The sequence below is a fragment of the Mugil cephalus genome, chromosome 2, assembly GCF_022458985.1.
Source record: "Mugil cephalus isolate CIBA_MC_2020 chromosome 2, CIBA_Mcephalus_1.1, whole genome shotgun sequence".
In the NCBI taxonomy this organism is placed as follows: Eukaryota; Metazoa; Chordata; class Actinopteri; order Mugiliformes; family Mugilidae; genus Mugil; species Mugil cephalus.
In genome coordinates this window covers 2,192,514-2,314,409 of record NC_061771.1, presented here as the reverse complement: position 1 = coordinate 2,314,409, position 121,896 = coordinate 2,192,514, and the positions used below count along the sequence as shown (strand labels likewise).

Genomic DNA, 121,896 nt, shown 5'->3' with positions numbered 1-121,896 from the left:
AATAACAAACCTGTAATATAAACCAAGTCAGCAGAAATATCAGGAGCTCAGTAAAATCAGACATCTTCCCCCTCTTTGTCTCTTACCCACCGCTGATGAAAAGAGGGCCGTGGGTTCAGTGAGACAGAGGCACATTAAAGTCACAGTTAGTCTCTAAATTTGTTCATTTGTTATGCTACTGTAACACGTATTCACTTTACCAAGCAATTCTAGAATATGAGGATCCTGGAAATGTTGGAAATATTGGATGGAGACCTGAGCATCTATTTCAATAAATCAGCACATCTGGTCCACTAAACCCAATCTTTAGTACTGGTGAGGTGTGAAATTAAGCTTCTATGATTGGAATCTGAATATTGCACAAAAGATGCTGGATTCCCATTGAGAAGCAAGAACATGTCTGGCCAAGTGCTCCTGTAACATCCATTCTATTCTGGGTTGTAGCAGCATTAATAGGCATTAAAGCAGTAACCTGCCTATTTAGGATACATGTGCCTGAAAATGACGGTGTGTTGGGACACAGTCTTTGGGTTTTCTCTCACGCTTGTTCTTACTTTGTTGGAAGTTTTAGTCTAAATCATCCTGCAGATGCCAATGACTTTGACACTTTCTTGGGGATGTCAAGGCAGGTGATGCTTTAATTGCTCCTACAGGGGGCAGTTTAAGGCTACAGAGCGTGACATCTATTAAAGGCATCAACTTCCTTGTTCCCAGAGAAATAAACTAGACATGCACGGTTGAAAGTGCCTTCCCGGTGCAGCAGGTCGAGTGACTTCACTGTTCATTTCTGTTGAGATAAACTACTGAAAAGTGATCTAATCGAGTGTGGTCAAACGTATGAATGGCGGGCATTAGGCAGGATCATCCAAGTAGTTCATTGTGAATCCGTAGACAGGAGAGGAGGGAGGGGAGAACAGCAGTGGAGAGAGAGTCGAAGACCGAGAGGCGCACGATCCAGCGCTGAGAGCCGTCAACGAGGAAGTATAACTCAACCTGTGAGGTGGAGGGAGAAAGATCATCTCTGGAGTTCCTGTAGAGATCGCCACCCACCAAAACGCGCGGACTGGTTACGCACTGGGAGATGTCAGGGGAGTAGTATCAGCAATCATGTGCCTTATTGGCACCGAGCCGGTGCCACCTGAGCGGTAAGGTCTGTGGAGAGGAGTAACGCGCAGGAGGAGGGGTAGACAGTCTGGCAGACAGGTGCGACTCCACAGCCTCTTTCATTTTCTCTCGGTCCTGTGAAGTGATACGGAGCCATGGATACCCGCAAGGAAAACAAGGTAAGAAAGCAGCCCATGAAACCAAAAACGACTAAGCGGAAGGAGAAGAAATACAAAACCGGGAGGTTTGTTAGGAGAAAATCGCTGCGATCTTTTGGGAATTTCATGGGAAGGATCCTTAAAACTTTGGGCACTTTAGCGCACTTTGGCGACGCGGAACCGCCGGACGCGGAGGACGACGACGGCGGCTTCGGCCAAAGCTCATCGGGGGGTTTCAAAGATGAGTGTCCGCAGATGTCCAGGGAAGGGACCGTGAAGAAGAGCTCCACGGTCTCCTCCACTCACGGCTCGGTTAGAGAGAGGCTGTCGTGGTGCTACGGCGACAAGACTCCGGGGGTGCTGGGGCTGAAGAACCACGGCAACACCTGTTTCATGAACGCCGTGGTCCAGTGCCTCAGCAACACGGACCTGCTGGCCGAGTACCTCGGACTGGAGCAGTACAAGTCGGATATATGCCAAAAGAGGGTGAACGGGGAGGTGAGAGGCGAGGAGCAGCGGAACGTGAGGGGAGAGGTGACCGAGCAGCTGGCGTCTCTGATCCGAGGGCTGTGGACGCTGGAGTACACACCGCAGCTGTCTGTGGAGTTCAAGGTGAGGACACAGAGGACGCGTGGGTGCTGGTCCCTGTCACAGATAGGCTTATATGTTTATGTCTGAAGCCTTATTACCTTAGCGGACAAGCTTTCTGTTGTATTACTCAGAAGATCTGACATAATTTTTATGAAGAGGTTTAACAAGTTTAACTCCCTGAAAACTCACCAACAGACTAGGGCAGTTTTCATACAGAGTATAAAACACAGTAAAGACACACAGAAAGCAACTTTCCAGATAAGCTTATCTAATTGTGTTTATTTGGTTAAGTTTGATTCACTCCACTCTGTCCTGGAGGTATGGTGTTCTGAAGCACATAAAACTGCTGTCATAAAAATGACATATTTGTCACATGACAAACCTGTGGTCAGGTGGTTTCAAGTTGCACCAAGTTGCTTGGGAGAGACAAGAGACATTAGAGTGATTATTTTCAGGTTGATGTGAATCTACCTTCTTAGCTGCAACTAACAGTTCATTCGCCTCAACGTGTAATGTGAAACTTGTGCTCCCAGCTAACAGCACCATGCCTTACCAGCAGGGCAGGGTTATGTAAAGAGGATTTTTGTGGGATTTGTGAACGTGTCAACAGCTCTCTCAGCCTACGTTGGCAATGAAATACTTGAATGACTCAAGGTGGAACTGGACTGAAAAATGGATCAGAGGGCAAAGGTTAACTTGTGTGTCCCATATCTGAGAATAAAGACACGCACACACACACACACAGGCTGTTTCCGTGTTCCAGGGGAAGCAACAAATAAAACAGTGATAACAAATGCACCAGAGACCTTACAGTTTCGACGCTTTATTATTGTTTGTTGAAGTAGTGGCCTGTGCGTGCACATGGTTACTGATTACTTTCTGGATGCAGCTTGACTTACCTGTTCCAGCACTTGAGGTGGTTTGACTGCATTCCCTGATGCTTTGGAGGAAACAAGCTCCCCGTCACATATATACATATACACACGGCATATGACGACAGCATAGTGGCTACATTACATCTTTACCTGTCAACTGTAAGGGTGTTAGATCAACAAGCTGTCAAAGTCTTCAACTCAAAAGGCTTGGTGCTTCTGCAGTCAGTTGTGGCTGTTGTGAGCGTGGCCTTCAGCCTTCCCTCTGGACTTATTGAATAAGAGAACCTGCAGGCTGGTTGCGGAGTAGCAGTTCTGTTGCATCAACAGCCTCAGGGAAGCTATAGGTGATGGGGTATGCAACATGTGCACATAAACACTCCTAGGGAGAACAGTATGAGTGCAATGCCATTTATTATAGAAAAGGCTGATATTCATGTAATACTGGATTATTAATACTGACGACCTCCATACAAGAAAGATTTAAACTCCTGCCATTTGCAACTGCTTCAAATCCCAAAAAAACAAGCCTTAAATGAAGGAATCAGAATGTATTTGTTGACTCTTGATGCAGTGTGCACAACATCATAATTGAGTGTTGTTGGGCCTTAACCCTTAATATCAGAATGCTTAATTAGATGCATTCATGTAATCATGTGGGCTTTCATGGATTTTGTTGTAATATTCTAAAAAGTAGCTGTCAGAAGAACAAGAAAAGAAAAATGAAACAAAACAGGAAACATGTCCTTCACCTTCACTCCCCTCTCTATCCTCGCCCCATTGCATCGACAAATTTGTGCCTGTCTGGCTGTCCCAGGGTGAAACCAGAGAGAGGATGTTTGCTGTGGTGCAAGTGCATTCAGCCTGGAAAAAGGAGGATCCCCCCTGCTGAGATGCCTCCAATGTGTGCACTCAGAGGGAGAGAGAGAGAGAGAGAGAGATTTATTCACATTTAAAGAGAGACTCTGGGCTTCAATGAAATAGAAAGGGGAACTTTTTTCTGAGATAATTCTGCAGTACTTATTATATTCTGTCATGATGTCAGTAGAAGGTAATGTTGAATGAACATTTTGAATGATGCAGAGTAACCTAAGGTTTCTAAGAGAGAATCTGTGTCAGAGCTGGGAAATAGACACAACTCAAACTGAGAGTGAATATTGATGGTCCTGTCTCAGCTGACGGTGGTTGAGAGGCGGGCGCAGCCTGGACAGATAACAAGTCTATCATAGGGAAATATTTATTTTCAGTTCCTAAGAAAATGAATATAAAAATAAATAGTCCAAATGTAATGATATATTACACATATAGGGAAACATCATGCTACTTGGAAGAGCTGAGGCGTATCTGCCCATGTCTGTCATCACTGTATTGCGTGCAACTCCAGCGTTTCATTGTGAACAGGATGCAGTACACACTACGGCTTCTATGGTTTTGGATAAACCAACATACTCTCACATGTTACTTTAGCATACTGGTTTGGCTGGTAAAAACTTTGAGATGGTTGTTTGTTACCTTGTTCTAAACATGCTCATCTAAAAAAACAAGAAAACAAAAAACTACTTATCTGACCAGTTTGCTGTTAATGTTAATGAAGTTGTTGGTGCCTCAGTCATCATTTCTGTTTCAGCCCTGGCTGCAGGCGTGCTGGCAATTTTAGAGGCAGCTGCAGAGCCCTTGGTTTTCAGACTATTGATCATGTGACGCTCTTCAGCTTTGAGAAGGCCTTTGTGTTCGACCAGCTGTTTCCTCAAGTTAGTGATGTTGCCCTTATCAGCTTTTACATGTCAAATTACAATTTGCTGCATGTTTTGAAAAGTGTATGTGGACTATGTGTGAACACACTTGACTCGGCATTACTGTGATGGAGGTTTCAACCTCTCTCTCTCTCTTGGTCTAACATACTCCATTCTCCTACCCAGATGTGCTCTCAGGCACCAAAAGATGGCACTGAGGGATTTAACGTGAGTCTGTCCCCATGGTGCTGATATAACTGGGCAATATAAATGGTGGAAGGAGAATAACTAGCCATGGCTAAATTCAAATAAGACGGTCTTTACTCTTGCACTATATTGGGGGATAAATATTTACTGCTCCCTGAAACTTTTTTTTATTTTCATGTAGAGGACAACAAAGAGCCCTGCAGAAAGTTAATACTTTTGAACTGTATGTTCACTATATGTTCATATAATCAGAGTAATTATGTAGTGGCCCATCTGCACAGTCTCATAACTGCAGGTGGAAATGACTCCCAAATTAATCTATGCCTAAATGACAGTGATCAGCCTAATAGAGGTTTTGCCACTGCTGCTTCAGTGCATATTTATGTTGAAGAAATCTCCAGGGATGTATCGTTTTATGCTGTCTACATCGCTCTGGCCTGCGGGCCGTGTGTTTGACACCCATGACCTAAAGGATCAACAGCACAGTAACCACTTCTAAAAGTTGTAAAGAAGAACCTCATCTTTTTACACTTGACAGGACATACGTCTGTGGGGCCGGAGGAGCTGAGCTAGAAGGAGGAGCCTTGTGTTTTAAGTAGCTGGATTTGTCCAGGGAGGGCAGGTGTGTGTGACAGTGAGGAAGGGCAGTGGGACTGATGGTTGGTTTGCCTCGTCTTGTCTCTGCTGTCCTTCACTCTCATTCTCACTCGCAGCTTTGAAGATACATTGTGCAGACGTAAAGCAGCGGGGACGTACACCACCTGGACTCTCCATGCTGAGTTGTGCAGAAATGTGCAGTGGGGCTGTCTCTCATATGAGTTTGACCACAGCACTTTCTCAGCAGAACAGATGGGGGATTTTTTTCTTGAGATTTTAGCAGTGTAAACATTATGAGACTAGTAGAGTATACAGAATACAGTAGCTATAATAATCTGTGCATTTAATGCGTGCTCACAGATCTGGACTACTACCTCAGCTATTGAAGAGGAAATACTAATGCTTTAAATACTTGCAACAAACAAGCTAGACCATTTCCAAGTACTGTAACAGAACCTCCATATACTCCTGGAAAGCAGCATGCATTCCCACGACTCAGTGAGCCGTATGCCATTATACCTACACTGCTGTGACAACAGACAATAAAGAAACTCAAGGAGAAGTGGCTCTGTGTCGTATCAGTAAGCACTACAGTCTGAGAACATTCCCTACCCTTATTGTCCCTCATATGATTTCTGTACCAAGACTGAAAGACGACACGTTTTTTGAAGCTGTGGGAATAAATCAATCCAAGCTACTCTGGGGCGCGAGACACAAAAAGTCTGCTTTACCCCACTGATGGGGTGTATGTGGAGGTGTACAGTATGCTCGTACAGCGTTTGATAGCGTGACAGATGCAACTTTCTAGACTGTCAGTTCTGCACACAGAAGTGAATTTGCAGCCTCAGCTGCGAATTCTCCGAGAATCAATTTCTCAGTTTCGGCAGAGCCCGGGGAGCCTTTCCCTGGGCTGTACACCATTCAGAGGCGATTATTTCCATCGCATCTCATCCCTTCTTACTTGTTACTGATCGCCTGTAAATCCCACGCCAGGGACATCGCAGACATGCAGGTTTTGCTCAGTCTTGACTCGCTTGGACCTTTATCGGAGCATTTCCAAGCTTCTCTGTGTTTGATTTCAAGATGTAGAACTTGTTTTTTCATTAAAATACAAGCTTGCTCTTCATTGCTCCCAGGAAGGTACAGGTGCTGCACTACTGAGAGAGGCTCATTTGTGTGTTTGTGTGTGTGTTTGTGTGTGTGCTGTCTGGAGCTCAGCTGGCAGTGATTAGTGTACGGAATGGTTGTTGTATGATAGAGAGGGAAAGAGCTCAATCGATAGAGGAATTGAAAGAAAGAGGACATTGAGGTTGTGTGTTTGCATTACAGAGCAAAAAGATAGATGAAAAAGGAAGTATAAGTGGATAGTGTAAAGTGATAACTACCCTTCGTCTGGACCGGTTCAACAGCAACACCAGGTTGCTAAAAAAAACAGTAAATGGAGGCTGCAACTAACAAGCGATTCTATCTGGTCTCATTCCAGCCACACCTGAACAGGGAGGAAGCACATATTCAGTTCCTTTTGAGGTTGTGCCTTAGTAAGACTTTGTCAGTATCACTGTCTGTCCGTGATGAAGGAATCCATGCAGGCCTGTTTGGCAGGCTGGACCACTGTGAGGTGAGGTCAGGTGGTGTGAATGTTTTTTTTTTTGTTTTTTTTTCCCAGGAGGACAGGGAGGAGGGTCACATGCTTGATGTATGTTTATAGTAAATTCCTGGCCTGCTAGCACTGGAATCCATCATTGTTTACACAGTCAGGAGGATGGATGTAGGGAGGGCATGAGAGGGTAATGGTGTGAGGTGAAGCAAAGGTAGCGGGATGCAACACTAAAACAGACATCTGGGTGTGGAGGCAGGGGCGGCTGTGAGAGTGCAGCCTGGCCTCTGACGATCGCTGAGAGGTCGTGACCCCTGCTGCTGAGGCTGAACAGGTTTACACAGGCTGTCTTTTGTCATTCCGTTCTTTTTATCCATTGCCTTTCTCTGCTTCGCCGTATTCTGTTTTGGAGAAAACCTGACAGCCCTGGAATTCTTGAGACGGGCTCCCCTTCAGAGACAGACAATCTAATAAACATACATTTCAGCCACACAAATGGGGATTTGTGTGGCTGAAAGATTGTACTTTTGTGAGCTTATATCTAACTAGGGCTGCTCTACACAGGACTTTTCATTAAGTCTACTCAATATACTCTGAAAACAAATCCAATTAACTCCCCTACATACAGCATAATGTTGTGTTCTGGCAAGCTGCAGTTTCTGTTTAATAATTAGCGGTGGACATTTACTATTCTAAAAACGAATAAGTGAGAATAATTAATTGCATTAAGTAATATTAAATGCAACACAGATATCCTTCACATGCTTTTAAGACAAAATAAATTCCTTTACCTGAAACAAGTGTCCTTCAGACTACAAAGAACTCAAACAAATGCTGCCCGTGCCCACCTCACTGGGTCAGATCTGGGCTGAGAATCAGTTTCTCGGCCTAGACTGATCAATAGTTCTTACAATAAGCTCCCTCAGTCTCACCCTTCCACCCACCTTTATCCTCTCCCTGACTACATCTCAAGTGTTTACTCAACAAACACTTAAGATGCTTCCATAGCTATGTTCAGGTCAGCTCCCAGCACTGCCGGTGTCTGCAGAGGAACTCAACATTTTTAGCCCACCTGCTTTTCTTGTCTCTTGTGTCTCCAGCTGTTTTGTTCTGAAGAATGTCCTCTCATTTCACCCTTTACAAGAAATCATTTTGAAAAAAAAAAAAAAAAGGAGCAATGTCTGGGAAGGTGCTTTGCCAAAGTGCCTTTGAGGCAGCGTGGGACATTTCACCAGAGACAGGACTGGACAGACTGGAAGACAACACTGTAAACAGATATCAAAGAGATGAGCAAATGTACCACTCCCAACAGTGACACGGACACACACACATGTTCAAGTAGAGAGTCATCCCTTATTTTCAATTAGTCATAAGATCTTGATTTCACCAGGTCTCTGTATCCCAGTCCGGCCTGGTTACTATGCTGACCCTGGAAACTGTCCTTTCCTCTCCAGTCCTCTCCATTCTCACCCTTCCTTATTTAGCTGAAAGCTTTGAGAAACGGTTCCGCCTGTGTTTTTCTCACACGTCCGTTTGATGGAGAGACAGGAGAACCCTCACCGGTCTGTTGAAACTTCTCCAGCATCCCCTCCCTTACTCTGCAGTTCCCTCTCTCCATCTGTCCCACATCCCTTCATCCCCTGTCAGCGCTCCCTCATAGTGATGAAGCTCATTAGTGGGCTGTCTCTGTCAGATAGAATGGGGAGGGGAAGGGTGGGCTTCCTCTTGTGTTTATATTTAGATACTGGGATACTGCAGGTATGATGTGGTGATTTTTAATGAGGTGCGGAGCAGAGCCTGGATAGTGTCAGTCACACGGAGACAGGGAAAGAGTGACAGAGAGACAGAGTAGTAGACACCTAATGTAGTGTAAATGCAGCCATTAGTTTTCTGTCTGACTCATAAACTCACTGTTCCTCTTTTATTATCAAATGAGGCAGAATGGCTGTTTTTGTTCTCTAGTGTCAGGTTGTGGATATTTTTGAGTGCAGCGTGTGAACGAGTTTGGAGAAGAATTGGAAACGCTAATGTTTGTGATTTTGTTTATTGATACGGTTGTGCTGCCCAAAATAGCAATCTCACTACATTATTTAAACAATCGCTGTCTTCAAATGGGTGGAAACAAACAGCCCAGGCAATTTCTCTTCAAAAACAACAATATGAATTGGATTTTAGTTTGCCTGAAGGAGTGGAGAAGTATGCCATATGTATGTAGTGTTTGAAATTGTGAGATAGCCAATTGCAAACAATTAATTTCGATTAATCTCAATTAATCTGTCTATTTCTTTTTCAATGAGCCAATTGATCCATTGATTATTTTTCAATGGATGTATTGAAAAAAATATTTTCTCATAGTCGATTAATCTCATGGTTAACTACTAACAATTAATATAAGTTTTCTTAATAAATTTTACCAGATTTACCATCACCAAAGGTTCACATTCATCGAGTGTAGTTAGGAAAGCTTTGTCATAATGAATTTTCCCACTTACTTAGTAAATGTTGTGGCACATTGATGTTTTTACAGAGTCATTTTCATCAGTGAAGTTGACTTCTTTGAGTGTTTGCAGCTGTAATATAAGCCATTTAAGTTAATATATTTGATGGTAGAACATTGGCCTTTTCTTTGTCATACATGGTACAGATTTCTCTTTTTGTTTTGGACCATTGAAACTATTGCCTGATTACCTAACAGTAACTTTATCTGCTGGAGAGTCCAGTAAAGATTACTGTAGTTGATTTGCTTCGAACACCTTTTATTTTTATACAGTGTAATGTCCAGTGAGAGTTGTGAAAGATTTATAACATGGTGTTATCATTGCCAAATAATGTCTGACAGATGCTCTTAAATGACTCTGCAACAGCTGGTGATAAGAAAAAGAATTGTGTGTTTATTTCTGTGTCAACATCCTGAGCGCTTCAAGCATGAACCAGCTCTTAACTCACAAATTATGACTTCCTGTGTGTCAAGTGATCATGATCTCATTTTGTTGTGTCAGTATGTAATGACTTCTGAGATCACCCAGAGTCACAGATTAATTGTGATGTCTGTCCTCTCCACAGAACATAGTGGCCAAATATGGCTCTCAGTTTCGGGGAAACTCACAGCATGATGCTCTGGAGTTCCTCCTCTGGCTTTTGGACAGAGTTCACGAAGATGCCAATTCCCGCCCTGACAACAATAACAGCAACAGCAGCAAGACCAAAGCCATGACAAAGGTGAGTCCTCAGTGCTGGTATTATTTCCGCCCGCCTGTCTTTTCTACAGATTGAATTATGTCTCCTTGTTTGGCTTTACTGCACAAATAGTTTCATGTGCAGCTGAAACAGAATTCTAGTGCTTCACATGTTACTCTCGCTGCAGGTTGCACATAAATCTGTCAATTAAGTTGTCATGCTTTGTATGGCAGATCCCATAGACTGTAAATAAAGATGGACAGTGGAACAGCTACTCCAAAGTGAAGCCAAATCAAGTAGAGCCTGGTGTCTGGCTGCAGTATAGGTCATAGGATCCACCCCCTCCTTCTTAGTGGATGGCATCCAGGCCAAACTAAAACACGTCAAATCTATGTCTTTTGTTATTATAATGCTGATGCATGTTCAAGTGTTAATTTTTCTGCTAAGTTTTGTTTTGGTTAGTTATTTGATGTTATACAAACAGGATGTGACAGGGATTAATCCAACATGTCTTTGTAGCTGGTGGAGGTGGAGCAAATGGCTCAGAGGAAGTGTGGTCAAGTCACTGATATCATGGCTCCACTGTCGGACTGTACTGCACACACTCTAGCTCCATACTCAAAAGATGGCACCGACTGTATCTGTAGGAAAATAGCGTCAGTTTGATCAGTACAATGGAGTTTGGTCAATGCAACCTCTGTGGCCGATCCTACCAGTGGCACACCTGTACGCATCCTTCTGTGTGGTAGTTTATTCAAAGTAATCATTTTATACATCATCAAAAAACGAGTATTTTCTGTGAGTGGGTCTCCAACCTCCCAGAATGGATCTCCAAGTGGACAGAATCTGTGAAAAGATAGAGTTGCAGAGTGAAAATCCTGTTATTCAACCTGCAGGTGAGCTCAAACTCACTCGGCCTGAAATGAACCATTGTCTCCAGGTGCTCATTTCCTGTGAGATGTAAAAGGAGAAGCTGCCAAAATGGCAGGCATCCGTTCCGTCTCTCTGTGTGTGTCTATAGTGTGTCTCTGATGAAGGATGCTCACCTCGCAACCATGTGCTTGGAAAATAGCCAGAGATTTGGTGAGAGGGAATGAAGGGCAGACACATCACGACTGAGCTGTTGACTTTTTTGTCTTGACTAGAGTCAGATGTTAACACTCAGCAAGGATGAAAGGCCAGTAAAATTTGACATTGGTAGATGAATTTGTTGGATTGGAGTGCATTTTACTGATCCCTCTGTCCTTTTAATCATGCAATCAAGCAAATACACATTAATCACAATGCATTACAGACAGCTTCATTGTCCTTTTATTTCAGTGAGTTTGTCCTGCCACAGTCGTTCATTAAAGTAGTGAGGCAGTAAAAGCTTGAGTGCTTCTTTGTTTTAATCTTATTCTAAAAAAACATTCTTGACAAGTACGTAACTTTATCCTGAAAAGTGATTTAGTTCATGACCCAAGAAAACATGGAAAATTACACTATGGCTCTCCCACCGAGATGTTGTTTTAATGGATTTAATTATGACTTTCACCCCCATCAGTGACTATTGTCTGGTTGGAGTAGAGTGGGCTTGATTTCTTCTTGAACCTCTTAATTAGTCTGAGTGTGAGTGTTGCACATTGTGACATTAAATGCTTGCTATGGCCCCAGGACCTCCAGTACAGTTACAAGCTAAACTGTTGCTGCACCCCCACCCCCCCACCCCCACTCTGGCAGCCACGCTAATACAGGCACCCTTTATGCAGCATAAACAGCTTAGGGTTGTGGCCCTCATTTGGCTGCTGGTGAATCGCTGTATCACAAAGTCGGCTTTCCCCCGCTGCTGCCCCGAGGCAGAGAAGAAAATCACTGTCTTTTTAGTTCACACGAGGAGGGAACATGTCTGAATTATCATTATTATTATTTTTAAATTAAATGCTCTTAACTGTTAGACAAATTGATTTTCTTCATGCAGAGCTTTGTGCTCCTGTGTACGCTGCCGTGATGTAAGAACCGTATAAGATCCCTTAGTGGTTTAGAATATTTGAAAAACTCATCTGTCTCAAATTTACATGAAAAAATAACATGAGCATACATAGCGCATATTCACACGGGCCAGCAATTTTCTGGCTTTGAGTTGTACATTTCAGTTCATTGCACTGATCTGTACAGTAGGCTGAATTCAAGTAGGATTCATTCCCTAATGTTTCTCAAATCTGCAGCTGATCTGTTCTCATCTCCGACTTAGTGATTAGTTCAGACCTTGGACATTAGTTTAACTACAGCAAAGCACAACAATGCCCTGACATTGACTACACAACTCTCATTCACCTGAACGATCTGACAGTCAGCGCCTTTCCATAGACTTCATGAATAAACTGTAGAACTGCCTCTCCATTCAGTCACATATTTAAAGCTGGAGAAAGCTGCAGTTCTGTGGCCTCCCATTCTTTTATAAAAACAATGAAAAACTGCTTTCTTGAAACATAGTCTGCCAGAGCACAATACAAGTCTTTTAGAAGTGCAGAAGGACAGAGAGAGAACATGATGGAGTGATGCCTGAGTCGAGTGGAAAGAGAAGGAGGCAGAGAAGTGACTTTGAAGCTGTGTCTGCCATTGCACTTTGGGATCAAGGACGACACAGGTCGTGATGAGATGACAGTGTCAACACTGTCCCTGTCAGAGGCTTTGGTCAAAGGCCCCTTGGCCGTCACATTTGGGCCGTGACTGGTGATTGTTTTCATTACAGTTAGTCATCTATTACATTTTCTTGACTAATCTACTTATTGTTTTCTCCCTTAGATTTTGGAAAATACAAAACAAAAAAAAAAAAAAAAAAAAAAAATGCTGGTAACATTTTCCCAGAGGTGATGGCATCTTCAGATGTCTGGTTTTGTCAGATCCACGTTCAAACATTCCGTTTGCAAACAAAGATAAAATCTTCACATTGGATGAACAAACACATTTTGGGCAATTGGTCTGAAAAAGGAATCAAACAATGAATCAAGCGTACATCCTAACAAGTCTCACTAATTCCCACATGGACAGATTTTATCAGCTGACTAGTTGATTATTTCAGCTCTACTTCTTCTGATTTCTAATGCAACAAACTGTACCACATTTTGTGTAGCGTAAGTCAAACTACATGACTTACAGTCCATGGTATATTTTTCTTATATTCTTGGACTGTCTTCTTACATGACAAAGGATCATCATATCCAGTAAGTACCAGTCCTTCAGTTTTAAGTTTGCTCAACTTTACTGTTTTCATCAACCTAAAGCCTGCTAAATACAGCACACAGACACACTGTGTGTTAGGCACTAAAAGATGAATGTGCACCTTTGGATTTAGTCCAATGAACAATTATTTTATGAGATGAACGTATACATACTGCTAGATTAAAAACAAATATGTACAGGTGACACATCTCTCTGTAAGCTCCAAGTCCATTTTGACTGGATGTTGACACAATATTAGCATATATTGGCATTAATGTATCAGTATGAGACGTGGTGTAATAGACTGATGACCACTGAAGGCTGTATCCTGCCTCTCACTTAATTCATGCTGGGATAGATTTTCGTCTCGTTGATAAGCGCTTTACAGAATGGATGAATGGATTTATTGATTTACTTGGATTTCCATTAGCTAGACTCAAAGAGACAGCTAATCTTTGTGAGTTCCTCTGCTCAGACCAACATGTATGCAAAGGGAGGGGAAAGGTAGAAGTACACCAACAGCATTGAACTTGTCCGATACGGGTTTCAAAGGTGTATCGACATAATCGATGACATTGTTAACGCAAACACACCAATTTGTGTGGAGTACTTCACCCTGTCACAATATTCCCACTGGCAGGCACACTGAAGATACGAAAGGCCAGAAACCAGTTGTCAGTAGAGTGAGAACTCATTAGACTGACCTTATAATACTAAAACTAAAGCAGCATATCGTCCATGAGGAAGAGCCTCATCAGAGAAGATCTTCTGACTTTCTGACCTCGAAACAACGAAACAACAGTGTCACCACTTGGACTATTACAGTGATTTTTGTCTGATTCTTGGTTGACCTAATGCAGATTCTAATCTCTAGTACGGCAGTGTGAGTGGTGTACAGTAGATTCCATTAACTTTAGTTTATTAGTTATTTAGACTATATTCTCCCCCTGAGGAAATCCTTTTTCCCAAGCTGTGCATTAACTTTTGTATGTCCAGTAACAAACATAACAGATGAACGCGATACAATGTGACGTACATGAGTTACAACAAAACATATCTGTATGCGAGATATACCATAGCCCATCTGGTAGGAGGTGTAAGAATTATACATAAGGTACAATGTAACATGAGTGCAAGTGCGTGCAAGCAGTATACAGTAAATACTCCTTTCATAATGTATTCCTTTTTAAACGTAAACTTCTGCGATGAATAGTATCATATTTTTCAAATATCTTATAATATACAGTATTTGGATAATGGATAATGGATTTCATAAATTGTTTGTAGCTTTCCTAGTATTAACCAAAATCCAGTATCACAAAATTTATAGCAAATACTATTCGACTGAATTATATTCATGCACACAAAGCATAAATACATTAACATGTGTAATATGCTAGTACATAACACACTATACATAGCTTTGCAAAGTAGCAGTGTTGTTCTAGACTGATGCACAGAAGCTATAGTAGTGTTACCAACTTTGTTATTGCAGCGCACCTGCTAGAACAAGCAGTGTGACTAGTCCAGCAACTTCACCCAAGTCACATTACGTAACGCTAGGTTGTGAACACACAGGAAGGCAGCTCAGTAATGTTAATCCTCCTTCCAAAGGGACCTCACTAAACTTGCTTGGTTTCTCTCCCGCCTCACTGGCTTCACATCAGCAGCATTCCTTACCGACTGACGGGAGGACCACAGGGAAGACATGGCACAATAACAGCTTATACGTGCATGACATTTGTTAGAAAGGAAAAAAAATGTGGCTTTGGTTGAAAGTGAAGGTTTTTTTTTCTTGACCTGCTGATGGCAGTGCTAAACATAGCTGATTTTAAAGGTCTTACGACTAGTACATTGCATTCACCCCTAAGGCCACAGCAGTTTTAAAATATGAAGAACATTTTAACTATTCTGATGTGTCAGAATAAAAAAAAATAAAAAACAACTTATGCTGTTTCTGGAGTGTGCACATGGAGCACAGTTTCATTATTTTACCTCAGGCCTCTGGATGAGAGGGATTTAGAGCAAGTGCTTTTAAGAACTCATCTGTTTCACCCTATGGACAGTGGTGGGATAGAAGGTTTGCCAATGCAACAGTTGTGCCAAAGAATTCTGTATGCATTATTCGATTTTAAATGTCGATAGTGGTCGGCCTTAGTGCCTCAGGAGGGCAGGCTGCAGAAAGACTGAGAGACAAATCTCCCGGCCCTGGAGCCGACCGCATAGACTTTGAAATCGTGTCAGGGGCTGAGCTACAAGTGAGCGAGCCCTCTTATCAACGGGGACAGAAATAGTGAGAGTTTGATAGCTCTCCATGAGGTTTTGGCTCAAGTTCTCGGGGGGGGGGGGGTGAGTCAGCAGACAGGGGGAGGTTGATGGGTCCTTGATCTGGTGATTCCTTCACCTCTGTCAGTCAGCAGGACGCTGGTGCTCTGGTATCACATCTGCCTCTTTGGTTTCACACAAAAACATCCCTGTCAGCGCAGACCAGGATGTGTTTAGTACCAATAAATGATACAAAAAAATGGAGTGTATTTCTTTTTCTTAGGCAATATGAAAGAAGGAAGACATACTTGCTAGGCTGCCCTTCACAACATGAAGACGTATGATGGCTCAACATAAAGAAGAAAATCATTTTGAAAAGGCTTTAAGTGAGTCTTAGCTGTTACAGAACTCTACTGTACTGTAGTAAGACGGTGCTGGAAAGAAATATTCTATTAATTGTAAGTTTTATAAATGATTAAAGCACATATTCTGTCAACTGGATGGTTAAGAAGGATTTTACACAGAACAGTTTGTCACATTTTCCAAATAATTTGATTTGAGAAACCCTACAGACTAAACTATATGTAATACTAGTGCAAGGGGCCCAGTGCAAAGTATTATATCCCTTGATTTTATTTGTATTGTGGCAGATTATGGAGGGGACACGCATCACATACACAAGTTTCATATTCAACAGTTACTTATTTAATAGAGAGATTGAGGTGCCACTTTGACGGAGGAGATGTGGTGGCATGGTGGACCTGAAGCCTAGTATTTATAGGGAGATTGTGGATTGTTGGCAACTGATAGATCTACTCCCACACCTGACATCCAGTTTGGAGAAGCCTCCAGACTAGAGGAGGAGTAGGATGAGGTATCAAGCACAAATCATGTAGTCTGACCCTTGCATATCCATTGAAGTTATATGATATATTGACTCCCTCCTCCTGGTTTGTGTGTCATCCAGCTGAGCTTGGTCTGCCGGAGAAGCCTTCAGTTTCCATCCGTTCACCCTCCCCCTCTGCTACTGGGCCCCCTCTCTCCTCTTGCGCCCAATCTCACGCAGGTTACATCAAAGTAGTGCAACCCTTGCTGCAGCCACCACCCCGCGCTCGGCCAGCATCCCCGGGTTTAACTGCAAGTGGCATTTTCGAGATGCCACACATTCCTCCTTACAGAGAGGATGAGCGAGGGTTCTTGAAAGAGACATGCTGGAGTTGTCTTTCTATTCGACGCAGCTCACCCATTTTTCGAAGAGTGTAACTGTTGAAGAAACGGGGTATAATGTTTGATATTGAAATTAAATTTTACAGCATCCTGTTCTGTTGCCTATAGTTCAGGCCTTCACAACACTGACTCTCATTTCAGACCTTATTACATGACATGTATGAGGAGAATATGTAACTTGTGTCAGCTGTGTTTCCGAGCATTTCTCTAGCCTATCAGTGTGAAATAGTCTGGACAGAGTGGACCGTGTCAGCTAATCCCCCCTTTGCTGTCCTGCCACTCTAATAGGATTTACGTTTGGTTGGCGGGGGGAGGAACCTTTTTGAAATGTTTCTCCACATATATTTTTACGTTCTCTTTCTTGCCATGGCTTCATCAATAGTCCTCTTTCCTTGTTCAAATGTCTTTTTTAAGCCTCTTTCCTGGCGTAATATCTTGATCTATCAGCTAGCGAGGCATAAATGACAGAGTGGGCCTTATCATTCTGTCACCCCCCCCACCCCACCATCCTTCCCCAACCGCTCTTTAAATCTCTAGCTAGACTTCTACAGAGACATCATGGGAATTCTTTGGTGGGATTTGTAGCTCTCTATATACTGAGATGAAACCAACTTGTGCATGTGTTTGCACTTTTCTTTGCTTGGCGAGTGAAGTTTTATTTACTCCTTTGAGTCAGCTCTTAATAAAGGGCCTTTATACACTGCCTTCACGCTGGTGCCTGTGAAGAAGCTCTGCTGTCTTCGGTTGGTCATACTTGCTTTTAAATCACACGTTTGCATAGATTCTGCTCTTTGTGGATAATCTGAACCATCAGTTCCAAGTATGAGTAGTAGCATTCAATTTTGAGAGCGGTAAATGACGAGGTTGAAATTTTCTGTGATGGATTCAGGAATGAGAACAGACATTACATCACAGACACAGAGCCAAAAATGGTGTTTTTTAGCGTCTTACTGTGTGTGTATGTGTGTTTTTGTATTTATCAAGATATGGGAACCAAATTAATGTGAAATGGTGGATCTGAAAAAAAAATATTATCTGATTCAAAACAATTTGATTTGAAAGGTCTGATGTTGATTATAAAAAATCCTTAGATCGATTTCTTAAATACGGACCATCTCCTCCGTAGACATTATGCTGCAGACTTGCAATATTAGTTTTGTGCATCATGAGACCAGGGAGATACAAAACATACCAGAAGCCCTGAGAACAATGCCAGGCCTGTAAAAGAATGTGGAAATACCACATGTTTGGAACTTATGATAACATTAGCTTTAGTTTGAACTAAATAGTTTTGAATCTGAATTATCTTTCATTCAGTTAATATGGAATCGAATCAAAACTAAATCTGTAGGGATACTTATGTTGTTGGGCCACGCGTGTGTTTTCTGATAACATCACATTTCACTCTTTATTAATTGATTTCTCAGGCCAATACATATGCCTATCATTAGGAATCCTTTTTATATTATATTATGCGCATGGACAGAAGAGCAACATTCTACTTCTAGTTTGGTCTCGACCAGCTTTCAAATGAATTTGTCTGTGGCTGAGAGTGTGATAGACTGGAGACCTGTCCAGGATGTACCCCGCCTCTCTAACCTTACCCATCTGTTAATTGATGCGGGGTAAGTAAGTAAGGGTAAATGGGGTTTAAGAGGTTAAGAAGAGTAGTGAGACTTCAAAACAGTAAACTGTGAACTCTCAGTCCAGCTAATATGTTCTTGAAAATGCTCCACAGATGAAGAGCTGTGAGAAACTGATTGGAAACTGTCATTCAACAAATATATTACATTATTTATGCACACCACACAGCTGAATCCACTGAACGGGTATAATAACATTTGTAACTCAGAGGAAAGTAGAAATCAGACTAGCCAGAAATAGGCCCTTCGTCTGTCTTTCTCCCCAAACCACAGCAACCCAGAGCAGCCGTAAACGCTGTGACTGAAATGTCATGCTGCAGGACGTTATGAAAAATTAAACATGCCCTCCCAGGGGGTAAAACAGTCCCAGAAAGAAAAGGAAACACAAGGAAGATCCAAAAGCAGCAGCAACATTAGTCTAGTGATTGATTCATGCTCATGGGAGTGGAGCAGGTAAATTATCCTTCACGTCCTACAGCCGCCCCTCCTGGCTGTGGGTTCATGCGTGACTGCAAGTTAGTTTTCGGGATGAGCTTTTAAAACCCACTCTTACATATTTTCACAGCACATCGCATCACATCTCTTCCTCGGCTCTTATTTTTTTCATCTTTATTTTTCATGTTCCTCTATGCTCTCAGCTCACCTGACAGTATTTAATACACTTAGGCTGTAATCACATGTGTTTGACTCGAGCACAGCTACCTGAGGTGGGCGTCGCAGACACTGCCACCAACGTGCAGGTGGACATTTACTGCAAAAAGCTTTTATGGGTCCTACTACGTGAATGAAATATTCACGACATTTCTTTGGAAACATTTAATTAGATGCATGAATATTTCAAAGGATGTCCTTCTTTAAATAGTTCAAGAACATCTGATAAACCTCTGTCCATACCCAGAGAGATGGAATGAAACTCAAATGCGCTAAGATTTTAGTAGAAAGAGTTAGTATTGAAGTTCAGGGGGGGGAATTTAATGAAAGTTAGATGTGTGCTAGCATTGTCAAACAGTGCCTAATGACCTTCATATTTCATAATTTTACATCCAATTTCCACAAAAATCTGTGTGCAGTCATTTGATTTATTCCAGTCAGCATTGTCTGAAGTATAGGAACATCATCACCAAGTGATGCAGACACACCAGTGCACAAGTATAAACTATCACACAAATGATGCAAGAATATATGCTCTATTTAGAAAATAAATGCTAACAGGTGTAGTTGTTCTTAATTCATACATAGTGAGACTTCTTAACAATACAGTGGTAATGATATAAATAAATGAAAAATAAATAAACAATCACATCATCAAATTAATATTTAGTACTCCTGCTATTAGCACACAGTAGAGCTCTAATCCTGCCTAATCCTATATATATACAGTATATTATATCTTTTATAAAAATAAAAGATATAGCAGCACACAAGAAAATCTGTACTACAGTATGTACAATTAAAAGCACATAGTAGCGTAGTAACAGCAGTAAATTACAGTGACATTGATATGGGAGAGTAAACTGGTATGTCTTGGCAGAACTGTAAAACAGCAATCTAAAACCATCATGCAAAATAATAATAACATTTACAATGGTTCAAATTTGTCTATAGTAGTGCAATTCTTTCGACTGTGGGTACGGTCCGTGGGAATGTCACAGTCGGTCGGTGTAAATGTCTGAGGAGGGGTAGTGGTGAGCCAGTGGTCTGCTCTGCCACCTCACCGCTCACTACAGGTCCTTACTGTTCTCCTCTGTACAGTTGCTGAACCAGACAGTGCAGCGGTAGGTCAGCTCCTGAGCTTCACCATCTCTCTTTATCCTTCTCTGTGTTTTATGTTGAGGTGGACTGAATGGAAGGATGGAAGGATGGATATTGCATTCATGTACTGAGTTCAGAGCGTTTCTGTGGTTATTGTGAGGACAAAGGTACACGGTGGCTATTAGTCACTTTTTCTCGTCAAGAATGACAGAAAGGTTGTAAGGATAATCAGTCTGTCAAGCTCTCAGGGGGATTTCTGTTTCATGTTTTCCCCTGTGTAATCAGTGTTTGGTATTGAAAACTGGTCTTGCCGGTGTAAACTGAAAGGTTGCTTTTTGTTGGTTTCGTTCAGGTAAACATTGTCTCACCTGGAGGTTCATTGTTCAGTGTCACTTCCACCACACCCACCTTCTCAGGCTTTCCTTCCTTATATGGTTGTCTCTTCCTTGTGCCCGTGGGCCTGTTACGCAGGACGGGTCGCTACAATGCAGTCTGACCTGTTCCTGTCACATGTTTTCCATTGTTCAGTATCCTCCTCAGAGACTGAACTGAAAAGGAAATATTGAATATCTCACTCAATGTCAGAACAGCTTAAATTTTCAAATTATGTTAGCGCAGGGAATATTCTTTACACGGTTAAGAAAATATAGATATTTAGTCTCAGCTTGTTATTTGAAGTGTGACTTTTGTTTGTGGTTGACTCTGTAAGGGTGTGTATTCTCCCTTGGTTTCATGGCAGCTTACTGTGCCAACGTTGCAGATTTTGTAGGATAAAGGGTTTATAAAATAAATAAATAAATAAAAAAGATACAGACATTGTGCAGCTCAAACCATAAGCCCCTTTTAACAGTAACAGCAGCCTTATTACTTACTGGAATGTCTGATCAAAGAGAGTCAAAGGTATCACTACATTTCACAGAATTCTGGGCTAGCCTAAGATTGTGGTTTTGATAAGGAAGTCAGACAATAATTAGCCTCCATCCATCATTTTTTGAGCAAGCATGCCAAAACTCTCCTGCACATGGCATGCAAACAAAACAAGGAAAAGAGTTGGTTACAGAAAAGTTGGAGTTTTGATGCTATTCATCTAACAGCTCACTGTGGCTGCTCTTTCTTGTTCCATTAGTCTTGCAATGTTTCAAACTGATGGAAAAACGATTTCCTTACGTCAGCGAAAAGTAATAAGGTCACTGAAAAAACAAATTGCATTATTTGGGACTACTTTGTTGGTTGCTGGAAGGAACATAGAGGCTGTGTATAAGCACCAATCTGTGAACAATGAGTGATTCAACATCCGACACTTATGTCCCGACATTTGTTTATAGAAATGTCATCAGTATTAACTTCCTAGAATTTTTTTAGGGAATCTCGCCCACTTGAAATGTATAACTGTTATAGCACTTTTGCCAGTGAGCTCCAGACTCAGCAGTTTCTTCTTCTCCTCAGAGGCTCCTCCTTTGGCCTCCTCCAAGTCTCAACTCCTCTTAAAGACAGGGCAAACACCCTTCTAAGGATCTGCCTCTTTAGAGGCTAATTATCTCCTCCTCATCCCAGCGATTAATATCAGTTAACGGATTTCTCTAAATCAATATTTGCTTTGGAATAAACACTTGTAGTGTGCAGATTAGAGAGACAGAGTAAGAGACACAGAAAGAGAGATGGCTCTAACCTCTGCTGCCAAGCCAGATTTGGCTGTCAGAGCTCTGCCAGTAGCTCTTGTCTGCTTATTTTCTATTCAGCCTTTGTTTTGGCCCGGCTAGGATCTCCATAGTAACAGCCAGAGAGTGGCGGGTCTTGCTGCACTCGGCACTGTATGAAATGAAGTGGGTACATGCAGTGCTCTTAGGGGACAGGCCTAAGATCAGAGAAAGGTAGTGTGGAGCTATGCCTTTGGTCTCGACAACTAGAAAAATACACAAATAGCGGCGAATAAAGGGTGATCATTTCATGAAGAGAAAGCACAAAGCCAGAGTTAATGCACTGAGGAAATAACAGCGTAGAGGGGGAGTGACTGTGGAGAAGGGGTTATGATGGTTGGAAGAGTGCAGAGGGGTTCAAACCGTTATCTCTCAGATTGCCGTGTTGCCATAAGCCAGATTTGAATAGGTTGAATTAGCAGTAGCTGTCCGGAGCTGAAAGAATAGGGGTGAGTCAGCTGGTTTAATGCACGGACAGCATTTCATTCATTCCTCCCCTGCTCTGCTCTGCCCTGCCCTGCTTCCCCTTCTCTTTCTGAGTCAGTCGCTTTGCTGCTCTGTTAGTGTCCTACTCTTTCTGCCGTTTCCTTAGCTCACTCTCCTCCTGCTCACTTACAGTCTCCTGCAGCATCTGAGCTGGAGGTTAAGGAGCCAGTTTCTTGTCTGACATGAGTGTTTGTAGCAATCATTTAGAATTTGAGTAAAACTTTGACAAACTAATTTGACTCTAATACCTCATTCATGTCAAGTTGAAGTGCATTTACTAGTTCTCTAAGTTCTCTAAACTCTAAGTTTTGCAGGTGCAAGGATGGTTCGCAGCATGGAGCATGACTTGTACTCGCAAGCTGACTCATCGTAAAGTCATTCTTCCAGAGTTTTGAGCTGCAGGCGGACGTTTGCAGAAGGAGTCCATGCTGATGGTTGCCAGCGTGGACAGATGTAGGAAAAATGTGTCACTGGTGGCATTCTCAAACCTTGAATCAGTCTGTTGAAAGTGCAACCTGATGCAGAAACTGTAAATATTAGCTACTTAAAACTGGACAAATGAATCCATCAGGCCAATGTTCAGTCATATGGTCTTATATTAGTAATATATGTATTATTATTTTCAATCAGTTTCTGGTTTGTTGGTGATAGCTGGTTGTTATTTGTAATTTTAATATTCAACAATGACGTGTTCTGTGGCTACGCTGAAGATTAAGATTTTCAAGGTTGCTCGCAAAACAGCCTGTCCTTTGGTAGCACCATTAGGCCAAACCCTGTTTTCTACTAGCATTATGACAACCCATGGTGCTACTAGCATGCCTATTGGTCATTTAGTCTTGTTAAGTAAATAAATGACACTGACACATATTCATCAGGTGGTATGTGCTGTTTAACATCCTCTTGCCTCATTGTGTTACCTTCATATTTGTCTTCTCTGCATTTATTGCAATATTTCTTTTTTTTTTTATTTTGCCTTTCCATGCTGTTAATTTTAGAAATAATTTGAGACTTTCAGCTTGATTTGAAAGTAGAAGCTGTTTATTAGGAAAGCAAGCCAAAATTAACAAATCTTCAGACCACAGACGGTGCTGACGAACTCACATGCTTGCTGGCCTTTGCTCAAATGACTGCCATTCAGTTTCTCTGGTGGCGGTCTCTCTCTTTCTCTTTCTTTCTCTCTCTAAAAGCTCTGGCATTCTCCTGAAGCAGCCAACAGCTATGTCAACATTGGCTCGCCTAATTCACACGCTCAGTGGGAGACATCAGCTCTTCCTGCAAGAGGCTGAAAACATCGAGCTGGAGCTACGAGGAGCTTAACGTGTGGCTACTTCTGCTCCTCTGAAATGTTCCCAAGATCACTGCACTGTGACTTATTGAGCACACACTCATATACACACATAGGTGGAACGGCCCAGATAGAAACTTGGCAAGACAGTAACACAAAACTCAAGACACACCTCAATGGTATCAAAGGAAAATGAGCTGAACACAAATATGTGGTACATTCTTGTCACCTGATTTTCAAACTATTCAAATGTGTTTATGTTTGTTGTCAATTTTAAAAATCCTCATTTAAGAAATAAACAGATATACAGATATGAATCCAAAATTCTAAATCCTCTTCAAATGGAAGACGATGGGTTCAAAAGTGTGATGAGTTTTGTTACAACTATCTTTGATCGAATACGCATCTACATATCAATTCGATGGCCATTTTTCTTTTTCTGCAATTTCTTCAATTTTCTGGCAGCAGACCAGTTTGTAAAGTTTCAGTGAGTAAGAATGGGAAACCACAGTGAGCTGTGAGATGAGGACAAGGAAGCAACAAGCAAACTTACTACCTCCTTTCATTTCTACTGTGCTTTTCGTAGGCTCATATCAGAGGATGATCGCTAACATAACTATGGAAAAAGGCCAACTGTTGCTTGACTCCTTCATCTAACACATAGTGCCAAAATCAACCACAAAATGTTTGTGATTAAGACTGTATATTTAAAATTAACATTCCATCTAGGTGTGTTTATTGCATTCCCTTTCACTGAATTGAATGAAAATGGGAAAGAAGGGTACTTTTGATGAGAGTATTATATTTTAAAAGAAGCTTCAAATCCATATGACCCTTCCCAGACATCTATGTGTCTGTAATATGTACTGATCTTCAGATGCCAGTTCTAATCTTCTGAGATTGGGACAATGTGCCAGCACGTTATGCAAATACAACAAGTGATACCACACACAGAAACCAGTCCAAGTTCCTTGCCCAGATAACTAATCAGTGATGCTTAGTGTGCTTGGTAGTTGCTGCCACACTGTGCAAGTTTGCTTGTGTAGCAATGTGATTCATTTGTTACTCATGAGTGGGTGAGTGCGATAAGCTTCATCTTGCAGCAGGAAACAAACAGGATATTTAATTTATATATTTGCGAAAGGGCTTTTGCGTGGCATCATGATGACTTGGAAAAGGAATTAGTTTGAAGACCTGACTGAATTGTGACACTAAAGGCTCAGTTTTCCACGTTATATCTGGAGAATTTCTCAAACCCAAAGGTATGGCGACATGAGATTACATGAATGCTCATGCTGGCCTGAATCTGCCTCTTGGGGATCACGCTTTGCTTCACTGAGGTGAAAACACATTTGGAGGAAGAACCACGGCAGCGTCTCAAATTCATTCACACTGCTATTCCACTCTGCTCATGCCCTCCTGTGAGAATTTTGCTCTGTTTCAATGAATGTCGTCACTTTTACTTTATGGCTACAAGCTGAAGGCCGTTATAAACCTGTCCAAACACACTTATATGCCTGTATTTGTGTTTGTAAGACAAAGGGAATAAGCAGCACAAGTGTGCAGTAATGATAACAAAAATCAGTTTCAGTTCACACCAAGAAAACCTGGAAAGAACCACATACTCTCTGTGTCCAGGTGTCTGAATGCATATGTCTTAGCCAGGTGTGTATAGGATGATTCAGAGCTGCTGCTGGAAGCAAAGTTGAATGTGTCTAGGCCCTTGAGCCAGCCAGTTGATTAGAAATGTGGTGCGAGATGATAACTGAATCGGCTACACTTTTTCTTTTTAAAATATTTTTCTTTTTTCTTTTTTCCATCACACCAAAGAATAATCTTCTAGAGCTGCTCAGGCTTCAAAAGTGTTTCTATTATTGAAGTTTATGATCTATCTAAAATGGTCATTTTTTCATGTGAAGTCTTTTATTTATAGACTTCAGACTTATTTGTCCCAGAAGGAAGATTTGTTTCCACTTTCCACATATTCAACACAACAGAAAGTTGGACAGGACAAGAAAGTGCTCAAATCAGTAACAGCTTGTGACATCAGACACTGAATGTGGTGGACATAGATGTCTTACACATTGTAGTATTGTATTATAGGATAGTCATATGTCTATCTCCCTGAAAGTGTCAGTCATTATTTTCCGTGGTCTGTTTCACTTGCACTGACAGCTCCTTTGAATGCATGTTGTGGGCATCTCACAGCAAAAGTTTTACAATCAGCTTTGGACCCTTTACCTGCTTCATCGATGAATAAATAATGAAAGAAGCTTTTGAGCCAAGTGTCCAATTAGAGGTAGTTGCATATTCTAGTGGTTTAATTCCAACAACTTGCCCTAGTCTTGGTCAATGCCCAAATGTTAGAAGAATCAAACATTAGCTGGGAATGTTTTGATTATATATGTGTGTGTGTGTGTGTGTGTGTGTGTGTGTGTGTGTGTGTGTGTGTGTGTGTGTGTGTGTGTGTGTGCCTTTCTCTGAATGACAACACTTTGAATCCTTTGTCCTGTGATTTGGTGCTTGTCTAGCAGTAATCCTCTAGCCCCTGGCAGGTGTTAATCAGCTGTTTAGTTGACAACTGTGCAGTCTATTGAGGAGTTTCTGATCACTGTGATGATTCTGGAGCAGGAATAAACCATCCTGCCAATGCCGCATCTGCAACCTTTTGGTTATTAATGCAGTCTGGCCAGCCCCAAGCCAACCTGTCTTTCCTGGTCTGTTCTTCTTGCATCCCATTGTTGTAGTGATTTCACATTGCTTTGAAACTGCAAGCCCGCACACACTATGCACACACCTTCAGATATACAACCACCCACATTAAGCCAAATTCCCACCCACTCCCCAGCTTGGTGTAGTGATTGCCTCAGAAATAACGCAGATGAATACGTGCCATTGGGAATCAGCAGGGCTTTGATAACAACATGTGTTTTCATGTAGGGATTGGAGTGTAAAGATCTCTGGAGGGAAGCTGTGCTTCTGCCAGCAGACAAAGGGGGGCACAGGGCCAAAGAGATTTACAGTGACTGCACTGGAGAAATGATTCTCTGATCACACAGAATCAGGGCCCAGGCTGAGATGAGGTTTAAAATAGTTTGAGACAAGTATTTTGAGACAAGTAGATAATATCTAATTTCACAGAGAAGACAAATCTGTATTGTAATGTAAATATAAGATCCTTGTAGTTGGTTGTTGATGATGGGTGATGGTTTTCATATTCCAAATCAGTCAAACTAGGAGACTTTAAGCAGAACTGCTACCTAACTGTTTAAAGATCTGACCACATGTATATAAATATGAACAATGCATTCCCATTCACTTGCATTGGAACTACTAATGCTATTTTCACACCCACACTTCTGCCAGACTGACTTGCGTTTTCATTTAATTAACACTGCACTTTATTTGCAGTCTATGTTTGGCCACATAAGTGAATATTTTACTTCCATGGACAAGGATTTGATATTGCAGTGGTTGTACCTTTCTGCTTGTGATTTGGCACACATTAATTCCTAATTTTTCTTTTCTTCTCTAGGGCCTATGTTCTTTCAAAATTGCAGTGTGTCTTATACCACTGTCAACACACTGTGCAAAAGGGGAGCCCTGGTGGGATAAAGACTGCACAATTGTGTATATGCCTCAAATCATGTGTCTTTTTGTGGATAACCGTTTTCTTTCGACTGTAGCTATTTCATGGGAGCAGTTTGATAGTATAGTGTTTGGGCGTTTAGTGTTTTGGTGAAGGTACCAAACTGTGCATGCTGTGATGTTCTATAGGAGTGCAAGTGGGTGAAGATATGGGGACGGTATCATGCATGCATTCTAAGACAAGCAAGGAAACAAGCTGTTCACATGCATTGCTGACTATGCACACATGAAGCATACAAAGTTGAATGATGCACATTTTAAAGGATTATTTAGCATGATTCATAAATATTATCTAGTATTTTCTGTGGGTTCAACAGAATGACAGTACATAGTAGGCTGAGAGCTGACTGAAGCATTAGCACGATTTGTCTGTGATTTGACATTGCACTGGTTGTGGCTGTGCATCCTTGAAGTTTATGTGTGTTCTCACTGTGTGCCTATGTGGTTTCTGAGTATGTGTGTGTCCACAGACCTTGGTGCACTTTCATGTGGACGTGTGTAGTGTTCTCCCACAATACCCGTGAGTCCTTGTGGGTCTGCCGCTCATGTGATGTGATAGGGCAGAAAGGGAAAGCGAGAATAACACGTTCCTTTCAGAGTCACCTTAGCTTTTGATTTTTACTCCCCAGAAACATTTATAAAACTCACTTTGTATGCCAGAAATGTAATGGCTTCCAAATGAGTTCACTGGTGTAATAATGGAAACATCAAAGTCATTGTCGACACTCAACTTGCACAAGTCCAATGCTTCACTATGTTGTATCAGTTATTCGTGCTTTTATCCACCAACACATGACTGTTTGGGCCAGAAAAATGAACATACATTGGCTTTAACAAACACATGAGCAAAGTGCAACTATCTTTGACTGAAAGAAAAGCAAAAAAGAATTATTTTATTTGCCCTCACATATGTCTTCCAGTCCTTTCTTGATGTAACTTTGCCACCTTTCTTTTTGACACCACAATCATTAAGGTTACAAAGTAAATGAAGCTATGTAAGCTTAAACATACTGAGCTATGAAACCTGGGCTGATATGTAAATCTTTCAAATCAATTACATCCCTGAGTCCATAGACAATGTGGCTAATTTTGCCCTGAAGCAACAGGAGGCAGTTGGATATGGCCTAGATCTGTTCAGAGTTTTTTGGATTATGCCCTGTGTGACAATTGAACAGCTTAGTGCTTCTGAATATTAGTATTCAGTTGTTATTGCTGCGGCCGGCCCCCGCATCTATTTTTGGCAGACTGTAGCAGCGCTGGAACAACATTGTGGTGGTATTCATTATTCCCTGGGTACTAAATAAAGACGCACAGTACACTCAGTGCTCATTCTTTTTATCACCCCAATTGTGTGTATCTGCACAATCTACTGTATGTCACTTTGCCATGTTCTGTGTGTACTGGATATACACAAGTGTCATTCTCTGAGGTGGAGTCATCTGTTCTCTGTTTTCTGACTAAGAGGTTGTTGACCTGCTTTTGGTGGAAGATGTCTTTTTCAATTGTGCCATGAATAGCTGGAGTTTTGATTTGTTATGCATAGAAAATAAGGCATCAGAGCCAGTTTTGATCATATTTCTCTTGCTGTTGTGTCGGCTTCACTTAAGAAACCATCATAATTGTCTTCCAGCATCCTTGGTACTTTGGGTCCTCATTTATATTATGTAAGTTCGTCACCACACTATGAGTGAACTGCAAAGCAAACAGTTGGAACCATTGAAGGTATAAATGGTTGTAAAGGTATTTTGAGTGCCCAGAAGTTGCAATGACCCATTTACAGTGAGGGATGAAATGGCGTGATTCAGTTTGAAATAAACATTTCATTTCATTATGTGTGCCTGAAAGAATTGTAGTAGCTTAAACTGAATATGGGTGAATTTTTCACATCCTCCATCATACCTGATGTATTTCATTCCTGTGGAGATCCTACATTGTCTGTAGAGAATCCATGAAACATCCTCACTGTGCCCATGCAAACATTACCTCTGCATATGTGAAAGCCACCTGCAACTCTACCAGACTTTTGTCAGTTACAAAAAGCATATTTTACTTGAATTTTTGCAGTTTATGCTATAAAGGTAGTCCCACATTTTAACATAAGATGCATTTTACTCTTTGCTCTTTGTATTTTTTCTATTCTATTCAGAGCATATTAATGAACATTGTAAATAACGTAAATATGCCAGATTGTAGGCTAAAAATTCTACGCTAAGTATTATTATGTAAAAGAATGGCAGTGGTGTTAAGCAATTTGTCTGTGTTTTTAGGCAATGCTGTGGCTAATGAAAACTTCCCTGTTTCCACATGTTCATTGAGGGGAATGAGGCCAGGGTTTCCATGGTGATGTTTGTAACCTAGTCCGTCTCTGAGGGTCTGAGGATTGTTCTCCATTGTGCTCCAGAAAAGAGATGGGGAACAGGAGTGCAAAAGTGAGAGAAAGAGAGTGGGTCACAGCTTAATTTGGGCTCTGCAAAAGAGAAAAATGCCTGTTCGTTTTTGTAACCGCTTGTCCTCTGGAGGGTCGTGGGGGAGCTGGACCTTAAGGAAAAGATGTACACATGTAAAATACAAAAAACGTTTAATTTCATTACTTTTACAGTAGGTAATTCTCCTTTTTCATTCTGGTACACACCTCTCATTGGGTATACCAGCTCAAAATGGAACACTGAATTCAACTTCAAATAGCCCCTGCTGCATCATGTGCTGTCCAGGTGATGAATCACTTTTCCAGTCTGTATATCTCACACAGGCCTCCTGTCCATTACGAGTGATAACCGTTACAGGTTGACTGAGACACCTTCATCCATCGCTCCCTGTCACTCCTCACTTCAACTAGAATTCTTATTTATCTATGCACTAAAGTATTCAAATATTCTGAGAAATTGTAGCTGTGTTTTGCACTGATTTAAGTGGTAATGCCGTTTGCCGTTTGCCGTTTGTGTTGTCTTTTTATCTTCTCAATAGGACAGACATTTAAAGTGAACACAAGGCCAAGTCTGAAAATAGGCTGAGGTTGAAAACAAACAGCCGCACACCCTTATTGGGCTTTGTGCTTCTGCCTCATTATACATTCAGGAAAGAGCCATCCTTGGAGAAGTTTTCAAAGATGCCAAAAACAGCTCATTGTTCAGAGTCAGTGCAGCAGTGATTGGATTTTGTTTGAATAAAAGAAGAGCTTCATCAAAGTTGGATTTCCATTATTTCTGATGTAGGCCCGCTGCAGAGTCTCATTTCCCCTGAGAAGGGTGATGAGACCAGATCCTGATATCACAGCAGACTATGACTTTGTTTGCTGCTTCATGTTGGAGTCTCACAATGGACTGAACTTCAATATTATGTTTTCTAATTTCTTCTAATTAGCGTGTATGGCACTTAATGATTTCTCAGAAGTGAACATTTGAAACTCCACCCTAAAGAAACAGAACCAGTTTACCATTCATACCCAACCACAGGTTAAACAAAATAAATACTAATCTTCTTCCTGAAGAAGAGCCCTGCACTTCAGGCTGTCATTTCATCAACTCTGAAAATTATTCATGTTTAAATAAGTATTTATTTCCTACAATAGTCCACGGAAACCATGTTTTCTTGATTAAGTAGTTGCATGTAGAATCTGCAATCTTGTTTTCATTGCTTAAAAATAAAAAGTAAAAATCATTTTATCTTTCATACTGTGTGCAACCTTTACTTTATGTTATTTATTTGATCATAAAATCTCCCAGTGAGATGGTCCACTATCCAGGAAGTGAGTTGTGAGTCCATATTTAGGATACCTGCTTTGTTACATGATTATGTCTGTGGTCAAACTGTATTAGGGATTAGTGTGCACAGACTATGCTTGACTTCTTTTGTTGCATTTGTCAGTGGGCGTTTTACATCTAAAATATGTATTTGACCTCAGTCAGTGTTGATGGTTTATTAGAACTTATAAATATATAATGGTATACATAATATATGTAATAAATAAATACTGGTTCTAGTCTGCTCTACCATTTTGGAATCACCTTTTTTTCACACATTATTGTCCCTTTGATTCACTTTTCACTGAAAAGCTGAAGATGTAAAAGATAAGAACTTTACATGTGCCTTTTTGACTTTTGCGTTCTGTTTACTCCTTCGTCTCCATTTTTTCTTCTCATGTACTTATTCACTAAGCTGAACAGTCAGAGTGATATCTCTGACTGACTTGTTCTGTCACCAACTCAACATTTGGGATTGAGCACAAAGCTGGAGACAGGGGTACAACTGATGTCAACCACTGACACAAAACTCATAGACGGCCCAACACAGAAAATAGCCGACTATCTGTTGTGCGTCACAGACCTCAGACTGCAGAGAAGTTCACACCATTAAGTGACTACTCTTGTCGTGTTGATGGCAGTGATGCGAAGCTATTTGAATTTTATTCTGCCTGAAAATTATTTTCTTAAAATTTGAATTCCCTAGATGTTTGCCATGGCAACTAAAGTGAGCATTTCCTTTCTGCCTCTGTCTACAGGGACCCAGTTCAATGGAGAATCCCTCCAGCCCCCCATTAGCCAGCATGCAGCAACCTCGAGGTCGCCACAGTTTTGTCCAGGAACACTTCCAGGCTCAGTACAGGTAAGAAGCACAGCCAGAAACCTGTATTTCCAAAGCTTTGTGTTGCTTGATTGTTGACCTTTAAATTGTTGACTGTGAATAAAGTGTCTAATGTCTATCTAATATTCTGGAGTTGTGTTTAGGGGGTTATACAGTGTACACACACACACACACACACACACACACACACACACACACACACACACACACACACACACACACACACACACACACACACAGCTTAGGTGAAAATGTATTTTCTCTCAGGCAGATAAGAATCCGTACTTTGAAAAAGTAGGTCAGACAGACCTATGAAGGATTTAGGGGATTTATCTTTAGCACTGGGCTCTGGCTCTTTTTGCTTCATTCACAGTGTAAAGTCAGACACCGAGGTTTTCAGGTTTAACAGGGCATCTAATGGAACTGACTCTCGACCTTTTAGAAACTTCGTCGGCACGCATGGCTGCCTGCAGTGGCATACTAGCGCTTTCTACTTTTTTCCTGAATAGCGTAACCTTGATGTGAGATAATAAATAGACATAATAAAGATTTTTTTTCAGTTTACACTTCAGTACTGTAATTCTGCAGTCTGATGAAATGAGTAACTTGAGAATAGCGAGAGATAAAGTATTTTTGAACTTTTAAATAAGCACTTGTGTAGGAAGAGAGATGAAAAGAAAGTTGTTAACGGAGAGGTAGACTGATAAGAATAATTTCTGTCCTTTATCACCCAGCCTGACTGAAGCTTGTGTGTAACTTTTACGTATCAGTGTAAGGGGTGCTGTCATCAGGACATTAGGACAGAACAATATGCTTACATATAGCTTGTTTCTTGGAATGAAACATTTTAAACTTAAGTGGTAGCATTTTATGTTTTTGGCAGAGACACTCCAACTTCCAGTGTGGTCAAATAACCATCTAAACCAGATACAGCAATACTTATTTCCCAAGAGAAATGAACAAGTATGGGAAACTGTCGCTGGGAGCATTTGTAATGAACTCAAACTTACCCACATTCTAATGAATGTAAAACAGCTGCAGCACAACTATAGGTCACTAATGCATGCATGAGTTCAGTATATACTGTATCAGGTTAATGAAGGTCCTCAGGGTCAAGCTATGTAATGTGCTAATGTGTTGAAAGTCACTTGATTGGTGTTGGTGCATTCATATTGCTTCCAGGCAGCCCACTCACTGTTAATAACATCGCATAACCCATAATAACTCTGACCCTGTGAGACAATAGGCTTGCAATATACTGGTGGAAACATTGGTTCTTTTACTGGTAGGCACTGTCGTGGAGCACATGAGACTTTACTTGTGTGTAGTTAGTGTGCTTCAGAATCCTGTTGTAATTCTGATGAAATGTTAATGGAAACTTTAACCTTTTATGTCATTTTAAGAATGTAATAATTATTCAGTTAACCAAGAAGTTAGTAGATTAATCAACAAACAATATGGCTTTTTTATTATCTGAGATCTGCTCAAGTGATATTAATCCATGAATGTTTGCCTCCATGAACACCTTGCTGTCCTTGCTTCCTTCCTTGCTCCCTTCCTTCTGTCCTGTCATGTTTGGTCCAACACACATGACTGACCCGTTGCAGATTAGTGTGTGAGTCAATCAATAAAGAGGTCGAGCTTTGACACTTGTAGCATGTTGCCGTGCACTGCAGTGTGAGGTTAACCATCCATTAATTCATGGGATCACCCCTTTCTGTCACTGGAGGATGATGGATTGAATGCTGAGCGTGGGACTGAGTCCCAGTAGAGCCCCGTCTCCCATGATGCTCGCAGGCTGACTAAATGAAATGATTTACAGTGAATCTTTTCACTGAGACAGCTGTGGAGGACAGAGGCAAGAGCTGAAGATCACCCCCAGTCTCTTGACACCTGAGAGTATTTATGTGACATGATCAGATACACAGATGAAATTTGTTAGCTGATTTGACTCACAATGCAGTTTCACATTGACAAATCACAAGTCCTTTGTGCATGTCACACACACACACACACACACACACACACACACACACACACACACACACACAATTTTTACAAGACTTTTTTTATTCTTTCTCCCGACTGACACACACACCCTTCACACAACACGACCCCTCTCCTTTCTCTTTTGTGAACATTTACAGCTATATTTAGAGGGGTATTTCTGCGTGGGTCTGTTATTTGCCTGTGAGAGCACACAGGCTAGTGCTTTCTCCTTGTATAAGAGTAGCAGCAATACGCTCGATGTTCCCCACATACACACACTCAGATGCACACACAGCTCCAAGCGCTGCCGGGTGGAGAGAAATTAACTGTATGTGCCCCCGATACGCAGACATTTATGGTGCGTTTGCTCAAGCACATGATTGGTGTTATTAGCTAGCGTGCCACTGTATCCGGGCACAGTTTTTTCAACGTAAAGGAAGCAAAGCATTGAGGTTTACTTTTGAGGCCGAAAGAGACTAGAGAGGATTCTTAATGATGTACTTGGACAACTGTATCCACACAACTTTCTGAAAGGCATTAATAGTGAGGTATGTTCAAGCTAAGGACTGAAGTCGTACTGTCTGACACATGGAATGTATGTAAAGATGGATGAACTGTGTGACATCACCCATAGTGATCTTTAAAAGATAGCTGTACAGCTGTAGAATATAATTGTTCTCACATACCATTAGTGTGTGGATGATTTATTAATGTGTTAGCATCAGTAAGTAAATACAATAAAAGTGATAAATAACCTTCACACATACATATGCCCATCATTACATAGTTCCTTCCTTAGTTCTCACCTCACACGACAAGCTGGTCCACTGTGCTATTAGAGCTGTGTTCTCGTGGTGTTTCTGGGACCTATTACATTTGTAATGTCCCAGCTAACAAGCTTATCGTGTAACAGCAAACCTCAAAATGCAAGTCCACAGGATTTACCTGAGGGAGTTTGAGCATGATGAGGATAAATATAGAGAGTGGAAGAGAGGAAAAGAAAAGAGCAGATGTTATTTTTGCACCTCGAGGTAACTGCCTCTTCAGCATGTCTGCGTGGTTGTGTGTCCCTGTCAAAAACGGGATGAGGCGGCATTTCTCATTTTTTACAACACAACACTGTGTAACTAGTGAGAATAAATACACCATTTCGTAAACATCTGCAATTCATTTTTTTTCAATTAATCCTTCCCGGAAAAGGTTCCCGGTTGCTTGTTATTTTCTGTCCGACACCTAAAATATGAAGATATCTGATTTCAAATTATTTTGAAGTGGAGAATGAAAACAAATTCTCACAATAAGAACAAAAACTACTATTATTATACCTGACAATACTGTCACTAAGATACAAAATGTGTCTCTTTTTTATTGAAACAGAATTATATATATATGATAAATTAAAACGACTTCTCAATTGTGTACACAGAATATTTTTCATTACTTCGACCCAATCTTTAGGCATTTTAGGCCCGTTGTAACTGACATGTACAGTATATAATCACATATTTTTCTGTGGAGTTTGTAAGTCATACTTTCATTTTGCTAAAGTATGATAGCTGAATTATGAAAGAAACTACTACCCTCCAAATCCTAAAGCTCACTTCTTTTCTACCTTTGACATTTTCTGTTCAATTTCTCACAGCTTTCATTCTCTTCACTCTGGAAAAGACTAAATTTGTGTATAGCCAGTTCCTCACTCCGAGCACTGAAGCACTACAAAAAAATATCACTCACACAAGTTACGCTTAAATTGAAACCAGTTATTTGTTTCCAGACTCTGGGGCAATGTTTTTCCTCGTGACTCACTCTTGGTTAACAAGTAATAGACAAACCCGGATGGTTGAGAATGTGTTTTCTTCTCTGGTTTTGATCAGGCCTCCTAAAGTGTAAATATGCTCCACGTCCATTTGTATTCTCATCTGAGATAAGATAACATAATCCTTTATTCATCCCACAATGGGACCTGGCTTCAGTCTATGGAGTCAGGGAACTTATTCCTTCATACTCTTCTCGACTCTTTTCCACTTCTACTCCTCTTTACTTCATGTAATCACTGGAGAACTGGAGTTACTTTGCCTCTAAATGCAGACAAACAAACAAGCCATCACTTTCACAATCTCACAGCGTCTTATCGTATTTGTTTCTTTATTCTGCATCTTCATCTGTCCCGTTTTCCATCCATGGCCTTCTCTGGCCTCCTCTTCTCTTTCTCTGTCTATATCTTTTTCCTTCCTGATTCTTTTTATATCTCAGAGATGCTCCTCAGAGGGATGCGGCGGAGTTGTCTGATCTGAATAAATGTTTGTGATTAGAGCCAGGACTATCTTGTGGTTTGTGCTGCCTATGTGGGAGAAACGCCGTTGTGCCGCAGTGTTTAAATGAGTCTTTGTCAAAGCCTCTTTTCCTCCTCTGTCTGTCACTCTCAGTTTGTGGTATCTATTTTTAATGGCCTGGGAGACGTGTGGTAAGCCCCAGCCTCAATCTCTGTCTAGTCAAATAAGATAGTTAAGGAATGTCACTTTTTTCCATCACAGTCTCTATTATTTAGTTGCAGGTTTGATTTGAATCTTCCAAATATTATACAGTTTGTATGATCATTTTTTTGTAATGCTTCAGTCCATATGATTTTCATTATTGTCACTAAGTAACATGAAAGATAAATGCGAACAGAACAAATCACATTTGTCCCTGAAGTTGAACTATCAGCCATAAACAATAAATGTTTAACAAAGCAAAGCCAAGAGCCTTTCCAGCTCTCCTTACCAACAAGGAAACTGATTTTTACCCATTATGAGATCAAGCATATATTTTTATGCCACATCTTGTGAACACTCAACACAGTGTAAAGGTCCTCTCATCTTCAAAGATGCTGGGGATTCACTTTCCCCTTGAAGATTCACCTGGGTTTGGATACGCTTCTGTTGACCTCTCTGAAGCAACTGTCTGGTGATTCCATCCTGCTCAGCTGAGAGACTGCTGAAAATATGGCTCAGCATTGACCTTCCTTACTTGATTTTGATGCTCTCACCACCCACAGTGCTCTCTTCGTGCCCGACTTGATGCAGCACTTCCCTCTCTGATACCACCAAGCTCTCTGTTAAAGCAGACTTTGAAATGGATGCTAGCCCTTTACCGCGGGGTATTATCAAATACAAGTAATGTTGTTTCCCTTTTCATTATGCAAAAATTAAAGTAATATTTTAATTTCAAATGTGTATGCTAACAAGTAACACCAGATCCAAAAATGACCTCTCTTGTGCTGGTGGTATTCATTCCTCACTGTCACCTTTTTTCCAGGCTAATTTTTCAAGTATTTTTTGGTGTCCTTCTCCGGCTTTTAATTCATTTAATTACTCTGTCTCACATTTAGTCTGTCTGTGTCCGCTTCAAAAAGTCTCACTTGAACACATCGCAAGGAGAATTTTCATTTTAGTTAATTTAACACTATAGGAACAGAATGTGACATCATGATGATTACCAGTTGCCATGTCAACTGCTTTGTGAAGCGGTCCTGAGAGGTGGAAAAATAAATGAATAATATAAGTACAGTGTATAATTCAACATTTCTGTATAAGTGGTGGAGGTAGAACGGAGCACAATATTCATTAAAATTAAATGCAGTGTGTCTGGCGGGTGTGTGTGGTTGTCAATAACACAGCTCCGCGGGACTCCTCTCTCAGACAAAATGGAGCCACCCATATCCTCATGAAGTGGAGACACATTGTCCATATTTCTACAGTCTGCTAATTCTGCTTCTGTGTGAGTGGATATAACTCTCCATACCAGCCAGTAGTTGTCAGGATATTGACGTATTGGAACATTCAGATTAAAAATGAGAAGATTCTTCTGTGCTGTAAAACTGTGTAGTAGGACATATGGCAATACCTAGGGCCACAGATGCTCACATATGGCCTTACATTGTTGTCTGAAGGACCATGGGAATATTTGGTTTGGTCTATTTTAATAGTGGTATGAACTGGACAAATAGTATAACTGAAATTGTTAGTTGCATCGATGTGCTCTCGGTATAATGAGATGAGCTGTACATCACTTTCTCTGTTGTCTAAAATTCTGCTCTGGGATATGTAATATGAGATAATAATGTGTGTCTGTGTTTATCAGAAGACATAACACAAATGGAGCAATGGTATTTGTGGTATGGTCTGATTGTTTCATTGTACCTTCCCATTGTTAGGAACATGTTTCATTCCTAATAATGCATGAACTTTACAGCAGATATGTACAGGAAGACTTTCAAAGAGTGTGTGTGCATGCGTTTACACATTTTGTTGTATATCCCTGGCTGGCTGGAGCAGATACCACACTGGCCTATTTGGTCTTTGTGTAAATGTAATTATCATCCAAAGCAATGGCTTTGGAGAAAATATTAGAGAGATTGAAAAAGCTAAGCTAATCCATTGTCTCAGTTAATAGCATCAATCCCTACTTTGTACGTATGTATAGATCATATATATATAAATTTAAAATAATAATAATAATTGTTATTGTTATTGTTTTTATTTTTTTAAATGACTGTTTACTTGCATGCAGAGCATATTACGTTACCCTCTGGCCAGTGAGCTCAAAATTCTATAAAATGTCAAAATGTTATATTTAAGCAGTAGAATTAGTTTGGTTCAGGTTTAGCATGGTGATAAACTTCTGAACCTTTTCTCATGTAAGCAGTATTTTATTCTAATGATGTTTAGTGCATGTTGTAGCTTAAAGATTCAGAATTTTAGCCGGCTTAGTACAATCATGCAGTTTAAAATCTAAGCAGTTAAAAATCAGGCAACAGACAGCCAATACCGACGGAGTCCTCTACGGTTCCTCTCTTAGGACTGTGGACTGGACTGTGATCTCTCTTATTAAGGTTCCACTTAGTATTTCATACTGGCAGAAACATTGCCTTGCTTTCATCAAAACTTGAGTCAATCAGGTAACCATGCCAATATGTCTTCTGGATGTAACATTTCTTGCCAAAATAAGATGGGGCAATTACTGAAACTGTGAGGAAGAGCATGAACGTAGAAAAAATATGAATGTTAAACCAAATAATGCCAAAGCCATCCTCTTTATTCCCCAATGATAAATAGCTGATTGCAGTAATGTGTGGCCAGGTGTCTTCTGATGTTTATTACCCACTTAATTCCTCAGTTTTAACCAGGAAGTAGGAAGCTCTCATTTAGGGAGGAGAGAGTAAGGCAATTGCGATATTTCCCTTCAAATCCAAGAGTGGGTAGTGTTTAAGCTGTCGAAAGTGAAGGTGAAAGTTGGTATGAGGCTTAAAATGTGTGTGTATGTATGTGTGTGAGAATCTCCACACTCACTTTCACTGAGTTAATTTCCCCTGACAGGCGGACTCTACTCATACTCTCTGATAGAGAAAGACCAGCGCCCTCCAATCCAAAGCCAGTGACACATGACTGACTGACTGACTGACAGTCGGACAGAAGAAAATGAACTCACTGAGCTCTCTCACTTTCAGTCCCAGTAGAAGGACTGACCTGTTGAGAACAACAGTGTTTAATGAAGACTCTATATTCCTGTGGTTAAGTTTGGTTATACCAGCTGGGAGACATCTACTTTATTGTTGTATTATAAGATAAACACTTGCCATGGGTCACCTTTGTGCATTAGTGGTTGAATCTATGGTGTTATCAATAGTTCATATGCTGTGACTGTATTTTCTTTTTTCATTAACATACCTAAGCAATTGTATAGTATTCAGATTCCCCCTTTTTACTTTATCAGATGTGATGTGTTACCAATGAACCACTGAAGTTCAGCAATATTATAGCAATGCAATAATGACAATTCCGGGGCCACGCACAGGGGGTTAAACGCATTATAAACAAGTAGTAATAGAGGTAGTACACTGTAAAATTTACAGTAACATACTGGCAACAATTATCTAGCTGATTACCGTAAAACACATTTACAGTATTGGTGTCGTTACTGTAAAATAAAAAACTATTAAATGCTGTGATTTCAGTAGTTTTTACACTATTGAATTGTAAAGTAAATACCAAATAAACATTTAAATAACATTTAAATACTGTTTCACTGTGTTAATATTACCCACCAATAAGAGCATGACCCATGTTAAATTTTTAAAGTAACTACAGAAAACAAGAAAATTGTTGACGCAATTTGGGGAACAGGAACACGAACAAAGTCAGTTTGTCAACCAAAGTCATTAAAGTCCCTAATGAAGGAGATTACACTGGGGTTCATGTCTGAAGTCTTCTGCTACAGCACTCTCCCATCTTCATCTGCTCCCTGGCATTGCACTTGAAAACCTATGAAATGAATAAAGGAGATAAAGGCTGAACAATATATACATGTTAACAGTACATACATACATTATTTTGGATTAAAATAATACAATTAAAGCTGTGATGAAATTACAGTGCTTGCATGTATTTGCACAAACAACTGATGATTTTAACAGTAGTTTTCAAACTACTGTGATTTTGTCTTGTGGACAAGCTTTTACTGTAAAATGTACAGTATTCTGCTGTAAAAATCCAACACAGTTTTGAGTTGATGCAAACATACTGAAAGTGAACTTCAAAGTTGTTTGTAAAATCGTATCTAACCCCAACTTTTCAGGTGCTTCTGTAGCATTTTGGCACTTGCATTAGAAGGAATAGTAAGGGATGATAATATTCTTGACCTTCATGTTGAGTGTTGTAACAATTTTGGTTCTTAATTAAGCATGAAGGGCATCTAGCTAATGTTTTTTTAGGCAGAAAAGTTAAATCCCGATTTTTTTCTTTTTCAGTCTTCTGGAATTTCATTAAATTCTATGCTTTCTGATATGTAAGATGGGACAGGAGCCAGCATCTGACAAAAGTGCACACTGTTCCAAAAGAGATTTTGTTGTTTGTCACCTAATGCTTCTGTAATCCAAATGTGTTTGACTGGCAAGGACTACACACACAAGCCTCTATCAGAGTCTCCATGGGTCTCAACTAACAGTGTTTTCTTCAGAAATAAGGTCAAACCTGTAGTGACCAACCACAATATGTGTGGATACGGTGTACACAGAATCATTGTTAATATTGTTGAAAATAGAACTTCCAGCAATATACTGTATTTTTTGTTATGCATTACAGCAAATAAAGTTACAGCAGTAACCAAACCTTTGAAAGTATTGCCAAATGGTACATGTTTGCTGAGAATTAGTATGTACTTTTCTTTACCTGTGGTCATTGCATAGTGAATCATACACATGGTAGCAAAAACGTCCTTCAGCCCTTCAAATGTGACTGTTTTTACAAAGCCACTGCTATATTTTATTACTTCGTATCTCGACTGCGTCTTTGGTCAGAAGTCTCTGAAACATGCTCACAGCAGGAATTCCATCCGAATTCAAAGCCTCTGCGCTCACCTTTACGGTTTACTCCTCAAACCGAGCCCGAACAGACGGTCTTCTGAAGTACTGGCTGCTGATGAGCAAAGACTATCAGGGGGCTTACACTTGGACAAAATATTCAAAGTGTACTTCTGCTTCTGCCACCACCTACCTTTGTAGTTAACATTGGTTACATATTGTAACCATAGATTCTATAAGTACGCAGGTAGCACGTTGCAGTAACTAGGTATCAGAGCTGACCTTTTTTGCACTGTAGGGGTTGGTTTCTCCACATCATTACCAGTCGACATCTGTATTGTGCTCTTGAGCTTCTTGATTTAGAATAACAGTATGAAAAATGCTGGAACCTGGCAACATGACACTGCATAATATTCAGAGATGCTGCTGGAGTAATATTTATTTAGCTGTGAGAAAGACAGATGGATGCTGAGCAGTTCAACCTTCTTTATGATAAATAGGAGAAGCTGCTGCTGTGTTGTGTGTCTGTTTTGGGGTGTATGTGGATCCAACTAAAGATAGGTGGTCTTTGATTTGACACCTGGATGTTGTAGATGCAGTCCAACTCTTGCTCTCTGTCTATCACAGACACGCACAGGCATCAACATCAGCAGGTGTACTTATCTCATATTCTCCACCAGACTGGAAACACTGTCAGCCTCACCAGAGGCTTTTTAAGTGATGTTTTTGTTGGTGTGTGGGTGTTCCTGCACATTTCACTAAGTGTAGAGTTTTGGAGTTGTGTTTGTGTGTGAGTGAATTCAGCCTGTCAGTCTGGTTTACTGAGTACAAACTGGCATCATTAGTGAGCTTGTGACTGGCTGCCACGGCACACTGCACTGAACACTGACAGCAAGAAAATGTGAGCTTCAAATTTGTTGTATTACTTCCAGCATATTGGTAAATTTTGTAAGTTTGCATCTCAACAAACACAGATCCAGCTCAACTGGCAGTAACCATAGTAAGACACAGGAACATTTGGCTATACACATCACACACCAAAAAAAAAAAAATGTGTCTCAAGAACCTCGGTAAAATGGTTCAGTGAGCCACATCAGACAGATTAAACATTCTAAGCTATATTACCTAGAAAAATGTAAAGTACTTCTATATTAATATAGTGAACTACCCAAATTACATCTACAGCTATGTTTAAAGCAGAATATTTCTTGAGAACCTTTAAACCTTTAACCTTTAAATAAGAAATAGTTTGGAAATAGTTTGAGTCTGTGCTTTGATAATGTTTAAAACTTCAGATTGAGCTACTGAATTACATTCGGTGATCTCAAACAAATAGGTTACATGCCTTTACAATGAGAGGCACTAGAACAACTGAACATGGTGTTTTTTTTTTGACTGCCATATGAAAAGGCTTCATGTGGTAAGATAACAGGTTTTGGAGGCCAGGTTTTGGCCATGGTCTCTTAAGTTAAAAACAAAGGCAACATGAGGAAATGTGATTGCATAAATCTGAACTTTCAGGATATTTGTGGTCAGAGGACAGCAATGGCCCATAGGCCCACTGTTTTGATGCCAGATTATTTCCATCACACAGTCCTTTGAGGAATTCCTAGTATTTACAGGGAAGACATGATGGACAACATTTCTAAGACTAGGACACACAGATGATTCCACGAATAATTCTGTAGTTGTTAGCTATCAGCATCAAAAAGACATGAGGAAAAAATACATTATAAGAAGAATTTACGCTTGAATAAACATCAGTGTGATAAAATATATGACAGACACCACATCTCAGAAAATAATATCCCATCCTCATGGGTGAGTTTTTTTTACTTATTCTGCAACAAGCCTCAAGGTGGCGACCAATTTACTTTGCCTTCACCCCAGGACAACTTTCATGTTGCAGAGCTTTGTGAAAAAACAAATGAGTAAATTATAACTGGTTAACCAGTGGGCTTTATAGCAGCTTTCTTACCTTTGGATATAGCCGTGCTAGCTGTGTCCCACAACTAAACAAAACTTATGCAGACCTGGGAGTAGCTGCATATTCACATACACAGACAGGAGCATTATTGATCATACTAAAACAAAAAGAAAAACTTTTAAATTAAGTGTTAGGTGGCCTCTATCTGCCTTTGAAAACTGTGTTTGCTGATAGCATCCCCACATGTTGTCACTCCTCTACTCTGATCATCTCCACTTCTGTTGGCTCAAAAACCCTGGCGGGACCTGCCTGTGTCTTTTTTCTCTATCAGCTTTGCTTTCTAGTGCCTGTCAATGCCACTATCCTGTTGCCAACCTTCTGTTCATTTTTAATCTGTGCCCCCTCTTTGTTGTCTTTCCATTGCAGTCTCTTTGCACTCAACTTTTATTTACTCTTAAATATATTCTCCAATTTTCATCTTTTACCTTTTGTCACTTTTTTGATCTTTCTCCGCATATTTGTCCTTTCCAGCCCAGTGTCTCATTTATTACACAGCCTTTTTAAGTTACTGTTGTTAAATGCCCAACTCCGTGCATTTGTACTAAAATCCTGAACAGCATCCCACCTGTGTTGCTTTGCTGCCCTTTTCTCATCAGCACACCAGAGTCCAGATGGCCTGTTTCAGTGCTTAGTCACCAATGTACACAAGGAATATGCAGATTTAACAACCACAGAGAGTTTAACTGCAGACAAAACACGAAACACTCAATTAGCACTGTACTCAATGGAAAATGTGAAGATTTAGAAGATGGATGGCAATATCTGTAGAAACATCTGCTCATTTTAAAAGAACCTCCTTCTCTAATGACTGTTGTCTTTTGAATATTCAAAGCATGTGCGCTTTGTGAATCCAATGGTCTGATTTGAAAATTTACCATGGCTGAGTGAAGCAGGATGACTGTGAAAAGGAAGATGCTGACATGGTGGAAAGCTATTTTTAAATGAGAATAAAAATTGGACTCTCTCTCTTTGTTTTTCCTGCAGATCTTCTCTGACGTGCCCTCATTGCCTTAAGCAGAGCAACACCTTTGACCCGTTTTCATGCATCTCTCTGCCCATTCCCCTCCGACAAACCAGGTGATGTATAACACACAAGACACAGTCAAAAGCAGATTTGTTATTGAGTTCTTTCACGTTTTTTTTGTGTCAACATCAGAAGATCTCGCTTCATTGGCTTAGTAGGTAGAGTCATGTGTCCACTAGCCGCAGGGTTAGCGGTTTGATCTTCAGCACATTTGATTGTGCATGTGTTTGTGTAGGAATGGATGCATCTGTAACGGTGACTGTAAAGTGCTTTGAATACCAATAGGTAGAAAAGTGCCATGTACATGTTACACAACCGTTGACCAGCTAGTGATATTTGCATGTGTGTTTTCAAACATCAGTTACCAGAGATCAGGTCAGTGTTGCCTGTATGGTACACCAGTTGTATATGGCAGAAAGGTAACTGCTGGGTGCTGGAACACACATCCTGTACACTGTATATCAATGTGAACAACACGTCCCCACTACGGCCAGATTAACCTGTACTGCAGCCAGACACCAGGGGGAGCTATACTTGCCTTGGCTTCACTTTTGAGGAGGTTTTCTGCCATTTGTCTTTATTTAGTCTATGCTAACATATGATTTGTGATTTTGTCTCTTAGTATGACTACTGCAAATGCATTTGCCTGCAGTAATTATTTAACTAATTCAGTTTTCCAGTGCCTTTTTCTCTTTGCTGTGCTAAGTACTGCATGTGTTGGGAATGTTCTGCCTTAACCTGCATTATTAGGTAAAGTATTTCATAGATTGCAATCCATACCCAAAAATATTTTGAGAAGCAAAACCTTTTTTTGGCTGCTTGGAAGTTGACATATATGGCTGTCAGATATCATTTACATGGATATGATCAACTAGCCTGCCTAATATAGACTCAAGAAACAAAAGCAGACATCAGACACAAAAGACATCACACACAGGTCGTGGTCTTGTGAAGCTGATAAATGTTGGCCATCAAAAGTCTCTGACCAAACACTTTTTCTGTGGTTTCCATTTTTAACTGTGCCAGAAGCTGCATGTCAGCAAGGTCTTGCTGTAAGACAGTACGACTTTGACATATGAAGAGAGAAACACACACACAAAGAGAGAGAGAGAGAGAGAGAGAGAGAGAGAGAGAGAGAGAGAGAGACAAACAAACTACTATACTGCATGGATTGAAATGTGAACGGATTACAGTTTATGTTAGCTTGAATCTCTTATAAGTTCCTTCATGAAAAAGTGGTAAAATACACTACCTTGAGGAACACACAGAGGTGGATTTAAATAACTTGAATAGATATTCTCTCAGGACTATGTGGGTGTGTACAGCAGTGATTAGCCTTGTTTCACCTGCTGTTCTTGTTATTCTTATTAGTGGATGGAGCCCCGCACTCTCTAGTGACTTCCATCAATCCTTCAGTCCATAAAAAACAACAACAGCAGAATATCATTATAAACAACTAAAATGACAATAAATTATGACAAATGATACATTCACTCTGTCAGTGTGCACACATTGAGTGCACAGTGAATCTTCCTATCTTCAAACATGCACATGTGTGTGCTCTGCATCCTCTCTGCGGTGCTTCCAAGGGCCAACTCCAAGCTCAGTTTTGCAGCTTGAGTTCTCTGACAGTGTGCGGCCTGTTCTTGCAGTTGCCTGAAACTGGCACAAAGGGAAATTCATTCATGTTCGATGTAGACTCTCTGCTGGCCCCACACCGACCTGACATGCACGCACACACGCGCAGACACGCACACACACATGCACACAGAGACACACGCAGTGGCCTCATTGCACTGTCCTGCTGCAGCGGTATCCCAGCTGAATGCCTGATAAGTCTGAGGCCCCCAGGGAGGCAGCAGGGTCTGGCTGCCAGCATGGCATCAAGGCCTGTGTACTGCAGATAATGCCAGTATAGCAGAGAGAAGAGAAGGATGGCAGTATCAGGGTGGTTGTTAGCCACCATCAAACCTTGCATATATTAAGTATTCAGGAAAGTTGTAAACTAATTCAGTAAGATGGCCTCGGTCTCACTGCTCTGGGTCTTTGCATGAACACACATAAACACTTGTGTAAAGAACAAGCACACGGAACAACAAGGTAAACAGTAGCAGGGAGTGGAATTGACTCATCATATATTAACGCAGTGATAAAACTTTAAGAGGTTAAGAGGTTTTAGTGGTTTCACTCTACAAATCGCACGTACGTGGAGGACTTTCCAAAGCATCACATCAAAAGATAACATTGGCTTCCTTTTTTTTCATTGCAAGATAATTATCAGGGGGTGGGAGTGTCTGGTCTAGGTGGATGGTGCATGTCTAAGTAACATGAACACATGAATACCAGGTCCAAACGTTTCCCAACAGAACATTGAATTGTCACAAGACGGTCAATGTTATTTACTTTTCCTGTCACTATTTTTAATGTTGTGGCTGATCGGTATAGTTGGTGTTGTGGCTACAGAAGGAGCTGCATATAGTGTATGAGTTTGCTCAAAAATGTAATTTGCAAATGCAAATCTGTTTACCAACCAATTTCTACGGCTCCCAGATGCATTGAGTCAACCACCATCTGAACACACTGTAACTGTCAACAGTTATTTTTAAATACTGTACTATTTCCCTTGAAAGAATGAACTATAACAAGTATTTTCTAGGACGAATATATTTCTGTAATGTTGGAAAGCAATGCAACAAAATAGCATGCTCAGGAACATGGCAGAAATTTGAGGTATGCATCATTCATTGTGATTGTTCTAAAAGACACAGACACCCTTCAATGCTATATCTTCAGTCTTATGTTGGGTCTATATTCTCATGTTGTAATCTGTTTGAGTGTAATACTAACTCTTGCGAGGTTTTAATGGTTTAAGGTGGAGAGGTTCTGTGCATCTACAAAGGCTTATGTGGGAACATATGAGAGCTTTTCTGTTAAATAGAGATGATCAGCTTCTCAATCAGCAGGGAGCATCTGAGAGGCTGCAGAAAGTCTCCTTTGTAGGATGATATCTCTATTTTCTGCTCTTCTTGATTGTCTTCCCACACCTCTCATCCCATTTTCACTGCGCATCTCTGTGTCTCATCTTGGAATAATGTAAACAAAACAACTGCTCAGATCCTCCGCTGTCTGCAGTCCCCACTGGTAACACATTACTCACCTGAATAATGCATGATGGGAAACAGGAAGTGGGGGTGTCAGCGATTACACCGTCTTCATCTGTAATGAGAAGGCGTGACCTTACTTTGTCTCCTCGCTGTGTTTTTCTCTATACTCCATGTTTTCCTGTTTTAGCCTCTTCTGATTAAACTGTCATTGCTTACAAATCCAAAAACGTATGTATTGTATTGACATGTCCAGTCACACATAAATCCATACAAATAATGCAGGAACAAAAACCCTACAAATGCAACATCTTGAAATAGCCAAATCACTAAAGATGTAAAATTAGATGCAGACAAATGGATGGTGTATGCTCACAAAACTAGTTTTCAAGCAGTGATGTCATCAGTGAAAATATTTTCCTCTTATTCAACACTGAACAGCCTTATAATGCATTTTAATGTCCCACTTTATTGGATGGTTTGTTTTGCTGTTGAGCAGCTAAAGTACATCAAGACTCAGTTCAAACACATCTCTTGAACAAACAACCATGACTTTTCTTGCCCCTGGCATCCCTGAATCCTGCACAGTTGCATAAATGTTTTTTAAGCTTTGCTGGATGTGGATGTGCGTCTAGACAGTGCGTGTGTGCATGTGTGTGATCTACACAGAAGAACCAAAAGATTTATCACTTATCTAGCATGTCATTTATCTTCTGTTGTCTGTAGTCCTACATCTCCCTACCTTATACACACACAGTTACACACGCTTACTATGTGCTCAATCTTTTCTTACTTCTGTTTGCCTCACAGAGCAATGTGTGTGACGCTGGTGTTCAGCACGAAGGGTCAGAGGTATCTGCGGGTGGGGCTGGCAGTGCCTCTTTTTGGTTCCATGTCCTCCCTGAGATCTATGGTAGCAGCGGAGGGCAACATCTCCCCGGAGCAGGTACATTAACACACACACACACACACACACACTTTTTATTTGTTTTACAGATAAATGAATGACAAACAACCAAAGACACTGAAACATTTAAGCAATTCGATCTCACACATTCTGTATGTCTGCAGTTACAGTTGATCAGATGTCTCTTTAAGATAAAACTACAATTTTCTGCTGAGAAACTTTTTTTTGTACAATTTGGTCCAGATCAGTATTGAGTGACTGGCTGTTCATCCAATGGCCTAAACTCCAAAACTTTTGTCTTCTTTTAAACACATCGTTCAGGTATTTGTGAGTATTTATGTAAGTGGTGAATCAGGTTGGTAGTTTTGAATGACAGTCTCCTACTACACTGTGATACATTTCAAGTCAGTTAAACTTTAAAATGTGAGTAAACTCAACTTGAACAAAACATCTCAACTCAAAAAGACAAATTATAACTAATGACCACTTCTTGTTTCAACTTGATTCTATGAGTTACAACAACCCGTTAGGTTACATTATCCATTGAGGAAAACTTATTTTATCTTGTGAACTAAACAACTGTACTTTATTCATATCAACTAGCATTTTAATTGAGAGCACTAATGTTTTGGTTTCTGCTTAGTTTTACAGTATGTCTAAACTTCAGATTGATTCAACCAAAATCTTGTTGGTGGAAAATGTATTTTAAAATATATTGACAAGTTTTACAATGCTCTCAATTAATGTTAAGAGTAAAAGAGAAGACAAATGTACATATAACTTAATGGGACTGTAATGTTTTACAGCGTGCAACTTTGCCAAACATCCACACTGAACTTTTTACAAATTGCTGTTTGTTTGACTTCATTTTCCAGAGCACTTCCTCAGAGCAGACATGTTTAAATGTAGTTTTCTCTTCTTCCTTAGATCAACACTATTACCTCACCCAGTTATTTGGAATTGCAAACAAAGAACAATGGATCCAAAGAAACATTAAATTGGTCCATCCATTACTGTGCTAAATACAGGAGATTAAGTTTAACCAAGTAAATATTTACCAGAGAAGGTTAGGGTAATTACATCCAACTTTCTTCCTTTGCTTAGTAAAATGATTCAGTACATCCAGTGAAATTGTTGACATCTTTGTGTGTTTTCATGGTAACCTCTGCGTGGAACAGTGCCATATCTCTAAAAATGTCAGTTTTTAGGAGCATTCCCTTTTAAAGCATTTGAACTTGAATGCCTGCACACACTTGAATGTCGACAACAGTAGGGAGGGTAAAGGAAAAGGTCTTAGAGGTGTGTGTTCATCAATCATTCACCATCTTATAGCATGTGATGAATGCTACTGGATTTTGTGAAGCTGGATCCACAGCAGCAGGAAAGAAGAGAGCAGCAAACACTCAAATGAACCATGAAATACCTTTAACATGGTCACAAGTTGATTTTTGGTGTATTAGGATTTTTTTTCATCCAGGCAGAGAATGTTGTATAACAGATATACAAGCAATTAGATTACCTAGCTAACATCTGGACAGCATTTTTTGTCCAGCTCCTGTATTTCAGGCTCATATAGTGTTTGTGCAGTTAAGTGAGAGGAATGATGGTCTCAGTATCATCTTTTTGGATCTAATTGTCTGCTAGATTTTTCTTAATGTTAATGTCAAAAGTTCAAGTTTTCTTTGTTTTCCTGGGTAGCAGATATCTTTCTACTGCAGTGGAATCACTTCAAGTCAATTCCCATGCTCCCTTTTACTGAACGATGGGTTCAAAGTCATCTTTTAAAAATGTAAACCTGGGTGAGTCGAGTTAACTGAACCTGAGAAATCAAGAGGAACTTATCACTGATTTGGGAAATTTGGGAAATTAATGTCTCACACAATTTTAGATAAATAAACCTGCATCTTAGTCACTCCTTTTGGGTCTGTGTCCAAACTGATGCTTAAACAGGCTGCGCTGGAGCATTCATGCAAACTAAGCACAACCGTTCAGAACAATGACAAATGAGAACAATATGGGAAAAACTGCAGCCAGCATGATGGTAATTTTCACAGCTTGCTGCTGGTTTAGCGAAAGAAAATCAAAAGACAGATGGATTCATGTCCTGAGGGGATGAAACAGGGTGTCAGGGACTCACACAAACATACATACGTACGTATAGTGAGTTTATCGTCACTTTAAACAAACAGCTTGGTGTATAGTATCTGTATCCATATTGCTGACCTTGTGTTCATTTATGATTTGAGTATAAAAGCATATGTGTTTGTCTTTCACATTCTAGTGAATGCCACTGAACCCATTCTAGTGGAATTAGAACTGCATTTCTTTAAATTTAGCACACACAATTATTAGCCAGCACATTTTTTTATTGATATTGTAACAGTTGCCAAATCAACCAGTTGATTACCCTTGAAGGGTAAGGACTAAACCTTACTATTCTTTGAAAGCACCTCTAATGCTCAACCTCTGGTCATTTGCCCAAGTAAGTTTATGAGGGAGGGCACTGTCTACATTCTGGGGGTACTTAACGGGCACCAAGGGGCAAATGTGAGCTACAATACAAATCTTATAAACAGACTTAATGACATTAAGTTCAGAAGGTGGATGGCATAGTTGAATAGTAGCACTGAAGGCCAAGAAGGTGGGTGTTTGGTGGGTGTTCACCTTGTGTCTGCATGGGTTTTCTCCAGTTACCTCCCACCAGAGAAAAATTAAACTGACCCTAGGTTTGTGTGTGAGTGTGAATGGTTGTTTGTCTCTGTGTTAGCCCTGCGATGGTCTGGAGACCTGTCCAGGGTGGACCCTGCCTCTTCCCCGATAACAGCTGGGATAGGCTCCAGCAACCCCTACAACCCTAGTAAGGATAAGTGGTAGTAGAAGATGAGATGAGATTTAATAATTATATATGAACTTTATATTAGTAAAAATTATGGCTACTAATTGGTATTGGTACGAAAAACCCATATGATGTGTGTGTGTATGTTTACACCTCCTTACTAATAGCTGCACCACATTTATTTGTTCAATGTCTCCCTTTTGCAAGCACGTATGAAGCTCTTGAGCCTGTTTTCTGCAGTCGTGAATACATTCTTCCATTTTTTCTGCTTGTCGTTCTCTTTGCCCATAACTTAATTTTCTTGAGGGCCTCTTTCCACCATCTGTGTTGAGATCATCATGTTTTTTAGCTAAATAAACTCATTGTTTGGTCTGTTTTACTAGTGTGAGTAACTAAATGATCACAAATGGCTGTTGCTATGGTTACCTATAGTTTGAGCATCCTTTCCTACCAATTAGGCCACTTAACCCAGCAGCCAGTCTTCAGAATCAAATCAGAATGTGCTGAAAACATTCTATTAGCTTTGGTCATATAAATTGTAACTGGACTCACAGCTGGATGGCTGATAGGAAACGCTCTCAATTCAACCATCAAATAATTATATAAGTTATATAATATATTGGACAAAAAAAAACAAAAGAAGAGGACCATGGTATAAGCAGTGTGCACATGAAGTAGATGACTCGCAGGTTTATTTTCAGCAACAAACATCCAAATTCTTTTATAAACTGTTCGACAACACATAAAACAATGATAAACACAGACTCCTCGTTCTTTTTATGCAGTGCCTACTTGTGCACTTCTACAGGAGTTTGAAATAAAATGTTTTGATGGAGTTAAAATCATCCCCTTTGCAGCACAACATTTGTTTTATTTCTGTGAGTCACACATAGCAATAAAGTTATTACGGAGGGAGAGCAGTCCTACTCATTTATTCTTCAGTTTTTTGCAGGAAAGGGCATCCGCTGCAGGATTTGAAGTAGGGCCACCTACAGCGAGGACTGTAGCCTCAGCACATGGGGCGGGTGCTCTACTCATTGAGCTAAACACCACCCCATTTGTTCTTCAGTTTAATTAAATTCTTTGTTCTCTCTTGTTAGGGATTTTAGTTTGCAGGAATTCAGCTTTGAAAGGACTGCATGAGATAGGTTTGTCGAAGCAAATGTTCACACTGTGTGTCTCTCTCTGTCTCCAGGTCATCCTATCAGAGTTGTACTCCACGGGGTTCCAGCGTTCTTTCGCAGATGACGATGACCTGACTTCAATTGCTGACAGCGATGTTGTCTACGCCTTCCAAGCCCCTCCCTTCTCTAGCCGTGGGGGCTCTGCAGCACACTCAGGTAACCATGGCAACATGTTATCTGTCAAAAGCACTGCAGGCAGTGACTTCCCACACTCATTTGACAATTTTGCTCATTCCTAATTTCCAATTTTCTCATCGTCAGCTTCCCTCTTTTGTCTTTATTAACTTTTATACACGCTGATTCATGCTTGTAACCATTTCTCACTTCCACTGAGCCCCAGTATTTCATTAACCACTGTGTTTTTCAAAGGCAGACCTTTTACTTTGGTTAGGAGGGAGCTACTGTGCGCAGCATGCTTTGTATTCCCCTTTTCATTTCTTTATGCACCTTAACACACTCAAATTTTATGTCTGAATGGCAACATCATCCAATATAAGACTTGTGTCTCACCTGGATGAGCTTCTATAGTTAAAATGAATGTACTGAAAACAACGCTTCAGAAGTCAACCGATTTGTCTCAATTCTGAAGACAACGCTATGGGTCAGTTATAAAACCTTTTGTAAACTTTGTCAGCTTCTTGCTCTCCTGTTATCTGTTATTTTCTCCATGACATAGGGCGCAACAGAGGAGTTCTGTCTCCCTACACTCACATAGATTTAGTCAGCATTGCATTACCATCAGTCGTTGTTTTTAATCCCACCAAGGCACTGCTGAATGCATTATTGACATGAGGATAAGGGCAAGCACAATAACACGACCACATCTTCTGCTTTGTGAAGTAAACTGTCAGTGTTCTCTAGAGGTGTTATGGTTTGAATGGCCAAATATATCTATTACCGTGTCATAATGGTAATCTCCACTTAAAGAAGGAATTATTTACTTGTGTGTAAAAGTCAGGGACCAACAGACTATGTTTTCGTGTAACTCGTTTAAATTATATTAAGGCTTAAAGGTGTGATGGTAGCTGTAGATGATGTCCACCCACCTCAGCTGTGCTCATACCACGTTAGACAGAGTCAGGCAGTGCCAAGATGGCAACAGCTACAGCTTTAGAACTGCTTTTCAGGACATCAGTGAATGAATTACAATAAAATGGAGAATTAACATTTTATATATCAATTAAAATTATGTCTAAAATGTAGATTAATTTGATTATGGAAAACATTTCTAGTGCCTAAACCTCACTCACTCTTTTATTGTAGAATTTATTGTGCAAATCTGTATCTGTCCTGCCACCTTTACTACACAGAAACCATTACTTTAATAGAGCAAAGACTGAATCAGACCGAATTGAGTAATTTTACTGCCAGAATTGTGAGGCTATTAAAAGGGATAGGCACCTAGGCACGTTGTGGTTAGTCTTTGTCTACCAATCTACTGCTAATTCAAGCCGTTATTGGGGATTATGTTACCCCTGAAGAAGAATGACATCAATAATTCACTTCTATGCTCAAAGTGCTCATGCAAAATTAAGACTCTTCACTTTCTGAACAGGAGGCATTCTTTTGTCACTTTGCCCAGTAAGAATGGTGTCACGGTACTGAGGGAAGGTGCAGACATGCTGTGTGCTTTCACTCACAGTCAAACACAAGCAGGGTGTTAGGTTTGTTTCTTGGAGATTTACTCTGACACAACGTCATCAGACTTAATCCTAACCTTAAACTGAGTCTTCATTGGAAAATGTAATTATTAGTTATGGGAATTGCCTTTAGCCCCAAAAGGAAGTCAGGTTACCACAACATGACTGTGTTAACCCACGTATGTCCTTGCAACATGAGTAATACCAGTAAAGAGTCACGCAGCCACTGTGTAAGTGAAGTAGGTAATGAATCTATTAGCATTACCCTGGAGAGCCTCATAAATACATGGGCCCCAAGGGGAAGACTTACTCAGAACACACACACGTAATGAGTCACACTTAAGTGTTCACTGGCAAGTGTGACTTCTATTCTTGTGAGCAGCTGATGGAAACAATGAATGGTTACGACTCAGAATAATTAATAAGATCACAGCGGAGCAGATTTCAGGTAAACATAACTTCATTTGGTAGGATTTATGTCAGCCCATGAATTTAATCACTTATCACCTCAGTAGCGTATTAAGCTGGTAAAAGTTGACACATGGAAGTATTTTCTGAACAATGTCCTCATTAATTAAGTTTTATACTGTTTATGTAATATAACACACAGGGAGTTTGTACATGAAGCATGCGGCATTTAGCTTTTATGATATAAAGCTTAGTCAGAAATAATTTCTATTATGTAGAATGTTTTCCAGGCAGGTTTTCAGTACATAAAGATCGCAATCAGTCATCACATATGATTTAAAAACTCATAAAATGAAACTCTACTGTACTTTATGCGTGTATCAGAATGCATAAAAACATTTGCAGCTAAACTGAAAAAGTATTACCATGATCACCCATTTTGTCTATAAATTGGAGTCACTAACAATGATGCTGTCATTTATAAACCCACAGTAGTCACACCCAGCAGGGATCCTCATCCAAGCTCCAATCACGTGTCAGCTAAAAATAGGAAATTCAGGGGAATTTTACAAGCTACAGTACATCAGTGTTTCTGTTCGTCAGTGAGTTGTGTTGTTTTATTTTGGTCATAATCAAATATGCCAGGTAGAGCTACAGTGTTACTAGTGTCCTTCATCTAGTTTGTTTTTGCACCTTGTAAGAAAAAGTAAAGCTGAATGACTCCCATGACAGATGACCGTATAGAAACACCATAGGGCTGGCAAGATAATGAATAACTCTGACTCATTGCTTCCTCAGGAGGTCTGGGTTCTGTTTTTCTCAGAGAGATGTGAATTTTTCTGGCACTTTCATGAGTTTCATTTTGATCCATTACTTTATGAAATCAGTGTTATCATTCCTCATCCTTACCGACGGAGGACATGATGATCATTTTCTTTTTATTTGCACACCGAGGTGAAGATAAATCAAAGGTTATTTCTGTACTTCCTGATACACAGACAGTTGGTAATCTGTGAGGAGTCTCACAATAAGAATACACATTCACAGAGACATGAATGCATTTATTACACTTGGGGAAAAAACCCTCATTGTTAGCTTAGCTACCAATGAATTAAGAATGATTATTTGGAAACACTTAGCAGTCACATATCTATTCATAACTATCTTTACTTTGCTGCAAAGCGTCGACAACATGACAATTTATAGGGGATTTAGAGCTAGTTTTAAAACAGTACAGCTTTCTGGCGCTGCACAACTGTGCTTATAATGCTAGCCTCAAACCATAGGAGTTTCAGGCACATTCATTTGTGAATTCTCCTTCCTGCTATGGACTTTGATCAGTCACCATCCCGAGCCAATGAGAGAGTCTACAGGGATGCGGGATTGCATCTTCCAGCATTTTCCATCCACACTTCTTTAGTCTTCATCTGCTGACCTCTTTGCAAGACATATGAGGGTGTATGGACTCCCCACATCATCCTACCAGAACCAGGGCATGTACAGATGATGGATATGAGCTTTATCATCAGAAAGTCTCAAACATGTTTGCAGTTCAGATGCATTTGTCAAACTGGCCTTCCTGGATTATTCATCTTTCCTCTACTCCTGGTAACATGTCCACCCCCAAACACCCCCTCATGTTTTAGAACGCACTCCTATTTTAGGTCTGAACAAAATATAGACAAGACAAACATCTACAGCCACACAAATAGCTCTGTGATTATGTCCGCACAACAACAGCCTGTCTAAAACTTGAGATATTTGTCTATATTGGAAACAAAGTTTTCCCTTGACACATCAAGCCTCAGAGCTTGTTTTGGTGGTTTTAGACACTGGGTTTTGTTGTTGAGACTGTTTGGATTGTTAATGGTGCTATATAAATGTAGCCCAATGGGGTAATTTAGTTTGGACAAATGCAATGTACCAGCCAGGTTTGTCACCTCCCTCAAGTTTTGTCAGTGGTGAAATTAAGAGGAGAAAAAAAAATGAACCCCAAAAGATCTATCTCTCTTCACTCATTGATATGGATAAATGAATAATGATTGTCAACATCAGGGCAAAGAGAGCAGAGATCGTAAATTTGGTTTTGATGCTGGAGAGTGTTTATTGAAAGCTGGGAATTCATCTGCTGTAGTAAGCGGCTGTGTGTTTTACTGTAAGGGAGATGGAGTTATCCATCTTTTATCAGTTCAGCATCAGTGTTGATCCTGCATCAATACTGATCACCATCCAGGTGCACTAATGAGTTTTTTTTGCATTTAGAGGAAATGTCAGCAGGAGATCTCTTGGTGGAAAACACTAAAAATCAATTAGATTCACAGCACCAAGGTCCTAACTCGCCACCCAACAATCCAGGGAATTTGCACAGAAATAGACTGATAAAGCTCCATAATGCTGCATAAGAAAATGACTAGGGGAGGCCAATCAAGATGTTAGCAGAGCGGATTGTGGGACTTGCTCACACAAAGAGACCAGCTGGACCATGCCAAAGAAAGAAAATGTGTCCTGTTTGCACTGTGTGTTAAAAAAAATAAAGTGGTTAAAAAGGTTAGGTAGCAGTGGAAGGAAAGAGATTAGGAATTCACTCACGCAAATAGCATCTTCATTCTGAGGTGGGTGCAATGGTTTCATTCACAGTGTCTCAAAGTCTCTCTTTCAGCCTGTGCTTCTCATTTACACTCACTTACTCCACAAACAGCAGGTTATTGAGTATTCAGGTCCTGTCGCAAGGCGCTGGGGAGTCGAAGGTAAACCACTGTGTCATTCCATCAGTGATGGAGAGTCGAGGATTTTACCATCACTCTGAGGTGTTTAGCTTGGTTGTCACATCTGCTTACAGTGAAGGATTTACTTTTGTGTGAGTGAACACACACACAGCTCTCAATCTCGTGGTCAGCATATTATACACATTAGTCCCCACATTCGGTAAATTGATGTGATTACCACTCATTCTAACAATTATTTTAGGCTACTTTTTTGTCACAAGAGAAGGGTTATCATCTGAGCTCTTAACATCAGAAGAGCACTTATTTTGCTTTAAAATGTGTTGACTGCAGGTTGTTGTGCAGCAGAAAATGTAACACTTGGGAATGTAAATTTTGGTTTAAACTGATTTTGGCCATATCATTTATTTCTGAGACGGTTTGCGAAAACCACAAGTAATGACCCACAATTACATAAGTGGATACACTTTTCTCTAGTGTATGTTCTTATGAAAACATACATAAATAGGCTCACGCTGGGACAAAGACATCCCATATGCAAATTAAACCCTGCAAAGTACACATCCCGTGCAGCTCCATTAAAGAAGATGCAGGCAGCCTGAAGCAAACTCTGCGCAGAAGAGGCAGAAATAATCCAAGAACATTCACAGGGGAACTCTTGCCCCTCCAATAGGATGCATGATTTAAAATAACCTGAAGAAAATGAAAGCAGAAAGAATTTTGATGTATCTACATTTGGCACTCTGATCTCCATGACTGCCTCTGGAGCATGTTCTCATCTCATTGGGGAAATAACGGCTACACTCAGCTCAGCTGTCTGATTAAGAACAACACAAATTGTGCAGAGATCGCTGTGTAAATGCTGACTTCTCCTCTGCCCACAAGCATGTGAAAACTACTACCGTATAATGTAACTCACAGCACAACTTAATTACACTTAAGTGAACCTGTCAGTAGGGCAGATCATGCTGGATGAAGCTGTTAAGACTGTTTTTCTGGATGTGTTGCCAAGCACATACAGCTCTGTATTTTGTCCTCAACTTAAAGCTTTTATCATACCGTACATCTTTGAGGTTTGTGCGCATTTGCTTTTAATACGGTGTACTTTTTTATTAGTTGGTCACAAGCATTTGGATTTTAGGGTGGGATTTTTTTTTATTTTATGATATTTAAGACATGATGTAACCAAGTGAAAAACACCTAGGGCAATTCGAATGATTTGAGCTTTCTCACGCGCATGCGTTGTTTTCCCTTCATTTGACGGTGCAGCAGGGATGTAGTGGCTGCGGTTGACACAGTCATTTGCCTTATTGTTGTACTGCATATTAGAAAACGTGATGAAAGATGAACTGGTTGAGAGACGGTGGAAGTGTAAGGCAAAGATGAAGAGAAAAGAGGGGAGAATAGAGCAGCATCAGGTGTATGGAGCTCCTCCTGTGCTGCCTGCCTAATTTGTCATTTTGCTGTTGGCAGGAAGCTCAGGTGCTTTATCTCATCAGGCCCATTTTGTGTTCCGATGGCTGCCAGGACATCGGATTTGTCTCCAACTTGCTGTGTATTTTTGGTCAGTTGTGTGAACTTCACTGACAAAGGTCACTCATCTGGTCCTGAATCACTTAGAGGCAGTGTCTTTGTGTGGACAACATACTCTCCGAGGTTATTCCTGCCTTTATGTTAGTGATAAACAGAACCCAAATAAGTCACCAGCGCTGGAAGACTTTTATCACTGGTGCACCAATAACATATGAATATGATTGGATAATTGTATTTAGCGTCCATATAAACAGTTGAATTGGAATCTCTAATCTGAATTATTTCAATCTGGTTGAAGAAATACTGTCCATGTAAACATAGTCACATAAGTTTGTTATGCAATGTTCCTGAGATTGAATAAACACTGCATCCTGCCGTCCAGTCCAGTTGCCGACAGTTAAAATCTACAAAAATGAGAAGCCATTACATAAATCCGGATGCCATTTCCTCCCAGCCACAGAAATCTTGCCTTTACCCCTCCCACGGATCTGAAACACTTTCGGTAATCTTCCATTGTAGCAATTATTGCTCCTTTTTTTTCCTGCTCTCATTACCTGACCGCTTCAACAAAGCTCAGGGCTGTCTTCTTCACTAACTGGCAGATAATGGAGAGTTGTGGGAAAACGAAAGAAAAAATAGATAGTGGCAATGATAAATAGAATACCAGGGCGTACAAGATAAGACAAGAGGAAGAAGTGGAGGATGGAGAGAGAAGAGAAGAGAAGTGCCAGAGGAGGCGTTGTGTCGTCTGCGGGACTGAGCTGTTTAATTAATGTTGCCATACGCGCACCACCTCCAGTCTCAGGAGCCATTCCTGCTTCTCCTTTTGTTTCTTTCTCCCCACAATACCGCTCAGTTGAATTCACTTCGGTCCCAGTGTTTATCTTTTAATTGCAAATGGCAGATTACGAGAATCCTTCAGCAACCGTAACATTGTTACAAACACGCCAACAAATGGTTCAGCATTTCACTAACTGATCACCAGTCTGCAGACCTCAGAGAGGACATAAAGATGCTGCTGCTTTTCTCTGTCTTCCTGAACGTCTCTCCTGACTGAAGTTGTGTTGCCTCATGCTTCATTTTAGTAATTACTTTTTTAAAATGGAAACTCTTTTTTCCTCTTCTCACTCTCACAATTCCTCCTTTTCTCTCCATTCTGATCTCTCACTCGTTCCATCCCACTAACACCTGCCTCCTCCTGTGGGCCTCTTCTGTCCGTCTCAGGGATGGAGGGAAAAGGGTGTGAGAATGAGAATCTGCCACGAAACTCTACCAGCACACCCAGGGAATGTGGGGGAAATCACACTGCTCTACATGCGCCACATATTACCTTCTGGTTTTAAAATGACTTGCTGATGGTGCCAATAGAAAAAGTTAAAGTGATTGGGATTGGGTTGACTGTATAAATGAACATCCCCTCTGCAAAGATTTTCGTCAACTGATGTCTACTAGAACTGCAGTTTCCTGACTATTTGGTGATTGAACCAGAGCCACTTCTCTGTCTAATCATGCTACCTCATAGAAATTTCCTGGAGTTGGAGTTGCAAAAATATATATATATATATATTTATTTGACTTACAGATGCATAACTTTGACTGCAACTTTAAGAGTCATTGAGTGCATGAGCTGTTTGGGTTAAAACTAAACTGTGATGATCAGGTGAAAGTACCCATACAGCCTTCAGCTTTATTATATATTAGATTATGTTAATTAACAATGTCCAGTGGCATCTTTGCATTAGGGGCCAGTGGGGCACAACCCAGACCAGAGGGTGCTGTGCAGATGAGGATTATCAGCTTTTATAAGTTTTCATGTGTCAAAAATGTTGTTGCTCCTAAGTTTATCAGTAATAAACTTTGCTCCCAATGAAATGTTTGCATTTGATGAACGTCACTGTTTCTATCTTGAGTTTTTGATATAGTAAGTTCCAATAGTGCCATTTGGGGGCACTATTGGTATGACAATATCAGAGCGGCTCCAAATAATATATGGCGTGAGATTGGCATTGTTTGTGTGATGCCATTATTCAGCTGCAGTTTTGTCGTCCCCTGTTTGTTGTCAGGTGCTCTCACTTGCTTTTTGTGAGGGTATTAATTATGGTATTTCTGGATTGGATTATAAGATTTTCCTGCCTGACCCCACCAGAATTTCCAAGCCACAATCGCCACTGACGATGTCTATGAGTTAGCTGTGTTGTGTTGGTGTAACCACACTTGTGAACACTGCACATTTTGTTTATTAGGATCAATCAATAAAAATACTTTAAACAAATCAGAACTGAGATGATCAGATGGAGACAACTATTGCTTTTAAACTTTACCAGTGAAAAAGACAAAGGTGAAGACAAAGAAAAAGGGACACAATGTTCACTGAGCTTTTAAAGGGTTCTCAGCATTCAGAAAATCATGGAAAATGAAAATCAAGACGTTCCCATCTGCAAAGATAACAAAAAGAACGCCATGAATAATTTTAGTAGCATTATTTTCAAGCCTCCAAACTTATTTTAGTACTTACTGTATTTTGTTCACAAAAGGGCATTTATTCATTAACGTTACAGTTCAGACAGGAGAAATTCTGTCACATAATCTGTCTGCTTGGTTTAGTGGATGCACGCTCGCTTTCCTCCGTGTGTTTAGTCTTGTTCTGTGTGTGATGTTGGAAGGTGGCAGTGATTAATTGTGTGGTAGGGATCAAACAAGCATTGTTTAATTAAATCCTCTGATAATGTCAAAGTTTATGTTTCCCAGGAGACAAGAGGTTTAGGCTGTCTGTATCGCCTGCAGCTATTGCTCACTATTAATCACAGCAGCGTGTCTTTGTGTTGAAGTACGTGCGGTAGTTGATGCAGAGCTTTTTTTTTTTTTTTTTTTTTTTTAATTCTCCCCGGGGTAAATAACAATCAAAGGGCAATTCCAGCATAATGGGCATTTTTTTGAAAATGTGTTTTAGATCACGGTATAAACATGTCACATGAGGCCGTCGCGTCTGCAAAGCAGTTTCTCATTTTGACACCCAAAGCTGTTTTGTTCCCAGATCCATTTCAGTCTGCCTTCCAACTAGAATAAGCTTCTACATTTCTAAATAAGCGTTTGTAGAAGGAATGGAAAAGGTTCACCAATGCCAACTTTTTTCCCAGAAAATATTTTTAGTTGACTTTTTTGTTTTGTGAATAATATTGTTTACCCTTTTGGTCTCCTCCTGAAACTGCACTACACAAACACACCTGAGTTTGAAGACAACAGATGTCCAAGCGACATTCTGCAAACACAAGAATAAATATGTTGTTAATAAAAATACACATGCATACATTTCTATATAATACCTACACTGTAATTTCACTTTTTCTTCATTTTGTTTGATGTCCACAAATTGGTGCCTTTGTGTTTGAATAATTACAAGATTTACAGATGCTTAGTACAGTTGTTCTTCATAAAAACTGTCAACACCAGCAAAAAAACAAACATTGATTGACCCAAACAGTATGCCTGTTAAACAGCCTTTCTTCTTCTCTGCTCAGGGTATCACCACAGCCTCCCTTCCTCTCCCTACACCTCCACGTCTGGACCCAATGGTCAGAGGTTACCTCCATCCAGCACCCTCTCCTCTGAATACCTAAACCAGGGCACCTCCACAAAGGTCCTCCTTCTCCTCTGCAACACAGCAGGGTCTGGTCAGCAAGCTGTCAGGTGAGCTGCAAGCTGATGAGCTTTCACATTGTTGTTGAGTCAGTTGTTGTTAACATCTCTTTGACTCGATATCATATAATTGTCTAGTGGATTGGATAAGACTGAGTGATTTGAACTTTAATGAGACTGCATTTCAGGATGTGTCGTCTTCCATTTGTCAGACATCTTGTTAAGGTACAGCTGCTGACAGATCTCCCCTCTTGCTCTGCTGTGTCTACAGCCTTACAGTGAATACCTGTTTTAATATTTTCCCCTTTCGTCATCTGGTGCTGTCTAGGTGTCAACATCTAACTTCCTTTTGACTTTGACCTGTAAATCTATTGCAGAAATTCCCCCAACTGAGTTGCTTTTAGTCTGCTGCTTCTACTAAATTTATAACTGGAAGAAGACAGCGTGCAGTAAAAAAAAATGAGATGTAGTTGAACAACGTAGCAAAAGCAGAATTCTTAACCTGTGAATATTATGTTCATTGCTGCTGGAAAACATCACAACTCTACTGAGCTGCCAAAGCATCTGGATGGAAGCTTTTGCTCTGTATGTTGCTCACAGGTAAACTGTCCTGTTGTGTACTGAATGAGAACATCTACCTCTTCAGTGACGATATTGTCACTGCAGGCAACAACTCAGAAATTGAAACGATCCAGAATCTCTGAAGACAAGAGACATTAGAAATCTTATTTAACGTGTGCACGCAAGGATTTATTGACTTATGCATGAACATCTTGCGGCTACATTCAAGATTAATCCACTTCAACAGTGGATCATAGTGGATGCAGAGCAATTGTCTCATAGTCAAGTTGAGTTTCTATGATTTATGAAAAAGTGAAATGTTTGGGAGGCAAAGGGAGTACTAGGTTAAATTTTTCACTTCATTGTAGTAAAGTTGTAGACATTCAGTAGCAATTTTAGAACGTCAAATGCCGTTTGTATGTTTTGTATCTGGTTCGACTGGATTTAGCCAGTGCTCTGTGTACAGTCAAAATGATCTGTAACACAGATTTGACACTGTCGTGCAATTGTGTCGTGCAAAGGCTGAAGTCTGTTACGTAAAATTTGAGTGTGAATTCATTATGAGATACACTTTTTTTAAAAAGTGTTGATCTGAATACCTACCCTGGTTAGGATGATTGTGGCATTACAGCAAACTGTTTCATATGAAGGGTCAATGCATACATGAAGGAGTTCTCATTGCCATTATTAGTGCTAATAATGTATAGCAACAGTAACCTACAGGAAAGGCAGATTTATTGTGTCCTTTGGTACAGGATCTTGTAACTCATAAGTGTATGTGTTCACACACACACAGACGATTGAAGTTGAGACAGACAGCAGACGTTCTTAAAGGCTTGATAATGTCAAGATCTGACATTTTAAGACTCATCTGTTCACACAGACACAGACACAAGACTCAACTGTGCCACTGTGGGAAATATCTGACTCGGTCTCTGTAGTCATCGATCCCCAAAATGATTAGGGAAATGCAATATAGCTCTGTCGCCACATTTAATTAATTTCTAATGAAACTTTGTAGTGGAAGTTCTATGCATGCATAGTACAGTACAGTACATAGTTCAATTACCAGGAGTAGAATAGACACTCATTCCAAAATTATGCTTCAATACGATTCAACTCTTTTCACAAAAGTTTGGAATCAATTTTTTCTCCCATTCAGGTTCCAGGGCTTTGTCTGCCTTATAATCACTGGTCTGACAGATCCCAAAGGTGTTTTGGAGGTTTGAAGTTGAATCTCTGTGCAGGCAGGTTCTTTGACTGCATTTCTTCTTTTCTTGGGCCTTTCCTTCTACAGAGAAGCAATGCTGAAAGAGGATGCACAGTATTGTTACCATATTGTTGTGTGGTGTAGATTCACATAAACTGAACCCAAGCCAAGGTCTCTCTGTCATTTACCCCATCAATGAAACATCAAAACCTCTGAACTTAAATCTTCAGGTTCACATGTCTCAATCATTTTTGAAATATTGTAAACAAATCAAGTAGCCTCTGCTATTATTGTCTCTTTTCATGCCCCATAATAAAGTAACTCCTGAGCTGTCAGGGGGGACATAAGACTTCTGATAACCTACGTAGTCACACATTATGAGGTACTGATAAATGGTTACTTTCTTGATTTGTTTCCTGACCACACATTATGTCACTTCAAGATAAACTGTTTTCTCCTCTCCTCTCCTCTCCTCTCCTCTCCTCTCCTCTCCTCTCCTCTCCTCTCCTCTCCTCTCCTCTCCTCTCCTCTCCTCTCCTCTCCTCTCCTCTCCTCTCCTTCAGGTTTGGTCCTCCATTCCTCATGGTTGAAGACAGGAGTATCTCCTGGGACCAGCTGCAACAGAGCATCCTCAGCAAGCTCTATTATCTGATGCTGAATGGATCTCAGACCCAGGTAATTCCAGTCCCCTCACTAACCAATAACATGTCACCCGCTCCATTTCATGTCAGCAACCCTTCAGCTTAGAGGCTCATGGACTCCAACAGTGGAACATCACAGAGCCGACATTAGCGAGAATTCTGCTCAATGTTTTTGTTTGTTTTTTTGTTTTTTGCTTTACTGTCACATTATGAGCTGTTTCTTTCTTGATTTTGTGATTAATATTGAATCATTACTAAGCCGAGTCTTCTAATTTATCAGATAATTGAGTGAATAATTGTTGGTTTTATATTTGAATAATTGTAGGTTGGCCGCTATTAGTTTTTCAGTGGCTCTTAACAATTCAGTAACTGCAAATTAAATCTGCTTCAGTAAAACTAAAAACAATCACTTGTAAGGTTACTTCTGAGTGGACACATGCTACATTCTTTATGAAGGACTTATCATCATCCAAAAACATCCTGTGACCCATGCAACCCATATATATTTGCTGTGTGGAAATCCAGACGCATTTTTATGGTTCACCTTTTCCCTCTCAGCGTGTACTGCGAGCTTTGAAAACACCCCTTGACTAGCTCCACTTCAGCTTCATTTGTTTCTGCGAATACAGTTCAAGTGATGTGTACATCATAAGCCCTCAGCAGCAACTCGAGATTCTTGAATAGACTATATACAAGCGCCCATTCACACACACTAGCACCGCTGCTGGTCGTCGAGTTGCCATGGGCAACGACAGGGTGACAGGCAATATTTGAGGTGGCCTTATCCAGAGCCAGCTGCTCTCTGCTTTATAAGGGTCTTTGAGATAGCTTTATAGGTTGCTAAGATGCTTTAAGCTGAAAAGGCCATCTATATCTGAGGGCTACAAGTTTTGTGATGCTTGATTGTTCTTGTTTTAAAAGGAAACGCTGAATAAAATGCCACAATTGAACTGCAGGAGGAAATAAGAAGGGCTTTCTGTCTAATACTGACACTTACAATAAGCATTACGCTGGTTTCACTGTTAACATTTATTCAAATCTTTTGACAGACAGCTGGTGGAAGCACTTTGGTTCATTCGGTTGGCATTTGCTTTATCATTATGTTTTGGTGCCACCCAGAGGTTTGTTTAACAAGATACAAGTGAGGTAATGAAAAAAAGAAATAAAAAGTTGAGAACTGACTGAATTTCTGAATTTTCATCTGGTGATCAAGTTGGATTTTGTAGCAAAAAGCAATATGTTGAATGAAATCGCTTTACCGTTTTTTCACTGTTATTAAAATCTTATCATCCTTGGCCAAGTTCTATATCAAGAGCTGCTGCTGCTGAATGAATAAGGGTTCAGTGTATGATTTTTACTACTTGTTTAAACTGTAACTCTCTGACTAGAGAAGGCCTACATTTTTAGCACTTCGCCCTTGGCCTGTCAATATTTTAAAATGTCTTTTACTAGATGTTCAATAGAGCTATGTGCTAGAGATTTTGAAGTTCTTATTTGTGGAGCTGGCTGAGTGAATTTGATTTTTGAATTGATTCATTTCAGTTCATTTCTGCACAGTGATTTGTTGCAGTGACTTGAATCTATTTCCTGCGTCCAGCTGAACATGCACATAGAGAAACAGAGGAAGTCAAAATTAGACAATTAATAGGCTGTCTGTTAGCATTCCACAGTCTTCATGTAAAGTGGTTTACGTGTACAGTGTTGTGTTACCTGATGTGATTTAATGAAATCTACCCCGGAGATTGGGACTGTTCTACATTAAGGCATGTTATGGATGCCTAACCCTTTTCCGTACCCTTTTCATTTAATTCAATTAATTCAGCTCTTTCTTTTGTGCTGCAGTTCCTCTTCTCCGGTTGCAGCCTGCTCAGAAAATAAATGTAAATAAATGCTCGATTGTGTTTACTACTCAGTAACTCTTGAATAGGAAAGGCTGAGTATTTCAAAGCTACAGTGTGGACCTTTTGTCTCCCCCTTCTGGTATTGAGAGCAATTACACAAACATTTACACAATGTTTAGGAATGACTACTTCTTTGGACTGCAGTCCTTCCACGCAGTTTGAAAGTTACTGTTGTTTTTCTGGATCATCAGAAACCTTTCTTGAATGTTTTTCAGGTTTGCGTGCCATTGTCTCTTCCATACTCCTTGGTGCTCACACCTGCTTTGTCACTGTGGTTGCTCCCCACTTCAGCTCTGGAGGAGCTGCTAATATACTCACATCACTACCTCATTTCAAGAGTAATCCAAATGCAGAAATTGTCTGACAGGTGATTGTAAGTCACCTACTGACATCTAAAAACTAAAACACCCACAAGCTGTATTTATCTCAGGTATATACGAATATTATATAACGATCTAATATTGGTATTTCTGAGTTGCTTTTTCAAAGCACCTCACCAATACACAGTATAATTTAGTTACGGGCAAAAGCAAACATAATAAAAGATGAGATATCATCCATGTTATCAGGCTCACTATACAACAACACCATCACTTTCCACTTCCCTTTTAAACTTTGCACTTCAGACTGAGGCTGTAAATCAGGGTTTTAAACTGCAGGGGTTTCCTATTTGTTTTTTTTTTTTTTGTCAAATTATTAAAGCTGACCATTTATGATGATTGTAATGGAAACACATTAAATAAATATTTTGTTGCAGGAGGCTCTTCAGGGAAACAACTGTGTTAATGAGTGCTTCTCTCTCTGCAGAATGCCGGGGTGCTGTTTAAGATCAGAGTGGTGGGAGGGTCGGCAGCCTATAGCTATCTGTCTCCACAAGATAGCAAGCCATTGTACCACCCTGCCGTTGACAGGTAAGCCACAGGCACAAGAAACACAACATACTGAATTGTACTCCTACATACGTAAACAGACATACGTCACATGACCAAAATTCAAATACCGTGCAGTATCTGCTTCTTTCTGTGGTCAGGGAAATGTTTATGACAACATACAGTAGATAAGTCCACATATGTATAATAGCCTGCATCCCCTACACATTCTGTTGTATACATTCCCCAATAGGCTTTGATAAATACATAAAAAATATGTCAACTTGTAAACACACAAACTGTTTTATAAGACAAATGACTGCCGAAATTCAGACTTCTTATCATGGTCGATATATGTTGCATAAGACAAGAAGCAAGAAGGATAACAGAATATAATGACAACAGTCTGGAAAATGTGGAGATAAGGTCTTTATTTCCTATGTGACTGAGAGGCTTACTGTTTCACAATACAGCGCGGGAGCTTAGTATCAATCTGTGGTGACGTTCTGCTGAGCTGCAATGAAGGTCATGCCTTCCACAAAAGAAAAAGGAAATGAGATGGTTGTCTGGGTTCGACTAGATATTTAGTACGCCCATGTGCTTCTGTGTGTTTGTCTCGTCAAGTGGTTTGTTTGTGTCCATGCTTTTGTGATTTGGTTTCCGTAAGCCTTGTTAATGTCTGCAGAAACTCATTGCTTGTATCACATTTGAGATGTAAATGTTTCATTTGTGGTCAGTGAGAACCTTATGTGCCTGCATGTTCAGGCATTTGGTTTAATTTTCAATAGTCATTCTTAAATCCGAACTATAATTTAAGGATACGACAGCAGGGAGTTCATGTGCACTTCTCACACTTTAGTTATTTTTTAGTCTGTCATTAAACTTTAACCAAGCACAAATAAAGTTGTGCTGAATACATGTTTTCCCCCTTTTTACAGTTTGTGTATTTTTTTTTCAAGGTTATTATTGATTTTTTTACATTCCATACAAAAACACATATTTTTTTGTCCTTGCTTTTTCATGTTCCATACTTTTTACTGTATTTTTTAAGCTTGTTCATGGGGTCAGTTTTTACATTGGACAGAAAAATACATGTTGCCCCATGAACAACAAGCAGCTTCATTGCCAGCTATGTCGGTAGATTTTATTATACTTGCCCAGTTTTTTCTGAGCTACCTCTTCTGTTAACTTCAAATGCACAGGGGAAATGACTATTTAGGAGTTTTGCGTACTGTGGTCTAATGAAGCATAGGGGATCTAGTTTGTAGCTAACAACCAAGCCTCACTCAATTCTGAAGACGTGGTGTGGAATATCCCTAGGATATATAATATTCCATATGCAAAGCATATATGCTCATTGCCTTATACAGAATTAATTATTTTTTTTTTTTTAAATTTACTGACCAGGGCCACCTATTTACTTAACAACTGATGTCTATCTGCATGCTGGTGGAGTTTGGACGGTGGCACTTGAATATTTATAGACTGTTCCAGGCTATAATTGGCCAGATGTTTGGCCACTGCTCCTCTGAGACTTCATTAAATTTATAGGTGGCACACTGCCACCTAGATCTGTCTTTCAATTAAAGTGATCAAATGACTCAAGGGAGAAATATTACACATTAGTGACAAAAGCATTTTTAGATGTAGTAAGCAGCAAGATTTTAGTTCCTGTTACTTTTCACTCATTTTTTTTATTTTTACTTTTCTGTATTGATTTCAATTTCACATAATTTCATTTACCTGCCTAAACTGTGACAGTACATACTTACATGTATGCTTATATGTTCAATATTTGGTTATGTTTGAACTGTCTTCACCTGGAATTTAGATGCATCATGAAATCAGAGGAAGTCATTTAGGACACATTATCAAAAAACCACCCACAAGTGAACCATTATCTTCCTGAAATATAAAATTCAAAATGACTCCTGCCTCTTGCATTCAGCGAGTATTAAATTAACCTCTGCCCTCTATCAGAGCTGCTTGGCTACCGAATAATCATCCTGTGAGAGCTGCAAAGGTAAGCTCTGAAATAGAAACGCAGCAGCCCTCACCACATTCGGACTCAGATTGTTTGTGCACAAAATAAATAATATAAAGTCAGGTCTTACCTGTGTGATCCCATACCTGTGTGTTGGTTTGTGTGTGTCAGCGTGAAATCAAATTAAGCTCAAACATTCAAAGACTCATTATCACCTGAGCAGCTCCAATAATTGTAGACTTCAGCCTCCTGTGGTTTCCTGGTTCTGTGATTTATAAGTTGCTGTGAGATTAGGAAACTGAAGTTGTGTATGAGGAATTGAAAAGCTTCTCTCTTGCTGTAATGTAGAGCTCTCAAGTTTTGTGGCCCTGGCGGACCTCCCCATGTGAAGCTAGTTATTGAGTGGGAGCACAGTTCTAAAGAATGGTAAGCAATGTGAACTCTTCTGCTTCTCACACAGTATTATAATGAACATTAAAGACATAAAGTGAGAACACACTCAGCTCAGCAGCTGTTGTGGCTATTGTGCTCAGTGTCTTTTTTTGCCCCAATCTGACAACACGCACTGATTTAGCCTGTGTCTATGAAATGGATCAATCTCCCACTGATCTGAACTCTGGGAGCACAATCTGAATGGGAAATAATGCATATGGTGTGTCCTTCAGCGTGTTTGGCAGCATCCAGGAGGAGGTTGTGAAGGATGCAGAGAGTGTACGTAACCAGCAGCAACAGCACCTTCAACAGCATAGCTGTACTTTGGACGAATGCTTCCAGCTGTATACCAAAGAAGAACAGGTGAGACTGAAATCAACACGGCTATCAAAAAGCAAACATAAGCTGTTTTTCTCACCTGATAAACCCAAGCATCTGTGGCTATTAAAAAAAAACTGCAACTAAGATTGCAAATGCAACTTTTCACTTCCTGCTAACTCACAAATTAACTCCTTATTTAGTTATAGTCCTTATAGTCCTATAGTCTAGTGTGTAAGGAGTATTAGTCCTGATAATAATATATATGTAAACGCATACCAAATTGCCATTAATGTAGCAGGAAAACCTAAAATGAATGCTGACATCAAGGGGACTTATTTTATACACTATGTATGAGGCCTTTTGCACAAAGTCTAATAAGTCTGCTGGGTGAGTGGAGCAGCTCATTCTTCATTATCCACTTGAAACTCAAGGTATAAACACTCAATCTGTGGACAGTTACAGCTATATACACAGTGTAAAATATGCACCTAACCACATACACAGTCTGTTCACAAAAGGTCATAATTATAAACACGCTTTACCATCTCAATGACACATCTACCCATTTGTTTACAAAAGCAACTCAGGGTTCTCTGTCTTGCTCAAGGACACTTCATCTTGTGGAGTATCTGGAATAGAAAACCTCTAACCGTCTAGTTCATGGATAAGTCATTCTACCAACCTAGAAAGCCAGAGCTGTCACATATACTGTATATATACATGTACATTGGTGTAGTGGAGGAATTTTGACCCACTTTTCTTTGCAGAATTGTTGTAATTCAGCCACATTGGAGGGTTTTCACACAGGGCCATGTAGGTTGGGATTTTTTTCCCTTGATAATAACAACCCTCATTTAAAAACTGCATGTTGTGTTTACTTGTGTTATTGTTGTCTTAATTTTGTTTGATGATCTGAAACATAGTGTTAATAAGCAATGAGAATGGGGCAACACTACTGTATATGCACCACCAGTTAAAAGTTTGGACACATCTTCTCATTCAGTTCATGAGAAGATGTGTCCAAACTTTTGACTGGTGGTGCATATGTAAATTTACATATCTATATCAATCTATATAGACAGACAGATTGTAGTGGTGGACAAATTGGAGACTAGGGCCATAATGATAAAAATGACAACAACATCAGGATGAAGGAACATGAGATGCTCAAGAAATATCAAGTGCTGAAAGAAGAACAGATGTGTATTTTTTTATTTATTTTATTTGAATATATATATATATATATATTAAAAGAGTGGTTCACTACAGTTTATCAGCGCCACAAAATACATCCTCCAAAATATAATATAATATGATCATACAGTTGGATTATCACCTTCTTCAGGCTGTTTCAATAGAAACTAAACATTATAATTATGAGGGGAGTCTGAGCAGCGAGGTGATGCAACTGTCAGGAAAGCAGGAACCATTGGAGTGACTGGTCTGAAATCACAAGGGACTTAGAGGAAGGAGACACGCAATCAGAACAGAATAAAGATTTGACCACATGAAACGATAGCTGTCCAAAAATATGAAGCCAAACTAATGACTTAAGCCTTAATTGCCTGTGACATGTTTTGTATCCTAATGATTTTATTTAAAAATTAGTGTTTTAGTCCTACGTCAGTGTTTACGAAAGTAGTTTTTTGCTCCAGACACACCTGCACATTAATTACAGTGACTAATTATGCTTAAGAAGAAAATACTCCAAATGCATATAAAAAGGATGTGAAAAGTGAGAAAAGAGCAGCTTTTACAAAATGACAAACATGGGCAGGAGATAATAACCAGTATAATATCGAGGAAACAGTGCGCTTCTCAGCCAGTGAAAATAGACTGCTGGTCAGCTCTGATGAACAACCGCTCAACACTTAGCATGACTCCCTCTCTCTAATTCTCCTATCTTAAAACGCCTTTAATCAGGAACTCTCAGCTGTAATTCTCTGTCTCAGAATGTGGGTGTTAATGACTGTCTGCTGATTCCTGAAGTTTCTCCTAAGTTTTTAACTAGGCTGCATGCATTCTGTGCTTAATTTGAGAGACATGTAATTATGCAAATTTACTCAAGCATAATTACCATGTGCACTTTAGTATAATTTATACATACTTGTCAAATAACAATTGTGCGTCACAACAGTCTTTACACACTCCACGTTTGTTTGACATTTGCAGCAAATAATCTGTAGGTTCAGATTTTACATCTAAAAGATATGATGACACAGATTATAATAAAGACATTAAACATATATTTATTTATACACAACTTTTATTTGTAAATTAGTACTGGTATATTTTGTTCATGGACTTTTCTTGTTGCATTGATGTGTTTGCTTCTGCTTTGCACAAATGTGTGTTTGACTTGGAGGAGTCACTAAGGCAAAGGTTGTGGGACAACAAGTCTGCAAACACAATAGCATGGCTGAGTACATTATACAGTGCTGCTTAAAAGATGAGTCAAAACATCAGTGGACTTTCATGCAAGTCTTGCAAGCAAACAACGAGAAGCCAGTCAAACTAATGAAAGTAAAATATGTTTTGGTATTCGCATATTCAGGAAAATTAGAGGATTATAAATTGAATTCAAAATGTTCAGCATCCATTGAATCTCTGAAGAGTTTGGAATCTAATAACAATAATAACAGTCCACAGTCAGATACATTGACAACAAATGGAGGAGTTCATGAACACAAGCTGTTCTACAAAAAACTGTTAAAAGAAAAACTAAATGAATGTTTTGGAACGGCCGAGTCAAAGTCCTGACCTTAATCCATTAGAAATGTTGTGGAAGGACCTGAAGCGAGCAGTTCATGTGAGGAAACCCACCAACATCTCAGAACTGAAGTGGTTCATTTGGATGATTTTATTGCTGCACAAGGAGGTCACACCAGATACTGAAAACAAGGATTGCTCTCACAGATATGTACAAATGATTAATGATTAATTAAATAAGCAGACACAAAAGCATTATATATTTCTATTTCATATGTTTGATGGAGTTCTCTTTGGTTCTCTTTGGGGTTCTCTTTCTCTTTTGCAACTGTGAAAGTATTTTTGATGCAGAAATGTAGAAAACTCTGAGTGGTGAGTGATGTTGCTGTCTTTAGGTACAAGGTAAATCCACAGTTTAAATAGTGAAGGCATCAAGTATGAGTAGAAGGTGAACCAGGCATGTCCTGTAACATTTTGGTTATTTAAAGTTGCAGTTACTCCTTTTGCCAAAGATGTTGCTTACTGTGTTACAAACTTATATAATAATTTCAAATAAAGGGTGATTGTGGCTTTTTCAGGATCTTTCTGTTCCTAGCAGATCATTCAAGCTCTGAGATATTTTAGCATGTCTTACACACTCACTGTGCAGAACTTCAGTGATGTTTAGATTGGAGGCTGAAATGACCACTCTAAAACTTCGTCAGCTTGTTTTCCTTGAAGTAGTTCGCAGCGCATTTGCTTTTTGCCTGTTGTCCTTTTGTAGAATCAAACCTAATTTTTCCATTTATCTTTGCAGTACCTTTTGTGCCCAAACAACCCCAAAGCATTATTTTCCCACATCCATTCCCAACAACTGCCAAGCACCATGTTCAAGTGTATCTTGGAAAGTAAATACTGTTTGAAAGGCAAATGGATTTTACATCAAAAGCTGATGGGATTCACTGTTAATTTACATTTATTTCACTTAGTAGGGAGTTAATTTATAAATGAAAACTATGTGCTCATCGATATGTGATTTAGGAATGTGTCCTCCCTCCAGGCATAACAATTATTTGACTAATGCTAGCAGCATTTCTGTTATTAGACATCTATAACGTCTGCTGCCGCTCACTAGTCCTGTTTCCTTTCTAGTCATATAAAATTATAAAAGTATAAAATTAAGTGAAGGCTGCTAATTTATACTTAGTTTGTTACCCCACCTCATGTTGCAGACTATGTACTCTTTATTTGGGAACATGCTGCTGCCAATCAAACTCTGGACTGTTTTATTTCATTGTTCATTTGTCAGCAACTGTAACATTAACTGAAGTTTATATACTACTTACTGAGGTTTTGATGTAATAAAACAGCTAAACACAGTGAATAAAACAATAATAGGATAAGAGATTCTTCAAAATTCCTTAATTAAATCAATTATTAAACACAGATTATTTTTTATAGCTTATGAAACTGCTCAGGTGCCCTTTATTTCTGTATTTGACTCATGATGTTTTTAGAAACCTCCACTTTATGTCTGCGTATGGTTGAGACATCAAGTGTAAATGCACTGAACTCCAGTGAAAAAGAACATTTTCTACTGAGTGTCAGGTTTCAGTTCGATTTAAAAAATATATATATATATTTTTACCAAAGTAGAATCAGATTTGTATTTGTTATTGTTGTCTTGCTGTCTCTTTAACTGACAAAGCTTGGCAGGCAGGTGTAGGAACAATAAAGAGTAAATAATCTGTACAGCCTGCGTGTTCTCCTGGTGTCTGCATGGCTTCTCTTTGGGTACTCCGACTTCCTGACACCGTTCAAAGACATGCTCATTAGGTGATTCTGAATTGGCCATAGGTGTGAGTGTGAATGGTTGTGTGTCTCTCTGTGTTTGACTTGTGATAGACTAGAGACCTGTCCAGAAAATGAACAAATTAATGAATAATCTGTAGAGTCAGGCTCAAGTACTGAGCACCAAATGCTTCCTGTTAATACTATTTTTTATTCTAATTTTCTTTTTGTTGTATTATGTGACATTCTGATCAAATAGCACCATTCGCAAATTGTGGTGTTGAGCGCCACAACAGCATCCATATTTTATTTTTATTTTTTTTTTTTCCTTGGGTTGCAACAACTTTTTTCCTCAGTGGCAGCTGGTTGAAAATAACATCTTAACATCAGTCATGAAAAAAACGATTGATTGATTGGTCTGCACTCGACTAAATGCACGTCTGTTTTGCAACTGTGAAAGCTTTTCAGGGTTTGCTTTATTTGAGAGATGCCATAGAACGGCTGAGAATCTTCAAGACAATATAACAAAATTACATGTTATTTTAGCAGTGCATCACATCATCTGTACACACTCTAAGGCTCTTGCCACCAAACAGACAAAACACAGCCGTGTGCTTGTTTTGGGATGTGGGTGAGTCAACCCCCTGCCCCCCGGCCTTTCAGGTTATAAATCATGTTGAATCAGAGGTAGAATGAGTTGGTGAAAGAGCACTCATTTGCTGTTCATCCTACTGAACCAATGCAAGAACAGAAGAAGAGAAGTGAGTGATCATCTAGAATAAGTGAACTATATACCAACTGATCAGGAGAGGCCACCTATATACAAGCTCTTCTTAGCATCCTAGCCTCCTAGCTAATGGTAAATCTTCCTGACCCCGCTCACAGCAGCTCCATGTTTGGCATTGGAGCCAGTACAAATTGGGAGTGTACTGACTACCAATGTGGACAAATACCTCATACAACTCCACTGCAAAAAAGCTGAACTATCTTTTTAAGGTGTTTTTGTGAAGATGAAAGAGATAAAAACATTCACGCATTCATATCTGCATATGAGTGACTGACAGGAGGTTTATCTGAGGCGTTCATGAATCAGCCATAAATATGGCAATGAAAAAGTGCTTGCATCATATTGATCAAGGTGAAACACACAGCTGCTTTCTCATAAAGTACAAAATTTACAGTATACTTTATATTTATATGTGTAATGATTTCATTGATTCCAGCTTGCCCCGGATGATGCCTGGAAGTGTCCCCACTGTAAGCAGCTTCAGCAGGGGATGGTGAAGATGAGCCTGTGGACACTGCCTGACATATTAATCCTTCACCTGAAGCGCTTCCGACAGGTAGGAGAGCTTTCATGTGGTCTCTGGTGGAGACAGTTTCTATTTTAAATTTTTTTTCCCTATTAACCGTTGATGAAATGACTACCTGGGATGTGACAAAACAAAACACGCAGACTGCAGTAAATATCTGATGAAAACTGACCACTTTTCAGTATCCCCTAAAAATTAAATGATTTAAAGTACTACAACATGTCTTCATCAAACATGATCAAAAAAACAGTAATTAGAGAATCTTGTAACAGACAACGAAGTGCATGTGGACGCTCAGAAAGTGAGAAGGACATGGTGTACAGGAAACAAAAAAAGATGCTGCTCACAAAACAGCACAAATGCTCAAGAGAAGCAGGAACCTTTCTCAATCATGACAATGATCCCAGAGGCACAGCAATTGTTGCAGTGCCTCTGGGATCAGTGACAGGTGCAAATGATGTCCTTGCCGTGTGTGCACTGACTTGAATCCAACACCCTTGAAAGTCAATCAATAAAAGAGAGCAGCTGACTCATCCTGAAAAATAGCAAACACAAATTTCTACTTATATTCATGCTCAACATGATCTGATCTCTCATGAAAAGAGTGCTGTCATCTTTTTTTCAAAACAAATTATTTTACTTACCATTTGATAACAAATAACTACATAAAGTAATGGATGATTATTGTGACTGCATCGTCTCCTGCCACCTCCCGTGCCCCAAAATAAACGTATGCAGCTTTAAGAAAAAGCCAAACTTGTCTTCTTTACATTTTACAGGCGCTTTCTGTAGGAAGTGCAATGATTTTTTTTTCCTGAATCAACCAAGGATCTAAACGAACTGAGCAACGTGTTGTAGTTGCTGTGAGATAAAAGCTAACACAAAACGGATTTTGCAAGGCTGACTGTTGCACATGTGAGTGAAAACTTCCAGAGCATACTCTCTTTTTTTTTTTCAAATGGAAAACAACATCACTCTGTACCATGGGCACTGTCACCAACCTCAATGCATTATTGAAAGCATGCGTCGATGACAGCAACCTGTCAACATCAGGCATGTGTGAATGTCATCTACCCACAGCATCTTGCCACTGCCTCTGTGACCTCAGCCAGGGAAATCTCAAAGGAATCAATCCCACACGTCGTCCTCCTCCACTGGTAACAAGTTTTTATCGGCCTGGAGGGATAGCAGCTCACATACAAAGTGTATTTGTGCATTCTGACTGTTTTCTGAATGGCAAAACAGAAGTCAGCACGGTTGAAAATACATAATGCTGCACACACTACACTCTGGGCACTTTCTAACCACAAACCCTTGATAGCTTTCCAGTCAGCCTTGAGGGAAACATTCTGCTGTCGTGTGTCTTTGGTGATTGCAAACTCCTGCTCCTGCTGCTGTACGGCGAGGCAAAGCATTATTACCAATGAGGTATGACCAGCATCGTGTCTGCTGGTTCTGGAAATGGTGAATGGTCTTGTTATTATTGCTAACCCTCTGGTTCTTGGACAACCCGCTCTACCTACCTACCTACTACCACAGCCGCCCCCAAGACATTCACTTACAACACAGATAACTGCTATGTTGCCTCCTCCACAGATGACTGACATGTTCAGTATTTTCCCTCAGTGCTTGTCTATGTGTACCACCCCATCATTTCTCCATCCTTGGTGAAATGAGCTCATTTTCTCAAGGTTCAGCTGTCTGGGAGACTCACACTAGGAAGACTTATTTACTTATTTACTTTGCAAAAGTGAGAGTGGAACTACAGTTTGTTGGAGGGTAGCCCTCTCCAAAGCTGTGCCACATCTCATACTAATTCCAAGCAACTTTTGAGCATATACCTTGTTCACATCAAAAAGATAGAAGGCTTAGACATTTCCCATCGGACCCATCAGTCCGCCCTCACATCCCCGACTGCCACCTGAGTACTGTATGGGTTGTCTGTGGACTACACAGCTAAATACGAATGAATCCAAACTTGATTTATTTATTTTTTTCCATTACTTATAATACGGTTGATGAGTCGAGTTCAGTTATTTGTCCTCTTCCATTTATTGATTCTTTCTTCTTTAAAAGACAAATGCTGACCTTCGTTGCGGGAATTTCTATCTTTGTACGTGAATGAACATTATATAAGTTGTTTAGTTGGGAGTGTAATTCAGACTGTTAGGATACAGGATGTGACCATGTGTTAAAGAGTTTACCTCTGTATACCTAGTGGTGCTATTACATTTGAATTTGGTTGCGCTGTAATAACTGACTACACTATTAACACATTGAATTGGATCATATGTCTTGCAATTAACAGTGTGGTCAGTTGTGAAGCTCTGATGTCAACATAGCTAAACAGATTATGTATTTTTTGTGTTTTATTTTCGATCACCCATCATTCTGTCATCTATCTCAGGTACACCTGAGGGAAAATGCCACTGCTACAATGCTAACCTTCTTCTCAGTGTGTTGACCTTGTGTGAAGGTCTAACATATTATTGTTGGCTTTATTTAAAACATTAAAACACACAATCCTTAATCCATGTACAGACAAAACCATTTGTGGGAGCATGTGCTTTTTCTTTTTAATTTACTTTTTAGTGACATTCAATGACCAATGTACCATGTACATCTATTTTGATTATTAGTTTTTATGTTTCTGTTTGAATGTACATTTTTTTGTAGAACAGAAATATTCAATACAGAAAAAAGCATATAGAGAACCTTAACATATACATACATTTCCACTGATATGTCCATACTGTTGTCCACTCTTCCTCTCTTATATCTATTCTTTCCTCCATTTCGCGTTTTGTTTTAAAATATAGGGTCGATTGTGTTTTTATATAAGCCCTTTATATATACCCAAGATAATTATCCTATCTTTGTTTGAGCCATATCCCCTTTTAAAAAGGTCTAACAACTGTTTGCGCTATTGGGAGTTTGTGCTTTTTCAAATCACCTTGGCCAAATCCAGAAAAGGACTTTCAACATTTTTCTATTTGACAGCTGGCACAATGCATAGAAGTATCCAGCTTTATCTGGCAGGCACCGCTCCTAATGCCACACAGTTTTTGACTGTCTGATCCCCAGAGAGATGAATTTAAACATCCCAAAGTCCATTTTTGCAGCAAAGGATAAGTTTTTATATTCCTCCACCTTCCGCCAGCGTTTGATTGGCACCCATGTCTCCCCACTGATTGTGCTCTCACAAACAGGTGGCATCCTATCGTGCCTTCAACCTGCTCAAGTCCCCATGAGTTAAACCCCTGCCATCACCTCATCACATCACTTTTCTGCACATTCTATTCCATTCCAGTGTGACCACTGTGGCTTTTCTCAGTCTTTATTAGAATTCAATAAATCACTCTGTCAAACTCTGTGCCAAAGGCCGGGCTTTTTTCACAATATGCAGAAAACTTCTCTTGTTCTCCTTAACTCACATTCTACTCCTAAAGAATTCTGGTCACTTCAGAGCCAATACCTCTACCCTAAATAACCCATGACGTGCAAACAAGTTTTTAGGAAAACAAACAAATAATCAAACCCTAAATTCAGGAATGCGTAGAGAGGCAGTATTTGGCAGAAGGTTCAAGTCTTCTTGGCTAAGTCTGTACCAGGTATGGATTTGGGTGGTTCTGAAGATGTGAAGAAGTCACATTATCTCTCGCAGAGTCTGTCAATCTCATACTCTGACAGAACAGGAAGCATCTGAGAATTCCCATCTTCTGAAAGAGACGTCAAATTGGTGAAGTGCTGCTGAGAGGTTTATCCTTCCTGTTGGTTCTATGATCTCTGCAAACGACGTTTGAGGATCTGTTTAAGTCGCTGATAACTTAGGTTCTTGGCCAACACAACCTTTCTTAAGCAACTGTATATGTACTGTATATATAAATAAGAAATGTTTAAACAGGTGGGCGAGCGAAGGAACAAGCTGTCAACCCTGGTGCGCTTCCCCCTTACTGCTCTGGACATGGCCCCCCATGTAGTGAAGAGAACTCAGAGTATGAGGAACCTGAACCTGGGACCGTCCACACCATCCCGAAAGCAGCCCTCAGGACAACACCACCAGTCTGCTGACATGCTCTTGCCCCATGACTCTCTGTATGACCTCTATGCTGTGTGTAACCATCATGGAGGAATGCATGGAGGACATTATACCGGTAAGGGACTGCACAGCATAATATTAAGGCAGTAAAAATACTAAATACTATACTGAGCAATTGTTTGCTTCATTCTCTCATAGCTGAATTTATAGTCACTACATTTTACCACTGACTGTTTTCTGAGGATTTATCCAATTTTCTGATATGTCAGAGAATAATTTTACCTGGAGCATTATGATTATCTGATTTGTTCTGGAGGACTTTAGCTTAAGTCTGTACATCCATTTTCTGTTCTTTTTTTTTCTACCTGGAGTTTTAAGCTTGAATAACAATTTTGGATGCATCCCCCCAGACACAGTTTGAGTCTTCTCTGGCTTAATCTCAGTAAATTCAAATGTATCTCCATAGGCAAATAATAAGTAATTGCGAGCAGCAAATTACCTTATTTGTATTATGTGAAAGTAATTATCAAGCAGTCAATAATCCTCAGGTTTTTAGGATTGTTTTGTTTGTTATTTTGGCCTTGGTCCACCCTGAACCTATCATTCACTTACTTTTAATTGGTTTAATTTTTGGAAATAAATCATTTTCTTGTATATTGCACCTTTATATTGAACCTGGGGAAGATGGGGGCCTAATCAAGTAGTGTCCTAGACCTTCTAGACGGGGCATAACACCACACTGCCATACGCCTGGTTAATTACGTACCAGCCGGCTTATAGATGTTGGCATTTTGAGATGGAAGATGGAGCCTTGCCCATATGGTAGTTTAGCTGCTTAATTTAGCTGAAATAAAAAAAAAAACAAAAAAAAAACAGAGATAAATATGCAAACTGTGCATAATTGTGTGTGGTATTTATGATATATGTATATACACTGTTTGTACCATGTGCTTTTTACAGTTAAAGCTAAAGGACATTGAAGTTTTTTTCATATTTTTTTATGTGTTTTGCAAAATAGACCAAGGATCTGACTTAGAAAAACTGTTACTTTTGTGTGCAATAACCTTTATACTTTTGTCATACATAATTTAACATTGTCATATATTCATTTTGTGCAGTGAGCACAATTTGTAAATGAACTAGCAGCTGCATTATTAGAAACTGGAGAACACCTCCATGTGTTAGTATGGCTTTACAAAAAAATGCAGTCCAATTCCAAATGTTGCTCCTCTAAGTATTTCTTTGTGACCAGAGGTGGAGCTACTTGATTTGATTTAAAGCTTTTCTAATTATTTCTAAGTTACACTAATTTGGATGTCCCTTGTCTGTAATTGTCACTTTTCAATCCAGCTTACTGTAGGAATTCAGTGGATGGTCAGTGGTACAGCTACGACGACAGTAGTGTAGACCTGGTTCCAGAGGAGGAAGTATGTACCAGAGGAGCTTACATCCTTTTCTACCAGCGACGCAACACCATTCCTCCATGGTCTGCCAACAGCTCCATCAGAGGTATGATATCCATTAGCTATCAAACTAGATTGTATAAATAAGAATAATTAAATAATATAAATCAGTGTAATTGAATAAGTGTAATATAAAGGCTGGCTGGAAGAAGAGAGAACACCACAGAGCAGTAAAAGGTTAATAAGGATAGAGAATTACTACCACCATTAGAGCTGCTCTTTCAACAACAATGAAACCTTCTTTTGCGTCTTTGTGGTCTGTGCATGTCTATTATTTACACATAACATACCATGGTAAAAGCACAGGCACCCCTTTGGTCACTTTTTTGTCAAATCATATACAGTATACTAGTCAGTCTACTTGGTTCACTGGTTCGTTTAAGGGTTTGGTAAGTGAGTGTAATTTTAGGCTTGGGAGGAATTCATTTACACTCCCAGTCAAACATTTAGATACATCTTCTCATTCATTCAATTCAGTTCTATGAGAAAGTGTATCCAAATTTTTGACTGGTATGGTATGATCACACCAAACCAACATCAAAGAACTACCAGCAGTAAAGACATTATTCAGAATTCCAGTTGCATGTGTTCAGTATACATATTGCATATAGTTGTGGATCAACTCAAAAAATATAAAGAATAATACAAGGTGTTGACCTGGCCTCTACATTCACTAGATCCCAAACTGAGAAGTATCTGTGAGGTGATCCACAGAGGGCCCTCCCCTAAAACTATAGGACCCAAAAAGTGGGACAAAAGGGAGACCTGCACAATATTAGACAGGTGATCGTATGCCAGATTAGTGTAGTAGGGAGCAATGATGTCATCCATTGGTTTGCAATTAATTGTAGCCTAATCAACTGCTATATGGTCCATTCCATCCTTTTTACATGAAACTTCCAAATTTGGAGCAGTGTGATAAGATCCTATGCCAAGCCCTATTTTATCTCCAAGCCTAACATGTGGTTCCTTGAGTTCAAAAACTAGAATGGAAAGAAGAGCCTTCAGCTATCCGGCCCCTGTGTGCTACGACTGATAGAATTTTATTAGCTCTCTCCATCGTCTTCCTATGGATTATCTTGTTTCTCTTACCGCTCTCTTCTGCTCGCCTCTCTCTTTTCTGTCTGTACCTGGCTGGCCTCCAGCTGATGGGCCCCTCCGCATGGGTTGGGTTCCATTCAAGGTTTCTTCCTGAAAACCTGCGATGATTGCTGTAGAGCATACTCTAGGGCACGTGTCTTCAACGTTTTTCAGGCCAAGAACTCCCAAAGTGATGGAGAGATTAAGTAGGGATCCCGTACCTAACTCGGCCTAGTGCTATTTAAAAATATACATTATTATTATTATTATCATTATCATTTTGCATTCAATATTAAGCTATTCAAATAATGCACAGGTTCAAATATATATATATATATTTTTTTTTTCTATTTCAAACATGTGAGGTATTTGTATCATATAAAATTCAAAATAAGTGTAAAAATCCATTAAGGTGTTTTTGCAGAATTACACTTCTAATTTAATTAACCATTATAAAAATTATGGATGTATGTGTAGTATTGGTTGATGTTTTGCATTAAATGCAGCTAATAAGTGATTTAGGCTGATTTGAAGGACCAGAACATGACTGTGATGATTTGGTGCTAAGAGATGAATGCTAACATGAGAGAACCTGACGATGTAACGAAAGGTTTATTTGACAAAACTAGTGATGCAGTCAAGTTCTATTTCGTCCAGTCAGAGCCTCCTCTGTTATGAAGTCAAGATTTTTCACCTTCCTGAACGTCACTCAGTCTGGGCTGGTGCATAAATATTCAGCTTGGTCACATGAGGAAAGGCAGCTTTTTGATAGGATGTTTGTCTTGTCCTCATATACAAATAATTTTATAACTATTTGTTCGAAATAAGTATGTGTAAAAAAAAAACAAACATGTAATTTGTGCCTTTCCAAATACTCCAAATATGTTGGATTCATATTAACGTGTATCTTGAAGGAACATTGTGGGGGAATATTAAAAAACACATAAAAAATGTCTAATCAACCAAAGAGTTTACTTTAAATCTCACCATTCCATATTGAAGCTAGAAAGATGTCAATGACAAAATCTGAGGATACAACCAGGGCATATTTAAAAACATTGTATCCAACATTGTATCGTAGACCCCCTGTGGAAGACCTATGCTCTAGGGCAGGCATGTCAAACTCAGTTTGGCTCTGGGGCTGGATCCAGACGTTCTGTTCTCAGGTGGGCTGGATCAGTAAAAGAATGTCAACTCCAAATATTTAGCTTTGTTTTTCAGTACTATGCTTTATCATTCAGCCTACATTTGTAGCCTACCCTACATATTATAATCACGGATGACAAGGGATCTTTTCTAAGCACAACACATTTATTCAAAACCAATGGGAAAAAAATTATTTTTTCATGTTTGGCCGTGAATGTGTTAACAACTGGTTTATTTTAACAGTTGAGTGAATGCAGTTTTACACCTGAACCAACTCACCACACTAAACAAACTCAAGTGGGAGCTATAAAAAAAATATTTTCGCCTTAATTGTCATACTGCTCTGAAATAAATAAAAAAAGAAATACAAAATAAAATAAAATAAATAAAATAAAAAAGTTATAGCAGTGCATGGGCAATAAGATTAGACTACATCAGATCAAACTACTAGGCTGGGCCTACTGAAGCTGAGAATATACTGCACAATATTAATTGTCTTTAATATGACATACTTGTCTTTATGATGAGTGGCGCCGAATATTAAACTCTTTGAACACTGCAACTTGCTGATTACATACCAAGCACACTGGTTTTGCATTCAGTTCTGTGAATAAATACTTCTCGTCCATTTCTCCTGGAAAACTCTGCACTCCGTGTCCACTCTTCTTTTTTTTGACAGTGCCATTTTGGGAAGGGTGTGTTGACCGATAACTTGTTTAGTAGTGGTGAATGGTGAAGCAAGATTGCCGGTTTATTTTTACTTGGACACATCACGTTGCGAATGTTTATTTCCTGTGACTAACTCGTGTCAGTGCCGCATGCTTGACGTGAGCGCTTTTACACATTTACTGCCCTCTAGCGGCCGGAGGGAGCATTTGGTTTGTATTTATTTTAAAAAATCACAACTTTTAGTAGAAATTAGCTAGAGACTCGCTTCTTTTTTTGACATACTCAGAAATTTATGCCGGGCCGGATTAAATGACCCAACGGGCCGGGTCCGGCCCGCGGGCCGTATGTTTGACATGCCTGCTCTAGGGGTTTCAGGTCTTGAAACTGTTTAGTGGAGTAGAAGAATCAGCACCTTGATATGAGACCTAATTATACTGACAAGGACGAAGTAGTGCTCTTGCATTTTTCTTCGGGATATTTTTCTTCTCAGGAGCACTTTATTATATGCACAACAACATGAAATAAATGAAATGAAATGAAAGAGAGCATGCTGGGGAGCCTTTTTGATGAAAACATAAAAATTCAAAATGCAACCACTTTGCTGTAATATTTTCATTGTGAATGGTTTTCTTCTTTTCATATCACTTTTATTTAACAATAGTTTTACTGTAACTGCTTGAATGGAAAAAGAGACTGTGAGTGAAATAAAAGAACACACGTGAAACAGTAGTAACAATAGTTCATTCAAAGGCAGTAATTGGCTAGTGAAAGGTAGACCACATTGTAATCTAATGTGCTATGCAATGAAAGCTGACTCTGGGGAGAAATCTATTATTTTTTATTTTCATTACTGCATTTTTTATTTTTTATTTATTTAAAAAAAAAATACTTTATTTCTGCCCCCACATGTAGTTGTAGTAGCTATGGTAATGTTTCCATGACTGCATCAGTGATGATTTACTTACTTCTTCTTGTCTGTTGAGTTTGAATTAATCTGCCTCAGTGAGTTACATATATGTAAGAAATCACTGCATTTCAATGACAAATGTTGGACTTTTTACTTCACTATATGTGTTGGACAGCTGTGGTTACTAGTCGCAAAAGAAACAAGTACCTTGTAGGTATAATACCACATTTTAGGTTACTCAGAAAAATATGGATCAGTTCCAACTAATTTGTATCTCACTTTAAACACTTAAACACATGACTAATAATAATCCTTAAATTAGAAAAGGTTCCAGCTTGCATATTAAATTCTGTATACACAAGCTGCTTAGTTACTCACCGGTGCAATGCAAATTACAGGTGTTGGAATGTACAACTGCATTGTGGGGAGAATGAGTAATTTTTGCTAAAACTCTTGTGTTGGAGTTGCATTATGGGTACTGTGGGCCCCTTATGGTATGATCACACCAAACCTACATCAAAGAACTACAGTCAGTAAAGGCAGCATGTGAATTCCATTTGCATGTGGACAGTAAACATATTGCCAAGAATTCAGCAAAGGTCAGCTGGCACATATATTCTGTGCTTTCTGTGTGCACTTTGAACTGTGTTGTTTTGTTTCCTTTCATCACTTCCATATCTTTTCTGGTGCACTGGTTTCCTAAGCTGAATAGAAAATTACAGTTGGCTCTTTAACCGACATGTTAAAACAACAGGGGTCTGACTAGTGCCAATGATTCTGGATACTATCAGTATTATGTGCTCACAAAGCACTGCGCTAAATAAATAAATAAATACTCTCTTATGGTTATTATTCCTCCTTTGATTCCTCTTATGTCTCCTTCTCATAGGCTCAACCAGTTCATCAATGTCAGACCACTGGCTAATCAGACTAACAGGGGACAGTAAAAGAGGCAGTGTGGTGTCTCGTTCCTCCACAACCTGCCCGTCTTCCATACCTGACTCACCAGAGTCTCCGGTCTTCCTTGATAATGGTTTTAACGGGGAGAGAGGTAAGAGACCACCCTAAAGTTTTCCCGTAATCGTTTCAGTTGCTTAATGTCAATGTATTTCAAGGTCTTGAATTCAAATCTAAAAACAGAATCATTTCCCTCTCTACATGATTGCCAGGAGGCTTTGAGAGCAGACCATTTGTCAGGGGTCTTCAGGGGCGCAGCCAGAGCATGAGAGCCCCCAGCAAGACCAAGGAGACCCTGAGCAAAGTCCTTCCCATACGTTGGTCCTTTGGTTCCAAGGACAGACGAAAAACTGATCCAGTGCCTACTCCAGTCCAAGATTCAGCCCCTGTGGAGCTAGTACAGTACCTGGAATCTGGCCGCCGACCACGGTGCACAAAGGATTCTATAGTAACACTGATGAACGAACCACGCAGCAAAAAGGAAGTTGCTGAGGCTCGCACTACAACTAACACTCGATCATCCAGTGTTGGGAATATGAGCTGTGTAAGCAAAACAGGAGAGGAACCACTGTTTCCAAAAGTCCCGGAGGGCCAGAGGCGTCCATCAGATAAGACAGCCAGTCTGAGACGCAACAAAGGGAGCCAGACAAGAGACGAGAGCACAGGGCATATCACAAGTAGTTCTAGCAATAACACCCTTACCAGGAAGAAGGACGCCAAGAAGCAGAGCTCCTCCAAATCTTCCCAGGATACTGAGGCAAAACAGAGTTCCAGCACTGGAGTTCAGCCCAGCTACAGTACACCCAGTCTTCATGATGGGACTCTGAGAAGACAAAAGGGGGACAGGGTTGACAGAGAACACCACAGCACATTTGAAGGAAACTCTAAGACCAAGAAAGAAGTGCCTAAGAGCCATGACGGACTGCGCTCTTTCTTCAAAGGTAACTTTCTGAAGAAGGATAAAGACCCAAAAAAGTCCAAGGAGGGTGAGTATGGTAGAGTAGGAGGAGAGGAGGAAGGAGGCAAAAGAACCTTGCCAAGGCTGTCCCTGTCTAATGGAGCGGCGGGAGGCAGGACTGGAGGGGAAGGAGGCAAGTCTAATGTTTCAGGCCATCTGGTTGATCAACTGGCAAACGGGAAGGTGGGACGAACCACGGCTGACATCAAACGCTCCCACAGCTCCTCCAACATCCCCACCAAAGCAGAACACAGCATGCGTAGGACAGCATCTTTGCATCGCAATGGGATGTCTGCGACAGCATCGCGCAGCCTGACAACAGACAAACCATCTTATGGCACCCTACAGAGGACTCGTTACAGCACAACCTCACTGGGACGTAAAAGAACGGTCCCCGAGTCTAGCTTCTGACGCAGGGACATGTAACACATCCACACACCTTTACCTGCTGTAAAATGAATGCCATCCAATCTCCAAGATCAAAGCAATATAGCTCCATTCACAGCACAACCTTTTGTCCCCAGAAAATTCACTGACTCACTGATTCATTTGAGAGGTTTTCACCAGGGAACTGAGAGATATGGAGCAAGTGAAGGATCCATGCTGAGGGATAAAGAGCAGAATAACATGATGCGAGTCCATCTCTATTCTGTTTTTATATGACTTAAAACAAGTGCCTGAGTAACTAATATGCAGTTTAGACCAATGACTTTAATGTCTGTTTCACACTGGAAGCACACAAATACACACACACACATACAAACTGCAGGAGTGAGTGTTGGAATTCGCTCCATTTGGAACTCTTATGGTTGTTGCTTACAATTAAGACACACTGATTGTGGTCACCTATTAATACGAATGTACTGTGTCCACTTGATTAACTGTGGTGCTCTGAGCCTCCAGTTTTTGATTAACATCTTTACTCCCTTGTTTTGTGTGTAATTTAACAAGTGGCTTTGAAAACAATGCTCTGTTTTTGTAAAGCATTGATTTGTTCCCATACTGCAGTTTGGGTCATATGAATCATATCATAGCTCAGCCTAATCTCTGGAAAGCCCACATATGTCTGTTAATGCAATAATAAGATACTAGCTTGATTTTACTATGACACTGGTGTAACCAATCATCTAAAGTTTCTGAATGGTTTCCAAACTTGAGGAATTATGTGTGGACTACGTGAAGGTGGTGACCACAGAAAAGCACTTTTTTTCCTCTCAACTCAAAATACACATCTCAAGCTGTTCTATAGATTCTGTGGTTGGCTGAAAAAGCCTAGTTTTAGAGGATGTGCCCCCACTGCAGCTGCTCTTAAAAATCACTGGTTGTTCTTTGATTATGAGAAATTATTGCCAGAACGTGACATTTACTCATTTATTTTTTTGTTTTTTATGCAATCAAGTTTTACTGTAGCAGAACTGACAGCATTGCAGTCTAACATTGACAGAAAGAACTCCACAAAGCACCAAAATTAACACAAAAGCGTTATGTCTGTGTAAAGGAAACGTGGAGAATTTTAATTCATTATTCATAGAATAACCTTTTGCTTTAAAGAGAGTTGCAATATACATTGATGTATGTCTATTTATCTGTGCATTTACTGTGTTTACAATAAATCAAGCTCACACAAACTAGCCACCAGCACGCAGAGTTTTCTGCAGAGAAGTGAGCATTAGTTCATCTTCTCGCAGCACAAGCCATGCCCTGAATCGGTGAATAATCAGCATCAATACAATTTTGTACACAGTTATATATATTAGTTGTGCACATTTCTGTGACTCTCTGTGATGCCTAACTGCACGTCACTGATGAAGGACTTGTGCTGTGTGCAACAACAGTTAGTGTCATTGTCAGTCCATAACAGCCCACATTTTAAATTGTCAGTAATAATTCCCTCCTTTGTTTTTCATTGTTTCATGGTTAAAAAGTAAAAACAAACTCCTAGTTAAATGATCTATTTATATGATATATATTTATTATATATCTATAATTATTAAACCCACAATGATGAATCGTTGCCTTTTTAACACATTTCCATTAATTGTGACACAGTAACTGCATACATAACAGCAAAATATCTATTTTTGGTGTTTCCCTTTACTCCTTGTTTGTTGATCAAATCCAGGCATTTTCTGCTGAGTAAGCTGCTGATTTGTGAATCCGGCATAATGAAGGATTTAGTGTGCACTTTACCTTTCACAGCTTACAATATTTTGACACATGGTGTATTTGTTCATTGAGTGATGCCATGCACATATGATTTTTTTGTTTGTGTATGTAATCGGTGTTATTATTATTATTTTTAACTCTTCTACTCCTTCAAAGAGCAACGTGCATTCATACTCAGGCGGTTGGTCGATTACATGAATAAAATGCACCCTCCACTTAGAAGTGCTCTAGTGGGAGTTGAGCACATTCAAGGTCAAATTACATAACAAAAGGCAGTGTACTAGTTTCCCATTCCTTAGATGCCTCTAGCCACTCAATCAATTCCATTCATGCCCTACATTCATGTTTGCACAGTGTGAATGATTCATTTGCACTTTACACACAAGGGGACCCTCCCAAGTATATAACACTGCTGCTAATGCGTAAGTATTGTGAATATAACTGAATGACAGTCCATTACAACGTGTCACTCAGAAGTACCAGTACTGATCCTGAAATATGCTAGGTGGTGATTGAACATCTACAATTTGGAATTAGTTAATGTAATGGTTCTACATGTAATTGAACTAATATTAAACTGCTATAAAAACTATCTAAGCACTCAGATACTAAACACGGATGTTTAATTTAGTTCTGGTCTCTTGTCAGTGCTTGAAACGTTAATTCACATTTGACCACATAAAATGTAAAAACCAACACTGTTATTCAGTATCTGAAAAATATGTGCTTCCATTGCCCGTGTAACAATGAATACTAGCTTTACTTTAAATATGCTTTCTGCAATGAGGATATCTTCATTTCTAGTCTTTTTGTTCATTTGAATGTGTTTAGAGTGTCACATTATTGTGACAACCCAAATTACTGACTAGAACAAGATGTTTGTACAATATGGAGGTTTATTGGTATCAAAACAACTGTCAGAGTCATCATGAGTGCGGCATCCTTTTGTATTCTGATTTCTAAAGCAGCATATCATAAGCCCACAATATGTCTGTTATGAAGACAAACCCACCATTAGAATTGAGTATGATTTACTGCAAATGCTATATTTTGTTTAAGATTTGTACCAACAGGATAAACGTAAAGTACAGCTCCGTTTAATGTAATGCCCTTCTGTGGCCCAAAACTATTACAATTAAAACGTTTAAACAGACGTTATCATTGAAGCAAACTCTTCTATGCAGATTACCAATATGTAACTCATTGTGTCATTCTTCTTTGTAGTTCAATACTGAATTTACTTTCTCTCAAGTTTATGCCAAGGTTACAAGTTACAGTTCTTCAAAACAAAACATTGACACTCTATAACACAAGAATTTTAAACCTGGCATATGAGAAAGTTTGACTTCCATTTCTAAGAATGATGCAGACATACTGTGTGTTTATGCCAAATGATTTCTAAATTACTAAGGTCAGTGTATAAATAGGTTTTAAGGTGCATTCGAGTAGCATCTATTGATTTTATTTTAATGCCTTTATCCTCATTATGTCTCAATCCCAAAAAGCATGTTATTATTTTTCCAGTTCTATTTCTCATATATTTGATTATTGATAACAAATCAGATTTTTAATTTTTTTCTTGACTTTCTTTCATTCCAGTATTTTTTTTTCCAGCTAATGAACAACATAAAGGTTAGAGAATGTGCAACTAAACCACACAGCTCCAGGTTTGGTTTTCTTCTTGAAATGTCAAGAGGGATTGAAGGTGCCATTGTTTAACTGCAGCTTCTGTTTATCTGTCCTCCAATCGTCCCACTCAAGGACTCAAGTAGCATATTTAACAAAGCAGAAGTAATCACTATAATCACACAGTTGATAAAAATGACTTCTCAACCCAAGATCTGTGTTTTCAAGAGCCTCTACTCAGTAATTAGATGGCTGCGGCTTTGAATTAAACATGACGTAGCTCCAAACAGTCATACAAATCCCCATCCTAAAAAAACTTTTTAAAAAAAAAAAAAAAAAAAGCTTGAGAAATCTCTTTTCTGTTTCACAATGGCAGAGAGCTTCCGGTTAAAAGTGCAGTCTCTTCTCCGTCACTCTAAATTAACAGATAACTAGTGGTACAGAATGAAATAAATTCACAAGGTTTGTTTGTGTTTCCTTTCTACCCTTCAATTCATGTGGCCACATTTACAGCACGCTCTGTTTACTCTGCCAAACTGAGCACTTCTTCTGTCAACACAACTCTAGTAGGGTTCAAGATGTTTTTATATGCAAGTTTTCTACATTTTCTAAAATAAATGTGTGTATATTTGTGGATACATGCTGACAGAAATGTGTGAGTTTGTGTGAGTGAGAAGTGTGAATAAATATGACTGTAAATATGACAGCCTTGTGGGAAGCAGTGATTGGGAATAAATGTCAAGATGTCAAAATGAACTGACATGCAATGTATTTCATTGTACTGAATTGGTGTAAAGAGTACGCTTCTACTGTAACACTACATTTTCTGCCTGAGTTGTTCCTGATGGTATATTATTTTTATATTTGATATGCTATATTTTTCCCATTCAACCAATAAATATATATATATATATATCATATTATATATGATTATGGCCTTCAGTCAGCAGCTTTTATGAATGTTGTAAATGAGGATTTAATCAGTCAGAATTATGCATTATTTCAAATTTACTATTGGAAACAAATGACATTTTTTGTCTGCGTGTTTACTGAATCACAAATAAGTAGACAGTAGAAAATTGGGATCTGTGGGTTTTGCTGTGGTCTTACTGTACGGAATTTTTAGTGCTCTTTATGGAACCTAGTCTGTGTAGTCTCATCGCATCATATGTTAGGATGATGACATGGCGGAGAGAAGGAACCACTGCTGGAATCAGGAATATTGTGTTTTTACATCATGGGCTGTGACCACTTGGGCACATTATAAATAAGTATTTTACTGCAGTGAATATTTATTGGAGGACTGAAGAAGTGGCTAAGGAAATCTAAAAAAAAAAAACCTTCAAGTTTACACTGGTTTTGGCCAATATATTCTATATATGTAGAATATAAACATGTATTTATAGTTTGACCTGTTTTTTTTTTTTTTTTTTTTTTTTTTTAAATTTAATGCAATTAAATATTTATAGTAGACACAGGACGCCAGCATCCCTATTTGCAGACCCAGTCAGCCCCTTGTCTAACATTGTTCTGGGTCTTCGACAGGCTCAGGTGCATCATAAATCATAAATGTCACCACAGTATTTACACCACATGGCAATGCACTAATGTATTCTTGCTTGTGTCCATTTATTCATGGTAGATAAGATGAGGATGCTAACTGATTGGAGGGGATGTTTTTTTCATTCTGTGTCATGTCTAAAAAAATAGAAAGGAAGGGGGAAAAAAATTAAGTCTAGTAGCCTACATAATGTCCCATTTAGAGTAGTACCAATGATTAGGTAATCTTTAATGTTTGACCCTGGATTGGGGTTGTAATATTCCATGATGTTCCATGTATACTTTTATTTTGAAACTCCATAATGGACTGTAACAATATCTATAGTTACTGTTGCCACCGGAATAATAATAATAATAATAATAATAATAATAATAATAATAATAATAATAATAATAATAATAATAAATTAGTGGAGCTACAGGAAACTAAATGTTACAAACTTGCAGTCGAGGTGTCTGGTTTGTGTTAAGGCAGATTATAAACAGATGGTAAATAGTCTATCACAACAGCGATGATCCTCTCTCAGTGTTGAACGGAAAAATTAGAAGATGTTGTCAGAAACATTGACAAGCTATCCATATATTTTAATTTCATAATCTAACACCAAAGCCATGTCATTATAGATGTTGTAAACATCTGTATTGTAACTGCCAATATTTTCTCTTGGCTTACTTATTTGAAAGAAATGCATTTCACCATGTCTACAGAACTTAAAACTTCCCATAAACTTGCCACATCGTCACCAGGTTACAGTTCATCCTTGCAGAATCTTAATGAGCCAACCACGCTCCCACCTCATGGTAATTGAAATATGAGGATGTCTCTGGCGTTGTCTTATATTGAGTAACTTTTGTCATTAAAGTTGGAAAAAAGGATGTTTTTGATATACATTCCAACAGATTTGCACAAAGATATAGCACAACTGATGTTCAGGGACATATCAATATTTATAGGATCACTTTGTTTAGTGGCCTTGTATATGATTAAAGTATCTAAATTTTAGTTGATGTGGACAAAGTCAATCAGGTGTGGAGAGATGGCCATGTCTGCAGACTTTGGTTCACCCAAGAACATCTGTTTGATTGACTGCCAGATCTGATACAGACATCTTGCTGTTTATTACGTTCTCTTACGTATCTTACCGATCACCGCAAGGTCTCATGCTTGTGTGAGTTAAACGTTAACATCGTGGAAGCTGATATTTGCAACTGTGTGTGTGTGTGTGTGTGTGTGTGTATATATATATAAAACAAGATAACTTAAGAACTAACAGTACAGGACAATCAAACACAGTAAAACAAACAGATAAACCCACCCACTTACCTGGCCCTGAGTTATGCTGCCTAGTAGAAATACATGTTCAGGCTGGGTTAGGGTAAGTAACAAATACTCTAGTTTCCTTTTAAAGAGGTGATCATTGGTCCCCAGATCTTTTTCTATTCCTCCAGTCTGTCATATCTGATTTTCTCTAGGTGGTGGGTGTCTGTTAGTGTCATTATCCACTGATTAAAAGATTCCCTTCCAGTGCTGCCAAAACAGTTTATTCGCACAGAGAAGACCATGAGACAGTAAGCGATATTGTGTATTGGATAGTTTTTTTAGAGTTTCTGAGACACCGAATAAAAGGCTTCATTTGGACTCCAAAATTTTTGTAAAAAAGTCAAAAATAACCAACCAGAAACTTTGCAATCTTGGACACAAAATAAAACTATGTAGTAAATTGGCTTCTGCATAGTGACATTTCTCATAGATAGATGACAGATCTGGGTAGATTTTCAGTTTCACCTTTGAATAATGTAATCTGTGAGTCATTTTCAACTGTATTAAATGATGTCTTGCACTGGTTAAGAAATTGCAATGCCCCTCCCCATATTCCTCCCGATATCTCCAACCCCAACTCCTCCTCCCACTTCATTCTAATTAATAGTTTTGACAGTCCCATAGTCTTGCACAGTCTCATTTCCCTCCATCGATCTAAACCTCCACCTGTAAGCGCAGGTAGGAATGCCAGATTGGGTGTTAAAAGCAATGTAAAAGATAAAGATCTGAGTTTGAGCTGTTTGGAGATCTTTCACCAAATTAAGATGGTGTTATGTATCACAGGGTTGTGATTATAAAGTGATTTCTTTAGATGAATAGGAGACATGAATACAGCCCCAAGTGAGTGAGGTAGACAGTCTTCACATTCTATATACAACCAGTTGTCAGAAAGTAATGTCTCATCTAGCCAGTATGCAATGTAACAGATATTTGAGGCCCAGTAATAACAAGCAAAGTCTGGCAAAGTCAATCCTCCACTATCTTTCCGTTTGCATAGGTTGCATATATGGGCAAGTTTTAGATAAAGTAATTGGAGCAAAAAGATCATTTTGATTGTGCGTACTATCATTGAAACTGGCAGTGTTTTCCAGAATTCTATCTGTGCCTTGAGTTTTTCTAATAACACTGTATAATTAGCCTCAAAAAGTAAATTGTATTTCCTGGTTATCTTTTAAAATAAATGCCTAAATATGTCAACTCTTCAGGGTCTAATTTAAATGGAATCTGGCATAAGTTCGCATTTGTTCCAGTTGACTCTGTATCCTGAGAAAGAACTGAACGGTTCAATTATGTCTAGCAGAGTGGGAATTGACGATTTGGGCCGCATCACATATAGCAAAATGACATCCGCATAAAGTGAAATTTTATTTGATAGGGCTACTCTATACAATCAAAGGCCTTTTCTGCATCAAAACTCAAACTCACAAATCCTCCTCCTTAGAAACCTTGGGAGAGTAAATGATATTTAAAAGACTTCTGAAATTATGAAGGAACTGCCTGTTTGAGATAAACCCAGTTTGATCGGTTTTGTAGAGGAAGGAAGTAGAGGAACCAACTTGGGACTTTATGGAGTGAATGGTTCTGTCATTTTCCGTAGCTGTCTTGCCAGTAGTGTATGAGGCTTATCCCCAAATTCAAAATAAGACAGTTTTTTTCTCATAAAATTTCCCCCTTTCTGAGGAGTTGGGGATCGAACCTCCAGTGTCGGCGAGAACCTGTCATCTCAAGCGGCTCCATTGAGATGGTGACAGGACAGTGCCTGTTGGGTTTAGAATCACCCATTATTTAATACCATTAAGTAGATTTGTGTTTTTCATATATGAGCTCAAGAAATTAGCTGCATTAGAGGTGGCCATTCTTCTAGTAGATGATCTGTCCAAGTATGAGCCCAATGCCAAATTAAAGTCGCCTCCAATATTAGGTTGGAAATGTCAGGGATTAGGCAAAAAATTTCTCTAAAGAACTCTGGGTCATCCCACTTAGGCCCATATATCTTGCAATAGGGGTGGACTGGATCTCACCTAAGACTAAAACATATCTCCCGTCTTTATCTGCAATAGTAGAATGATGTACAAAGGGAACATTTTTTAGTATGACTATATCCACCCTCTAGCCTTGGCAGCGAAATTAGAGTGATAAACCTGATTAATACATTTAGCTGAAATAGCTTGTTTGTTTGTTTGTCAAGCGAGTTTCCTGTAAAAAGATCACATCAGCTTACATTTCCCTAGAGAGTACCTTGACTCTATTTACAGGCTCGTTAATGCCATTAACATTTCAGGTACAAAAAGTTAAGTTCCTTGGGGGCGGCTTTGGCTCAGCAAGTAGAGCGGGTTGTCCATGAACCGAAAGGTTAGCGGTTTGAGTGTGCCATATGCCGAAGTGTCCTTGAGCTCCGGTGTGTGAATGTGTGTGTGCTTGTGTGAGCGAATGGGTGAATGTGTCTCTGACTGTAAAAGCGCTTTGAGTACCTTTGAGTTGATAGAAAAGCACTATATAAGAACAAGACCATTTTCTCCAATACAATATGTCATGATCATAACCAATCATATTTCTGAATTGTCCACAGTTTGGTATTTGTCTCAAAATAATGCACTCCAGGCAGCTACCCCCGTCTCCCCTACAGAAAAGACAAACTAATCTTGATCCTAAGCATAGCCTTACTAGTGTAGCTCTGCCTGGATGAAGAATATCTCTGATCCACTGTGTGACACCTGTAGTTTGGCTGGGTACAATAGTTCAAACCTGACTCCGGTGTAGGTACCAGATCTGCTTGCCCCAAGTATTATCCGCTTCCAGGCGTCAACATATGTTCAGTCGTTTGTTCGGCTACGATTGGCTCCATTCAGCTCGGACTGCGAGATCTGTTCATGGCTAGACAACATGAGTTTAATTTATTTTTCACAATATGTTTGGCAGAGATATCTCGATAAAGTTTTTTATTCATAATTTTTAATTTTCCACAAAACACAAAAAATACGATGACAACATATTATTAAAAAATAAAGTAATAAAATGTCAAAATAATTCAGGTTCAACCCATTAATTTGTATAGTAGGCACAAAGAGATTTAAGAAGTTTTATCCTGAAAAAGATTAAATAAAAATACAGCTTTTATCAATTTATCCAAAGAATAAAAGTACAAACAACACCGATAAGTTGCTCTGCCTCGACAACAACCACTAACTGCTAACCTCTCTTCCACTTCCGCTTCTTCCTGTTGTCCAACCAATTGTAAGATGCGACGTCAACATCCCTACGTCATGACGTCACCAGGAAGCACCGGATACTCAGGGTCAGCACATCTGGTAGGGCGAGTAGATCTGATACCAACACCGTTCTGTCACGCAGCAGTTTCCTAACCAGGGTGAATGCAGTACAGCTACCTCTGGGAGCAGATCCCTGAAGATCTGTATCCGTTGCCCCTGGAATCTTAAATCCTTCGTGAATATTACTTTCTTGATAATGTCATCGTAAGTAAGAGAGTAGTGGATCCTTGCAATGAGGTGATGCGGGGGCTCATTGTTACCAGGGTTTATCCGTAGGGCTCTGAGAGCTCTGTCAATCAGCGGCAGCTTGTCCAAGTTCAACACATCCTTCAGCAGCTATGCCACAATGTCCCTCGTTTTATGTCCTGCTTCATTCCCCTCTGCAACTCCCACTAACCTTAGGTGCTGTTTCTTGGAGCGTCTATCAAGGTCTAGACATTTTTCCAATAGGGTTTCGTCGCTGAATATTATCAGATACACCATAAACTGCCTCGGCTAATTCTTTCAGAGTTTCCTTGTGTGAGTTTACCTGAACTTTCAGCATTGTGATAGCTTAGTCGTTCGGCTCTCAGTGTTGCAATCTCCCCACTCAGCGTCGCCATCATTTCGGGAATTTCCACTTCAATTTTTTTGCAGATCTCCGACTTAACAAGTGCCAGCTCCAAATGTAGCGACAATATTGCAGCAAGCACTTCACTGATGTCTGCCTTTTGAGCTGCCTCTTCAGCATGGCTATCTGAATCAGTGCCAGGGTCATCATTCGGCCCTACTCCGTCATCTGCATTTGTCTTCCGTTTAAGTTTTCGGTTGAACTCCGTGAGAAAGACTCCCTGTTATCCAGCTTCATGGACGTCACAGCTAAGCAATGCTCAAAGCTAGCTGAGCTCAACACAAGTCTCCAGGATACAGTGCAGTGGGACCCTACTACCGGAACCCAAAACACCTGTTCTACCCCAGGTCTGCAGGAGTCCTGGACCAAGGTGGTAGTCCATAGACACAGGAAGATCATGGGCAGTGATCCCCCTCCTTGGCTTCTGGACACCTCCAACCGCTTTGAGGCACTGGTTGCGGCTGACCCCCCGGCCTGTTTGACGGACAACCTCGCGTCAGGACGCACCGCTAGCCAGTATCGGAACACAGCACCCGTCAACCCTGCTGACTTTCCACCTCTGGTCCATGACAGTGGCGGGATGGACGTCACCACTGCACCATCTCGTCCTCCTGATCGTCCATCCACCCAGCTGTCAGCCTCCTCCACCCAGCGCAGGCTGCTCAAAGAAGCAGCCCTCCGACACGTCTCAGCCCACACTCGCCAGAATCCGACGGAGGATTGCCGTGGTCCTGCCGACCCACTACCTCTGAGTGCGCCTGTTCCACCTTGCCTGGGGACCACAGTGGGTTTGGGAAGTCAGAATCCGGGGGTCCTCAGCGCGGCTGGGGCTGCTTCTGACCCAGGGAATGGGCATCTCCTAAGTCATGCGGGATCCCGCTGTCCTGATGCCTCTGGGCCGCGGCACTTGTCTTCATCCCCCACAGCAGTGCCCCGACGTCATTGGCGTCCGGCTCAGTCCCGTGCCCCCCACACCTCCAGAGACCAAGAGGCCCGCACTCAGGAGCAGCGAGCCCCCTCCGTGCTGGTGGTCCTTCACGTGGCAGTCCATCACGGCTGGAACTTCTGCCGTCCTGGCACCTGCGTTAAGGAGGTAGCATTGTCCGCTCTACAACTGACTACACAACACAGCTCGGCCTCCACAGTGGTCATTCAGGCTGGCATCAACGACCTCAGAAGCCAGCAGTTGGAGGTCCTCAAGCAAGATTTCATTGAACTAATTGCCCACCTGCTGGATACGGGGAAGCGGCTTATTATCTCCGATCCGATTGCTCCACCTTGTTACGGTGATGTCATCACCAGCCGGGTACATCAGCTCCACATCTGGCTGAAGGCCTACTGCCTAATTAAATGTATACCCTTTGTGGACAATTTTACTGTGTTTTTAAACAGGCCCAGCCTTTTTAAACGGGATGGCCCCCACTCAAACCAGAAGGGGTTCAAGGCTTTTATCTATTAACATCGACCTGACCATCCACTCCACCTCCTGACTCACCTACACTGACACGCCTTCCCTCATTGCATCCACACACACTATACACAACCCCTCCTCACCACCCCTAGAAGCACCGGACAATATCCACACAATTCCAACAATTATTACACACAGACGAACTAGATCCAGGACTGTTTTTAGACTAAATAGTGTTTTTAATATTCCGCTAAAACAACATGATGAGTGCACATTCAGTGCAGACATTAAAATGGCTGTGCTGAACGTGCACTCTCTAGGAAACAAATCATTTATCATTCATGATGTAATTTTAGACAATAACCTGGACTGCCTTCTTCTTACAGAGACATGGCTTGGCACCGATGTACCTGCTGTTCTCACTGAGACTTCCCCACCAAATTTTATTTTTTTATTTTCCACCAGGGGGGACAAAAGAGGACTGCATCAATTATAAAAAATAACATGTGCTCAAATAATAAAATTTTTAACAGTTACACATCATTTGACTATCTTACCTTTGTTTTTAGCAGCCCACCTATCCTGTGCCACAATTTACAGATCACCCCGTTATTCCTCTTCTTTTATCAGAGACTTCTCAGATCTGTTATCAATTATCCATAGATCATATAACAGAACTTTAATAACTAGTGATTTTAATCTGCACATGGATGTCCCCTTGGACTCTATGTCAAGAGAACTTTTAAACATTTTACAATGCTTTGATTTTACTCAACATGTCACGCAGCCGACCCATGCTATTGAGCACACCCTGGACCTGGTCATGTCTTATGGCCTGTCTGTGGGTGTGTCCTCTGTCGTGGACCTGGCAGTGTCTGACCATTTCTGTGTTTTTTAACATCACCAGTTTTAACCACCGGGAGGCCCCTGTGAGAAAGGTGAGGAAATGCTACCTTACTCCTGAAGTGGCTTCAAATTTTATCCAGGTTCTACAGAGCACTCCTGCAGAGATTTTACCAGTGTCCTGTGATTTTATTATTAATGATTTTAACAAAAAAATAAAGTCAGCGCTGGACTCAGTGGCTCCACTTGTTTACTAAAATAATTAAATTGAAACCTACACCACCATGGAGAAATGAAGAAATTAAACATCTGAAAAGAAACTGAGAGGAGATGGAGAAAATCAAAGCTAACAGTTCACTACAAAATATTATAGGAACTCCTCAAAACTTACAATAACTCAGTCATATAGGCCAGAATTTCCCACTTCCATGAACTAATTACAGAACACAAAAACGACCCCAAATTCCTCTTGTCCACAATAGACCACATAACAAACACAAATTTTAACAGATCCTCCAAAATGCTTAATGACGCCCTTTGTGAGGACTTTGCAGACCACTTCAGAAGTAAAATCAATGACATTAGGTCGAGTCTTTTACCTTAACAGATTTTAACCATTGATGCACCTGGATCATTGATTTTACGTGAGGAACAACTGGAGAGTTTTGCCCTAGTTGATGCGAGGACACTTGGTCAAGTTTTCTCCCAAGTAAAGCCCACAAACTGCCTTTTAGATCCAATTCCCACACTGGTTCTTAAAACATTTTATTGATTCTTTGAGTAACAGCTGCTATATATGGTGAATTGCTCTCTTCAGACAGGTGTTTTCCCCACCTCCTTTAAGGCGGCGGTAGTGAAACCCCTTCTGAAGAAGAGCAATTTGGACTCAAATAATTTTAATAACTATCGGCCAGTATCCAACTTACCATTTTTAAGCAAAATTCTAGAAAAAATTGTTTTTATACGATTATACGATTTCTTCATGTCTTAGAGAAGCATCAATCTGGTTTTAGGATGAACCACAGAGATAGCCCTTTTAAACATTTTAAATGACATCAGGTGTAACTTAGATAACCATAAGCTCACAGTCGCGATTCTGCTGGATGTAACCACCGCCTTCGATACAGTAGATTTTAAGGTTCTTTTTGTTGTTTTTAAATGTCTTAATGTCTTGGGCCTTCTTATTTGTTTGGCTTACTTTTACCATATCAACCCTCACAAACCTGAGGTCCTCTGGCACCGGCCCTTTTAACAATACCACAAGTCAGATCTAGGACACACGGGGAGGTGGCATTCAGTTATTATGGCCCCCGACTGTGGAACAGCCTGCCAGAGAACTTCAGGGCCGCAGAGACTGTTGATACTTTTAAAAAGTGGCTCAAGACTCACCTTTTCAATCAGGCGTTTTCATGATTTTAATTCCTATTAACTCTATTTTATCACATTGGATTTGTAGTTATGTTATTTGTGTTTTATGTGGCTTACTTTTACATGGTTCATTTAATTACTTTTATAACCAGTTTTTATTGCTAAAGAGTGTTTCAACCTCTTATTTACTATTTTGTTACTTTATTTATTTACTTTATCTATCTTTTTCTTTCTTTCTTCAACTTGTTTCAATGTCTTACCACATTTTATTGTCTTATTGATTTAGTCTTAGTTTTAGTCCTCCAGTGTATCCTCATGGGGGGACCTGCCACGCTCGGGGTTGTTCCCTTTGGCCTGGGTGCCATTCTGCACCTTGGTGTGGGGGCCTCTCTGTCCGGGTCAGGGTAACCCTTCAGCGATACCCTTATGGTTTAAGGGCTGGGACCCCTTGGTGTGGATGTTGTTGGTAGTTGTAGGTTTACTCCTTGGATTAGGCAGCTAGTCTATTTTGACCACTGCTGCTGTATAAAATTGCTCAATTTCTGGAGCACTAATGCATGGCAAAGTCAACAAAAGGAAACTGATGTTCCATAGAAATCACTTCTCATATAGCAATGAGATAGCAGTGAAGGTCAGGAAGCGATTCAGTTGTCAGCAGACTCTCTGTCAAGATTCATCTACACAAAAAAACATGCCTGTGTGAAGTTCTTGATGGTTTGTTAGGCATACAGATTATTGCAAGGATGATGTCTTTCATCTTCAACAAATCTGCTGTAACTTCGTAAGTGCATACTGACTGGAAAATTTCTAACCAGAGTATGGGAGTGTATCTGCCACTATATTGTCATGAACAGACAGTTCTCCATGTTCAGCCATTATATTAACAGAAACAATTTGATTAATTTCTCGTTTGGTTATGTGCTTGTATGTACCAAAAGTACCAGATTTTAGGGCTTAGCTATACTAATCTTTGATACCGTAGATTTACTAAACCACTTTGTGCTAACATTTGCCAATAACAGGTTCATGACAAGCAATAAGACTGACAACTCAAACTAGGTTTTAAGGCAAAAAAAAGACTCGCTCTCCTGCACACTTGCTCACTGTCACTCGTGCATTCCTGAAAATCTTTTTTATTATTATTATTTTAAAAAAAGGCCAAAAGAAATATTGTCTGGTTATCGTGTAATTGCCAAGGTAACAGTCACATCTTCCAGAGTCAACTGAAAGTCAGATCTCCCATTCTGACTGAGACAAGATATATGACCTTATCTCTAATTGTACTCTGAAGAAGAAAAAAAAAAAAACATTTTTACCATTGCCTCTGCCTATAAATGTAGAACATTTAATCACAGATTGATTTAGCAGAGATTTAGTACATCTACAGGCACAAACCTAAACCTTGCCAGCAAAATGTCCCCCACAGATGTTGTTTACATGAACCATGAACACCCTACTTTTTCTGAGCCAAAAATTCAAAGGAGGAATTGGTCACAGAATCGATAAAGAATCGGATCCATAAGTAAAATCGATAATGGCATCGGTGTCAATAAAATCGATACCCATCCCTATTGTGAAGTCACAGTTACAGCAGATACAGTAACAGTAACTGAATGCCTTTAGACAGAAGATTGTGATTATGACATGGGAAGTCACGTGTGCAAAAAATGCTTGGCATTCAGGTGATAACATCACTGCATTTGAACAGTTTTAACTTAAAAACTATTTCCTGAGAAACTGTTGTTTTTTTTTCATAGGACATAGGACTGCCTGACCAACTTCTTTAACTCTCCCTCATGTACTGGGGGAGAGTACCAAAGTAGGTGCAGCTCTCTGCTTAGCTTGACCATGCCATGCTGCCACTCCAAAATGTTTCTTTAAATTGTGTTTGTGAAGCTAGACCGGCCTTTGTCGCCAGCACAGAGTGTACAGCGAACCTTACTGTTCTTCTGTAGAAGTAGTATTTTGTATAAATAATACAGAATATATCCGCTATTTAGTAAACAGTGACTGTATTACCAGCTAGAAAACATGCATAGTCACTTGGATAAATAACTTAAATCCGATTACTGGTTTCGAAATACTGACATGTTAAATCACTTGTTGTGTATATGTGTACCTGAGTGGCCCGTTTTAACACACCCATGGATTTTACTTCTGACAGGAGTGCACAGTTTACATCGGAGTTGTGGACGGCAGTTGCTGTGAGTCTGGGGGTGAAATTCCATCAGACCACAGTATACAATCCACAGACCAACAGACTGTGAATGGTTTCTCCATGAAAGCTGCTCTCCGGGCCACATTACCAGAGAGTAATTGGGTGGACCATCTGCCTTGGGTCATGTTGGGCCTGCACTCCCCAAAGGAAGACCCATGGTGTTCTGTGCTCGAACTGGTCTTTTCCCAACCACTGCAGGTCCCTGGAGAATTCCTCCCAGATGCCACCATGAATTTTACACAGTATCAGACCGGAAAGGAAATCGGTGGTATCGAACATCACTAATGATATCTCCTCAAAACTGAAGCCAAAACAAGCGGCGCTGCCCCTGGTGGTTGGCTGAAGTATAGGTCATAAGTCCCACCCACATCCACTGTGCTAGTGGTTGGGACATGGGCCAAACTAAAACACATCACCATACACAAGTTTGATTTTAGTTAGTTATTTAATGCTGTAAAAACAGAATATGACCTTTTGATGATGACAGCTGTGATTGACAGACTCCACTGACAGCCAAGTCATAGACATTTCACCTTAAGAGATGCTACATACAAAATTCCCTAGTAGACAGCCCCATACAGTGTCATTTAAAACTATCTGCACCACTCACTGCTTTTGCGTATACTTTAATAAATAAATAAAATTAATTTCTGAGAGGACAACCCTTGATTTCAGTATCTTGTGTGACCTCCTTGTGCATAAATAACATCAACTAAACCTCTCCAGTAACCTGTGATCAGTCATCTACAGCAGCTGGGAAGAATTTTAGCCCATTCCTCAGAACAGAACCACTTCAGTTCTGAGATGTTGGTGGGTTTACTCATATGAACTGCTTCCTCCAGGTCTTTCCACAACAAGATCAGGACTTTGACTTGTCCATTCCAAAAAGTTCATTTTGTTCTTCTTGGATCATCCTTTGACCTGTGTGAACGACTTGTGTTCTTGGGCTCATTGTCTTGATACATGACCCAGTTACTGTAGAGGTGCACACCTCATAGATAAGTAATATTAGGCCAACTCATAATATTTCTGTTTAATTTGTTTAATTACATTTTTTACTGTCAGAACTGGGTGAAAATCCACTGATGTTTTGGGCAATGTTTATGATAAAATGTAGAAAATTCTGAGTGGTGTAAAGTACTGCTCTGTCTATATATCCAGTGACCGTGTAGAGAAGCCAAATATTTACTGAGGTAAAATAAAAAGAATCACACTTTATGCTCCACTGGGTCTTTATGTTAGAACTTTGAGAACTTGAAGTACTTATTATACATATTAAACATCAAATAGAGTTAAGAAGTGCAAAAGCACAGAAACACACACAGCACTATTGTCCAGTTTGATAGTTTCATCCTAAGCTAGTTACACCTTGGTTTCTCATCCTTGGTTCCTGGACCCCTATAGGATGTGCTGGTGGGGCATGGGTCCTTTTGAAAACAGATGAGCAATGCATTTGATCCATGTTGAACATATATTTTCACCACCATGATTGTGCATGCTAAAATATGACTAAAAGTGCAATACTAAGCTCATCCAAAGCAATCCTTCAGTTGTAATTCAATTTCAGACTTTAAAATAAATACAAGAAATAATACCAACAGTGCTGCTATTGCCAAGAGAAAAAAAAATCTTTCTGAAGAGGATGCACAATAACTTTTGGGTGTTTTGTGATATCAAATCCAGAATACTCCAAATATTGTATTTCTTTGTGGTCAATATGCTTCTCTGGATTTTTTTTTTTTCTATTTTTTGAAATTTGCAAGCATTGTTCATCACGTAATTAATATAACCAACACATCTTGCATGACATGTATGACATGGATTCATTGATTATTGCAAATTCATGGACTAAGTGCTACCACCAAAAACAACCACTGGCACTGAAAGTAACAGCACTACACTGTCCTTAACAGACTGACCCTAAATAATACACTGATAAATGACAGAGAAGAACACACAAGAAGAACACACAAGAAGATCCAAAACACAACAAAGGAAAAACTAAAAGTGCAGATTAAAGAAAGAAAGAAAAGAAAGAGAGAAACAGCAGCATCAGGCATCTTTTGTTTTTTGCCCTTGCAAAAATATTTCTGTTGCACACCACTGCTTTTTTCAACACAGAATTGGTCTGTACAGTTTTATAGCATAGTTTGACAAAACTGTGCTTCCATGAAAAATGTGTTTCATGTAGCAGTGTTCTTCTAAACACTTAATATCAATTCCCATCTCATTTCCAGTCCTTGTGTTCTTCGGGCTTGGGGTTTACTTCAGAAGATCACTAAAGGACACAAGATCTATAAAAAAAAAAAAAAAGAAAGAAAGAAAGAAAGAAAGAAAGAAAGAAAGAAAGAAAGAAAGAAAGAAAGAAAAGAAAAAAAATATTTACCCTGGGCACTTAGAGCACTTTCTGGTGATTTTTATCTATTGTACAACTGAAATCTCAACAACACTGTGCATGGATTGCGGTGGTCCAGTTGTCTTTTATTGACTGTTGGTTATTGCGTGTTATGTAAATTACTATGTTATACTGCTTGTGTAGTGATGACAAACACCACTGTCTGCACAGTTTCCTTATATTCAGCCTAGTCTGTGTTTGATGTGTGTGTATTTTTTATGCAAGATCTACATACTGTAAGTGCCACACTTAACAGTGTTTCAATAGCACATTTGCTGTGAAATATTACAGCTTGTCCAGCAGATGCAAAAAGAGGAGGATTCCCTTAAGGTTGCATGCATTTAGGTGATGACATACACCGAAATGGTCTCCTTTTTTTACTAGAATAGAGGTGAAAAGAGCTGGCCTGAAAGAATAAATTCATAATATTCTGGTGTTCATGGAGGATAGCATCTTTTGGTAAATGCCTATACTGTTATGTCCACTGGCTGACTACAGTCAAGCAATACAACTTTGTTGTTGTATTTCAGTGGCACCGCTTTACTATAAAGTGTTATTAACTGTTTGTCCTGGCTGTGCAAACTCAAGCGAATTAATTGTGTTTTCGATCTGAACATTCACAGCAAACCTGCCTAAGTCACTGCACTGAGCTGGCCATTTTGTTTAAATGTGCTGAATGAGTAATAACTAAATTGAGCTCAAGCCCAGTGTGAAGTTGTAGGAAGCTGCAGTTTCAAAAAATATACCTGGGTAAATCAATGATATTGAGTGCTTGACCTGAATATAAGTGAGGCAGCAGACTTATGCAGGTCTTAGCTGAAAACTACTACATAGATGATTTCAAAAAAGGATTGATTGGATGTGTACATTTCCAATCACCCATTACAAGTTACACAGACACATACTAATATCATAATTTGATATTTAGTTATTGATTCTTACTTATTGATTCATTGTGGGGTTGCATTGCATGGTATCATCTCCCCTGAAGCTGGCATCTGTTGGGCCTCCTCAGGTACCATCCTCACAATCAAGCTGCCGCCATCTGTGGTGCTTGGGTTCACCCTGAACTTTTTGTTAAGTGGGCGCACAGCCCTGAGAAACTGCCTTTTGAAGGTCTCACTGAGGATAATGTACAGGAATGGATTGATGACACTGTTAGCGTAGCCCATGCTAATGGCAATATTGTAGGCATAGGAGAAAGCTATGCTTGGCCTCTGCACCCCCAGGTGGACGAGTTGGAGAATGTAGTAAGGAGCCCAGCAGATGAAGAAAGCCAGGCAGATGGCCACTGCCATGCGGGTCACCTTCCTGGTGCGCACCCTCAAACTCCGCAGAGGCAGTGGTGCTACACTTGTGGACATGTGTTGGAGGATCTTGAAGAACACCAGGCAGATAATGGCCAAGGGTATCGCAAAGGCCAAGAAAAACTGGTAAAGTGTAAACCAGTATGTATCAGTAACTGGATCAGGTAGAAGGAGAGCGCAGGCTGCCAGGCCATCTGGGAGAGACATTAAACCTGCGTACATCCACACAGGGATGATGGTGAGTAAGGACAGTCCCCATACTAGTCCAATGACTAGTGCAGCCACACAGGGAGTACGGACATAATTGAAGCGGATGGGATGGACTGTAGCCAAGTAACGATCGAGAGTCATCGCAGTGAGGATGTAAGTACTGACAATCTGGCTGTTGGAGTCAAGCGCAGTTATGACCGTACACATAGCTGCTCCAAAGTGCCAGGTACCGTTACCCAGCAACTGGTGAATGAGGAATGGCATCCCAAGAAGAAACAGGAGATCAACAATTGACAAATTTAGGATAAAAATGTCGGGAACAGTTTGGTTAGCACGACACTTTGTCCTCTTCATAATGGTGTACATGACAATACAGTTTCCTATGATACCCAAAAAACAGATGATTCCGAAGATGACAGGGAGGATGGCACTGCAGTGAAGGGCCCCAACTTCAACTGGAGACAAAAAGAGGAGTATTTTACAGATTTCTTCTATGTTATAGTAAAAAAAAGAAAGAAAGAAAGAAAGAAAGAAAGAAAGAAAGAAAGAAAGAAAGAAAGAAAAGGGGAAAAAGGTTGTGCAATATATTCAGTCATGGTATTAAAAGTTATGTATGTAGCTACAATATTCATATAGTCATCTCCCAAATGACCTTTAATATCAACAACACTAGCAATTATGGAGACAGATTTCTTCCTCTTGATAATAATAGAGATTCACGTTACACTACAGACAACAGTTAATAGTGTAGTGTGGATCTCTCTCTCTCTCCCTTAATTTTATTTCATTTTTCCTTTCGGTTTTACTTGCATGTTTTTTAAAACGACCTACATATCACCTAATGTAGGCTGGATGGATATAGAATGAGACAAAATAAAAGAGGGCAACTACTGCATCATTTGGATTTTTGTTGATGTGGTGTTGGGTGTGATTATTACGCTCAGACACAAGTGTGAAACGATGCTGAACCTACCTGCTGTCGAATTTGTGCCACTGACAGTAACATTTGAGCCGTTAAAGAAATCCATGAATGAAAATCCAAAGTATATCCAAGTTAGTAAATGTTGTGGTAACAAAAACTGTCAGCCGTGCGCCAGCCCCCCAAGTCAATGCTTCTCAAACAGACTGCAACCGAAAATCCGTCTTATAGGAAATGAGTGAATCGAATTGTAATACTGAATATATTTTAATCCGCCGGGGCTTTACTCTATGAGTAGAGCCGTGCGCTTTCTGTCCGCAGTGATGATAACGCAGCTCCTGGTGATGAGTGACTGAAGAGACTGAGAGAGCATCTTCACCCGGAGTCTGCGACGCTCTGTGGAGTTGCGAGTGCGCTGCAGCTGTTGCCCAAACGGGAGGATATTCAGATTAGACAGACCTAATTGTAGGTTGTAGAAAACTGCTCAGCGTGTTCGTGTGTGCGTGTGTGAATGTGTTTTGCAGAGGTTTGGTTCAAATGTTGTCTCAAAGTATAGTTATTTAGAATCTGTGTGTTCAGATATGTATGCGGTAATTAAAAAAAAAAAAGGGAAAGCATTCCTAATGGGGAAAAGCGGTTTATGTTTTTGAAACATGAACTAAAACACAATTCGAATCGTGTCCCCAGAGCTCCAAATAACTGCGTAAAGAGCGCACACTACTGTACAGTAAGTAGCATGTTGGTGTAAAACGTCCAAATTTGGGAGCATTCCTTTACGCGTTTTACTCATTTTAACAATTATTTGCCAGATTCATCTCGGCAGATCAACCTTTACCGATGGCTCACGAGGACAACAGGTATTTCTTGTCATTACACTGCAATTTATCTGGGGGGTTGAAATGCTTCCCACCGGCCCGAAACGTTTTCTACACAGTACCGCTAGATCGCGTCAGTTCCCCTATTTGGACCCCTCACAGGTCTCTATCATAAACATTTGCGGGTTCCAAGGGTGCCCTATGCGTGTATGCGTTCAGAAAACTGAATTGGCAACTCATTGCAACTAAACCAATAACATGATCTATACGGAGAGTATGACTGTGTGCACATCTGTGTAAAGTGTCAGTACAGTACCCTCCCAGATTAATTAGGTCCTGGGGAGTTGTGGCATCGAACGTGTTTTTTCTCTGAATCTGGAGGCTTTTCCACGAAACGTATGCTGTCATCACGGACAGACAGTGTCCAGACAGTGATGATCCAGAATGCTTCTCTGCCAGGTTTTGAGATATCCACCTCCATAATGGATAATGGGGGAAATTATTTGTTATCTCAAACAATCTTCAGTGGAGCAATTTTTCAAATAAGGAATAGCTGACAGGCTGCAGATATGTCCTCACACACTTCCAGGATGATTCCTGAGTTTTTCTTGGCAGGTCCAAGGCCCAGGGGCATTGTACTTTTCTATGTTTCAGTAGTTTTTAGCATCACATTTTTAAATCAGTTTCAGTCCATTTATTGAAAGGGACAATGCACAACATATAATGTAAACATGCCGGATTATAGTAAAGATGCTTATTTCCATCCGTACTGAGACTGCTGTGCGAAAACAGTACAATACTAATTAACAGGCAAGCTACACACAAAGTGACCATATGACCACGGGTCATGGGACAGGCCAGGAGTTGGGCTACCAAAAGAATTTCAGATGGAAAGTTAAAGTGCTTGAGTGCCGAGTTGTATTGCATGATGCCCATAACACACATTTGCACATGCAGATGCATACAGATATTGCACTAAGTTGAGTTGTCATACATATTTGTATTATGTACACACTATTGCACAAAACCATACATAGCATACATAGAAATACTTGTGTACACATAACTGAATGATTGTAACTTTTTAGTTTTAGTTTGCCTTGAAACTGGAAAGAGTGGTGCTTTGCCATTTTATCACATTTTGTCCAAAGGTGGTTCTTCTATTTTGGACCTCACAGTCACCTCTCTTGCCTAACCTGGTACCAAGTCCTGTTTTTTTTCCTGTGTTTTTTTGTGAATATATACCAGAGAGAGAGCTGGTCCATGTTCATTTGTAAACGAAAAACAGTGTTAGAAGTGATAATAAGAAGGTGGGGTTCTGTCATTTAGCTTAATGCTCTGTTGTATAGCTATTCTAGGGGTTCTACCACAGTTGCTGTGAAACTGACATGTATAAGGAGCAGTTGAAGGAACGTGATGATTAATATAAAAGAAAATCAAGATGATTGGTCCATGATAACTTTAATATAATATAAACTTTTGGGCCCAATTTAGATTTGCTGCATTTGCATAATTTTTAATAGGTGATCAATAAGGAGTAGACGGGAACAGGGAGGAGGGATTATTTCAACATTTGGAAATATGTTTTGAAAAATAACAACCGGGATAGCTTTTGTGATTAATACACCAGATAAACTAGCAATTAGTGTTCGTAATTAGTGCAGATAAACTACAGGTAAACACAATTGTCAGCACAGAGTGAATGTGATGAAAGGGAGGGAAGTGAGGGTGTAGGGTGTTTAAATGTACCCTCTCATAAAAAATAATAGTAATTAAATAAAGCAATAGCAAGGAACCATTAGGCTGTAGCAAATACTTTACATTTTCAGCAGACACAGAGCAACCCAAGCATCAAATCTATTATGTGAATTCTCTGATCCAGATAACAAGCTCACAGCAACCTAATTTGCAAAAATAAACTATGCACCTCTGCAATGTAATGTAATCATTGCCACAGACAACAGATTTATTTGTGTGAGACACTGGAAGTAGGACATGTCTAGAATAAGTTATGACAAGGACAAGATTCCCTTTCTTTTTCTTCACTCGAAGCCTGGATTTAGTCATTCCCATTGGATGGAGAAGTGTGCAAAATTTACTAATAACAGTTTCGGACCTCTGCAGCAAATTGATAAAAATGTTTGTTGCTCAAAGCCATTTGGTCATTTGATGAGCAGGAACGAGACAAAATCTGCTGCAACTTCTGAATGACGACAGAAGATTTACCTATGAGCTAAGTGCAGATATTTTAAAATAATACGCCTGCACTACATGTATCCCGACAGGATTTTAGATTGTACAAGCTATTGCAGAATGCTGGAAATGCAGGAAGATGCTTGTAAGTGGACTGTGAACAAAGTCTGTCAAATCCGCGAGAAAAATCCTTTGTATGTTGTCAGCATCCCACATCATAGGTGTGTAGTTTGTGTTCAGTCTCAAACTTCGTGTTAAAGGGGATCATCTGTTATACTGAAGCAATGAAACAAGACAGCAGTGATAATAAAAGAAGACAGAATGAACAAAGGAAGGGCATATGTCAGACAAGATAGGACATGCATAGTATATTTCTTTGATACATGCGTAAAAGTACATTGATATTGGAAAGAAGCACCTCAAATACTCTGTCACCTCAACTCTAACTGCAGTGATCTGAGACAGTTGTGCTAAAACTGTTTGACTGAGTTCCCTGAGAGAAATCACATTTAAGTCGATGTTGGAGTTCTGTTTATGCAGTAATAATTGACTCTTTCCCCTGCTGTTTTCTTCATCTCTAAAAGGTGTTTGCATGTGTGGTTTTTCTCCATAGAGGACATGGCCAAGGTATGCTTAATGGAACAGAAGACTGAGTTAACTGTGAACTGAATTTTCTTTGTGGAGAAATATTAAGGGTGAGTTTTCACATTTTAGAATTAATCTCCTTTCTTTCAGACAAAATTTCAAATTGTTATTCTCTGTTATTCTTGGATACGCATGTTTGCATTTACTTGCTGTGGCGTGAACATAAATTTTTCAAGTTCAATGTTCAAATGTTAACCATTTTTACAGGAGCATTGCTTTTTGCTTCTTCCTGCTGAACACCACAACCAGCCTGAAAGCCATTTTAAAATGTCTCCTAAGCCCTGTGAGCCTCCAGTCACCTGTCCGAGTAGAGGTGGAGGAAGTCCCCATTATACTCATCTCATCTTCCGTACCGCTTAATCCTCACTAGGGTCGCGGGGGTTGCTGGAGCCTATTCCAGCTGGCATCGGGCTACAGGCGGGGCATGCCCTGGACAGGTCACCAGTCCATTGCAGGGCTAACACAGACAACCATTCACACTCACACTCACAGCCTAACGAGCATGTATTTGGAGGTGGGAGGAAGCCGGATTACCCAGAGAGAACCCACGCGAACACAGGGAGAACATGCAAACTCCACCCAGAAAGGCCTGAGCTGGACTCGAACCCGGACCTTCTCGCTGGGAGGCATCCCCATTATACTCTTACAGGATAAAATCAAGGTTTACTAGGTGTGTGAGTTTAAATGTGGCAGTAATCACCCCCATTTCAAATAATCTTAATACAGTACAGTGTTAGTCTGGAGAAGAAAATAACAGAAACGTCAAGGGAACACAGGAAAAGATACTTAAGTAATCATATGCTCTCCCACAAGGTAAATATGTTGTTGTGACATTCTGCTTGTGAAGGAAATTACTAGAATACCTGTAATGGCTGCTGTAGTTTAAGCGTATGGACAAAAACAGCATACACTCAGCATACACAGTCAAAAGTTTGGACACACTGTCTCATTGAATTGAATGAGAGAGTGCCGAAACCTTTGACTGCTAGTGTATTTTAACGTGGTGAAGCATCACAAATAGTTCACAGATCAAGTAGTTGTTGGTTGTGTGGAACTGTTGATGTTCGTTTTTTATCAAATTACGTCATATCTGATGTAATTACTTTGTGTTTTCTGGCAGAACTGTCACATTATGGATGCTCTTTATGTCTTTGAGCAAGATTATGCCACGGCCTTGTATTGTTTAAAAATAATGGAGGAGGTGCAAGAGATATAGTGAGAATTGAGTGCTAAGGTGGCTGTATATAGACGAAAATATTGAGAGCTAAGGTTGCACAACCACCTGATTTGACATAAATTGATCAGCTTTTTCCTTGTTGGACTGACTTGGACCCTTTTTCTGTCCATTTACACACCACTCACTTCTTCCATCAGCTTCAAAAGAGGGAAGCTGTGAACATATGTGCGAGGCAAATTTTGCTGTTTCTCACTGCTCTTTTTCTATTAAAATAATCTTTATTAGAAAACTAGCATTTCACTTGCCTTCCTTTCACCCTTTTTCTCTCGTTCGATCCAGAGCAGTGTAACTAAAAATGTGCCTGTCAGAGAGGAGGATTAAATCGATCAGAATGTCTGAGAACCAGATGATACATTCCCAAAATGGATTTGGAGCTTTCACTGTGCTTGCATGTCGTCAGCCTCTTATCACAACTCTGAGTATCCAAACTGGGTGCAAGGTTTGATTCATTTGTGGCAGCAACATGAGTTTGCATGATACTTATAAAAGTGGAGCACAAAGAATAGGAAAAGGAATCACTCTGTACCTCAGTTGAAGGTTTTAACATCCATTACATCAAAGAAAATGAATGGGCTAGATTTGAAAGTCAGTGAGACTGAAGAAGCTATTCAAGCACCTCCAAGTGGATGCACTTTTGCCAGAATGACCAAGTCTCTTCCAGATGGCATCAATTAAGAGGAAGGTTCTCCAATAAACTATAGGCTAGTGCTTACAGGTGATTTGATTGACAAGACACAAACAGTACTTTTGTCTCCTGCTACTATTAACAAACATGTTTAGTTTGCTTGGTTGTGCAGGCATATGTGGAAAGATGTGCATTTAATGCTGTTAACAACTTCATCTCAACACATAACCAAATACTGTGAAAGCAAGTGCAGTAAACTGGACAAAAGTTGTAGCTTTCACAGTTGAGAAATGTCACAAATAGTGTGAAATTTAATGTATTTTAAAGTACCCATTATCAAGCTGTAGTCTGCAGATGGATCTGTACTTTTGTTATAATTGTGTTGTTTGAAGACTGATGTCAGCACGTGTGTTATTCAAAGGTATAACTGTTCACATGTGACTCAGGGTTGAGTTGCCAGATTAGACTGTAGTGGGTGTGAAGAGTCAGGAGACAAAGCAAATTAAGAACAAAATAATGAGCCTTTGCAAAACAATGGGCTTTGCAAAGTGACGGTAAAATATGAAACAGTATGTGTGACATGACAAAAGACAGCATCTTTTGAATGCACAGGAAGTAGGGGAGTAACGGTACACACAAGTCATGGTTCAGTACGTACCTTGGTATGGGGGTCACGGTTCGGTACGGGAAAATAGCAACAAAAAGTCAGACATGTATAAGACTAGCTTTTTTCATTTATTTTGAACAGAAACTGCAAAATTAAAACCATCTCCTGTTGTAAAAAGTTAAACATACTTTCACCTCGTCGGAAATGAACCCTTACTTAAACCATGGTCTGGGTGAATCCTCAATTCTGATTGGCTGCGGGGTGTACATTAAAAAGTGATAATGGACACCCATAAGTTCCGGTCAAATTAAATGATGACAGTTCTAAATGATTGCTTTTAGTAACCGTGGCAACAGAAACACAGAACATACGTTATTTCAGTTTATTTACCACAACGGCAATACAGTTGACAAAACCTGAGTTATTTTACAGTTAACTTTAACCTATTTGGTGAATTTTGAAGTCCGGGATGCAGCAGATGAGAACGAGAGAAGACAATATGAAAAGTAGAAGGAGATGCGACACAAGGTTACACGGTGGAATGATGGAAATATTATCCACCATTCACAATGAGTGAATGGTGGATAATATTTCTTGCAATAAAAAAACGATTTAGGAAATCTGTGGACTGGGAATTTTGCATGATCCTCTAGACACACACGCGGTAAGTGCACTGGCCTTTGGAAATGACACTTTGTAGCTGCTGCAACGCCTGCGGACGGGAGATGTATAGTCCGCTCGAAAAACTTATGATTTAAACGGTAAAAAAAACAGCAACATTAACGTATTAATAATTGAGATAATATTTATTTATTTCGTAAGCGACCATGGTTTATGCGGGTTAATGCCTGACGAGGTGTCCATCATCAGAATTAATGGACGACGCGGAGGGTTCACTGGGAAACCGAAGTGCTCCCATACGCGTGACTTAAGTAAAGCCGACGGCTCAACTCAACACTCCCCATTCTTCTTCTGCTGCTGCTTCTTCTGTAATGTCAGTTGCTGGCAGCTTTCAGGCTCATTAACGCGACCTGAATTGACGTGAGGACGTTTTTTAAATACTCACTCAGACGTATTCGTCGTGTGACTGCGTGCACCGAACTGCGACGCCCGTACCGTTCCGGGATGGGACGAATACAAATACCGTTACATCCCTAACAGGAAGACTTATCACATTTTAATGATAATATGATGGATCAGCATTAGGGGTTAGGGTTAAGGTTAGATGGATGATTAAGATTGACTTCACAAGAACCACCATTCAATGGAAAGTTGAATGATATGGGATGTGGTCTAGTTCTTGAAACTTAAGTTATAATAACTTCATTATTTAAAATAACAGCAGTCTATAGTTAGTTAGGTTTGGGTAACAAAATTACTTATTGAGCTTTTGGAAAAGACTGCAATTTGGCTTAAAGTACTTACTTAGGACAAAAGAAGCAGTGTGGTTTGGGGTAATTTCCTATTTCAATAAGCCTCTAGTCCAAAAACAACTGACTTCCTGCCAAAAAGAAAACGAATATATCTTTACTTATTACTTATATCTTTTCTCTAATATCTTTACCTAACACAGCACCTAAACATGTTATCAATCAATTTGGAAACGTCCTGCTGAGAAGGGTAATACCTCAAGCCAAGGAAATAAACTAACAATGTTTAACAAAATCTGGCATTCTGGTGTAACATACAGCTGAATACATGCTCCATGAACTGATTTTTCTGGCTTCTTTTTAGCATTTTTATCCACACATCGAGCAGACCCAGGGCACCACTGGGATATATCGGTATTGTTAAAACCTTGTAAATAAATAATGAATAGATGAAAAGGCGTATCTGCCTCTGCTTCTCAGCACAGAGGAGACTGCTAATCATAACCGAAACCCTAGCTTTCAGAAATGCATCCAAAACAAAAAGAAACCTACTATTAGTTCAAGGCATCTGCTGCCACTTTTCTGATAGGGCTGCACGATTAATGTTTTTTGAAATGCTACCTCGATTCACACTCTTCATGACTCATTTTTGCCAAAATTTGGTGATGTTTACATTAACAGGGCTGTTCTGCATCTAACCAAACGCTCCTTCGTTTTCTTATTTCAGTGAGGATCCTGAGGCAAAAATGCTTAATGCTACCAATGCCTACCTCTGGAACATGAGATCACACAAAAATGACGGAGTCAACCACTGGATGTCGCCCGGGTTAACATGGTCCGGGTCAAGTGCTAGGGAACCAGGGCAACCTAATGAGAAATGGGCTACTGGAACAGACATAGTTGTTGGAATGATGCTGGGCCCCATGAAATCAAATCACATTACCACCCACCAAATTTTATAAATAAATAAAATTCTCTTAACCTACAGTTTTGTGTAGACTATGTTCCACCAATAGATTGCAAACATAGCAACAGATGCAGTACATGTTATTGGTGCAGCTGCTGTTTGTAAAATGAGAGAAATTCCCACAGGCTCCCTGCAATGATGCTAACTTGCATCTGAACACAATGTTGCTCACTTTCTTCACTGGGACAGGGAGGGGGAAGGTTTAGGGGTGACAGATCTGATGCTGGCTCATCTGTTTTCACGTGATAAAAGGGGTAGAGACAAAGACAACTATAAAACTCCCGTGGGAATTTTGAGGGTGGCAATGTTGTAGTGGCTATTATAATGCTGTTTTGGTCTGAGGTGGTCATAATGTTTTGGTGGTTTGTGTGAGACTCTGTTACCACAGCGACCAGGTCCACAGCTGAGGTTAATGAGGAATGATATGAGGGTCTTTACTTTTTTGGCGGACAATGTGAGCCTCCTCTCTGTGTGTGTCTGCTCTTCAGGGTTCAGGGTTCTATTGCCATGGCTGCCATGGCATGGTATGGGCTGCGTCACTATGAACAACAAGTTAATTTCTACCACTCAGACTATAGAGGGTACATTGGGGGCACCCATTTTGTCTCCTTTCTCCTTTTAAAAGATGATTTTCCTTTGCTACCAGGCAACATTGTGACTGTTGTATTTCATATCAGGTCAACATGCCACCGTATCGCCACGTAATGGCAAGTTAACACATCCGCCCCTGGGCGTAATCAGAGCCTGCTCATGCACCTGCAGGATCACCTGCCCAGTCTCTTTTTCTCCTCCTGGAGAGCGTGAGTATGGTTTCAGTTTGAGTGCACATACTGTGACCACTGCCCTGGGCATGGCGTCGCACTGGGCCCAGTGTGCTACAGGGTAACCATAACAACGGATCCCTCAGAGACAGTTTGGGGGGCCCAATGGGAGAACCATAGGGTCAGTAGGGTCCCTTTTGGAGAGGGGCTCACATCAATTTGCTTGAACTAGAGACATTGTATTGGGCCTTGGTGTATTTCAGGCTGTTAATACGGGGGAAGCATGTGTTGGTTCGGACTAACAATTCAACGGTGGTTGCTTACATCAACAACCAATGGGGTCTGCAGTCATGGCCCACAAACTCCTACTCTGGGCTCATGCTCAGGACATGTCCCTGAAGGCCATCTACTTGCTGGGAGTATTGAACTCCCAGGGGGATTGGAGGCTTCACCCAGAGATTGTGGACGCCATTTGGGCGCGGTTCAGAAAGGCCCAGGTAGACCTCCTTGCCTCACAAGAGACCAACCATTGTTTGCTGCGGTACTCCATGGCGGGGTCCAGGAACGCTGGGGGTGGACGGTCTGGTGGGCCAGTGGCCCTGTGGCCCTGTGGTATGCCTTTCCTCCTTTTCCACTCACACCTGCAGTACTAGTACTAGGACGGTAACCTCCCTATGACTTGAGTCCTGCTGTTATGGCTACCCTGCAGGCGGCTAGGGCTCCCTCTACCAGGGTTCTGTATGCTGAACAATGACTTTGGTCCATATGAAGGGCTGTCAATTGAAGCATTTTATTTACAAGATATTAATATCTTGTAATTACAAGAAGTAAGCAGAACCGCTGTGGAGGGTAAAGTAAAAACTTCTGCTTGGACACCCCTGAAACACACAACTAACATTGCGTTAACATAGCAGTGAGCATTAGCATTAACATGTAACAAGAATCCCACGAATAAGGATTAATTTAATATAATTTCTGTCACGATTTAATCTAACCCAGGATGTATTCAGGCTGAAACTGATGCATTGCATATTAATCTGACCTGATATGAACAAATCAGTGTTTTTGTTTTTTCAGTTGCAGCAGACAAAAATACAGCAAGATGACATTTTCATGGTTGAAAGTGACAGTATTCGCTTCAAGTGTCCATCTGTGTTGCCCCCAGCTAACACTATGATGTCTCAGTGATGTAGGCCATGAAGGCATCTAAAGAAGAATGATGTATCTACACATTAAAGTTATAGCAATCACTCAATTGTCAAGCTATTTTCACTGGGTTTGTTCGTTACAAACGTCAGACATGATAGATATATAGACAGAGACAGAGAATAAATAATAAATAAATAAATACTAAATCAAAGCCAATATTATTAGAAAAACTTCTCGTTTCACTGCCAGTTACCACTGTCTTCACAAAATAATGCCTTTGAGAACACTTGAAAATGTGAGAAAAGTTGCCAGAGATAAAGAACAAAAATAATTCCACCATTAATAATTATTAGGTCTACTAGATGCTGTATTCTAGCCAACCAATCACAATGCCCCATGTAACAGACCTTGAGTGTTGCTAGGGACACTCTGTCTGTCCTGTCAGGATTTATTTCAACAACTTGCTCTCTCTATATTATCCTTTACTTACATCATACCTGTGAATAAATGTATGATATTCATTATTAAAAATATTTCGGCAAAAAAATGACATAGGCCATTATTTTATTATTATGTTAGATGGAGAGGCCGTAGGCGCGAATTGCAATAATGCAAACAATTGTGAAGCGCTTTTAGTGTCTATGATAAGGCGCTACATAAAACTAATGCATTATTTATTATTATTATTTTAGGAAGGTAATGATTTGTGTTTGGGTAGCAAAACCAGCATTTTTAAAAATCCAAGCACCCGTTTGGAAATCGATCAAAAATTTAGCAAATAATTCTACTTTAAAATTGCAGAATACCTCTTTCCTTCGTTTACATGCACCGCTGCCTCTGCTGGCACTGTACCAAGATGGTGGTGCTTTAGGCATGTCCCCCCACAGTCAATGCGGTGTTTACTTATATATGTCTATATAGCGCTCCAGGTGTCATGTGACTTTTTTGTTGACTTTAAACAGACACAACATTACCAGAACAAAGCAAAACTAGACGGATTACATATTCTTATCATATCCCACAATGTTCCTCACTTGGAGTATCCAGATATAAAGACCTACATCATTAACTTCCCTTCGTCCTACTCCGGCATCATTGAAGGCATACGATAGCCTGGAAGCGTCCAAAAAGACACAGTCAGGCTTCCTGATGCACATCATGTCTTGGAGTTTGTTGGATAAAAAAGCATCTCTTTGTCACACTGTGCTAAATAGTCGCTGTTATATGCCCCTCTCTTATGATGTTAACAGTTTAAATTAATGCCTAAATGAACCCCAGTGTATACTAAATTACTTTTTTATTTTTATTTATACAAGTGTATTTATTATACATTGTAACGTAATCACAATGACAAGTAATTGTTTAACCTCAAATTTCCTTCTCATTGTGAGTAGTTTTAGTGCTGAATGAGCAACATCCCTTTGTGATCTATGTTATAAACAGCGCACTTTCCTGCCAATACAGTAGTGTTGTGATTAAGGGCGCTGAGTGATTTCAGCTCCCAGAGCTCTATTGGCAGGAAAGGACGCTCCTCTAATGATTATTAGGTTGATAACTGGGAGCAACTACATAATTAACCTCGGGCTTGCTGTGTCCCCACATGCCAGAATAGTCGGGGAAAGTGGAAATTGTTACATAAGTGGAAATCTGTCCATAGGATTCCCAAAGATCCCGCAACATGCCAGATGTGGATTACTGCAATAAAACGAGAAAATGGAGCACTGAGATCCCTGAAGAAACAGATTTGTCTTGTGTAGCAATTATTTTCTATCAGGGACTGAATCTGGCCTTTTTCCTAGCGTAATGTCTTGTTGCTTAAAAACGATGTCCAACAGATTTCTTTTCATAAAGGCAAGTTAGGCTAATGTTTATAATATAGATTACAAAGGGATGTTGCTCATTCAGCACTAAAACTACTCACAATGAGAAAGAACTTCAGGATTAAACTGTTACTTGTTATTGTGATTATGTTACAATGTATATTAAATACCCTTGTATAATAGTACACTTGTATAATAAATAAAAATAAATAAATAATAAATAAAAATAAAAATTCATTTAAACTTTGTTAATGTCATAAAAGATTGGCATATAACAGTGATCAACTTGTTATATTATGCTGCCATTATGCTGGTTGTTAACTTTCCCCCCTGTATGGCACCACTGTCAGGGATACATGCAGCGAATGTGGGCCCAGTGGATACTTCAAAACCCAGAATCAAGGCTAACAAAGAAATAGCTGTTAGTGTTCCAACATCCAGATGCCATCACTGAGACCAATAAGCTGATATACAGTACAGCAGTAATAATCCTGGAGATGCTTGAGTACAGGATGGGCTTGGGACATAAGAGGCAGCATCCGCCATGGAAGATGCAATTAGAGGCCAAGATAAAGGCAACACAGAGAGAAGTTATTCAGCTCTGAGGACTGGTTAGCATGAAGGCCATGGTCCAGGATGAAACATTGAAAATCAAGGAGTACATCAAGAGAGTGGTCCCAAGTGATGAGCTGCTAAGAGAATGTCTGATGCTAGTCAAGTCAGCGTATATGGAGAAACACATGTGGCTAGGATAGTGTACAGGAACATATGTACCCAGTATGGAATAGAAATACCCAAGTCCCAATGGGCCACACCAACGAGCAACAAAAAGGAATATACTGTATATAATATTGTCATGATATATTTGTGGACAAATCTTTCTTGTGTTTCAAAAGGTGTGGCTGCATTAGACAGACAAAACAAATACGAATTATATTTATTGTGTATTGTTTACAGGAAAAAAAATAAAAAACAGTTTCAATATGACAATTCTCAACACTGTAGGTATCAGAGTCATCAAATAACAGAATGTGTTAAAGCTGTTAAAACTGAACGAAAAATAAATAAACCATCATATCATATCATCCAGGGATTGAGCTGGCCACTCTCAGAGTTGGATACTTTGCTCCTGTAGCCAAGTTCTACTGGCCCTGGATGTGTGGCAAGGGGCATTATCTTGGTGAAAGATCCAGTTTGGACTTTGACGAAACAGAGCATGTGCAGAAGGGAGCATGTGGGTTTGGAGAATGGCCAGTTCAATTCGCCATCACAGACAGTGAGATGACCAACACCAGCAGCAATCATGCATCCCCAAACCATGATACTGACATTTTTGACAGTAGGTTCTGTACATGATGGAGATAGCAGGAGGAAGATAAAGCTGGAAACTGAACTCTCAGAATCTTCTTCTAGTTCCTGACTGTCC

The 121,896-nt window shown here is 39.8% G+C and overlaps 2 protein-coding genes across 2 annotated transcripts; one reads left to right on the top strand and one right to left on the bottom strand.

The window, feature by feature from the left end:
• The first annotated feature begins 764 nt into the window (after positions 1 to 764).
• usp43a (ubiquitin specific peptidase 43a) lies at positions 765 to 91,780 on the top strand. Its single transcript, XM_047578917.1, has 16 exons — positions 765 to 1,874; positions 9,923 to 10,078; positions 31,739 to 31,842; positions 44,121 to 44,213; positions 48,072 to 48,207; positions 52,200 to 52,344; positions 62,011 to 62,179; positions 64,463 to 64,574; positions 67,249 to 67,352; positions 69,643 to 69,720; positions 69,960 to 70,089; positions 75,750 to 75,869; positions 79,744 to 79,993; positions 81,229 to 81,387; positions 86,033 to 86,194; positions 86,313 to 91,780. Exons 1-16 carry the CDS (start codon positions 1,260 to 1,262, stop codon positions 87,467 to 87,469), a joined length of 3,690 nt encoding a protein of 1,229 aa, XP_047434873.1. The 5' UTR covers positions 765 to 1,259; the 3' UTR covers positions 87,470 to 91,780.
• A 15,015-nt stretch (positions 91,781 to 106,795) lies between these two features.
• Positions 106,796 to 108,588, bottom strand: mchr1a (melanin-concentrating hormone receptor 1a). Its single transcript, XM_047579099.1, has 2 exons — positions 108,336 to 108,588; positions 106,796 to 107,817 (listed from the first exon to the last, which is right to left on the bottom strand). The coding sequence occupies exons 1-2, from the start codon at positions 108,388 to 108,390 to the stop codon at positions 106,796 to 106,798; spliced, it is 1,077 nt and encodes a 358-aa protein (XP_047435055.1). The 5' UTR covers positions 108,391 to 108,588.
• Positions 108,589 to 121,896: the final 13,308 nt, after the last annotated feature.

Coding starts and splice junctions, on each gene's coding strand:
- mchr1a (XM_047579099.1), bottom strand. CDS start 108,390: ATGGATTTCTTTAACGGCTCAAATGTTACTGTCAGTGGCACAAATTCG. Junction 107,818..108,335: donor TGGCACAAATTCGACAGCAG/GTAGGTTCAGCA, acceptor TTTTGTCTCCAG/TTGAAGTTGGGGCCCTTCAC.
- usp43a (XM_047578917.1), top strand. CDS start 1,260: ATGGATACCCGCAAGGAAAACAAGGTAAGAAAGCAGCCCATGAAACCA. Junction 31,843..44,120: donor CACTTCCAGGCTCAGTACAG/GTAAGAAGCACA, acceptor TTTTTCCTGCAG/ATCTTCTCTGACGTGCCCTC. Junction 81,388..86,032: donor TGCCAACAGCTCCATCAGAG/GTATGATATCCA, acceptor TCCTTCTCATAG/GCTCAACCAGTTCATCAATG.